Source organism: Polypterus senegalus, chromosome 1 (assembly GCF_016835505.1).
Source record: "Polypterus senegalus isolate Bchr_013 chromosome 1, ASM1683550v1, whole genome shotgun sequence".
NCBI classification, from domain to species: Eukaryota; Metazoa; Chordata; class Cladistia; order Polypteriformes; family Polypteridae; genus Polypterus; species Polypterus senegalus.
In genome coordinates, this window is record NC_053154.1 from 92206367 (window position 1) to 92350545 (window position 144179).

Genomic DNA, 144179 nt, shown 5'->3' on the forward strand with positions numbered 1-144179 from the left:
ACTGTGTATATTCAGTCTCATGTAATGAGGTGGGTACACTATAATTACACCTCACTTCCAACCAGATATTAAGGGTGAAGTTATCTTGTCTTTCAGTGGACTCTTCAGACACTCCTAGGCAGTTATACAAGGGGTCACACTTTTATCTGATCTAATGTCTTAATCTTTCCCTGTACTCTCATACCAAAGGCAAAATCAACTAACATTGCAGCCATAAATATGGACCATAAATACGGAGTCTTATTCCGCTGTGGCAACCCCTAACGGGAGCAGCCGAAAGAAGAAGAAGATCCAGAACCACACCGCTTTGTAAATATGCATCTGAGGCAGTCACAGAAAAAGTGTGCTTGTGTAGAAGTTGCTGTCAATGTGAAACCAAACCAATGCAACAACTAAGAATGGCCAATATTATGGCGACAGCCTTTCTTGGCACAGGCTGCTACTGGCTTCCTTTTCAGATGACAGTATATGTGACAGCAGCATGTCACTGATAACATATGTGTGTATTTGAAAGATACGGCAGTCAGTCCTAATAGTTCTAATGTACTGTGGTGCTACTTCTATCCCATATCCTGTAAAGGATGGATCTTTATTTTCAGACTCTCAATTAATAATAGTGAAACAATCTATAAATAGGTCTTATGTGCCATTTCCTTTCGCCTGTCAGTTTTTACAACAGGGGCCACTGATTCCCAGAAGCCCTTTGTGGTGTAGCGAGAGAAGGCTGCTAACAAAGATAAGAACAGCTTGTCAGAAGAAACAGACAGACCTAAAGTGTCACTGCTCACACGCAGGAGCTACGGAGCCACCTGGGTAGCAATGCAGATGCAGTTTTGGGTGCGAGTGGCGAAAACCTACCTTTTAATAAACAACTTGTTCATCACGGTAAATATAAATATTGTCTTTCTTCTGTCTCATTATTTATGTGGCCTGTCTTCACATGTAAGAAGCAATGCTGTCTGTTTCCTCTACAAGCCTCAGTTACAGGTACTGTATATGTTGTGAATGTGTGCCTTGTTTGTGTGCTTACTAGACAAGTGTGCTAGAATGCAGTGGCAAGCTCTAGTGTTGTTATGAGGATTCAGCCTAACCGAGTTAATGAATATCAAAGAAAAGCCACTAGAATGATTCCAGGTCTGTGAGGGGTGTGAAGTATGAGGAAAGACTGCAGAAGCTGAGACCTTTCACATTAAGAAGGTGTTGATTAAAAGGTGGCCTCACAGCAGTGTTTAAACTTATAAAAGGAGACTAGATTGAAGTTGGCTAAGGATTCATTTCATACAAGCGGTTTAGGAAGATGGATGGACAGATGTTACAAAGTACTTTTTCACATAGACAACTATGAATGCATGGGGTATGTTACAAAGAAGTGGCACTCCAATCATGACCATATTTTGGAAGCACTACATTAATGATAGAGGCAGCATGATGGTCTGGTGGTTTGAACCTTTTTCTCACAAATCCAGTATCCTAGGTTTGAATCCTGTGCCTAGTCATCGTCTATGTGTAGTTTGCACATTCTCTCTGTGTCTCAGTTTTTCCTCCCTGCTGGTTAGGTGAACTGGTGATTCTAAACTGCAAAAGTTAATTCATCCATCCATTATCTCCTAACTACAGGGTCACGGGGGTCCGCTGGAGCCAATCCCATTCAACACAAGGTGCAAGGCAGGAAACAAACCCCAGGCAGGGCGCCAGCCCACCGCTGTGCGCGCACACCCACACACCAAGCACACACTAGGGACAATTTAGAGTCGCCAATGCACCTAACCTGCATGTCTTTGGACTGTGGGAGGAAACCCACGCAGACACGGGGAGAACATGCAAACTCCACGCAGGGAGGACCTGGGAAGCGAACCCAGGTCTCCTAACTGCGAGGCAGCAGCAATACCCACTGCGTCACTGTGCCGCCCAAGTTAATTTATTCATCCTGTAATTCTACTTAGACCACTAGAGGGTTATTAGAATTCGCAGGTCATCATAGAAGCATCAAGTAAATAGCATGAACCTACCTTGAATGGGATACCAGTTAACAAAAGGATACACACAATATGGACAATTAAAAGTATTGGTTAATTTAACGCATTGGGCTATGTAATGTTAAAGAAAACAGGCTTAAAGCCACTTCAGACATGATGAAGACTCTGTCACACAGAAAGAAATGAGGTAGCAACACTTACTAGTGCGAAACTGCAGTGCATTTCTTGTGGAATGATATGAATGTCTTGTTCACTTAGTCCAATAGAGTGGTAAGAGACACATATGAAATGTTTTTATTAGCCTGTCTCTTTGCACAGCAAGGTCATTTAACATTTAGGGAACGCCTGGAAATTTGTAAGAACTGCCTAAAGGCTGCTTTAAGAGACAGAGCAGTTTGGTTTGGCTATCTCAGTGTGTTACCACTACAGCTCAGGGCAAGGAGATGGAGAGTGAATGAAAATTTCAGCTCACACAATCAGCTTCCGTTGTTGTTTCACACTTGAGAACATTTAGCTCTTAGAAAATTATAGTAATCCAACTAATCAAATTAGCTGAAGTACCATTGCCAGTCATGAAAATGTAAAAATGTGATTCATGACAATGCAAATTTCCCCTTTGTCTTATTAGAACATAAACTGCTTGCTCTTTCTTCTTCAGTCGCTGAACCGTCCCATGTACTTTCTGCTCTTCTTTCTCTTTTCAGCTGTTAGGGATTGTGATTTTCTCAGTTTCTCTACGGATCTACTTTGATGATCACTTCACTGTCCTCCAGAATGTGTACCTGCCGAACAACAACTTCAAAGGAATTCATTCCACAGGTAATAATAATAATAATAATAATAATAATAATAATAATAATAATAATAATAGTAATAGTTAATTTATAAAGCATCTTTTCCATGTAGGTGTCAATAATACCTGGCCACATTTAAGGGGCCTGTTATACTGTCAGAGCCTCACTCCATCATTGCTGTTATTGTGATATTACCTGTCAGAACAGATTCTGAAAACAACCTTGAGGTTTGGAGGCAGGCTGCATAGTGGTAATGTTTAATTGTTTTCATGTAAAATCAAGCTGTAAGAAGACGCTAAAATGTAGCTTTATATTGGCAGATACATTGCAATTGGTGTAAGCACTGCAGTATTAGGACCAGTACTGATTGTAGTCCTCGTGATAGCTAAAGAACTGCCATTACCATTAGTGTTATTACCTAAAAGTAAGACCTAAGCCAACAGGTTCTTTCTTTCCACAGAGAACCATAGACACATGGAATAAGTTACCAGGTAGTGTGGTAAACAGAAGGACTTTAGGGACATTCAGAGTTAGACTTGATGTTATTTTGGACGAATTAAGTGGATAGGACTGGTGAGCTTTGTTGGGCTGAATGGCCTGCCCTTGTTTAGTCTGTCATGATGTTCTAATGTTCAGTGTACATCAGCTGTTTAGGGAAAAAAAAATGCTCCCTGCTGTTTTCAATTATATTAGAAGGCCAAATGCATAGTTCTATTTTCTATAATCAAACAGATAATAATGTGGACCTTAACAATTATTGACTTAAACATTTTTCCAATTTACAATACCTAATATAATATTAACATTTGTTGAACAAAAACTACTCAATTTCACTACTATGGGCATCTAAAGTACAGTACAGTAACTTATGGCAGTGTACTATGTTTTCTAGTCTTACTGTATTATTAATTGCTAATCCATTTCAAGTCATGGTGTATATTTCTCAAATATTAAATCGTGTCGTTTATGCTTACCAGTTACTGTATGTCAGGTATGAAAGTGTGTTTAAAATAGTTTGTTTAATGATATGCTTTATTTTCAGTTTGATATTCTTAGTATTCTTGCATGTGTTTATCCAGCCCTACATTTTCATAAAACACTTAACAAAAGTTTAAGGTTGAACTGAGTCAGGCAACATCGAAAGTATCCCTGAGTGGGACACAAGGATAATGCAGGTCCCACACTCACACGCACTTAGCAGGTAACTCACACTTGACTAAGTATTTTAAACTACACGTTTAACATTTTGGTTTTGATTTTGGAAGTTGTCCTATAGATTTCTGTGTTTCTGAAATCTATATTTGATTTGTTTCCTCAATTAATGTCTTTGTCTCTTAGAAAAAAAGAAAGTAATTGTTTCTATTTGTCATTTCATCAGGAAAGTTATAACAGTCACATCATTATAAAATCATAATTCCTTTGCAGGGTTTCTTTTCCTGTAGGACTAAGCCTCCCATTGTTATCTGTAATAAGTATTCCCTTTGCTTGAAAATAATGCTTTGAACTTTTTCCACATTATGTTGCATTTGTAAATGATTTTGTCATTTTGAAGATTGTCCAGATCATTATGAACTAGCATAGCCAAATACCCCTTAATTATGGTATTAATTATGGTAAGTCCATCTATTTCTCATCACAGTGTGCAATAAGTAACCTCTGCTGGCCAGATATGTTAGGCCTTATGTCCCTCTTTCTTTGTGTGTCTTGTTGCCTTTCTTCATCAGACATTGCAGCACTCTTGTGGACGCTGAACAACATTTCACCTGGGCTTGGATGCTGGACGCCGGACATTTTCTCATTTTATATAGATAGATTGTTTTTGTTGCCTACTCAGTACTTGCTATGTCTTGATTGTTAGTGTAATCTGTAAATTTTACAAGTTTACTGACTGTACCAAAATCTATGTGATCACTATGAATTAGGAAGAGGAACAGTCCAAGGACAGACCCCACCCTGTGTGAATTATTTGTCATGACTATCACTTTTAATATTTGTAAATGGTTACTGCAGCTCAAAAAATAATTGAAGCATAATTTTGGGTTTTCTGAGACCCATTTTTCCAATGGTCACAATTATCTTTGGTTTCAATACATTTTTACTTATGTTAGTATTTTTCAAAATTCTCCCATAGTGAATATTATTTTTTATTAATGGGTGGCTCTATTTTGGGACTTTATTCGCGATGGTTACTAAGAAAAGGTCAAAAAGAAGTGTGTTGAATGTGAAATCAGCATGTCAAAGGAATAAAGACCAGTATTGTGCATTTCCTGGTTGTCCGAGATTCCGGATTCAGCTTTAAATATTCAGTAAGCTGTTTGTTAGTTCATTGAAAGGGTCTTTGCTTTCAAAATCCTTTCTTTCCCTGACTATGATTTACTACTGCATTCAAGTTTATTTTGGCACAGTTTGATTTTTTCTGGCTTTTGATCTTCTCACTTCTTTCTGTATTAGATCCTGGGCTTAGTTTACTATATTTCTGCTCTCCTTGTTACAACCTTACCTTGCTTTCCCTGATTTCACCTGTACTGTATCCTCTGATTCCAATTGTAAAAACAAGTGTTGCAACCCTGCACAGTCAGTACTGTATTCTCCTCTATCTGTACAATTTTCTTCTGAACAAAATAACAAACTTGAAATTCATTTTTGTAAGTTAACTTGTAAGTCAAATGATTCTGGTGTCAAAGCCTGTTTAGAAATGTAAGCAAATAAAATTGTATGCATTGCTTTTGTCTGCTACTGCTGGCTGTTCAGACAAGTCTAACAGATTGGTTTGGCAAGATCTTCCTCTCATGAACTTATGCTGGCTGATATTTGTATTTTATTTTCATGCAAGTAGTCTGTAGTACTAGGGTGTTGTACCGTGTTAGCCATTATGAATGTAGAGAAAAGCCAAGCAAAATGGCTAACTAAAAAGATTACATACAATATGCAAGCTTTCGAGGCAACTCAGGGCTCTTCTTCAGGCAAGATGTAATACAGAAACTGAAGTTTCCTGTGTTTATATCCACACACTAGGACAAGAAACAACAATTGTAAATCTTTATATGAAAAATCTTAAATGTAAAAAATAATAGGTTATAATCTATATATATAATTCACTTAGGCAAGACACCCATGGAAAGACAAGACACCCATGGAAAGCACGCCGGAAGGGGCGTGGATTCACTAAGCCACTGACAAGTAAGACACCTATGGCTCACGCAGGAAGGAGCGACGCTGGAGGTGAATCGCCATATGCAGCATGTAAAACGGTTTGCGAGGGGTATCCTATTGGATCCTTAAAACAATCCTTTACAACTGAGGTTAAAACACAATGAAGTAAGCAGTCTTTAAAAACCGAGTTTTCCGTTACGACGCACAACCGCGTGCACCATAGCAAACTGTTTTACACGCTACATACAGCAATTCGCATCCGCGACAAACATGCGTCTTCTTAGATGCTCCTGCAGGAACATGGAAAGTCTACGTGAGTCACAGGTGCATCTGGACTGTGCAAAGATGACAACAACTCAAGTGACGAGTTGGAGTGGGCACATGAGTGATGGCGGGCCGCCAGTTTTCAGTCATGGACGATTGTGTGTTGGTTCGTTCCATGCATTGTTACAATGTTGCTTTTCTTGCTGATTTATTACATTACCGACATTTCTCCCTGTGCTTAAAAATCATTAAAAAACCGGCCTGATTATGCGGCGTATGGTACGCCACAGGTTGGCGAGTTTTTTTATATAAGGTTAATAATGCAGAGAATTAGGCAGACAACATTAGATGATCATCTGCACTGCACTGGATGCTATGTGGGAGAAACTGGACAAACACTCCACCAGAGAATGAATTTATACAGATTCCACATTAAACATGGCAACACAGATGTTCCTGTAGCGGCCCACTTCAAGCCATGGGCACTGTGAGAGGGATTTTAAAGTCACAGTGCTTATGGACAACTTCAAAACGCAGCAAGAGAGAAAAGAATGGGAAGTTAAACTCATGTTAAAATTTAATACATTACAACAATGCTTGAATAGAGACAAGAGTTTTATAGCCAGGTATGATGACTGTTTGCTTCTCTCAGACTGACACAGATAACCTGACTACAGATCTGCATTGTTTTGAAAAACTCATCAAAAACTTCAAAGGACTTTGTTGGACAGTTATCTTATCTAAAGATCTTGACCATACATTGTTCCTCTCTCTCCTGTTTAATTAATCTTAGCCTGAATTAACCTGTTCAATTTTTACATTTAAGATTTTTCATTTAAAGATTTACCATTGTTGTTTCTTGTCCTAGTGTGTGGATATAAACACAGGAAACTTCAGTTTCTGTATTACATCTTGCCTGAAGAAGGGCCCTGAGTTGCCTCGAAAGCTTGCATATTGTATGTAATCTTTTTAGTTAGTCAATAAAAGGTGTCATTTTGCTTGGCTTTTCTCTGCAAGTAGTCTTCTATTTTTTCTTATTTTACTTTCTACTCTTGTATTTTTCACTTCATAGAAGTTACAGTTATTGGTCTAGAATTGCTAGCAGATTAGAGTTACATTTCCAAGTTTCTAGTCACCAAATAATTCTCCTATTTGAAATGATTAATGGAATATCTCTCTATTATATAAAAAAATCCTGGGATGAGAAAGACCTTTTAGCTTGGGATGAGACGTGACTTTTTCAGAGAGATACTTTCAAATTCCACACAACAAGACTTTCAGCCAAGAGATTTGACCAGGCCCAGACCCAGAAAAAAAAGACAAAGACTAGATGACAAAGTAGTACATCATAAAGAGGTTCAAAAATGTTGGCATGATACACATGCCGAGCAGGTTAGAGGTAATGAAAGTACTAAAATTTGAAAGTCTCAAAAAAATTATAGTGAAGATCGCATTAGCGCAACCAAATGGAAATTATTACTTGAGGAAATAACGGAACAGTGAAAAGAGATTGAATATATTGTTCGGATTTAAACTTTAAGTCGGAGACTTGCAGATCGTCTTTGTGTTGCCATCAGGTAAGAGTAGTGTTTCTTCCCAATGAAGAGGTGTATCCGTGAGAATTAAAAGATTTGGCGCAGGCCGAGGCGTTGGTGAGCAAAGCCCCCTAGTACTTAATTAAGGCTTAAAAATAACTTGCTGGCCTTGTGGGTTTATTAGTCTTCAATGTGTCAAATGCATGAAGCATATCTGGCTCTTCTGTTTTGAAATCTATAGACTCCGAGCTTGTTTTACATTTACCTGAAGTATTCAATTTTTTTCTTCTTTTACAAATATGTGAATGAAGTATTATATAGTACAAGCACAGTATCATTCTTTTTCTCCCCCTCTTTTACTTTCTTCTTCTCAACACCCCCCAGATGAACTTTGGCCGTCCTCTACAACCAACTGCAGCTTGCCTGGATGAGGTCGAGTGGCTTCTTTTATCTATAAACCTGGGAGCACTTCCAGTGCTAGGGCATAACCAACTAAAAGGACTTTCAGGTCAAAGGAATTCCCTTGAAGAAGAATCTGAAAATCCCAGCAGCTCCCCTGGTGGTCCCTACGGAAGCCAAGAGGGCTGCCTCTTGGGACTACAGGGCTAGCATCTAGCGTATCGGGTGAGCAAATAGTCCGAGCCCATTGACTAACCCGATTCTACCATTATATTCACCTCCCTGCCAGGTAAATAACCTGAAGCTGTCCCAGCAGGGATGTCAGCATAAGCAGACATCTAGCAAGGAAGATCCTTCCTTTCTTCCAGCTCTTTCCTTCCCTTTGCTTCCCAGACCCTAATGGGCACAATTAGAGTATTTATCAAACTAATACTTCTTAATCCAATCAAATAGAACAAATGTGCTTGATAGGGGATGGACTAAAGTACTCTTTAGTTAACTAGAGTTTTCATTTGTCACATATGTGCTATTTAAAGTAGTTTGCGAACATGCCATGAACTTTGTGGCACTAACAGAACAAAATCTGCATAGAGTTTACTGGCAATCCATGTGTTTACGTCAGTTTTTCTTTACATACTGTGATTTTTCTTCCTTATCCCAATGTGGTGAATATAAATTGGCCAGTGTGAGTTGTTGATGCCTCTAATGTGCCTGATGTGCCAATTCCAACCTAGAACACACTCACTTACACAGCCACTTGGAGCAAATTTAGATTTGCCAATTAACAATGCATATGACTTTGGGGGTGTAGGAGGAAATCTGTTGTATCTGGAGAAAACCCACACAAACACTGGAAGAATATGCAAGATCTACACGAAAACTATGATTTAAACCCTGGACACTTGATCAGTGATGCAGCAGTGCCAACCACTGCACCACTTTAGCAATATTGGTAAACAGATATGACCAATTACAAGATGATGTTATATTCAGCATTTTTATAATGGAAGCTGGTACAGAAGAACAAAACATACAAACTAAACAAAAATTAGTTTGCATTCATGACTTTAAAGATCTCAATCTAAAGATTCTTAAATATGTAAATTCATTGTATCTTTTTTTTTTTTTTTAAATATTTCTGAAATCTTGAGTATTTTAAAGCGCTTGTTTTGATTTTTTTTGTTCTGACCTTGAAAACATTCTGTAATTTTCTAAATTTAGCACAGAGGGCATCCAGGCATGAAATTCAAACTCAGGACACTGGATTGATGAGACAGCAGTTCAGGGTGCTGTGCCAAAATGCTGCTCTAAAACCAAAGTGCTCAATTTAAGAAAAAACCCTCAGATTTCATCAATGGTCCTTCATAGCTGCCAGTCACCAATAATGTTGAGCCTATACCTACCAAAGGACATGCCTTATTGGCAAATTTAGAACATGTTTCTTAGCAATAGTAACCCTGCGTTGATATCAATAACTGTTGATTGCACACGTCACTTTTTCAAATCTGAACAAGACTGTACCACTTAAGCTCCTTTTGAAGAATGGATTAAAACAATAAGTGTACATCACAACATACAATGAGCTTTTGGGTCAGATTTAGATTGGTTTTATGATTGAGCTGATTGATGTTATTGCCCATGTATAACATTTTATTTAAAAAATGATTCCTTTAAAACTGTGAGTCCAAATGAAGTAAAACATAATATATATGATCCTGAAAACATAAAAGTGGCATTCCACAGACATTACATAGCAATTGCTATGATTTTTTTTTTCAAATTTGTATAAATGTGCTTTCAGGTCTTTATAGAGTTCCACTCATATTCCTCTGAAATTGTATAAAATTTTGTAAAACTTGATTTTAAGCCATTTGAGGGGTTACAGCCAAACCCCAGCGGCATTAAAGTAGAAGGTAAAAAGCAGCCCTGGACTGCCCGTCAGCCCATTGCAATGAAATTTCATCAAGCAGCAAATGTTTCAAGCAAAAACATAGTGACAGAATGGTTTCAGCAGCTGCCATATGGATATAAGGACCAGGGTTCAGTTCCTGGTCTGGGCACAGTCTGTCGAGCTTATATTCATCTGTCTTAATGTGAGCTTTTATCAGGGGACTCTCACATAAAATATGTATGTCAGATTAATTGGCATGGTGTGTAGAAGTGTATATGGGCATGTCCTAGAATGTCCTGGCACTTCACTTTGGGGTTTAATTTATGCTCCTTACACATCCTGAGACTTTGCTTTGAAAAATAAAAAACATGGATGAATGGAATGTCAAAGGTGAAGTCACTAATTGGGTCTACTGTACAAATGGCCATTCTTGGGTGAAAAGAAGCAAGAGTCTTTGCCTTGCATATATGTAAGGAGCTAAGAAATGGAACCACTCAATGAAAATCATAGATGTACAATAGACCATTATTTTAATTTTTAAGATTAAGGCATGGATTTAGTACTCCCGTTTCTTTCGAAACTCAACTATCTCTAATGAATATGCTGTAATGTAAATGACCAGAAACCAACCTCTTCCGAATAGTCTTGTCTTGAAAGAAGTCTCTTTTTATATTATATGTGCGGTGTAAGCCCGTGCTGTAAAATGCCGGGTTCCTAGAAACTATTGAAATTGTCAGAAAAAAAATTGAAATGTAGAGATGTCAACTACTCAGGGCATCTCTCTCCTAGGTTTCATTTTTCCGATGTGCTCGTCTCGCTTGTGTAAGAGTTTCTCTGTTTTGTCTGTGGTTTTACTTTGGCAACAGAGTCGCTTTCTTCTTCCGATACGTTAACTTGGGGCCGCCTTGCCTACTCTCTGAGCTTCATGTTGCAGTAGCCTCGCAATTCCGGGCCGGACAGACAGACAGACACACTTCCACGTGTAGACATTTAGTTTCCTATTTCCTCAGAGGCTGAGCCCTTACCCCAGCTCCACCTCTCACTTCCGGGCCGGACAGACACGACACTTCCACGTGTAGATGTTTATATATAAGATATGCTTTGCCTAGTTTATTTTAAATATCATAGATCAATTTTTGGTCTTTATGTCATGGGTAAAAGTAACGTTAAAACCTTTGATTGTATTTACTAACTTATTTTTTTTGTTTACTTTGAAATTATCTTTAGGTGCTGCTACATGTACCATGTTCATTGCTGTCATCATCACTCAGTGAATAAAATACTGTCAAAAAATGTTCTTAGTGATAGCTACTTCTATTTAAGTAGGCCTAGTGGCTGGTTGTAATAATTTTTTCCTTCCTTTGTCTTTGACAATCATGATGTTGTACAATCATCTTGTACTTTACTCATCAGCTTTCTCTTGAAATCCTGGCTTTTACTACACTCTCTGTCTCTCGTGATCACCTCTTGGTCTTTTCCCAGCCAGTCACATTAATACTTGGGCTCCCTTCTTTGCATCTGAATGACTTGAACACCTTGAAGACTCCAACAAATGCATTTAGCATGAAAATGAGAGTTGAAATCATTAAGATTTCAACAGCCAAACATTTACATTAATTATATGACAAGTTTGAAGAGATTATCACCAACAGGTTATTGGTTATGTGATAAGGAATTGGAAAAATGTACAGTATTTTACTCTATGTGTTCATGCAATTGTGAAGTAATGATATGTTAATATCCCTTAAGTCTCTTACTTTGAATGATGGGCATGATGGGACTAGTTCATGTAGTATGACAACATCTTTGTCCCAGCATAATTATTGCCATATGTTGAATGCTGTTGTACTGACAAGTACAAGATCATTCATGTATATACATTTTGTGCTTATAAATAGTACATATACTGAGTTTCCAGTTTATTTTATAAAACATACAACCCCACCTTCACAACAATTCTACATTTCAACACATGATAGCAAGTGTGTGGTATACATAAAGCAGACCAGCTTTCCCAGTAGTATTCTAATGTGCGTTGGAATGAGCAAAGTGAGTGAGCTTAGTGACTTTGAACATGGCATGGTGTTACAAGGATTCTCTCACCAAAGTATCTGAAAGCATCAAATCTTGCCAAACATTTGTCTCTTGCCTATGCCGATATCTCACAATAGTTCAGAGATTGACAGGTGTGAAATGGCAAAAACAAGAAAACTTAAGACAAATGTATTTCAGTGGTTTAACAAGTGGAGCACAGGAGTTCACAAAGACCGCTTTACTGAAGCTTGTTTAATGAAGAGGCACAAAAACAAACTAATTCAAGCCAAATCATTGTGATTGTATAAAGTGTGAGGCCAAGCACAATATTAAATGACGTTAATCCCAAATCTATTCTACGTGTTGTGTGCAGTTTAATTAATGTTCATTTCACTAATAATATTTAAAAGGTTCCAAATGTATACATTGAATGCACTGATTGAAATGTAAATTTCACAAAAGTTACGAAAAATTAAGTAAGTATTGGCGCTAGGCACATCGGTTTTAGTATTTCCAAATGGCTGTCATTATGGCCAGTTTCAAGGGTTTACACAAAATAGTGTAAAAAGCAAAAAACGAATAGTGATATACGTGAACATCTGGGCAAAAATAACTTGTTGATCATATTTGGTCAAAGGTGGATGGTGAGGATCATACAAGTGAACAGACTGGCCGCCACCAGCCAAATAACATTTGAACTCATCATTCGTTTGCAAAGTCACCTTAGAATGCATTGATCTTTGGACTTTTTCTCCAGTAGTTTGCAGCAACCAAAGACCATGTTGACTGCTGATATTGTCAGAAAAAATAAAAATGTCCAATGGGCACAACAGCATCAGAAACAGACTGTTGAGGTGTGGGAAAAAGATGCTTGGTTGTGTGAATCCTGGTGCTTTTTGCATCATGCCGATGGAAGGATCTGAATCTATGAAAATGAGTCCATGCAGGCATCCTTTTTTTTGGTGTCAATATACTGGGTAGTGGTGGCACTGTGATGATGTGGTGAATGTTTTCCTAAGCAATATATCCAACTTCTTAATGAACTAATGCCCAGAAAGATTCCTGCTGAAGACCAAAAGAGGCATAACATGCTTCTAGATAGGTGTACCTAATAATGTAGCAACTCATTTGCAAATATATGTAATGCAAATTTTTATTATAGTCAATATATGAAATTGTATATGTATTTTGTGTCTTTTATTGGAATTGGGAGATGTGCATTTAAAGCCAGCAGCATGTTAAACAATTTCTTTTCAGAAAGGATGTTGAACTTGACTATACTTCACTAGGAGTACTGGTATTAGTAACTTAATTCAAACTAAAACAAAAAGTATAATACTAGCTCAAAAACATCTTTGCAGTTTAAAATGCTGTTGGCTAATCATTTGCTATTCTGAAGATATAGCGGCTTTGATAAACAATATTATATTCATACTTAAACCTGATGCTATTTCTTAAAGCTAGTAGCACATTACATGACTTTTAGTCAGAGGGAATGTCAAACTTTGCAACTGCAGTTGCTAAATCTCATCACCTTGAGGATGTCAGATTACTTGACTAAGAATTGCAGGTAATGAGAAATGACATGCCTTGATGAGGACTTTCCAGCATGGTTCACAAGCTCACCACATGCTCACAGCCTGACAACGCTGGTGCAGGTATGAATGTTCTCCAGGTGTGGAAATGTTCATGTGCAAGCTCAGCATTGAATTCATCTTATACATTTTGTTGTGGTATGACAAACGAGAGACAGATGAGCTTGTGTTGTATTTTTTTATGGTCCAAAACACCCATATTCCTTATTTCTCTTATTCTATTTCTGAGTTAGCTCTCATTATTTGTCAGCTTTCGTACTCACAGATCCCACAACAGACTTAAGACAAAATCAAAGACTATCACATACCAGTCTGACTGGTTCACTTGCATATCAAACCACACAAGTGACAGTGACAGGAGCATGCCATGACTGCACCCCACTCACTAGCATTTAAAAATAAAGCCAGAACCTGAGAAATACTGGAAAAATTCTGAAATGTGATGGTAGCTTAAGAAATTCATTTTACTATTTGCTAAAAAACTTGAACTTAAAAAATATATATGGTTGTTATAACATTAAATTGGACACAATCAGTGCAGATGATGGATGGTGATACAAACAAAAGTAGGGATTCATAGTACTTGTGCTTACTGTTATTATTAATTAGTCAATTAATGAAAGTGAACAACAAAATATGAAACAGTCATCTTAACACTACAACCACTTTTATCACATGCTTTTCAATTTCTTAACCATGTGACTTTAAACAATTTTGCATTCTGGTGCACATCTTTTAAAATTAAGTTTAAGTTTATAAGCTGGAAATACCTTAAAATGTAATCTGCCAAATTTCTTGCATCTCCTAGCTTGCATTACTGTTGCATTGCTCCTATTGTTTATTTGGCCTTAATGGTAATTACTATAGTGTAGTTAATTATTACTTTGTGTATTTAAATAACAGATTGTTTTCATAGTGCTGCAATTACAGCATACCATTTTGGTGTTAATATGAAGAATGTTATTGGTATTTCTGACAGCACATCGATGCAGCAGGTGGTGTTGTTTTGACTCTGATCTCTCGGTGCTCATATGGGCTTCCTCCTGAGACTCCTCTCTCCTCTCTTGTCCAAAGGCACGCAGTTAGCTTGATTGGCAGCTACAGTGTAACATACTTGAGTGTACCTCATGATAGATTGGCACCACCTTGCAGGACTGGTTCCAGTGTTGCACATGATGCTGCGGAGATAGGTTCCAGCTTGATGTGATACAGTACTTGATATTAATGATCAATGAAGTGAATGGATAGACTGGCATTAATAAGGATGGCTTGAGCATTAGAATCATTTTTAAACACTGCAAAGACTTATATATTATGAATTGTGCCTATGAGCCTGGCATTAGGACAGTGCTTGTTATTAGCTATGATAAGATCTGTATTAGTTTATTAGCTCTGCAGCCCTCATGTTGCAGTTATGGTAGAAATGTCACAATCATTTATGGCATAAATCCGTTTTTGGTGTTATATTTATTTTTATTTTATTTGCAAAGCACTGTAAAGCAGCCTCTCTCTGTTATTTATTTTCATACTTATTCCTAATTAGTTTTTAGATTGTTACCTATGCAAGTAGAGCTATTATTAGGTATACTACTGATACCACTTTTGCTTTCCCTCGCTTAATCAAATCATCTGTCCAACATTCCACATGTTGAATTTGAATTTACTTTTAATGTGCACACATTTGCTTATGCGCCTGGTGTGCCATTTAATAGTTAAAATATGCAACATGAACAATAAAATTTGAGATATAGGCAGAGAATTGTCATGCAATATGAACATACAATTACTTTTTGCCCATTTTTTGTGGCACTTTTTTAAAATGTAAAATTCTCTTACTGGGTGTATAGCTCTTTTTGGATTTTATAACTACTGTATACACACAATATGGTCATTTCCAATGGATATGCTTAACATCAAGCTGCTTTCCCTTTAGCTCATTAGAATCACCTGAATTGGTGAGGATAGATTATTACTTCACCACCCAAATACAAACTTAAAGTTTTTCCCTCATGATACTTTTGTTTGATTGACATCCATCCATCCATCCATTTTCTAACCCACTGAATCCGAATACAGGGTCACGGGGGTCTGCTGGAGCCAATCCCAGCCAACACAGGGCACAAGGCAGGAACCAATTCAGGGCAGGGTGCCAACCCACCGCAGGACACACACAAACACACCCACACACCAAGCACACACTAGGGCCAATTTAGAATCGCCAATCCACCTAACCTGCATGTCTTTGGATTGTGGGAGGAAACCGGAGCGCCCGGAGGAAATCCACGCAGACACGGGTTTAATTGACAATAGCTGTAAATGTTTAATGGTTAATGTAAAAATATTTAAATAAATAAATTAGCATCTTAAGCTTATTTCAGCAGTATGTTTTTATTTATTTTAAGCCATCTCAGATTTTTATTGCCCTAAGATATTTGCATTGGGCCTAAACAAAGGGTTTCTTGAAGTGAGGAACTCTACAATATGAGAAGATCAGATCATAGTGTGTAGGCATAGTGTTTCTCTAGAAGGAAAGAAGTGTTTTGCGGTATTGGGTATGTAATTATGAAGTGTAGCAAGCACAATCCACTAAGAAAAGATGTAGGAGCATGACCAATTTACATTTGCCCAAGAGCACAAGGTAATTCCCAGCATGAGTTGAATAGTGTGGCCTTGGTCAACGCAGCAAGTAGATGCAATGTGAGCACGGATTTTATTATTTTCCAATGATAGTCAGTCCTGAGCACTTGTAACAGAAAAAGCAAAGTTAGGAAGGAACTCATGACCAAAGAAGCTTGAGCAGTTAGCCTGTGGTATACTAGAATCTTATCACATTGGCCAAAGTAGCACTGAAGTAAGTGGAAAATAGATGGAATGTGATTCTCATAAAATACCCCCTCTGTAGTTTTGTAATTCTACTTTTGGTCACTCTCATTCTTTCTACTGATCTTCTTCTTTTAGCTCTATATGGAGGACTGGCTGTCAGCATGGTTCTTACATTTTCTGGCATGGTGTGCACTGCTGGTCTGATCCAAGAGTCCCGGCGGTATCTGGCAATGGTATGTGTCTCCCACTTTTTGCATTTCTTTAGAAGCATTTGAATTCAATGCATTTATTCCATTAATGTAAATGATGGTAACAGTTTTTGTTCAAGTACAGGATGGCCCATATTTATGTAGGCTATATGATTTAAAAGGCATTATTGTCAGGAAACTACCAATGTTTTTATCAAGTAACATAATGGAACATGAACATTAAGAACCTTAAATGTTTTTTCATCCCTTGTTCTCCATGGCATGGTCCACCAATGTGCCATCCAAATCAAGACATGCTTGAAGAAGAACCCAACTTTGAAAGGCATTTGCCACAAAAGCTGTGATGGCATCAGTACGCACACTCCTGGGCCTACTTGCTCCCTTCACTTGCAAAACAGTACCGCTGATGTCAAATTTTGTGGTTATTCTTGCGATGTTTAGCACACTAGGGCCACTGCCACCAAACTCAACTGCCATCCTCCATTTCACCCTCGCATAGTTGTTTGTTGCAGAGTATAAGCGCACACAACGTACACGCTGCTCTAACGACAATCGATTCACCGCCATTCTGTATTCAAACACTGCAGGGGTTGCCTGGTCTAGCACTTTGTCACTCAAATTCTCAGGCTACACAGTGATGCCATTTTAGATACTTTCACGCAGTAGTTTAAATGCTACAGCCTGTGAAACGTGGTACTGTATATATAAATATGGGCCACCCTGTATTAGTACCCTTAACAAGTACTTAAAGGGACCTAGGACATAATGGTACAAAGAACACCAGAAAACAGAAAAGTACCAAATAAAGGTTTTTTTTATTTTAACACTGACCGTGGAATACAAATAGTAAACACCTATTGAACCTCTTAAAAATAAAGGTGCCAGAGTGACTGTTTAGAGCGATGCCACAGGGGAATAATTTCTGGTTCCCAAATTACCCATCCACATGAAGGTTCAGGAAAGAACCTTTTATTTTTTTCGATCTGTAACAGGCTCCATAAAGTAAATAATCATGAATACATGGTAACCATTTTGTACAATAATACCAAGAATTAATGATTTTAAAAGGACTCCTGCTTACAATAACACAGTCTAAGTCCAGGCTTTCCTAAATTTTTAATGTCCTGCTAGGTAGCCTATGTGCTTTAAAGACCTTAGGATTTTTCTACGTATTGCAAAGTTTTTCAAAGGACAAAGAACCAACTTCATATGCAGAGAACCCTTCCTAAGGTGTTTTTTCAAGCAATGGTTCTATAAAGAACCACACAACCCAGTAAGGAACCATTAAATGCCTTTAAAGAGCCATTATTTTTATGTGGCAGTCCTTCACAGGTACTAGGATTTTTACCTAACCATTGTAGCTGGTTTTCTTGTGAGCCTCCTGGTGGAGGCATCATCCCTGATCACACAATTTAAAATAGCACAGTGCAGAACCAGACTCAATGCCCTACTAAAAGCTAGGAGAACACCAGGAGCATCAGAGCAAGGCCTATCTTGGGCTACATTTTAATTTCCTCTAATAGATTCCCACTAGATAGGTTCAGAGCTTTGGATATTTTTTGCAAATTGTGGCAACAGATATCTTAATATATTCTGATGTTTATTTCTCAAAGATGTCTTTGAGTATCTTTCAGTCAACACTTGTACTGGGTTATTGGAGGGACAACCAGTTCTTCATAGATTCCTTTTCATTTTTAATTTTCTCTATTTGCGTATGTACTGTGAATGATCTGCCTTAATATTAGTTTAAATTGCTTTGTAATCGCACTTCATCTGTCAGTCATTTTCTAACCCACTTAATCCTGAAGAGGGTCACAGGGGCTACTAGCTAGCGTAGGGCGTAAGGCAGGGACAAACCCTTGACAGAGCACCAGTCCATTGCAGGGCGAACACAAACACACACACTCCAGCCACATACTAGGGCCAATTTAGGATCATCAATTCACCTAACCTGCATGTCTTTAGAATGTGGAAGGAAACCGAATCATCCAGAAGAAACCAACACCGACTCTGGGAGAACATGCAAACTCCATGTAGGGAGGACCCAGGATGCAAACCCTGGTCTCCTTACTGTGCGGCAGCAACACTACCACTGCACCACCGCACTGCCCACTTCATCTGAATCAAACCAAAATAGACCACATTTCTTATGTAAATTTAAAGTTAGGCCCTTCAAGTTACCTTTTACTAACCTGAAAATGATTTTCACATCCAGTGGCAGTATAGAGGATGACCTGGTACTGCTGTCAATATGCATTACCTACTGCACCACCCTACGTGTTCTTATTTAGATTATTAATTTATTAATGCATCATTTTCAAACCAATTTGATCCAAAGGCTTTCTATTTAACAATGAAGGTGTGTATTACGCAGTATAAATTTTTATTTTTCATGGCACCAGAGAGTGGTAACATGTTGAATGTTGCTCAGACATACAAGTAAGCAATTAATTCTCTAATAATTCTTTGCATTTATATAGTGCTTTTTCTCACTACTCAAAGCACTCAGCAATTGCAGGATAAAGGCCTTGCTCAAGGGTCCAACAGAGCAGAGTCCCTTTTGGCATTTAAGGGATTTGAACCAGCAACCTTCTGATTGTTAGTGCAGATCCCTAGCCTCAGAGCCACCACTCCGCCTGTGCCTAATTCACTGCAGTCTGTTCACATAACAATACTGCTACTACTGTTAATACTAGTACTACTATTTCATCATTTCATTCATTTCCACTGTGCAAATTCGAAGCAGTAACACTAACCACTGAACCAGACATGAATGATATTCAGTTAAAAAATACTGAAATCAGGATATATAAATGCAACACAGAATACAAATTAAAGAACATTTGTGAGGAACATAGAAAGACATAAGGGAAGTTAATAATAACTCCAATATAGGGTTTATGAGAACATAAGGGCAACAATTAAGAAAGATATTAGGGAGGCTAAAAGACAATTAAAGAAGGAATATAGCAGATAAGGCGAAAGATGACCCAAAGAGACTCTTTCAGTATTTTAGTAGTAAAACAACAGTCAAGGAGGATGTGAAGTGCACCAGGAATATTTAAAGTGGAATTAAAAAATGCAGAATGTGAAATAGCAGATGCTCTAAACTCGCATTTTTCTGAAGTCTTCACATGTGAGAAAATGGATAGCCTCCCAGCAGTGAAAAGGACTAATACGGAGGTACTGAGTAATTTAGAAAGTATAGAGGGAGAAGTGCTGCTCAGATTAAATAGGCTGAAATCAAACAAATGTCCAGGACCAGATAATATTTGCTCTTGAGTGCTTAAGGAGGTTACTGAGTACATATATAAATCCTTGGTGCATATTTTTATGTAGTCACTACACACTGGAGAAATTTGAGAGGACTGGATAATAGCAAATATTATCCCGTTATACAAAAGGGTGACCGGGCAGATCCAAGCAACTATAGGCCAATAACCTAAACTTGCATCACAGGAAAATTAATGGAAGGAATTAAGAAGGATAAGATTGAGGAACACATGGCAAGAACAGGAGTTTTACTGAACAGTCAGCATGGAATCAGAAGAGGGAGGTCGTGTTTTACTAACATTCTGGAATTCTATGAGGAAGCAACAAAAGGGTGTGATCAAAGTGATGCATATGATTATATTTATCTTGACTTTCAGAAAGCATTTGATAAGGTGCCATATGAGAAGTTGGGCATCAAACTAAAAGAAGTGGGAGTTCAGGTTGATATTTCAGGGTACAGAATTGGTTGAGACACAGGAAGCAGAGGGTGATGGTGCGAGGAACCTTATCAGAATTGGCTGAAGTTAAGCGTGATGTTCCACAGGGGTCAGTGCTAGGGCTGCTGCTACTTTTGATACGTATATGTAAATGATTTAGATAGGAATATAAGTAAGAAGCTGGTAAAGTTTGCAGATGATACCAAGATAGGTGGATTAGCAGATAATCTGGAATCCGTTAAATCATTACAGAGGGACTTGGATAGCATACAGGCTTTGGCATATTTGTGGCAGATGAAATTCAATGTCAAGAAATGTAAAGTATTACACATAGGAAGTAAAAATGTTAGGTTTGAATACACAATGGGAGGTCTGAAAATCAAAAGTACAACTTTTGAGAAAGACTTAGGAGTTGCAATAGACTCGACACGATTAACTTTCAAACGGTGTTCAGAAGCCATTAAGAAGTCTAACAACGTTAGGATATATAGCACGATGGGTAGAGTACAAGTCTAAGGAGGTTCTGCTCAACCTTTATAACACACTGGTGATGTCTCATCTTGAGTACTGTGTGCAGGTTTGGTCTTCAGGTTACAAAAAGGACATAGCAGCACTAGAAAAGGTCCAGAGAAGAGTGACTAGGCTTATTCCAGGGCTACAGAGGATGAATTATGAAGATAGATTAAAAGAGCGGATTCTTTTAAGTTTAAGCAAAAGAAGATTAAGAGGGGACATGATTGAAGTATTTAAAATTTTGAAGGGAATTAGTACAATGGACCAAGACTGTTATTTTAAAATGAGTTCATCAAAGAACACAGGGACACAACTGGAAACTTGTTAAAGGTAAATTTTGCACAAACATTAGGAGGCCTTTCTTTACACAGAGAACCATAGACACTTGGAATAAGCTACCAAGTAGAGAGAAAGACAGTCAAACTTTAGGGACTTTTAAAGCAAGACCCGATGTTTCTTTAGAGGAATTAAGTGGATAGGACTGGCGAGCTATATTGGCCTGAATGGCCTTTTCTTGTCTAGATTGCCCTAATTTTCTAATAAACTGTAGTGAGCATTGGGCTTTAAATACCATGATTGCTGATTTTATTAACAGCAATGCTATAGCCCTGTACTTGTAGAGCATCTTGGAATGGTGTTTATTTGTATTAAATCACTATGTAACTGAATGGTTGGTTGTATGGTCATCTATACTGATCATCATACAGTAGACAGTAAAGCATCTGTATCATCTCCTACAGTTAACAAGAGAAACCACTCCAGGTAAAGTGGAAAGAAATGGTAAATTTCTGGGATGGACCCAGAGCGTTTTATAACATTTACCAACATTGCAGTTGACCCTGTAGCTTTTCCAAAAGTGAACTTCTGCTTTGGGCATCAGTGGCTGTTCCCTGCTGATCTGATGTTAGAAGATGAGGGACTCTAACTTGCTGGTAAAAGCTATTGCTGCCAAACTGTGTAAGAGTGAGAATGGATTGAAAACTTGAGTGTTCTGTAGTATCTTTAGTGCCAAGTGGGGTACTGTTTGCTAGTTTATTCCTCAATGTATTCTTTTCATCTTTCTAAAGAAAACTATAATTTGATACTTTTTTTTGGCTCATTCAGCCAGATTATGTTTCTGTCACATTTTTCTTGAGGAGACACTCTGTTATTTTACACACATGCTCATATTTTTAGGAAATACCCCTGCATTCTTTGGAGACACATTTACTTATTAGAGCCCAAATGCAGCCACTAGGTGGCAAACCATCCCCTTCTTTTGAATCACATCTGGCGGAGGGCCGACCATGTTCTGGAATGCAGGAGGCTGTTAACTGTGACCTAGTGTGCAGGAAATTTCACAGTGTTATTGTAGTCAGCATTTACTGTATCTGGTGACATGTGTTACTTCATTTACGAACGGTTTTCCCCAATAGCTCACATTTCTGCTAATCTTCCTGTATATAACTAAGAAAGTATTTCTTTGGGTTTTCATTTGATTGACTAAAGGAAGTACAGTGAATGAAAATTATTTACAAATTTGCTAACATCATCTTTTCCAATCACGAGATAATTCTGAAGCATTGCAAATATGACTTTCCTTCTAAGGGGATATTGATCATTAATTACAGAAGGAAGGACATGAAAGGTCTAGTCACATAAACTGCAAATAAGACCTGTTTTATTTCAATATTCTATTCTAATATATATATATGTTTTCTTCAGTTTATTCAGGCCCTGCCATATTACAAAACAACTGTGTCTTATGTGAAGTATTCATTTTCTGTTATCTCTCAGATATCTGCTGCAGCCCTTTAAGGTCATCCAGGGAGTTTCAAGTTGATGTTCCATAGCATCAATCTGTTTTAAACGAATCAGAGTTTTTACACTACTTGTAGAGTCCTGTCTGCATAAATCTTCATAAATTGTAGTGTTATACACCCTCTTCTCATCCACAGTCGTGTTAAACTCTTCTCCCTACCAGGTGCTGGGTCAGTTTTAAATTCAGTTTATTTTTATGTACCACCCTTCATTCAGTATAAGATCAGAGCACTTGCATGTATTTAGAACTCTAATGTATGAATCGCAAATTAAAAATGATACGTTTACAGTATACACGTTAAGAAAAAAATCATTTTAAATTAAATGAAAAACCAAGTTATTTACTTGATTAATATAAACCAAATTTCAGTGGTTAGTATAAAGCAGTCATGATGATCAAAGTACATTAACATTATAATTGAGGTATTTACAACTCTAATGTATGAATTGCAAATTAAAAATGATACGTTTACAGTATACACATTAAGAAAAAAATAATTTTAAATTAAATGAAAAACCAAGTTATTTACTTGATTAATATAAGCCAAATTTCAGTGGTTAGTATAAAGCAGTCATGATGATCAAAGTACATTAACATTATAATTGAGGTATTTACAACTCTAATGTATGAATTGCAAATTAAAAATGATACGTTTACAGTATACACGTTAAGAAAAAAATCATTTTAAATTAAATGAAAATACAAGTCATTTAATTGATTAATATAAGCCAATTTTCAGTGGTTAGTATAAAGCAGTCATGACGATCAAAGTACAGTACATTAACATTATAATTGAGATATAGCCAGTTAAAAATGGGAGAGGATAACAAAAATTTCAGTTAACAGCAAACAAAGCTCTGGGTGATCAGTTATAACAGGCAAAGCCACAGTTGAGATGCCCCGACCACCTTCCCACTCCTAGGCATTGAACAACAAATGGCAATCTTTTCATTCCTGTCATTTGAGGCTCATGGGATTCAGGGTCCTGAGACTTGTGGACACAGAAAGGCATTTGGGCAAATCATATTTAGTAGAAGAAATATGAAGCCTACAGCTCAAAAAGGCCAAGGGGTAAATGGAGCACCAGTCCTTTTAGACTCAGGGAGAATGCAAAGAACAAATCTTTTAGACAGACAGCACATATACCACCCAATCTCCCAGTCATAAATCGGAACATTTTTAAACTCAGTGCTTTTTAGCTACTACACAGGGATATGAATTGAGAAAAAATATAAAACCACTGATGCCCATTAGTATTTACTTGTTCCACAGAAACTAAATTACCCAGCACCTCTTAAAGTCATTTGTGAACTCTCTGTTTGTGGCTGTCACACATAGCTATGGTGTGCTATACAAACTTTTGACAAACCCCAATGCAACAATCTGGGTTGCATCAAAATAAACGAAGGCGCCATTGTGTGCTGTTGCAGTTTCAATTTCCCTGTGCCAAATCCCTTTTGGGTCTTTACCCAGCTGCAGGAGGACAATTACTTAGAATGAGTAACTCACACCACACTGCTGCAACATTAGCCATAATGTTTTTTCTCTGTAGGTTTAGTTTGCTGATCTATTATTTACAAAACGTCACAATCTGTAATGAGAAATCCATTTGGATTATAAATGGAGTTCCTGCTCACTTCTGCATGCCATTCCAAACTCGATGACTCATGTTTTCTTAATTCAGACGGACAGCTGGTGGGACTGCACTGCTGACCACACCCTCAGAGAAAATGCAGAGGCCTTCTTCTACAAGTAAGGGAATCACAAGCACTGTGGAAGGCACGATTCTGAAACTCAAGAATGTTCAGACCCGTATTATTAGCTTCCGACACATCTTTTTGCACATCTCCAATTGCATTCTATATGCTTTGAATTATTTGCTTTCTTTTTCCGTAGTACTTTTAGGATAAGTGCCAGCCTACTCACAGTCCTTTAATTTGATTAATCCGATTCAGTTAATAATTGGATGGAGAGATCACAAACAAAGAAATGTTTGCTGAGCATTTTTACAGTCAGATAAAATGTTTCCTCTAAAGCATTGATTTTGAAGTTCAGTCCTCAAGAATCTACAGTGGCGGCAGGTTTTCCTACCAGTTTCTGCGTTTAATTGAACTACTACATTATTTATGTAATTTCTGGTGTCAAGCCAGAAATTTAAAAACTAAGTGTTGGTATTTTGTTTTAATCAGAATGCACCAATTATTTATGTGTGATATATTTAGAGTTTTTTTTATAATCATTGTCTTTAACATTTTCATCACATTATTTTATACTACTTTTCCAGGTGTTTTGGATATTTATTGATGACCAGGCTAGTCAGTGTGGCACCAAAGTAAATATAGCATTTCAGAGAGTCATTTGCCCATGTATCTACTCAGCTTGCCATTAATTGTTATATGCAAAATACAATTATGGATGCAAACACCATAGAAAAGGGAGAATTATTATGAAAGGTATGTTTTACACAACAGCAATAACCTTAATATTTTTTAACATTACTGGATCTTTCTGAATGCAGAATAAGTGAAGAGAAGAAGACCAAATAATTAATGAGATCAGTTAGAGGTAAAATGACTCACTGATGAAAGTAGTGTGACAGATAGGGGGTGCCACCAACCCCCAAACATTGGATACAGCCAGTCACGGGTTTAAAAAAATATTCTAAAAATATCTCACAATGGTTTATTGAAAGGTTGCACAAGCACAATTCCAATCAAATTATTCTTCTCTTCTCTTTGCTTCTCTTCTCTGTCCACTACCATCCAGTAAGTGTTGCTTTCCGTTCTCCCATTTCTGACTTAATTGGATGAGGCTGGATGGCTTCCTTTTATGCCAGACCCGGGAGTACTTCCTTCCTAGTCTGACGAAAGCACTTTGTGTTGTGAATCCAAGCAGCACCCCCTGGTGGCACTCATGGGACCCAGCAGGGATGATTTAAGGCACTGCTGCTCCCATCATGCCCTGCAGGTGTCCACATGGTTACTGAGGTCCTAGGATGCTGTCATCTAGTGATTGGGGAGTATACATATTTCAAAATTGGAGCCTTCCTCCACTGTTCCTTTGTTTTGTTCTCCAGTGTGTATAAGGGTCCCATGCCCATCCTGGATGGGGTGTCAAATAATCCTGCCTGCTATTTACACTAGTTGGAACAAAAGCATGCAGCCACTATGTGCCCCCAGGATTGAACTTGGGAACAACCAGTTGATGAGAATGACAGGAAGGAAATGCTGCCATACAGTTTAAATAGGGCACTGCAAGGCCTTAGGAAGGAGTGCGAAACATGCATTGCCAAGAAAGGTGTATCCTAATTCCATACAGGATGCCGCTCTAAAAGAGTCATGGACGGGGTACTCAAACATAAACGGGTGATAGGAGACTCAGGCGTCAGCATGCAGAATTCCCTTGGAAGTTCACTTAGAAAGCTAGGGGGCAGCAGCTGCCAGGAACACATCTCCCTTCTTATATAAAGAGAGTAAGGCCAAGGAGAAAATGGCAGAAATATCAATAGCTTGTCCGCACTAGATGCCACTTGATTGAACTGTATGGTACAGTGCTGTCAGTCAGGAAGTACTGGCAGCCACCTTGGAGACCTGGCCCTTTATGGCTAACGGAATCTTCAGGAATGCACACATACTCACATGGAGTACACTGAAGAAGGTCGATGCTGATCCCATAAGTGAAGTTTGCAGGGTGAGAAGTGAGTATGGCCAGAAGTAAAGTCCAAGTTTGGGGAACAGTCCAGATATGAGAGAGGGGGAAAAGAGTTCTTATTTCATGTTTATTTATTTTGTATCTTGTGTTTTCCATGTGTTCATTCCCCTCTGGTAATAAGTGACATTTTTTCATGTCTAGACCTATTTGACATTATTCTTTACATAATGGCTACTAGCATAGTGATCCCTGTTTGTGGCAATCTAAATGGTAGTTTTAATTGGGATAATTTAGCATTAACCACCAGAGCTTGAAGAACTAAATAGTCTCCCATTGTTTTCTGTAAGTTCTTAGGTTGCAAGTCCCAATCTTTTTGGGTTAAAATTAAATAACCATGGAAGAACATTTTCTCATTTGATATGTGCCTCACATGTTTCTATGCCTGTTTGTCCCTTCAGGGCTACTTCTGCCTGGCAACTTTGTTTTGTGCCACAGTACAGCTGGGATATTGGAGGTACACCCATGGTGAAGAGGTTAGTAGACACTAATATAGTTCTTTCTGCACTATGCCAAATTGACATCTTGCAATATACACATTAAAATGGAGATTAATGAGTAAGATTCATAGGATTTGTGGCACCTCTTGTGTTTATGTATTTCTGAATATAGTGCTCTGCCACCCCAACCTGTACAGTTGTGCTTGAAAGTTTGTGAATCCTTTAGAATTTTCTATATTTCTGCATAAATATGACCTAAAACATCATCAGATTTTAACTCAAGTCCTAAAAGTAGATAAAGAGAAACCAGTTAAACAAATGAGACAAAAATATTATACTTGGTCATTTATTTATTAAGGAAAATGATCGAATATTACATATTTGCGAGTGGCAGAAGTACGTGAACCTTTGCTTTCAGTATCTGGTGTGACCCCCTTTTGCAGCATTAACTGCAACTAAACGTTTCCGGTAACTTTTGATCATTCCTGTACACCGACTTGGAGGAATTTTAGCCCATTCCTCCGTACAGAACAGCTTCAACTCTGGGATGTTGGTGGGTTTCCTCACATTAACTGCTCGCTTCAGGTCCTTCCACAACATTTCAATTGGATTAAGGTCAGGACTTTGACTTGGCTATTCCAAAATATTAACTTTATTCTTCTTTAACCATTCTTTGGTAGAACGACTTGTGTGCTTAGGGTCGTTGTCTTGCTGCATGACCCACCTTCTCTTGAGATTCAGTTCATGGGCAGATGTCCTGACATTTTCCTTTAGAATTCTCTGATATAATTCAGAATTCATTGTTCCATCAATGAAGGCAAGCTGTCCTGGCCCAGATGCAGCAAAACAGGCCCAAACCATGATACTACCACCACCATATTTCACAGATGGGATAAGGTTCTTATGCTGGAATGCAGTGTTTTTCCTTCTCCAAACATAACGCTTATTTAAACCAAAAAGTTCTATTTTGGTACCATCCGTCCACAAAACATTCTTCCAATAGCCGCCTGGTTTGTCCACGTGATCTTTAGCAAACTGCAGATGAGCAGCAATGTTTATTTTGGAGAGCAGTGGCTTTCTCATTGCCCACCCTGTCATGCACACCATTGTTGTTCAGTGTTCTCCTGATGGTGGATTCATTACCATGAACATTAGCCAATGTGAGAAAGGCCTTCAGTTGCTTAGAAGTTACCCTAGGGTCCTTTGTGACCTCGCCGACTATCACACGCCTTGCTCTTGAAGTGATCTTTGTTGATCGACCACTCCTAGGGAGGGTAACAGTGGTCCTGAATTTCCTCCATTTGTACACAATCTGTCCGACTGTGGATTGGTGGAGTCCAAACTCTTTAGAGATGGTTTTGTAACCTTTTCCAGTCTGATGAGCATCAACAACTCTTTTTCTGAGGTCCTCAGAAATCTCCTTTGTTCATGCCATGATAAACAGGGTGCCCACTCACACCTGATTGTCATCTCATTGATTGAAAACACCTGACTCGAATTTCACCTTCAAACTAATTGCTAATCCTAGAGGTTCACATACTTTTGCCACTCACAAATATGTAATATTCGATAATTTTCCTCAATAAATAAATTACCAACTATAATATTTTTGTCTCATTTGTTTAATTGGTTTCTCTTTTTCTACTTTTAGAACTTGAGTGAAAATCTGATGATGTTTTAGGTCATATTTATGCAGAAATATAGAAAATTCTAAAGAGCTGACAAACTTTTAAGCACAACTATATATGTGTGTTAGGAAATGGCTGCATGGATGAATGAAATGTAAAATGAAATAGATAATTACTTGGCGTATAATTAAATTTTTTAAAGCTGTCAACTCTTGTTCTGGTTGAGTAACCTGCCATTGACGTTCCCAAATATGAATGGCTATGTCCAAAAACAAGACATATTGTTAAATAAGACAGGTTTGTTGCTTTGGAAACTCTAAAGCAGGGAATCGTTGATTTTTACTCTCTGTGTAGAATGTGTATGTTCTGTTTCTTGTGTATTTTTATTTTTCTTCTTACTGAAAGAATAATTATTTACTTCAAAATGGCAGAGCACATTGGGTATATTGGTTTGTATGTTTGTGTAAATGTGCACTGTGGTAGATTGGTGCTCTGTCTGAAGTTGGCTCCATTTTTTGTGCTGCATAGTGCAACGTTAAACTGGATTATGCATGGAAGCATGTTGTATTCATTAGCACAGCTTAATTTCAAGATGATGGAAGATTTTTTGCTGTCTTACTCTGTTAGCCTACAATTAACATGTTACGTCGGAGACTGTGGGACTACTGTGTGCCCATTTGGTACATTGATTCACCTAAATATATCAGAATAAGGCACTTTGAATCATACAGTATATATTTATACACACACATACAGAGATATCTTTATATATATGGACATACTTTTTATTGTCTAGATCCCATTTATGTTGTTAAAGCTTGCATCATCAGTTGACACAGATCTCAAAACTAATAAACCTCTATATGCCCACCCTGGACCAACTCCAGGGACTGTCAGCAATAATATTATTTTCAACAACCCACTGTCAGGTTTAGTTACAAAAAGAATCAAGTTATTTAAGACAGAAGAAATAATTCCTAAACTAGTTTGGTCATTCATTGATGCTGCATACAAATCCTTAATTCGGCGGTTCTCGTAACAAAAAGGGGGCACGAAGATGTGAAAAAAAGAAAACAAGAATTGAAAATATGAAAAATACATCTATTGAAACCAAAACAAATCAACTTAAACTACATTGTGATACTAGAAAAATAAATATAGAGTTAGATATATGTCCATAAAAGTTAAGTAGGTATAATAAAACTTGTAGAGGTGTATCGGTTGCAAAAAATATAGGAATAAATTTTATTAGGGTTTCAAAAAAACGTTAAGGGATGCGAATAAAACTGTTATGAAAACTTGGGTCGCAAATACTTGAAGGTTGAGAAACACTGCCTTAATTAAACTATTGAAAGAGGAAAATGGCCATCCCGGCCAGGAAGGAGGAAGATTCATTACTCGGATGGGAGACAGGAAGGGGAAATAACTTTGTGCCTGGTCTGTATCATTTAACAGATGAACTAACAGAAACTGAGAATCTGGAACTGTTCCATACCCCATACACCAGGTGGCAGTGGTCCTTGTATGGGAACCAATTCGAGACACCCACAGGGGTGCTTGGAATATGGAATCTGGAAATTCAGCCCTGTCGGGGTCTCTATGTGCAGATACAGGATGCTGTTTGGGAGGACCTCCCTACTTTCCTTATGGCCCTGAGTGCTTCATGGAACACATGGAGTGGCAACAGAAGCATTCCCCGTTCCGGCATAAAAGTGAGCCCACTGCCTCACGTTAGTGAGTCAGAGTTGGGAAGCAGTGGGCAACACTCAGCAGGAGAAAGTAAAGAGGAAGTATTGAGTTATTTGGATAATTCATTGAGTATTGTGGCTTACTGCTGGAAGGTACTTTTAATATGTGCTATGAAGAGAATAAATAGTGTTTATTTTATTCATACGTGTGCTGTATTACTGTTTCTTGGGTTTGGGGCTCAGTGGCACCCCCTATGGTGGCACTATACAGTTTCTAATTCAAATGAATAGTAGATTGTCCCATTTTTACATATATTCTTTGAGGTTAGAGATGACCTCCACTCTCTGGTTTCTAATTTATGCGTCTTTTGGAAGCTGTGAAGTAAACGCTTATCATTTTGGTTCGATGAGCCAACCGGTCTTCATAGCAACTTGATATGAAGTTAAACATCAACATGACAGGAATTTGGAGCCTACCTTGGTAGTTTTCAGTACCTAAAAGGAGTCAAATCAGCCTTGGTTGGTATGCCAGACACACACACACACACATTCACACTCTTAATCACCTGGGGCCACTTATCCTGATCTTTTGGGGTGTGGAAGGAAACCAGAATATCCACAGGAAGTCCAAACACAGGCATAAAGAGGATGTGTACATGTCAACATTGAGGTACGGGTTCTCTCCATGTCTGATTTTGTTCCGGTGTCTCCAAAACTGGGTTGAGCAGGTCAATTTGTGGTATCAAATTAACTCTGATGTGCGTGTGGAAGTGTGTGGGAGTGTGTACTTAAGTGGGATCTATGATGGCCTGGCTCCCTGCCGGGGGCTGTTATTGGCCGGGATTGGCTATGATACCACACTACTTTACAGCCCTGATTTTATTTAAGCAGCTTTGAGAATGCTATGTTTGTTATGTTTCTGTATTTACAGTGCAGAAATACACAATTGTGAATTTTATGTTTTTGCATGTTTTAGCATAAGTTTCCAGTACAGAGAATTTCTTGTTTATGAATTTTAATTTTTTATTTATTCCAATACTGAACAAGGCACAAGCCACACAGAGAAGAAATGGGAAATTCACTAATACAAAGACAAAACAATTAATTAAAGAGGCAATGTAGTGAAAGTCAGGAACAGGACTGGAGTTAAAACCTTAACACAGAAAAACTGAGTACATAACTCAGATGAAAGAACAGACACAGAGAAGTACAGTCACTGGGATACATGGGGTCAGACCCTCAGCACTTTTTTGTTTCCAACACTTCTTTAAATTCAGTTGCTGGACATTATTTAGAATAAAACTATGTCCAGTCTCCAAGGACAAACTCCCATTTCTGCAAAAATTGTGCTTTATATTATGAATATTATGGTTGGTCCTGTGATAGATAGAGATCTTGCATCATTTAAATGTTTCCCAGAAGGGTTCATCCAAAAAAATCATTCATTTGCATGGGCTGTCTTTGTTTTTTTTTTACTAGAAGCCTCTACCATAGTCAATAAATCACTTTGATTTCAGTCACTGCGTACTTGCCAGAATTGTCTATCAGTCAAAATGACAGCTGTTGGCAAATTAAACTTTCCAGGTTGTAAAAAAAAACTAGAAATCCACTTCTAGACATTCTGCTTTCCACCTTGAGCAGCACTCACTTCGCCAATAGTGTGCATAAATGCTAAAAATTTAAGATGTGTGAGTCTGCAGAGCAGTTGCCAAATGTTGGCTAGTTTAGCACTGAGCAGAGAGGCAAACTCAAAGGCCATGGTATATGAAAAAACTAATTTTATTTGTTAAAAAGGTAGTCTTCATTTTACATACACAAAAATAGGCCCTGTGTTTCAAGCATGTTGGAAATTACCAGTCTGCTGCTCATGGACTTACAGACCCTGTCAGATATAAAAAAAAAAAAAAAACACTAAAGAGGAGATCATACACCCCAGAGGTAAACAAGCTTCTTGCAAAGTAAGCACATAGTCAAAATGATATCAAATGCTGACTGTAAAGTTTACCCTGAGTCACATCGTGTTACTTCATCTCCCTGTTTCTTTCAGAGTAACCCATATTTTCAATGAGTTCAGAAGTGTAGGCTTCCAGCTCAGCCACCCATCCTCACTGTCTCTGAGCCAAGGGATAGTGCCTCCTGGTGTCTTTCAGATGATTTACTCATCCATATTAAATTTTTTTCTCAGGATAATGAAACTAATAGCCTTGTTGGATGAGTTTTACCATTACATTCAGTAAAGCAAAAAGTGGCTTTGCTTGTATAAATTATATTATACTGTATTATATTATATTACTCTGCGGTGAGCTGGCACCCTGCCCGGGGTTTGTTTCCTTCCTTGCACCCTATGTTGGCTGGGATTGGCTCCAGCAGACCCCCGTGACCCTGTAGTTAGGATATAGCGGGTTGGATAATGGATGGATGGATATATTACATCATATTATCCAACCATCCATCCATTTTCCACCCCGCTGAATCCGAACACAGGGTCACGGGGGTCTGCTGGAGCCAATCCCAGCCAACATAGGGTGCAAGGCAGGAAACAAAACAAGGCTATCCCGGGCAGGGCACCAACCCACACATTATATTATATTATATTATATTATATTATATTATATTATATTATATTATATTATATTATATTATATTATACATGTGGTGTAAGCCTGTGCTGTAAAAAGCCCAGGGTCATAGAAATTATTGAAATCTTCAGAGAAATAATTGAAATGTAGAGATGAATTGAACAGAACTACTCTGGGCATCTCTCTCCTAGGAGGATTTGTTTTGCCGATGTGCTTATATCGCTTGTGCATTAGCGGTGGGAGGATAGGTAAAAGGGATGCTGTTTTACCGATGTTAGCGGATAAGCGACTTTGTCTTTCTTCTGAGGTTTCGTTTTGCTGATGTGCTGGCCTCACTTGTGTTATTAGCTGCTAAGCAAGTTTTCTGTTTCCCTGGAGCCCTTACCCTGACTACACCTCTTACTTCAGGGCTGGACAGGTACCGACACACTTCCACAAGTAGACATTTATATATTATATTATATTATATTATATTATATTATATTATATTATATTATACAGTAATGGTGCTCTGCACAATAATGTGCAGTGAATACACTTGACTTGAGCATTCCTAGTTTTCATCGTCTTTCTCTGTGCGCTTAGCATTCGTTTGCTCAGAGGTTGATGTGCTTGCTGCTTCCTGAGCAGCTCTTCTTTTCTCCACCCTATGGGCCCACTTCTTTTCTTCTTTCGTTGGCAATTTTTGCGTGAAAACTGATTAAGTCAGTGTTTGTGTTGCAATTACTTTGTACATTTTCTTTAATTTTTCATTTAAGCTGGCACTTAAGTCTTCAATCTGCCTCAAGAATGATTTAAGATATGAAGAGGTAGGGGAAATGACATCGAAGGTGGTAGGGATGAGAACGGCACCCATACACATGCGCTGCACGGCCGCCCTACTGGCTGCTGCCGAAAGTTGATTCTACAATAAAATAAAATTTAAAAATAAAAAGATGAATAACCTTGGAGATCAATTATCACCCCAAAAGTGGATAGTAGACATCATGTAGTGTACTGTATGTGTACCAAATTTCAGGCCAATAGGTCAAACAGTTTGCAAGCTACAGGTGATTTAAAATCCTGGACAGACAAACGGACAGCCACAGTAGTGCATTATATAAGAAGACTAGCATACCCATACCCATAAAAATACCCATGCTTCGCAGTGGAGAAGTAGTGTGTTAAAGAAGTAAAGAAAAGGAAACATTTTGAAAATAATGTAACATGATTGTCAATGTAATTGTTTTGTCACTGTTATGAGTGTTGCTGTCATATATATATATATATATATATCCATATATATATCATCCGTTTTCCATCCCGCTAAATCCAAACACAGGGTCACGGGGGTCCGCTGGAGCCAATCCCAGCCAACACAGGGCACAAGGCAGGAACCAATCCCAGGCAGGGTGCCAACCCACCGCAGGACACACACAAACACACCCACATACCAAGCACACACTAGGGCCAATTTAGAATCGCCAATCCACCTAACCGGCATGTCTTTGGACTGTGGGAGGAAACCGGAGCATCCGGAGGAAACCCACGCAGACACGAGGAGAAGATGCAAACTCCACGCAGGGAGTTATATATATATATATATATATATATAGCAAAATACCCGCGAAGTCGTGTGTTAAAGAAGTTATGAAAAAGAAAAGGAAACATTTTAAAAATAACGTAACATGATTGTCAAAGTAATTGTTTTGTATATTTGGCGGCAGCGTCACGAAGTTGTTTTCGTCTAGCTGCTTTAGAAAATGTACCACAACGTCTGACATGCCTCCTTTTTACTGTTTTCTCACAGCTTGGATTGCTGCTGTCATAATCGGTTTGAGTATACATACATATATACATATATATACACATACATATCTTCATATCTATATACATATCTACATATACACATATATATAAATACATACCTATCTACATCATATATACACACACATACATGCATATATACATACATACACACACACAAATTATATATATGTGTGTGTGCGTGTGTGTATATATATATATAATGTAGATAGGTGTGTGTGGATATATACAGTATACACATACATACAAACATACACACAGGTATATATATGTGTATATATATGTATGTGTCTATATGTGTGTGTATAGTTTTGATCACTGAGTGCAAGGGAAAAATAATAAAATATAGTCTAAGTTATTAAACAGTAAAAAATTAACGTTTTAAGAAGTACAGGTACATTGAGCACTACTGGAGTGGTTGCGGGTAAACTACATTTTAAAGACTGTGTAACACAACAGGTAAGTAACTAACAGCAGCTAAAATGTATATGGATCATCTCTCGGTAGTAGATCCCTTTTGAAAGGCGCTACACGACGGCTGTGGTATAGAAATTACATTTTCTATGTGAACGTTCAAATTTGTGCCTCTGGTAATGTGCCTTACCGGCATTTAAAGAAAATTAGTTTTGTGTCCTCTGCAGTGTTAAGAGAGAAAGGCTTTGGTTTGGGATAAAAGGACAAAAGGTGTAAAGAAAGGAAAGTTATAGACAGTATAGACTGTTTATTTTTCTCTCATAACATAGAGGTCATTTGGTGTCAGTTTTAAAAGCCACTAGAAAGCATAAACATAACATATAAAAGAATGATCTTTTACATAATCTTAAAGCAGAAAAAGACCAATACTCTTTCACCTATGCCACGTTTTAACAGTATTTTGCGGTCCATCTCAGCTCCTAAGTCCTGCCAAATAGCGTCCTCTGGGAGGAAGTACTAGAGCCTGAGATTCAAAACACTGTTCAAAAAAATCTGCTCCTGAGCAAAGCAAGAAATATGAAGTAAACACGGCACATTTCAGTGTAACCATGAAGATGTGAGACATGCATGTGCTGCACGTTTGTAACATGACAATTTAGTAATTACACAAGACATATTGTAGTTCACTTTCTCTAATATAATAAAAGATTTTTTTAAAGATGAGGTACCAGTTTAAAATGAGCTTTTGCTTTGTTGAGTTATTTCATGGTCTCATGTACTTTTCTCATTTTTTTATATCCCCTTCTATGAGTCTTATTACCTCATCTAACCGTAGTCCTGAATCACAGTCCTGGAGTGCCGCATTGGCTACAGGTTTTCATTCCAGACAGTTTCCTAATTAGAACTCAATCATTGCTGATAATGAAACTTGGTATTTAACTTACGACAAATTTTAGTTACATTGTAGATCAGAGGTCCTCAATTACAGTCCTGGAGGTCCGCAGTGGCTGCAGGTTTTTACTTCAACCAGTTTCTTAATTAGAACCCTTTTATTTACTACTAAAGCTTACTTTTAGTTATCTTACCTGTTACAGTTCAGAATCTTAATTGCCTATTTTAGTTTTTAGCAGCTGCATTTAAGTTTTAATTGTTGCCTTTTTTTCTTAAGCAGACATTAGTTAATAATGGAATGCAGAAAACCAACCAATAACCAACTCTCCAGCTAACATGCTTCCTTTTAGACCTGTGCATATACACCATGAAGTATCTGTGTTTAAAAATGTTTAGAAATAAATGAGAGGGGAATTGGAAGGACCATTAAGTTGAAATTTGTTCTGGTCTACAAAATCCATGGATAATGTTCTCAGAGAAGGAAACTCTACAGTGCAATTAAAATCTCTCTTGGATGAAGGAAAGTACTAACAAGCCGAACAGTTAAATACCAAGTTTCATTATCAGCAAGGACTGTCCTCTAATTAGGACACTGGCTCTAAGGAAAACCTGAAGCCACTGCGGCCCTCCAGGACCATGATTGAGGACCCCTGCCGTAGTGCAAACACCATTGTGATCTCCCACATGACCCTCCACTAAAAGCATTTCCAGATTTGCTAAGCTTTACATACCACGTTCAATCAGCGCTTCTCATCGGCCCAAAGCACCTTCTACAACTGCACAATATGTGAAGCTGCGCTCAGATAAAAAATGAGTTCAAATGTAGTCTGTGTAAAATTTGGTCAAAAAGTTGTTACTGGAGGATAATTCTATACAGTGAGTGGAGTACATTTTGCATTTTTTTGAGTTTGTTTACTAAAATTAGGAACGAAGGAATGAAAGTTATTATATGGTAGTGAAGCATTTCCCCCAAAACAAGGAAAGCAAGCAGTACAGAAAAGTAAAAGTAGCATCCCACTCTGATTCCGATTTCTTGGCAGCAAGGATTCTAGAATAGACCACCATAATAAGCAAAGCAGTTATCTGGCAACATTACTCTTTGTTTTTTTAATTTTTTTTCAAAAGAGATACTGCATTTTACTCATTTAATCTTTTGTACACAAAGGTTCAGGAGGTATATCATGAAAAAATATACAATGTAAGCAGAATTGTTGCCGCTTTTCCCATAATACATAGAGATTCAGACACTAGAATGAAACTAATGTTGGATGAGTGAAAAGTGGCTTTGCTTGTAAATAAATTGTATGATCTGTAAACACAACATATATAAAGTACATAGGGATGAATTTGCTTGTTATTTTTGCTGCTCTGTTTTGTCCCATGCACTCTCTTACACAGTGCATGATGCTGTCTCCTCCAAATCCTTTGATATTTGTCATGAGTTTGTTGGGATCACACCTTTTCCTGATTTTTCTTTTTCCTTTTAAGTACTTTAATTATGACTCTTTATGTTATTAAGTATTTATTCTTCTTTTCTTTTTCTTTTACTTAAAGCTTTTTCCAACTATTAGGAATCAGTCAATCAGAACCTCTCTCACTATTTATCCCTGTTTGAGGCATCCTCTGTCCTCAGACCCAGCTCCTTTAATTCTTTTTCTACCAAGTTTCTCCACCCAAGTCTGTGCCTTTCTCTCAATTTTCTTCTTTCACTGACAAGCACCATACAATTTCAGTTGGGTCATTCTTGCTCCTTCATAAAAAGTGTTCAAATCACCTCATCCTGCTTTCAATGACTTGGTTCATAACACTCTTGACCCCCTTACCATTTTTTGAACTTCCTTATTTGTTTTCTGTTCTCTTAAAGAGAACCACAGCAGCCTAAACATTAACACTAGACATTAGTTGTTAATTAATAACCTCCATTAAGATTAGAGGTTAAGGGGATGGAGCCTCAAATTTCGATTCATTATCTGGCGCTACTGCCATTTATTTAAAGCAGTTACCTGAGAGCGCCCTAGCATCTTGATGAGGTGTTTTCTTGTGCCACTTTCCAAATGTAAAGCTCCTTTTATGTTTTGCTTTTTGTATTTCTAGTCTTAGATTTTGTTTATCTGATTTTGAGATTTGGATTTCAGATTTGGTTGTTGAATTATATGACTAAGAACTTCTTTATTTTCTGTCTCTGGTTTTTTTTTTTCTTGCATATTTTAGTACTTTTTTCTTTTTCTCTTGTTTTTCTAGTTCTAAAGGTTATTGGTTTCCGGCAATTTAATTTGAATTTATTGCTCTTCCCTTCTCTCCCCAGAGTTGAGTTTTTCCAGATTCTTTCCTTTGTTAATTTTTTTGAAAGGATTATTTTAAATGTCGTAGTTCATTAGTTCTGGATTTTTGTTTTTTTCTGAATAAACCTTTATTTATCTTTTCATTTATGATTCACCAGGTGATAAGGTTTCTGGGTTTGGGTCTTTGTCTATCCATGTGGATAGGTCTCAGTAAACAATGACAACTACATACTTCATCATTACAGTATAGAAGAAATGTCAAAATTATTTTTATCAATCTAAACTGCAATAGAAACACTTAAAATAAGCTTAGACTGAGCATCCCTATTCTGAAATTCCAAAATTTGAAATACTCCATAATCCATCCATCCATTTTCCAACCCGCTGAATCCAAATACAGGGTCATGGGGGTCTACTGGAGCCAATCCCAGCCAACACAGGGCACAAGGCAGGAACTAATCCTGGGCAGGGTGCCAACCCACCGCAGGACACACACACAAACACACCCACACACCAAGCACACACTTGGGCCAATTTAGAATCGCCAATCCACCTAACCTGCATGTCTTTGGACTGTGGGAGGAAACCGGAGCGCCCGGAGGAAACCCACGCAGACACGGGGAGAACATGCAAACTCCACACAGGGAGGACTCGGGAAGTAAACCCGGGTTTCCTAACTGCGAGGCAGCAGCGCTAACACTGCGCCACCGTGCCGCCCAATACTCCATAATTTGAAAGTAAAACCTCTTGAATTCTGTTACGGCAAAAGTATAGGACCCATTGTAAGGTTGAAAGAACTGGTAGCTATGTTTGTGAAAATATAATCTGTAAAATGGTAAATGATGTGTCACACCCCATTAAAAGCTGAAAAGGACTGCTGTTAAGAGAGAGCACAACAACGATCCATAGGAGATACAGATTTCAGTACTCAAAACACAGCATCCACTTACTGACTGCATGTCTAAATGAAAGACATTGACTAAAGAAAGTAAACATTACTGTCTAACTGGAAAACATGCTACATTGGAATATAGCTGCAACGCTTTATCACGCAGTATATACAGTACATAGACCACAATGTTTATCTAAACTCAAATTGCTCTTGTTACGCCATATACTGTAGTGATGCAATAGTCAAAATGACAGAAAGATATTGTAGCAGACAGAAGCACATCTCAAACATGTGGAGCCAAGTAACTGTAGCGGCCTATGTGTGTGTTTGTCAGTCTTTTCTGTTGCTGCACTCATTATAATGTACAAATGTATTATTATGCTTCAGTTACCTTGTGCTACTGAGATCCTGAATGGATAACAATTATTTGAAATTTTAATTTTCTCACAGCTTCAGTCTTTTGCTCAATTGCTTTTGCTCTCTCCCTGAAACACTGGCAGTTTATGCAGCAAGGACTGGTGGAATTGAGGGCATTTCTTTTAGGAAGATGTAAATATGCAAAATATGCAAGTATTCCGAAATCTGAAAATATTCAAAATTCAAATTAGTTTTTGTCCCAGTATGCTCAACCTAGATTTGCAAACACTGCCCTGTCCAATATTGTTTTGATTGCACTTTTGTGGTGTACATGACAGCACAGACTGAAACCAATCAATGACCATGATGTCACCATAGCTTCATTGAATGAGTTACCATTTGTTTGGGTTTCACTTACAAAGCAGGAGCCATCCATAGTATTGTAACAGCATTGACAGTATCCAGATTCATCGGGATGAATCAACAGTTGTATGAGCAGCTTCAGAGCTAGCTATGGGAGACCCTGTAGAAACGGCAAGCCTGCAAAGTCGCAAACAGAAGTCCAACAAGTGTGACAAAGACAATCAGTGAGCCAAGTAAAAGCTGTCTAAAGAGCAAAGGATCTGTTCTGGCACTTGGTGCTGGCTCTTGATTGGCATTAAAAGTCGAATGAGGAAGAGACCTATTGTCCAATTTAGGAAAGCACCGAGTGCTTTGGGACAATAATGAACCTGTTTGGCTCTTCTGAGGAGTTCCTGGAGGATAGAAGGCTGAAAGTGCTATTTACAGCATTAGTACAGGAAGGAACACAGCTGAGAGACACCTACCTCTACAGCACCTCCTCCTCCTCCTCCTCCTCCTCCTCCTCCTCCTCCTCCTCCACCACCACCACCGCCGCCACCACCGCCGCCGCTCCTGCTCCTGCTCCTGCTGCTGGATTAATTAAATAATTAGAACTCCTGGAAAAGTAGAATGAAACTCAAGATGAAAATATTGTTAAAAAGAAAAAAATACATTATTCCCATATACCTGCTTGGTACATTTTAATATCTCTATATATTTTTGTTTTTTACCAAACTTAGTTTCCTAATTTCTATATTGTTCCCAAAACAAAGAACTTGGGAAATAACACATCATTTAATTAGTCAAGGAGTCCAATTAAAAAAACGGAAGCTGGTTGGAACATATACCTGCAGCCACAGTGGGTCCCCAGGACTGAGGTTGGGAAACACTGTGCTAAGGTTCATTGACATGTGAGTGTCGTGACCATGGGAGCTTCAGTCTCACAGAGTTAGGAAAGAGTGTGGCAGATTGAGTTTGCCGTTGACCCTGGGTGAGTGGGGTAAAGCAGGGCTTGTGGCAAAACTTTGTAGGCAAAGGACAAGGCAAATTGTGGCAGCATTACAGAACAGCCATTGAGTGGGAGTCTCAATATGAGATCCAGACCTGGAACAATATTTGGATCGTTACTTCAGTGAAAGAAAACAGCCAAAAGATTGGTACATTTACAGCTCCAGACAAGAAGGTTCAGCTACTCACTTCTAATTGACAGGTCACTACACCGAAGAAAAGTGTCTAACACCTCAGTATCCTTGCTGCACCATCTCACAATGCAGGATTACACATCCCAGCTATGCCATCTCTTATGAAAATGTTCAAGACCCCTGCTGACATGCTTTTGTTATTAGCTGCACAATCATGAAGAGTTGTGCGCTATTTCAAGGAGTTGAAAGTGGTCACTGGGGCCAGCGAATTCGAATGGAGGGCTCTGACAAGTTGCATCAGCCATGGATGAGTCTCCCATAGTAGGAGTTGACCACAGGGGAGCCATTAAAAATGGTAATCCTGCAAAGTCTCAAACATGATTACAGTGTGTGTGGCAAAGGGATGCAGTCGTTTGAAAGACAGCAAGTCACCTAAAACAGCAATGTGAAGAGCAAAGGACCCATTCTGACACTCAGCACTGGTGCTACAGTATCTTTTGGCAGGCTCAGTCTTCAAAAAATAAAGCTGTTTTAAGGTTTCTAAACTCATTTAGGAATCCCCCCAATGGGACGAAACACCGAAGAGTGTACTGAAGCGTGATCACCGCATCTGTAGAAGACAGTTTATCAGTTGCTGGGGCAACCACGGGCTCCCAACGTGGAAGTGGCTCACAGCTAAAGCAGATCTGAGTCGATCGAGGTCGTGCTATAAGTGCTTGCTGTAGATGGGTGATGCAAGGAACATTATAAATGCAGGGAACAGTATTACTTGCCCACTAACCAAACCATGACCCTACCTTATTATTCAAGCTGAGTAAAGTTGGTTTTGCTAAAGTACTGAGGCTCAGCCTCGTGTTTTGGGGTGCAAGACAGGGACTCACACGTCACTCTGTGTAATTTGAAAGCATAAGTGATTTACACTCATGAGGATCCCACAAAAGATTCAAGTTCTGAATGAATTTAAATCAGTGAGCTAAGGTTGCACATCCTGGACTGTTACCCCCGAATAAACAGTTAAACTGTTTACTTCACTTTCCACTCTTAGTGCTCTTATGCTTTCTGTTTAAGATCTGCAAAGGATAGTAGGTTGATTATTACTGCTTAGCTGTCAGAAGACTGTGCATATCAATGATCAAAATGAGTATACTTCTTTAATACAGGGGTTCCAAAGGAACGCATTATGGAAAAGTAAAAGTTTTTTCTCTGCACAATGTAAAGATTTGTAACAGCTAATGAAGAACAACATTAAAATAAGAAAGGGCTAAGCAGATATGTTAGACTTAAAGAAAACATGCAAAGGTGTAGGTGACTTAGAGTTTGCACAAACTAAATAGATGAATGCCTGAATTCAGTATTTAAAAAACCTGATGGAAGAACAGAAATGCTTACTGCATTAAATAAACTCCATTGAAATCTGTGTCCAAAAAAAAAATAGAATGGAACGGAAAAGACCTCTGTGAACTCACATTGTGTCTGACGAGTGTTACACTATAAATGGAGACAGGAAGTGACGCTTGCAGTCCTTAATGATTCTGCAGGTCCAGTGTTTGAAAGCTCCCTGGGGCAGCTGCAGGCATGAGTACTAAGCAAATGGGCCTTAATGATGAGGCCTTAATAACTCCACAGAGAACCATTTGTGATAATGCCGCATAAGAACATAAGGAAAATTTTGGAGGAGAATGAGCCATTCATACCGGAGAAGCTCACTATTTTTCTAGCCGGCTAGTATTCCATGAAGCACTGTATTCAGAATGAGGAGTTGGGGGATGGTGGAAGTGTTGGGGGATGGAAAATACAGAGCAACCAGAGATGAAGAGGAGACTTGAAAATTCATTTGACAGTTCAGATCTAAGGAGTTGTGAACAATGCGTACGGAGGAGAGTGTAAGGTTCACGCTACAGTTTGTTTCTAGAATTTGTTCTTTCATTACAGGTTTGCAGGGAGCTACAGTCTGTACTAGCAGCATAGTGTGCAAGCTATGAACTAAAGCTAGGAAAGATGTCTAATCCATTACAGCTCACACTCAAGCACCCAACTATGTTTACTCATACCAGAAAACTTGTCTGTTAATCTTGAACCTTTAGGAGGAATCGAGAGTAACTTAGGATAAGCAATTTAAAGAGTAATGTGTAAATTCCTCAATGATGGGATAGAGATTGCCATTGTAGTCTCTGGACCTGTGAATCAGTATTATCACTGTGCTGTCTTTAATTATTAATATATTCTTTATGACTGTGTGTCCAGTATTCTAATGATTTCAAAAACTTCATATCTTGACTGTATTTCTTGTAGACTTTAGACCTAGAACTGGTCACAGTTTCTTTGTTGTTGGAGCACACATCATTACAGCTATAGCACTAAAATATTCCCCAGAATTCTCATATAAACATTTTCAAAGATAACTTTATATTGACATCAGTTAGGATAATACCTTTGTTGCAGTGAGCAGTGAACAGGCAAGATTAAAAAGTGATAGAAGAGGTAAAAGAAAGAAAATGGGTCAAGAACAAAACATAGAAAGTGCATTATCCAAATTACTGCATGGATCAGAGTATCAGAAATCCTGTGATAGCATTCTTTGCCACTGGTAATGATACATCCTATATGAAGGCCATACCATATCATTTTTCTATGCCCACTTAATCCTGAGCAGGGTCATGGTGGAGCTGGAGCCTAATCCAGTAAGCATAGTGCACGAGGCAAGTAATCCCTGGACAGGACAGCAGCCAGTTCGAACACACACATACACACACCACAGCCAATTTAGCGTTGCCAATCCACCTGACCTGCATACCTTTGGACTGTTGGAGGTCATTAAAAAGTAAAGTACACCTTCATTCGAGTTTTCAATAAAAGGACAAAACCTTAAATGAACATTTTTCTTGTTAAATTCAAAGTGTGAGCATTGTCAAATTCTCAAGAAGCTGATAGGAGCTAGGACATTACTAGGATAGCACAAAGCAAGATGAACCAGCACAGAAAGCCTTAAGAAAAGAGAATGAGAGAGAGAGAGAGAGCCACATCAGTAGTTTTAGGGGACTTGTTGAGTTAAATGTATTATGGTCGTTTTAGTGGAATGTTTCCACATTCTATGTCTTTGAAAATGTATTTTATTTATTATCATTTTTTATGTAGTTAACTCCATGACGTCTTACTGTGTTTCACGTTGCATTTAGTGCTCAAGGATTTTTCTCATTGAAGCATTTCTCTATATGTCAACTAGTAATGTTTCTGATGTGGCCCATTTATGACTCAAGGGTTGTAGTAAAACTCTGAAATTTAATTAAAAATAAAAAATTCTTTCCAAAACAGCTCTAAAGGCTTGTCAGGTTACTATCCAAGCACTCAAAACTACTTTTTCTGGTTCTGGTTTAAATTAAAGTTTGCTGAATCATTGGATCCTTGCTTTTTGCTGTTTTTATTATTATTATTATTTTTTTTTTTGCATTTTATTAAAATCAAGTGACATTTTATATAAATAACTCAAGTTTTGCAAAAAAAACTTTTTTTAGGTTTGAAACAAATCAATCCCCGCACTCCATGAGAAAGCTAGGCCAGCAGAGTAAAACTTTAAACTAGTAAAAAAAAGTAAATAGATAAATTAAATAAATAAATTATTAAAACAGATAGAATAAGAAAGGTTTTCATGGGAAGGTTTTCTTGCTGATCGGATGAAGTAAAAAAAGTTCTGCACATGCCACTGTGCACCAGTGTGTATATGTGAAAAATACAGTCATATGAAAAAGTTTGGGAACCCCTCTCAGCCTGCATAATAATTTACTCTACTTTCAACAAAAAAGATAACAGTGGTATGTCTTTCATTTCCTAGGAACATCTGAGTACTGGGGTGTTTTCTGAACAAAGATTTTTTGTGAAGCAGTATTTAGTTGTATGAAATTAAATCAAATGTGAAAAACTTGGCTGTGCAAAAATTTGGGTCCCCTTGTAATTCTGCTGATTTGAATACATGTAACTGCTCAATACTGATTACTTGCAACACCAAATTAGTTGGATTAGCTCGTTAAGCCTTGAACTTCGTAGACAGGTGTGTCCAATCATGAGAAAAGGTATTTAAGGTGGTCAATTTTAAGTTGTGCTACCCTTTGACTCTCCTCTGAAGAGTGACAGCATGGGATCCTCAAAGCAACTCTCAAAAGATCTGAAAACAAAGATTGTTCAGTATGATGGTTTAGGGGAAGGCTACAAAAAGCTATCTCAGAGGTTTAAACTGTCAGTTTCAACTGTAAGGAATGTAATCAGAAAATGGAAGGCCACAGGCACAGTTACTGTTAAACCCAGGACTGGCAGGCCAAGAAAAATACAGGAGCAGCATATGTGCAGGATTGTGAGAATGGTTACAGGCAACCCACAGATCACCTCCAAAGACCAGCAAGAACATCTTACTGCAGATTCTGTATCTGTACATCGGTCTACAATTCAGCACAATTTGCACAAAGAACATCTTTATGGAAGGGAGATGAGAAAGATGCCTTTTCGGCAGTCACGCCACAAACAGAGTTGCTTGTTGTAAGCAAATGCTCATTTAGACAAGCCAGATTCATTTTGGAACATAGTGCTTTGGACTGATGATGCAAAAATTGAGTTATTTGGTCATAACAAAAAGCGCTTTGCATGGCAGAAGAAGAACACCGCATTCCAAGAAAAACACCTGCTACCTACTGTCAAATTTGGTGGAGGTTCCATCATGCTGTGGGGCTAGTTAAGGGACTGGGGCCCTTGTTAAAGTCGAGGGTCCGATGAATTCAACCCAATATTATCAAATTCTTCAGGATAATGTTCAAGCATCAGTCACAAAGTTGAAGTTACGCAGGGGTTGGATATTCCAACAAGACAATGACCCAAAACACAGTTCGAAATCTACAAAGGCAATCATGCAGAGGGAGAAGTACAATGTTCTGAAATGGCAGTCACGGTCCCCTGACTTCAGTATCACCGAAAATCTATGGGATGATTTGAAGCAGGCTGTCCATCAAATTTAACTGAACTGGAGAGATTTTGTATGGAAGAATGGTCAAAAATACCTCCATCCATTTTCCAGACACTCATCAAAGGCTATAGGAGGCGTCTAGAGGCTGTTACATTTGCAAAAGGAGGCTCAACTAAGTATTGATGTAATATCTCTGTTGGGGTGCCCAAATTTATGCACCTGTCTATGTGTAATGTGTGTTATGATGCACATTGCATATTTTCTGTTAATCCAATAAACTTAATGTCACTGCTGAAATACTACTGTCTCCATAAGGCATGTCATGTATTAAAAGGAAGTTGCTACTTTGAATACTAAACAAAAATCCAAAGAATTAAGAGAGGTTCCCAAACTTTTTCATATGACTGTAAATGGAAACAAAGAGAAGTAGAAATTGCAGTGTTCAGAGAGAAATGAAAAGCAGGGAAGAACTGGCAGTGATGACAGCACATCTTGGCCACTACAGGGCACACAGTCCCAGAGGGGAACATAGGTGACCATGCTGTCCATGTAATAAACAGCATATAAACTACATTGGAGACCTGGACCTTAAAGTGCAACAGAATGCTCAGAGCTGTAGGAATACCAGGAATTGCAAGAGGGATTTCTATCCAAGTGTTCCTGAAGCAGATGTAGGTCCACCTCTAACTCTAAGAGTGATTTTAGTGCTTGGCTGAAAGTGACCCAACATTTGAGTCTAAAGTCACTTCACAACCAGAGATTGGAGTCACGAAAAGAGAGGACAGCAAGGGTTTGAATTGTGGGAGGAAGCAAGGCAAGTCTGAAAGGCAGAGAAGAAAAAAAGGGAGAGAAAGACAGTATATAAGGTAAGGTATTGTTATGTTCAATTAGTTAAGGTGTTAGAGGTTAAGGTGTTTAGATATGATTTGATAGTTTACATTTGATTTGCTACTCTTAGTCACACTATATTAAAAACAGCATTCATTTTTCTTTGTTTTTTTTTTTGGACCCATGCCAATGTACTTTCAAACTCCAGTATACTTGTAGTCTAGCTGAATGAAAAACAATGTTCATAAGGACAGCTGCATTGGGTCAGAATGAGAAAAATTCTGTAAAACAAGTATGTGTAGTTATTTACAGTTGTGCTTGAAAGTTTGTGAACCCTTTAGAATTTTCTATATTTCTGCATAAATATGACCTAAAACATCATCAGATTTTTGCTCAAGTCCTAAAAGTAGATAAAGAGAAACCAGTTAAACAAATGAGACAAAAATATTATACTTGGTCATTTATTTATTGAGGAAAAGGATTGAATATTACATATTTGTGAGTGGCAAAAGTATGTGAACCTCTAGGATTAGCAGTTAGTTTGAAGGTGAAATTCGAGTCAGGTGTTTTCAATCAATGGGATGACAATCAGGTGTGAGTGGGCAGCCTGTGTTATTTAAAGAACAGGGATCTATCAAAGTCTGTTCTTCACAACACATGTTTGTGGAAGTATATCATGCCACGAACAAAGGAGATTTCTGAGGACCTCAGAAAAAGAGTTCTTGCTCATCAGGCTGGAAAAAGTTACAAAACCATCTCTAAAGAGTTTGGACTCCACCAATCCACAGTCGGACAGATTGTGTACAAATGAAGGGAATTCAAGACCATTGTTACCCTCGCCAGGAGTGGTCGACCAACAAAGATCACTCCAAGAGCAAGGTGTGTAATAGTTGGCGAGGTCACAAAGGACCCCAGGGTAACTTCTAAGCAACTGAAGGCCTCTCTCACATTGGCTAATCTTCATGTTCTTGAGTCCACCATCAGGAGAACACTGAACAACAATGGTGTGCATGGCAGGGTTGTAAGGAGAAAGCCACTGCTCCCCAAAAAAACATTGCTGCTCGTCTGCAGCTTGCTAAAGATCACGTGGACAAACCAGAAGGCTATTGGAAGAATGTTTTGTGGACGGATAAGACCAAAATAGAACTTTTTGGTTTAAATGAAAAGCGTTATGTTTGGAGAAGGGAAAACACTGCATTCCAGCATAAGAACCTTATCCCATCTGTAAAACATGGTGGTGGTAGTATCATGGTTTGGGCCTGTTTTGCTGCATCTGGGCCAGGACGGCTTGCCTTCATTGATGGAACAATGAATTCTGAATTATATCAGAGAATTCTAAAGGAAAATGTCAGGACATCTGTCCATGAACTGAATCTCAAGAGAAGGTGGGTCATGCAGCAAGACAACGACCCTAAGCACACAAGTCGTTCTACCAAAGAATGGTTAAAGAAGAATAAAGTTAATGTTTTGGAATGGCCAAGTCAAAGTCCTGACCTTAATCCAATTGAAATGTTGTGAAAGGATGTGAAGTGAGCAGTTAATGTGAGGAAACCCACCAACATCCCAGAGTTGAAGCTGTTCTGTACGGAGGAATGAGCTAAAATTCCTCCAAGCCGGTGTGCAGGAATGAATAAAAGTTACCAGAAACGTTTAGTTGCAGTTATTGCTGCAAAGGGGGGTTACACCAGATACTGAAAGCAAAGGTTCACATACTTTTGCCATTCACAAATATGTAATATTCGATCATTTTCCTTAATAAATAAATAACCAAGTATAATATTTTTGTCTCATTTGTTTATCTGGTTTCTCTTTATCTACTTTGAGGACTTGAGTGAAAATCTGATGATGTTTTAGGTCATATTTATGCAGAAATATAGAAAATTCTAAAGGGTTCACAAACGTTCAAGCACAACTGTAAGTATACATTTGGATTAGTAGGCAAACAATACAAGTAGGAGTGGGCGGTAAGACCAAAATTTCTATATCACGGTATTTTTCTAAATTATCCCGGATTCACGGTATTCAACGGTATTTTTTTCCCATGCATGAGTGGATGTTAACCACATTTTCCACTGCAATTACTGCAGTAGATGGGCCAAGAATAACCTATTCCACTGTCATCAGAATTGTACATTGTACAAAAAAATTTTTTAATGTGCACACAAGTATTAATACAGGTTTTCATGGCCCCATAAAATGATAGTTTTTAAGGAGGTGGCACGAATGAAGAGAAGGAATCAAATTGCATGACAAATGCAGTCAAAATATAGAACCTTTTTATTGAACACATTTTGCAAAATTTTTACAACATATTTTAAACCATCCAAAGAGGCATTTAGATTTAGTAAAATATCCAGAGGTGCTTGTCAAAAGTTTTATTGCACTGAACATGTCTTAGAAAAGGAATAAATAGTAAATATTTTTTGTGAACCAACTACGCTTTCTGTTAATGTTAACAATCTTTGTCCACTGACACGTTAAAGTGACTTTTTAAACAACTTTACCATCATTAAACAGCATAATATTTATACTTATAAATAATAACAATAAAATAAATAATAGTATTATTACGGATAGTTGCACTATTACTTCAAGACTTCAAGCCCAGGTGCATTACACAGTATTCACCAAATAAAAATAAAAAAAATAAAACAAGCGCAATTTGGTGATGACATCTTTACCAACTGAACCATCATTTAGGCAAATTGCATTAATATGGACCTTGCTTCAAGCTAAGCTATATACATAAATAATAAAACTGCAACTTGCATTTATAATGCTATTTGTGGAATAGCCCTACGGAATTGTATTTGGGCCACGGTGAAGAAATAAAAATACGGACACAGGGAAGAAAAAAACAAACTATATGTCAAGAATAAAGTCGACATGTTGACTTTATTCTCGACATTTCCACTTTAATTTTGACGCTTATGTTGAGATTAAAGGTGACTTTTCCACTTTATTCTCGCTGTTTATGTCAAGATTAAGGTCAACATTTCCACTTTATTCTCACCCTTTTTTTATAATTAAAGTAGAATGTCGTAAACTAAACTTCATCCTAAAATCAATGTTTAATTTACTAGATTTTCTCAAATCCCGTCATAAGTTAATGCAGCACATTAAATGCTTTGTGTTAGGTGTTCCCCGACCCAGTTGTTAATCACTACGTGCTTCTTAAACTGACTTCTTCTGCACTAAGAGGCGCGGGCACGATCACCGCACAGAATCCATTCACTTCATGATATTACTGCTCTCTGAAAATTTAGAATGCTAAGATAAATACTTGATATCATTTTCATGATGAAATGCATTAAAGCAGTTATTAAACATGCACGGTAGTGAGGCGGTGGTGCTGCTCCCTCGCACTAAGGGGTCCCCAGGTGTATGTTCAGTGTAGAGAACTTTATGGCAGGTGTGACGAGGCTCCAAAAAACTGGATGTATGAATGGGTATCGCACTGGTTTAATTTAAATATTGTGTAAATGCTGGGTTTGTGATCTGGTGGTCGGAGACACGAACACAGAATTCAACGGATGTTCTTCTGAGCGGGCTTTCTTTGTTGCATGTGTGCTGTCTGTCTGACTTACCAAAACCAGTTTCTATCCTTCCTTTTTCTTTCTCCACATCACCAATCACCACACGATAAATGTCTTTGTGAATTTAAAACTAGTTATAAACTTAGCCCACAGGATGTTCAGAACTTTAAAAATATCTTCATTATACATGTTTAATTATGTCATCCATTCAAGGTTGTGCTCATCCCAACAAGCATTGTGTGCAAGGCAGGAGGAAATCCTGAACGTGGCGCCAGCACATCGCAGGGTGAATATGAGCAAAACATACACTAGCAGGGTCAATATAGCATAACAAAACTCCACATCCTGCATTAATTTCAAAGGAAACTGAAGCACGCCGAGTAAACCCACCAGAAAAACATGCAAATTCAAGGCAGTGAACACCCAAGACACCCTTGCAGCAAGGCAGCATTGCAACCTCTACACCGTCGTGCCCCCACATGATTAATACATGCTTTAATGCATTTCATCATGAAAATTATATCAAGTATTTATCTTAGCATTCTAAATGTTCAGGGAGCAGGAATATCATGAAGTGAATGTATTCTGTGCGGCGATTGCTGCCGGCGCCTCCTATATACAAGAGGAAGTCAGTTTAAGAAGCACGTACCAATTTAACATGGCTCGGGGAACACTTAACACAAAGCATTTAATGTGCTATATAACTTATGAGGGGGTTTGAGAAAATCTACTAAATTAAATATTCATTTTACGATGAGGTTTAGTTTATGATGTTCTACTTTAATGACAAATTACCTTTAATAAAGTCAACATGTCGACTTTAATCTTGTCATAAGCGTCGAGATTAAAGTGGAAATGTCGAGAATAAAGTCAACATGTCATCACACTATTACACAGTACTCAGGTACATAACACTGTATTGAAAACAAATAAAGCAAGTACAACTAAGCTTGCAGTATTATAGAAACAGTATTTACACATTTGAACATAATGGTCCACATCCGACCTTTTAAAACCAAAGTATCTCCAGGCAACGGACGTGACTCCTTTTTTTCGACAAAAGTTCTTCTGTGTCATCATGTTCAACTTTAGCGTCAGCTACAGCTTTAGTTTCGGAATGTTCTCTATCCATTTTCATCGCGCAATACCTACACTACCACTACCTATTTAGCAGTGTAGCAGTGAAAAAGAGCCCCGGGCAACACCTCTGTGATTAGCGGTGTAGCGGTGAAAAAAGGCCCCCACTTGAACAGTTTCCCACTGCACTACGTTCCGAATGTCGTTTAGGCAATTTAAACCGGTGTTGCGGTATAAGAAAAATCCATATCATAACAAAAGTAAAAAACGGTTTTCGGTATGAACCGGTATACTGCCCAGCACTAAACGCAAGACATTATTATAACTTAAAAGAATCCTTTGGTACAAACAGTTCAATTCAATTCAGTTTATTTTTGTATAAGTTTAGAGGAAAACACAATTTTAAACTTTTAAAATTAATAATTACATAATGATTATGTATAAAGACACAGATTTGTTTAAATATACAGGAAGACAAAGCAATTCCAAGATGATTAACATAAATGGAACCTAATAATACTTGTCCTTTAACATAATTGTTGAACAATGGCCTATTGACAACAGAGGAGGGGAAAACAAAAACTGCACTCAGAAGCACTCAAGGAGAAAATAAACTTCTGGTAGGGTGCACAGTTAGTTATAACAAGCACATTCAGAAGACAAAGCCATGCACAGTCACAACCCTGGAGATCTAGTGTTGTGATGTGGAGTCATGAGACATGAAAAAGGACCCAGAAACCCTGTCAGGGCCTTCTCCATTCTTGCTCAGAATAAACCTCACCCCATGCAGCTTGACCCCAAGCTCTACTGGACTGCTTGGTTTACACTGGACTTAAAGGTTTTGAATTCAAAATATTTTAAATATTGTGACTAACCACAGAGCTCCAAAGCCCAGACAGAAATGCACTGATGTAGTCCTGGGTTCAAGACACAAACTTTCATTTAACAGAATACCTCAGCACAGCAATATATTTCTCTTTTTTTATTGTCTTCTTTTTCTTCTTCTTTCTCTTCACTGCTACTCCTCCCAGACAAGTGTTTCCAGTCTCTTCACCCGACTCCAACTCGCCTGGATAAGGCAATGTGGTTCCTTTTAGCGAAGACCTGCAAGTAGATCTGGGGCCATGGCATAGGCCGTTGGAAGCACTTCTGGGCCATAAAAAAACCTATAAAGAAGGGAGTGCAACTTCTTGTAGCACTCCCCTGATGGCACCCACAGACCCCCAACAGGGCTGCCTCACTGGACTACAGTTCCCAGCACACCCTGCAGGTAGTTAAATGGATACCGAAGCCCATGGATGCTGTCATCTAACGGGTTAGGGGAGCATACAGCCTTGATACAGAGCCTCCCCTGATATCTCTGTAGTATTAGTCTCCTGGCTGGTTAAGGGAATGGAGGCCAATGCCAGCAAGAATGCCAGCTCATGCATGCTGTCCATTACAGTGTCCAAAAATAACTCAATGTGCTTCTCAAGAGAAAGGAAAACAGCAAAAAGCCTTTAGAATAAGAAATCGTCCACAAAAGGAATCTTTATAAATAAAAATATTTATTTTAAAATAGTATAACAAAAGGCTCAAAAATAGTAGAAATGAGCTGCCCAAGAGAACAAGTTCCAATATGCATTCCAAGGCCCAAATCCAACTAACTAAGCAAAAGACATCAAGAGTCAGTAAGTCCAATAATCCAAAAAAGCATTACTTACAAGATACTCCTATAACTTTAATGCACCACACCTGGGATCCTCTTCCCTGACTCTTAAATAGCCAAAGGGAGGCCTCAGGAGTGGTGATGTCAGAGTGGCCCCACCTCTTGCTGTACCACCCACAGAAGATAAGGAATAGACTAAATTATTTAAAGAGACAGTAAACAAATAACAAATGAAATAACATCACAACTTTAAAAATAGTGTCTCAAAAGTTACAATAAAACCACAAATAAATACAATCCAGAGCAAAACTCCTGGCTGTAACATAACTCCTAGGCCAACTACCTGCCAACCCCTTCCTGGCAAGATACAGTAGACACTGGTCTGGGACATCTAATATGATGACAGAATCTTTCCATCCATTGGTTTTAGTGCTGCATGTATCATTGGCAGAAAAACAGCTTGGAAGTAGAGGAGAGGCACCAAATGTCACAGCACAACACTAAGAAGAGAAACAGAAAAAAGGATGGATAATAATTATTTACTGCTTATATTTTTATGAAAATGACTAAAAAATAGATATGCAGTATGCACATAAATTTGGCAGGTGTAGCCAGGCCAGTGCCACCATTAAGGCAAATTAGGCATTCGCCTTCAGCGTAGATCATAAGTGTGAGGAGGGGGTGTGGATATTGGAGCTTGGCCAAGGGTGCAAAATAACCTAACGCCAGCACTGACTGTAGCTCTAGTATTCAAAACTAAAGTAGTGAGTCTTCAGCCTGCATTTAAAAGCTGAGATTGACAGGGCATCTCTTAAATATATAAACAGGCAGATCATCCCACAGGTTTTGGACCTTGTAACTAAAAGCTCGATCTCTCACTGTTATTTTAGTAATCCTTGGAATCTTTAGTAGGCCAGTACCTTGAGAACTTAACTCTTTGAACGAGGCAGGCCAGTTTTTGGGCCAACCTCATAGTGGTAAATACCCGAAGGGTCAGTTAAACAGCCCAGATATCTATTGTCATAACCTTGCTGACATGAATAATGGCCTGTACATATCTATTATGCTACGCTACTGTTACACTACTCTACTCTTTAAATCACGCAGTCCAGTGCGATAGGGGCATATATATTTAAAACACTGCTACACATCTCTGTTGTAATTAGAGAATACTGGCCTTCACTATATTAGACTACGCACATAATATAGTGTTGTCTAGTTATGCTACTTTCTCTGCTGTTTTTTTAGCTGCAGGTCAGCCTTGTTTTTTCTCGTATGTTTCACCAAGTAAATGGAAAGGATTTCAATTGTGCGTTAACATAGGAATAAGAGATTTTGCCCTTCTACTTCACAGAAGGATTCTTTACCTCCTTAACTCACCCTAGGGCATCTGCATTACAGTGTGGTGGGTGTACTGCCTTAGTCAAACACCCACCTGCCACTGTGCCCAGAAAGGGTTGCACTGTGCCTGAGGGAGTTCGGGCACTTGATGTGAGAAATGAGAGCACCACAGTGAAGGGGAGACAAGTGTCAATTCACTGGGAGACAGAGAAAATCATGTGATGTGTTCTTGTTCAATGCTTTTGGCACTATTTTGAACTATTTTGAAGTATATTACTACAAAGTGCAGCTTTGGCCTTAGGTCCTTATAATGGATGGTAGAAAATGATGATAACTGCTTATTCTATAGTATCAATCCATTGCTAGAACATTGTTTCTTATTATCATATTATCAAATTATACTTTTATAAATGAAAATATTTAATTTTCAAAATAATTGAAAATTGCTGGGAAGGCTAGGTTTATAGTGCCAAAATGCTGGGAATGGCTTGTTTCAAAGGGTTAATGTGTTCTCTGATTTGTAAATAATATAGTTCAAATAAGTAAGCCTGTGTAAAGCCTGTCATCTCCTGGGGCCTCATGCATAATGCCATGAGAAGAATTCACACTATAACATGGCGTACGGACAAAAGTGGAAATGTTCGTATGCACAAAAAAATCTAGATGCATAAATCTGTACATTCGCCAGCTTCCATGTTCTTCCGCTACATAAATCCCAGTCAGTGTGAAAAGTAACAAACGTGCACGTGCCTGCTGTCCCACCCCATCTCCTCCCAGAATTACTCCTCTTTGAATATGCAAATCAATATAAATAGCCCTTAAGCTCAGCATTCTGTGAAAAGGCAATGGCAAAAGCACGGGGGGAAATAGAGGAATTTCAGCGAATACCAAGTAGAGGCAAAGAAAAACATACTATTTGTTGGTTTAAACAGTGGTATAAACAACAAAAGGAATTGATCAAGTGACATAGAATGTCTGAGAAACTCAAAAGCTAAAGTTCACAAAGTCGCACAGTGCCCAAAATAGAAGTTGTCAGATATCAAAGTCGCCGTGAAAAGGCGAGTCGTAGCCCACCGTCTGAGTGTCATATGAAAGCTTATTAGGGTACAGAGAAAAAAAAGGCACACAGTAGGAAAAATCACGAAATGTCAACTTTAATCTCTAAATTTCCACTTTAATCACATAGTTTATTTTGTCATTAAAGTAGAACATAATAAGCTTCATCTTAAAATCGTTTAATTTACTAGTTTCTCAAACCCCATTGTAACTAAAGTAGCACGTTAAATGCTTTGTTTTGTATTTGATTTTCTATGTGCTCTATGTGTGTGAATCACTAGTGCTTCTTAAACCGGCTTTCTCTTCCTCCGACAGGACACAGAATCCATTACATTCGTGATATTACAGTCCTCTGACTAATTAAAATACTGAGATGTATACGTGATATCATTTTCATGATAATAGGAGTTAAAGCATGTTATTGAAAATGAGAACACAGTGGCGCAGTGATTGTGTGCGACCTTCGATGAAATAATTTATTGCAGCAGTACTGTCTCTTTCAAATGTACTAACCTCGAATTCCTGTCCTTCCTTTTCTTTCTCCAAGTAACCAATCGCCACACAATCAGCTCAGTAATAGATGTTAAGCCATCTGTAAGCTTAGAACTCCAATTCTTCAAAACTTTTAAGGAACATTGAAATATCTTCACAGTACATGTTTAATTATTGCATCCATCTATCCTTCCCTTGTTGCACCAGCCCCAGCAAGAATACAGCTCGAGGCAGAAATAATCCGTGAACGGAGCGCCAGCTCCTCGCTAGTGCTGCACCACCGTGTCCTCACATGTTTAATTATTAAAAATATACATTATTTAAATGAAGTTAAAGTTTTATCTGTATAATATAATAAACATATTTTGCTGCATTTCATCATAAAAATGATATCGTCATCATATGTAAATACGTGCTTTATAAAGTGGCTCACTTTGTGCAATATTATAACTGTAGTGCAAGTTTACAGTGAGGTAATTGTACTTATAAGTACAAAGCGTTCTACAAGGAGCAATTGATGGACTGATTGAGTGCATTTATAGTTCTCGGGATGAAACTGTTTCTGAACCGCGCGGAAAGGCTCTGAAGCGTTTGCCGTATGAAAGCAGTTCAATAGACAGCATGGCTAAGGCAGCATGTGCTTGATGCTGTATACTGATAATTCTCTTTCCAATCAGCCGCTGTAGAGCTGTTATTCACATTCAGATATAGTGATATAAATACTCCGAGTGGTGCAGTGAGAGTAATATGAAAAAAGATGATCTGCTGTGGCAACCCCTAACAGGAGCAGCTGAAAGAAGAAGAGGAAAAAAGGTGCAGTGAGAGTAACAACGCTAAAGCAGCTATGTTATTTAGAATAGTTTGACCATTCTGTGGACCATTATATTGTTACAGGTTAATTACAATCAGATGCATTAAACTAATAAAAAGTATGCGGTTGATTTCAGTGTATTTATAAAGCCGCGTCAGGGATGTGGATCTAAAAAAGAAAGGGAAACCACACTGGAACAGTAGCACTGCTTTGATGCTGGGTGCCGCCAGTTTGCAAAATCAAACAGAGAACTTGCCTACACCAGGGTTGGAGCTACCGTGAAAATGTGCGTGGCTTTATGCTAAGTTTAGGCTTTATACATTGTGATTTGAACATGGAAACGTTTGTACGCAACATTTTTGTGCGTACATACGTTTATACATGAGGCCCCTGGTGTTATGTGTTTGTGGTTTCTAGTTCTTGTAATTATTCTTGCAGCAGCATTTTTCTAATAACCTAAAACTGTATAAAGAATGATTTAAACAGCCTGTGAATAACACAATGCAGTAGTCAATACTGCTTTAAAAAAATGTATGAATTAATTTCTGAATATCCTCCATGTATAAAAACTAGCTTTATTTTCTAGTATTTTTAAGCTGGAAAAACTGATTTTAGATAGTGTTGTAATGCTTGTTTTGAAAGATAATACCTAAGTTGCATGCTAATTCAGTAAAACTATTGGTTAGTCCAGATGAGTTAGAAAGTAACAGAATATTGTTGCGGTTTGCATCACTTCCCTTAATAAATAACATTTCTATTTTTTTTTCTTGTATTGAAAGACAACTACTGTAGTTCTCATCCATCCACTCTTTTCACTCTCTGACACAATTAAGGACATCATTAGAGAAATGTAATTTGGCCTAAAAGAAATGTATAAGGGGGTATTGTCTTCATATAAGTGAAAATGAAGTTATGTTTTAAAGTGATAATTCCTAATTGAGGATGTAAAGTGAAAACACTAAAGGTCTGAATACTGAGCACTATAATTTCTGAGTATAAAGATGGAGTACTGTCAGCACATTTCTGGAAATACCAAAAGCTGATTTGATAAATATGAGCTAAACTATGCAAGAACAATGCCTGAGAGCCCAATGTAATCTTCTAGCCCATGTAATAATAGTGATCAGTGGTGCCAAAGGGTCCACTTAAATCTAACCATACAATTACTGTGGACTTTTCTTCATTAGAGGATATTAGCATGTTGTTTACAACAAACATTATTGCCGTTTCTGTATTGTGTCTGGTACGGAAGCCTGATTGAAATTTCTCAAATAAACTGTGAGGTATTTGGTGAGACAAAAGCTGTGTGGTTACTCTGAATTTTTGGGTAATTGTGCAATAACTGACAGTTTTAGTGCATCAGGAACTGTGCCAGTCAGTACATGAACTATTCATAATACTAAGAATGGGCACTGCCAGAATTGCATTTGAGCTTTTCACTAGTTTTGCTGTGGCTGGGTTTAAGGGACAGGTAATGTGTTTAATTATAGAAATAAAAGTTATGACTTCCTTTTATGAAATCAAATTAAAATTACTATATTAATGTGTGTAAAGTGAGACAGAGATTGACAATGCAGTATTTCATTTGTGAGGAGAATTCTGGGATCTTGTAAGGTGATCCACTGTGGCAACCCCTAACGGGAGCAGCCAAAAGAAGAAGAAGAGTATTAAAGAAGTTTATGTCTGCACTGCTGATATTTGTGAGTATTTTGCATTGTAGCTCAGAGTTCCCATTGTTAGGTTAGCAACTGTTCTACAGTAAATAGAACAAGATGATTATTTTTCTTTTTATCTATTAATCTAAAACAACAGTCAGATTAAGCCAAAAAGAAAGCTTTTTATACATTTTAATACTGTCTGTCCATGCAGTTTTTAAGATTTATAACTTTGTTGCTTTCCACCTATACCAGAATTTTCAGCATTCTAATTTAAGAGCGTGAGAACTCTCATTAAACCAGGGTGAGTTTCTATGTTCTTTAAGTAAATGTATTTTGGGCCTCAGTCAAAGTTACATTATAATTAGATACCAGCTGATCTAGATTGCTTTCATAATTATGCTTGAGTTTCTCAAATTATCTACTAATTTTGATGCAGAGTTATGATCTAGATGTACTGTCCTTGTTTAACTCTGTGATTGTATTGGTAAGGGTAAAAACAAATCAAATGTAAATAAGTAGTGATCAGAGATATATTTAAATTTTGAATCTCAGCTCTGTAAGTAATAATTATATCTAACATCTGATTATGACAAACTGGAAAAACACTGCTATGTTTACCAGATAAAGCCAAACAAATGCTGAAACCATCCATTTCCACATTAATGTGTGAATTAAAATCAACACTACATGATCATAATTTATAGCTAAATAACATAAAAAGCTAGTAAGTTTAGTGATGAACAATAAAATTGCCCTTATGATTTTTAGACTAGAACTAAAACTGTGTTGGAATCTGGTTAAAATTCTAATACAGTATGGGTGACTCAAAGAATATAAATTCACCTAATTTTTTGAAACGGTTTGCAGTTCATCACACAGAATTATCCCAAGGTCACGTCTTCAACTAGTATCTCTTTATTTATGGAGAAATGTAAAACCATTTGGTGCTGTCTCAGCTAAAGATCTTGTCACATCAGATAACTTTTCTAGTGATTTTCAATCACAGACTTCATTTACATAATCTTAGAGACTCAGGAACAGTCATGGTAGTTTGACATCCCCAGTGATTCTTTCAGACTGGTCTATGACTCACCATCACAAAATCTGTCTTAATTTGGCTCCGTATATATGAGAGGCAACAGATGACAACCAATGACCACTTACCCAGAAGTACAATGAATAGAACGTAGCCATGTGGAATGGTCACACAAGCAGAAGAAAGACTTGTCTGCCTGATATCTCATGTTTGTCATACCATGGCAGAATGGAAAAAGGAAGAAAGGGCTGAGGTTGCATTTGTACTCAAAATACCTGGAAAGCATTCATACAGTTAGTTGGAAACTGTGCTGGAAAGTTGTCACAGAGTCATTCTCTGCCATTCCTGGTTATGTAATCTGTCATTCTCAAGGCAATGAGATTGAGCAACTGCAGTCATCAAGTTTGACATCCCCTCTGACTAGAAGTCACCTAATGCACTGCTGGTTGTAAGCAATAGTGTCAGATTTACTAAGACAGGTTCCAGATTTTGTACCTAATATAATATTGTTTAGATAGATAGATAGATAGATAGATAGATACTTTATTAATCCCAGAGCGACGGGCACTAAGCAAACTCCTGTCAATCATGAAGAATCCACTGCATCCACTTAACAGTGTCATCTCCAGACAGAGGAGTAGCTTCAGTGACAGACTTTTGTCACTGTCCTGCTCCACTGACAGACTGAGGAGATCGTTCCTCCCCCACACTATGCGACTCTTCAATTCCACCCGGGGGAGTAAATGCGAACATTAATTTTATTTTAGTTCTTTTCATTTTTATTACTATTTAATTTAATATTGTTTATTATATTATAACAGGAATGTTTAGCAAACAGCATCATAAACTGCAGAAATATTTTTCATCTGGTATTATACTTTTTCTTTTCATTTGAATTAAACTACTAATAGAGGTACTACAGTGGAGAATCTGTTTTTATCTTTTTTATCTAATTATTCTCTTAATCCTAGGGTCATTGACTGATTTAGATTTTGCTTCATGACTAAATTTATCAGACACTCCACAACAGAGATTCTGGGTAGCAGCTACAGAACATTAACAGATGGAATTAAAACAGCCTAAGGTCACAAGGTTGTGGACTGTATGGTGCTCTGATTATTTAGGCAGGCAATTTTGCTGCCATATTTTGGGATAAAATAAAATATCCTCTATAGTTAGGATGAAGACTGCCTTTCTTGAAAAATACAGGTTTTTCCCAAAAATCATCCCAGTTATTAACAAAGTATATCCTTTTATTGGCACACCAGGGGCCTCATGTATAAACGGTGCGTGTGCACAAAAATGTTGTATACTCCCATTTCCACGCTCAAATCGCAATGTATAAAACCTAAACTAGGCGTAAAGCCACGCACATTTTCACGGTAGCTCAAACCCTGTTGTATGCAAGTTCTCCACTCAGTTTTGCAAACTGGCGGCACCCAGCGTCAAAGCAGTGTTTTTGTTCCAGTGTGGTTTCCCTTTCTTTTTTAGATCCACATCCCTGACGTGGCTTTATCATATACACTGAAATTAACCGCATATTGTTTATTAGTTTAAGGCATCTGATTATAATTAACCTGTAACAATATAATGGTCCACAGAATGGCCAAACTATTCTAAATACCATAGCTGCTTTAACGTTGTTACTCTCACTGCACCTTCTTTTCCTTCTTTCAGCTGCTCCCGTTAAGGTTTGCCACAGCAGATCATCGTTTTCCATATTACTCTCATTCCACCACTCATACTATTTATATCACTGTATCTGAGTGTGGAATCACAGCTCTACAGCAGCTGATCGGAAAGAGAATTATCGGTATACCGGATCAAGCACACGCTGCCTCAGCCATGCTGTCTATTGAACTGCTCTCATATGATAAATGCTTCAGAGCCTTTCCTGTACGGACCTCGAGATTCAGAAACAGTTTCATCCCAAAAACTATAAATGCACTCCATCAGTCCATCAAGTGCTCCTTGTAGAACTGTTTGTACTTATAAGTACAATCACCTCACTGTAAACTTGTGATAGTTATAATATTGCACAACTTGAGCCACTTTATAAAGCGCGTATTTACATATAATGACGATATCATTTTTAAGATGAAATGCAGCAAAATATGTTTATTAGATTATACAGATAAAATATTAACATCATTGAAATAATGTATATTTTTAATAATTAAACATGTGAGGACATGGTGGTGCAGCGCTAGTGACGATCTGGTGCCCCGTTCAGAGATTGTTCCTGCCTCGAGCTGTATTCTTGCTGGGACTGGCGTGACACTAGAAGGATGGATGGATAGAATAATTAAACATGTACTATGAAGATATTTCAATGTTCCTTAAAAGTTTTGAAGAACTGGCGTTCTAAGCTTACAGATGGCTTAACGTCTATTACTGAGCTGATTGTGTGGCGATTGGTTACGTGGAGAAAGAAAAGGAAGGACAGGAATTGGAGGTTAGTGTGTTTGAAAGAGACAGTACTGCTGCAATAAATTATTTCATTGAAGGTCGCGCACGATGCAGCAGCATCTTGTGTGAGGCAGGAGTAATCTCTGGATGGGGCGCCACCATGTTCATATGTTTAATACATGCTTTAATTGATATGATATGAATACTAAAATGATATCAAGTATACATCACAGTATTTAAATTATTCAGAGAACTGCAATATCACAAATGTAATGGATTCTGTGCCCTATTGGAGGAAGAGAAAGCTCATTTAAGAAGCACGTAGTGATTTGAGAAACTAGTAAATTAAACAATTTTAAGATGAAGTCTATGACATTCTATTTTAATGACAAAATAAACTACATAATTAAAGTGGAAATTTTGAGATTAAAGTTGACATTTCAAGTTTTTTTTCCCAGTGTGTCCCTATTTTTTTTTTCTTTTCTCTGTACCCTAATAAGCTTTCATATGACACTCAGACGGTGGGCTATGACTCGTCTTTTCACAGCGACTTTGATATCTGACAACTTTTTTTTTTATTTCAGGCACTGTGCGACTTTGTGAACTTGAGCTTTCCAGTTTCTCCGACACTCTCTGTCACTTGATCAATTTCCTTTTGTTGTTTATACCACTGTTTAAAATGACAAATAGTACATTTTTCCTTGCCTCCACCTGGTATTCGCTGAAATTCTTCTATTTTCTCCCGTGCTTTTGCCATTGCCTTTTAATGTGAATTCTACGCATTATGCATGAGGCCCCAGGTCTCTAACCATCATGTCATAAAGATTAAATGTCAATCTACAAGCAAGTGACATTAGTGGTAGCTTATGAAATTGGAATGCAAGCTGAATAATATCCAAGGACACACTGTAGATAAGTAGAAAATTCTTTGCACGACATGAGATTAACTGTGAAATTCTTCCGGAATCTGTGCTAGGACCATTAAGCTTTCTAATTTATACTAATAGCTTTAATTCTTTGGATGACATCATAATTGAAAAATAAAAAAATATTTAGGCAACTAGACAATTTAAAAATACCTTTCACAAACTCTTAGAAAATATAGTTTAATAAAAACTAGTGTAAAGTATAAATGCTATCTATACTTTAATGTTAAATTTAAAACAGGAAATGCTGACATACTACAGGCGTTGCCACACCAACTACAAGGCAAACCACGTGGATTGAGATCCGAGTGCAGCCGTGCAATGGGTGACACCTCAGCCTGAAAAGGATTTCTGGATTTATGTTACCCTCACATTCTTATCATCCTGCCAAGATGAAACCAAAAAGGTTAGGCTATATTGTAAAATCTGTTGATTGTTAATCAGGAGACATTATCCCTCTGTATTGTGCTAGTAACACAACATCTGGAGTACTGCATGTGATTCTTGTCATCATGCTATATAAATAAGATATCCAACATTAGAATGTGTACATAGAAGAACAACTAAATGTATTTCATGCCTATAGGTCACATCTTAATATGACACTGAGCATTTATTTGTTTTTTCATGCTATTTTGCCTAACTGGGAATTTCTCAAAATCTTAAGGGATACACAATGGCTACATCCCTGTAAAAGGAGACTTGTATGCATGGTAAGACTGTCAGTCCCTTGTTTATTTTTGGAGAACAAGTCTTTATAATTTTTAATAACAGTTACTCTATTGTTTTGTACCTTTATATACTTTACTTTGGCATCTCTGAGCTTGTTTTTCAGGTTTTATTTATTGTTTCTTTTCAACTTGTAGTAAGCGTCAGGATCAAAACCTCTATTTAGTGTTACTTGTGTTAATTCTGTATTTTCATGTTTTGACATTTTGCAGTCATTATTAATGAGCTCATGAGCATTCCCATTGTGTGTTTCTTTGCTCACTGCATGAAGTCTTGGCCACCCCTTTATTTATGGTTGGACAATTATTCTGAAATCATCTGAACTTTTTTGTAAATAAAAGAAAGTCCTGGTGCTGATGAAAGAGTAGCTTACTGAGCAATATCATTTTCTTTTAGGAATTTTTTGGTTTTTAGTTACCCCTTAACAAAGACTTTCTCGTGTATTAAACTGCATCATTCTGCCTCCTCTGTTCATTTTCACCCCTATGTAATATTTACTGCTGCTCACTATTTTATCCCATTATGATTTCTAGTTTTCTGTTTTTAAAAGTCCAAACAGTTGTAACAGTAGGTGATTGCTCACTCAAGAGACTGAAGCAAAATCATACAGTTATGTCCATGAAGCCTTTGGGTTTCATTTGTTTTCCCAGATAGTATTACGGCCCGTTTCATGTTTTAGCACTGTAATATTGTTACACTTATTTTTGCCTCACTCACTCACTCAACAGCATGTTTTGTGACTCCAGATTTTTTTTTCTGTGCCATGACAATAACAGGCTAAGGGAATTAAATGTCTATAGTTTTGAACAGAAAAAGCAAGCTATGTGGCAATCCAAACCAAATCTTCAAAATTCTTAAAGGCATCCAGGAAAATGTTTTCAATTCAATAGTAAAGGAAGCTAGTAGACGTTAAGAGGAAGTGTACTCTTAACAGAAGCCAATAAACACTTCTTCACACAAAGAGTCATTAGGTCACCAAATTACTGAGTCATGTACTGTATTTAAAGGATAAACCCTGAGGGTTTTTTAAAAAGCATCTACAAGAACTGCTGGGCGTTAGCTCACCACACAGATACAGTACAGTGCATGAATTGTGAATTGTAAAATATTTTATATTCTTAAATATGATTTTTTTATGCCTCTTTTCATTTATGTATAGTATATTTTCGTGATTAATGTTTTAACAGTTAGCCTCCACTGGAAATATCTTCACCTATTTCCTGTTATTGTTTGATCTTTTACTGACCCTTTTCCTGTTAATGATGTCTTAGTGTTCTCGTGTCTGTCTCATATTACCATATACAAATTTAAACATGTGTGCTAACAACTCTGGCTTATACACACTTGAACACTTAAGCACAGAGACTAACAGAAGAAAAAACTGTACGGACCATACATATAAAGGGCATTAACAATATTTTGACGTTATCCTGAGTTCTTTTAATTTTTTGACATTTTGTGTTTATTCATAATATTATTCTTGTGTCACCATTGCTCTGTCATTTTGTGAGTTGCTGGCATTATTTATAGCCATGAACCCTGGTGCTAGTCATTTGGTTGGTGACGTCATACGTCTGGCAACACTCAGCAGTTTATCTGAATTTAGGACTAACAATGTACCAATGTATGTGAGGGATTTCAGTTAAATTTAAGGTTTGTGACTGTGGATTGTTTTTTGACAATGAATTTCCATCCATCCATTATCCAACCTGCTATATCCTAACTACAGGGTCACAGGGGTCTGCTGGAGCCAGTCCCAGCCAACACAGGGCGCAAGGCAGGAAAAAAACCCTGGGCAGGGCGCCAGCCCACTGCAGGGCACACACACACACACTAGGGACAATTTAGGATCGCCAATGCACCTAACCTGCATGTCTTTGGACTATGGAAGGAAACCGGAATACCTGGAAGAAACCCACGCAGACACGGGGAGAACATGTAAACTCCACTCAGGAAGGACCTGGGAAGCGAACCCGGGTCTCCTAACTGCGAGGCAGCAGCGTTACCCACTGTGGCACTGAATTTAGTTTTTAGTATTTTGGTTTTCCTATTTAAATGTTCTCAGACACCTTCCTTAATTATTAATGATAATTCTGTTTATTTTACTCTACTTGCAATTTATAGGTGTGGAATCACTGTATAAAGTAATGTTTTATTGAGTGTGCTATTTCTGAAGTCTCTTAGGTAAGACAGAGAGATGTTTTGCTGTTAATTTGCCATATGAAAAGAATCTCAGCTATCTGAACAGTTATCTCTGTAAGCAGTTTGATCATTTTATCACTGGCTTTTAACCATTTCTCAAGGCAGTTTAACCACGTTGCACTATGTTGTAATGGTTTGCCTGTTGTTTTGCAATTGGAGCACAGCCTTCTGAAGTGATAGTCTGTTGAAAGTGTGATTGAATGGTCCAGTGCTTTTGCCACCCAGCTAAACTGCTTATCCTTTAACTCTTTTACGGCTAATTATTTTTTTGTCGTTTTGTCCTAGGGCTGAAAATCTTTCCAAAAACTCTGTTTTCTAAAAGCCCCTACAGTATGCACTTTCACATACTTATTACATATGTGTTTGTCCCATCACTCATAAGCTGAAAAGCACTTTCTGGTAAAACAACGATTTGAAGTAGTCAAGCGGTTGCTAATCCATAGTGTCCACCAGCAGGCTGCATCGTTTGGTGATGTCCAGTTATTAGCTTTTCTCCCACAGATCGATGTCTGTGTAGTCCTCCCAGGGCAAACGTTTTCCAGCACTACAATCAGCTGATGTAGGCCCCTGACTTTCGTTTTCAATCTCCAGATGACTTGTATCAAAATCAGAGTTGAATAAGTCAGAGTCCAGTTCAGCAGTAATACCCAAAAAATAAAGAAAGAAATAATATGAACAGAGTATTTTGCTTTGTGCATTTGCTTTGCTCTCTTGCCCGATGTCAATTCCATTCTAGAGGTTGCTTACTCTACGCTACTTACGCACACGCAGGGTTTCATCATCAAGTCAACGAGTCTAACAGTCCTCTGAGCAAAGAGAGCCTACCTATAATGTAACGGTGAGTTTTATCAACATGTACTGCTTTCTTTTGCCCACTGCCCCTGACATCCATCCTCCACCCATTGTGTCGACAAAAGTCGACATCTGCCCTAAAAGAGTTAATGTGTTCTTACAGCAGCACCTCTCCATGTTAAACTCTATTCTAAGATGCCTTAAAGGTATTGATATAGCATTCCTAAATTTATTTTATTTAATCCATTCAGGTTCTTGGCAAAGGAACTTATCCTGAGACTTAATGGAACAAAACAAGAATCACTGCTGGAGACAGAGTTCCAGTTCATTTCAGGGCCCACCCACACACACAACAAGCAAATCTCACATTCACATGTAGCCAGTTTAAAACTGGCAACTAACCTAACACACATATTTGGAACCTCTTAAAATTCTTCACAGGACATACTGGCAAGGTTATTGGCTTGTTCAGGGTTATATGGTGAATTTTACAGGAAGGCTGGACCTGTACTCCAACACCATAGACACTTGGCAACATGTGTATGAATTAACTAAACTTGAATACTGATTATTAGTTAGGCTCTCATATCAATAATTTCATAATAATCAATAATTCCCGTCGATGTTAAGCAGCTGGAGTGGGGTTCCATCCATTGCAAGGCTAAGACAGCAGATATTTTTTGTCATTATTATTCAAGGCAGTGAGTGCAGATCATTTTCTCATGTGTTTCCTGGTGAGGTGAATAATAACTTTACCTATAATGTTTGCACCAAGGCACTAAATGTCTCTCATAAACATTTTAGAGAACAAGGCTAAAGAGATATTAAGGAGTGAAGCTGAGAGCTGAGCTTTTAGTGAAGATTGGCATAGTTTCAAAATGCACTGAGGGCACACCAGGCACACAAAGAAAAAGGAAAGAGAGGCTGCAAGGCCTTCTGATTAAAAGCAAGGTTAGCGCTAAACCCAAAGCTGTGGGGAAATGAGGTGCCTGGCTATCTTTAATGGGTGTAAAAGTCAATAAATCAGCCTTATGATCTTTGTTTCATTAAAGCAAACACTCTTTTGCCAGCATTTTTTATCAATCCCTTCTCCTTACAGTGCAAGGACGTTCTGGATACAAAGGCACGTTATTGTTTTTGGTTACTAAGATACACAACTGTAGTACTAAAGCTGTTCCTAAAATATGTTTGGCTGTCTGCAGTGCACGCCTATATTTAGGTTGCATATTCCTCTTACTGACACATTTGGCAGGCAGGAGGATGAAAGCAACATGTTCACCGTGAAGCTTATATTTCAGCTATTCCTTCTTTGCTGGCTTTCGCACCCTTACGCCATTTTTTAATTTCAAAGTGTCTATAGCTGGACTCACAAGCATTGTTTTTTGGGGCAGGAGCAGCTGCTTTCAAGAATCTGCTGACTATGTATTTCACACAGGGCCAAAGAAGGGCTATGCCACAGTGTCATCTCCTTCCTGGAGCTCTCTCCGTGTGTTACAATGAAAAGATGCAGCTGATAAAAGTGCAAACTGGAGCAAAGCCAAATGCTTTAGCTGAGGAACCCCAGTACAGCAAAGTAGAAGATGACAGTCTGTTGATTTATGAGCCTCTGCGGTGCACTTTTCTAGCTAATGCAACATGTATGATTTCTTCCTCTCTTAAACGGACGAGCATTAAAGTGATTAAAAAAACTCATCAGCAAATCACTCCTGCCTGTCAGTTCTTCTTACGTTAATTATACAGACACCAGTCACATGAGCTGAGGGGGCCACTTCACCCACCTTGCCCAATATTCTTGGATCTATCTGTATCTAAAAAAATAACATTTTTCATCTAAACAGCAACTACAGTAAGTGAAAAAATTGCCTGTTCCATGCATACATTTTATCATTAGTTTTCCAACCAATATAATTTAACAACTACTTACACAGTCGATAAAAGTCTGAAAACATTAGGAGTGTCCTAGTTTCAAAGCTTTCTAAGTGGTTTTTTTCTTCTAAGAAGGTGTGTAATGCTGTATAATAAATTAGATTTGTGAAAAAGGGAAGAAAGTGCTAATACATAAACATTGTTAATACTAAAATTTAGAAAAAGCCATGTGTATAAATAATGTGCTCAGCTCCCTTGACCTGACCCTGCTGTGGCATTTGCATGTTCTGCTCATGGCAATCTGAGCTTTTCTCCAGCTGCTACAACCCAAAGATATGCATGTTAATAAACTGACAAGTCCAGTTTGAAAGTAAACTTGCTGTTTCAACAGACTAATGCTTTGAACTGGGGATGTTTCTGCCTTGCCCTTGATACTGTCCACCTCTAACCCTAAATGGGTTCAGAATATAAATCAATGAAGAAGAAGACTAACCATAATATTGTTGTAATATGTGGTTAGCACTGCTGCACCAAAGCTTCCCAATTAAAATTTTGTCCCTGACACTTTCAATGCAGAGTTTGCATGTTTTCCCTGCATCTGTGTGAGTTTTCTTGTGGGTACCCCTATTTTCCTCTCACGTCTGAAAATTGTGTATTCTAGGTAAATTTTGAAAAACAAAATACATGTGGTGTGTTACACGATGTGATGTGTTATGTGATGGACTACCATGCCCCCAATGTTTGTGAATGAGTTCTGGCCTCTCACTGGAGAACAGATTTGCTCAGCTATCACATTTGCTTGGACATATTCAAATCAGTTTATTTTTACAAAGCACTCTTCACTGAGTGTTCCTGTTTGTATATAATTCAATGCAACTCCTTAACAATTGCATTGTCATGATTTTTACATTGATAATACAACTCAATATATGATAGAAGATGTAAATATTTATCAACCGATTTTTCTAATATATTCTTTACGTAGCTTCGCTCTCCATGTTGAGGGTGATAGTTATAGTGGTGACAACACTCTAAAGTAGACAAACCATGCCACTTTATCCTTAGCCCCAGTCTTCTGGTACTTCGAGGGAATTTCTAGAAGCATACATGCTGTCTAACCAAGTGCCATCGACCCTCCTGTGTATCCAGGAGCCATCCTCACTAAATGACTGAAAAGCCAGGACTTTCAAAGCAGTTGTCCTACTTTGAATTCTTCCTATATTCTTGAACTGCCCATTTTGTCACAAAAACTGAAAGATGACTTATACCCAGAATTTCATTCTTTTGGCCATTTCACAAATCATGTGACTGCAGGATGGGGATTGTCCAGTAAATTAAAGTTTCATCCAGGGACATAGTTCTTGTTTAACTACTATTGTTTTAAGAAACAGACTATTTTTTTTTCTTAAGTAATTTATCTGTTTCTACTGATAGTATTGTGTCTGAAAACCATTAAATGATTTACAAGTTGGATGTTCCTGAGATACTATTTGCAGTAGTAATTGTGTTCCTAAAATATTTCACTCTGGGCTTGGACACAGAACTAAAATAGGATGTGCAGCTCTGGTATGTGTACTACTCCGAAATACACAGAGGAGTGAGGTGGTTTGACTTACAGATACATTCTTTCAGTTGCTAATATGAAATTATGACGGGCAACCTTATGTTTTTACTGTTGTTTGATCTACCTACTCTGTCTACCTTTAGGTGGGGAATATAGTAAAAGACATCTATGATTTTCTTTATTACAACTTCACAAGGAACAAGTCAACAATTGCTGGAAAGCACCTGGAAGATATACATTCTGTGGTAAGTTGCAGTTAATGTAGCTGGACTGAGAAATGTAAAAGTTGGTGACTTTATAGATAACAGCAAAAGTGCTTCTCTTTGGGTTGAATTTTGTTAAATGTTTGTTGAACCACACAATTAGGAAAATTTAGGTATATTTTACTTTAAGCTAAGCATTCTGTTTAAATTACTTTTATGAACTGATAGGGCAAATTTAAGAAAATCCCTACTACAGCTCCTAAAATTACAAGTTAAAGGAACACTCCACCCAAAAATGATATTTTGTTATAAGTTACTTAACCCAAGCAGCTTATAGTTGTGACCCAGAAAAAAATTCAACCCCATGTTTTCGTGGAAAAAGTACATAACAGTGATTCTAAATGAACAGGACCCAGCAGCTAGATGACAGCAAAAGTTGTGAATTATTTCCAAGGAATAAAGAAAAAAATAACTCTTTCGCATAATCCACGTGTTCATTATCCATTTACATTCTCAGAATGTGCAAACTAAATGCATTTTTTGCTAAAATAATTTTTAATACGTACTTCCAGAAAACTCTGCATACAATATAAACAGAAAAGGCACAGTAAACAATACAGAGCTTTTGAGTTGAAGACAGGATTGCTGACCAATAAATGAGGGAGAGAGGTGAATCTTTCATAAAAAAGCACAGTTTTGTGAGATTTTGCATATCCTGTTTTTTTAAGTTCAATTTTCTAGAAGTAAACACAGTATTAATAAAATTTTTACAAAAGTGTGTATATTTTGCATGTTCCGAGTATGCAAATGGAAACAGATATGAGAATTATATGAAACAACTAATGTGATAATTGTTTTTTTCCATTTAGGTTTTTCACATCTTTTGCTGTTAGATAGAATGGATAAAGGTTGGGTCCTGTTCATTTAGAATCTTTGTTATGTACTTTCTCCACAAAAGCATGAAAATACATATTTCTTCTCATCCACCACTACAAACTACAGTGATATATTTTGAGCCACCAGACAGTGTACAGCTCCCCAAACACCTGATAAAACAGACACGAGCACACGTCCAGCACACAACACGTTTATTGAGATTGGAAAACATTTTTCCTTGTTTCCCACCACTCCAGCACAGTACAGCATCAAGCACAATATACAATGCAGTACTTTGTCCTTCTTTTCTTCTTCTCTGTCTTTCTGTTTCAACTCCTCCCTGGCAAGGTTCGTCCTCTTCCTCCCAACTGTGGCTCCAAGTGAGGGTCGGTGGCTCCTTTTGTGCTGCTCCAGGTGGCTCATTAGCAAAGGCCTGGAATCACTCCCAGGTGACTTGAAAGCACAATATAGCAGGGCCTTCTCTGCCACTCCCCGTAGAAGCCTCCATAGAACCCAAATAGGCTTCATCAAATTCCAACTCCTAGTGTGCCCTGTGGGAATCCATGGTGCCACAGCCACCCTGGGGGGCTGCCCTCTAGTGTCCCGGAGAAGGTAATGCCTTGTAGATGCTCTCTTTCCCACTCCTTCCATCCAGCAAGGGTCAATTCAAGTATTGCCTGCTGATGATGCACATCCTTTGGAGCAAAAGATGACACAATAACGGAAATGTGGTCTAGTGTCGTAAGGGTGTCAGATAGCAGAACAGTGGTGTGACCTGTCATGACAGATACAGGGAGAGGGGAGCATATTACTTTTCCACATGCATACTGCAGGCTTTTACCTCGAAAAAAAAAACTGTGTGTTAACTCACTTTTCTCACAGTCTTGTTTACTTATGCTATATGTTTATTTTTTCGATTGACTTCCCAGGATTCAACCCTTCTGTTTTTTTTCTTTTCCTGTCTATAATAATTGTCACCCTCTAAAGTACAATTTACTTTTCATTCTCTTCACAAGATCGTCACCTCAATGCTATTTACAAGTTCCTTAGTATATCAAGGTAGGATCCTGCAGGTCCCTTACACATTCCATACATGGAATTCTTTCTTGTGTGCAAGTGTTGGATTTTCTTATTCACTCTGTTAAGGCCAGTAATACACTATATGAGTTCTTCCATCACTTTCAGTCATAGATTCAATTCACATAATTAGACAATCATAGCAATTTATAGATTGCCACAGCATACACTTAATTGTGTAAAGCAACAACCCCTGCAACTCAGTTAGGTGATGGCAAATGAATCTTGGCAATCTGCAATGGCTGAAAAGAGTATTTGATCAGGATACAAAAGAGTTCCTTTAAAGAAAATTAGAAGGTCATAGTCAAAAGGAACAGGGTGTGGTCTAGGGTCTAAGATAATGATAATGCTAAAAATATTGAGCACCGAACTCCAAATGACAGCCAAAAACAAGATCAGTATTAAACAAACCAAAAGTTTCAATGTATGTGCAAATTGATGATAGACTCACCAAACTTTGGAAGCAGCTCAGATGTTGGTTTGATGTCTCATGTTTCTTGCTCCACAACAGGGCATGATAAAAAATAAGACGTTGATTAACTGCCAAGACGAGACGAGTTTGCATAACACCCATTTTGTAATACAAGATTTGTAACCATGATGAAAAGACAAGAAAGGATAATGTACTCAGTGACCCCTGCAATTCCCTTCACAGGCAAAGAGATTTGGCAAATGCAGATGTTAAGTCTGACATTCTCTGCAACTAGAAGTCATACCAAGATATGTAGTTTGATCTAAGGAAACATGTGTTGGAGATCTATGACTTAGGCATTCAAAAATGTTCTATCATTTTTCTTTTTCAAGCTCAGTTTTTCTTTCCTTTAGGAATGTCTTCTTACAAAAGTCTGTACTGGAGCTGAATGAAAACACATAGTAACAAAAAAAATATAAATACCAGGTACCACTTTGTTCGTAAAGATTTAGACTGCACTGGTACCTGTATAGGCTGTCACAGTGTTAGACTCCATTAGAACCATGTTTGTCTCATTTAGAATGATTGTTCCTCAAAATGAATTATTATGTTTTTGGATGATTTACATGATATAGCCAAAAGTATGTTGACATCTCTCCAAATTACTGAGTTCAAATGTTTCAGCTGCATCCACTGTGAACAGGTGCCATGCTACCTTTACTGACAAGCACAGGAAGTAGAATGGGTCATACTGAAGAGCTCAGTGACTTTAAACTTAGCACTGTCATAGGATGCCACATTTGCCACAGGTTGTATGTGAGATGTCTGCTTGACTAGATCTGCCTAGGTCAACTGTAAGTGCTATTATTGTGAAGTAGAAGAAACTAGGAGCAACAACAGCTCACCAACGAAGCAGTATACCATGTAAAAAGCAGGGGACATTGAGTTCTGGAGCACATGATGCATAAAAATCACATAACCTCTGTTGCATCACTCTCATCAGAGTTCCAAAGTGCCTCTGGAAGCAGCATCGGCACAAGAACTGTATGTTAGGAGCTTCGGGAAATGGGTTGTCATGGCCAAGCAGGTGCACACAAGTCTAAGATCACAATTTAAACTGCCAAATGTCAGCTGGAATGGAGTGAAGCACACCACTGTTGGACTCTGGAGCAGTGGAAATGTATCCTCAGGAGTGATGAAAATCAGTGGATGGTTGAGAGTTTTGTGTATTCATTCATCTAGATTGGGGATCTCAGACTTTGATCCTGGAGAGCTACTGTGGCTGCAGGCTTTCATTCTAACCCTTTCCTTAATTAGTGGCCAGTTGGTCATCTTGGGACTCACTCAGGTTCACTTCCACAGTGCAAGTAACTGCATATATGTGTTGCGTGCTAACTACTGTACACTTGACTTGGCATGACATGCTTATTCATGCACACTTCCTTGCTTGCTCATGCCAAGATGATTAGCCCATCAATGGGTACCGTAAATCTACATCCTGTTAGTTAGCCAGCAATTGACTGTGTTTATTCCACCTCTCTCCTTTTATTTCCAAGAATTGATTTTTGTAATGTAAGAAGTATTGTTGAAAAGCACTACAGAATAAAAGCATCAACAATTTTTGTGGTGGAATTCTTTTATAATTAATTATCAGGGTAATTGTGTCAGCTTTCTTATGCCAGAACACTTAGAGTTTCAACTAACCTGTTTTTGTATGGTTAATGTTAGCTCGCTCCGTTTGGACTGATTTTAGTATATTGTAATAAAGAATAATCAAATAAATTAACTGTATTCTTATAAAACAGAGTTTCTCAATCTTTAAGTATTTGTGACCCGAGTTTTCATAACAGTTTTAATCGCGCCCCATAACATTTTTTGAAAGGAGCCCACTAATACCAATTTGTTCTTTTTTAATTAATGATATATCATAGATGCATATTTTATTATACCTACTTAACGTTTATCGACATTTATCTAAATCTATATTTATTTTTCTAGTATCAAAATGTAGTTTAAGTTAATTTGTTTTGGTTTCAATAGATGTATTTTTCATATTTTTGATTCTTGATTTCTTTTGTTCACATCTTTGCACCCCTCTTGGGGCGCCTGCCCCACAGTTTGAGATCCACTGTTATAAAATAACCATTTGATCTATGTTGTAGTGACCATTTATTTTAGTGTTGTTTTCAAAATTGTTTTTCTGTTTGTTTTATGTGAGTTGTTAAGTTTCTGCTATTAAAAGCATGGACATACAGCATCTAAACTTATGGTTCATATTATTAGTCAGAAAACTCTGACTTTGCACACATTGCACTTACATTAAGTTACGACTTGCTGTATGTTGTTTTCCATCAGTGCACCCTCACACATGAACACCCAGACAAGCATTTATTCTTTCAAAAGACGATTCCCTTTTCAGTATGACAGCAAAGTTTTTCCAGCTAAGAAGGAGCACCGTCAGACTTAAGGCAGTCTGTAAACTTTACGTACAACTTTACGTTACAAGACATGAAGTGATGACTACAAACATAAGTGCTCCTATGGCATATAGAAATGATCCTTTATCTGTTGATTGCTTGGATCCATTTTTCCCTCTATGCTTCATCAGTCAGAAAGCTGTTGAAACCCAGGTAGGGATTGTTTTGTTTGAAAATTTGAACACAAGTGAGACACTACAGATGTCATTTCGGGATTGTGCCATTGTTTAAGATAACTGGAAAGGACCTGTCAACAACACCTCCGGGACAAAAAAAATATGAAAGTGTTGAAGGGGTTAATTTGGAGTTGCCCTTCAACTTGTGTTTCACTGCATCTGTGTAGCAGTACAGCTAAGCATTTTATAACTGGGTTGTCAGTATAGGCTATATTCAGCTTGCCCGTGAATTAGCAAAGAATTAAAACTGAAGTAAAACATTTTAGGGTTGCCAGTGCAAAAAAAAGTTTTGGCTACAAGCTGAAAACATTTCTATTTTTGGTGGAGCTTTTTTCTAATTTATTTATATTTTTGGCAAGGTTTTCGCTTATTTATTTTTCTAAACCAAAAATGATACTTTATCTTTCACCACTAGATGAAGAAAGTATTTGTCATAATTATCATTTTGCATAATAAATAGCTATTCTTGCCTCTTTTACATAGTTTATTTGGATAAATAATACTGCGTGGGTTTCCTCCGGGTGCTCCGGTTTCCTCCCACAGTCCAAAGACATGCAGGTTAGGTGCATTGGAGATTCTAAATCGTCCCTAGTGTGTGCTTGGTGTGTGTGTGTGTGTGTGTGCCCTGCGGTGGGCTGGCACCCTGCCCGGGGTTTGTTTCCTGCCTTGTGCCCTGTGTTGGCTGGGATTGGCTCCAGCAGACCCCCGTGACCCTGTAGTTAGCATATAGCGGGTTGGATAATGGATGGATGGATGGATAAATAATAAACAACAACGTGAAATATTCTGGTTAGAGACTTTTCTCAATTGTTTTGACTAGGAACAGTTGCTTTTTTATTTGTGGCTTTGACCTTAGTTTTGCCTGTTGGGTGTTTTCACAAGGGTTTTTCACATTTTGGCAACAACCTTTTGACTTCCCTTTACTGTCCGTTCATATAAACAACAATCTATACTAATAAAAGGCAAAGCCCTCACTCACTCACTCACTGACTCATCACTAATTCTCCAACTTCCTGTGTGGGTGGAAGGCTGAAATTTGGCAGGTTCATTCCTTACAGCTTCCTTACAAAAGTTGGACAGGTTTTATATCCAAATTCTACGCGTAATGGTCATAACTGGAAGCAGTTTTTCTCCATTTACTGTAATGGAGATGAGCTTCAACGCCGTGGGGGCGGAGTTTCGTGTGACATCATCACGCCTCCCACGTAATCACGCAGTACATAGAAAACCAGGAAGACCTCAAAAAAGCGCTGAAGAAAACATGCATTATATAATTGAGAAGGCAGCGAAACAATAAGAAGCGAGCGAAAGTGACATATACAACCATATTCATGAGTTCTGCTACTGGAAACAAAGCACGATGTAAACCTACACTTTAAATTAAGTTCATAGACAGGCTGCGCTGGCGCTTGTAATTTAGTGCCTGCCCATATAAGGCCGTCCGTCAGCGCAATCCAATAGCAAACTGCCACGGGTAAATATTCACGGGTGAAGGACTGTGCTTATGCAGAGGAAGATGAGATGGTCAGGGTGGTGTTTGACACAAACTCAGCGAAACTGCGAGAGAAAGTTTTAAGTGCCAGGACTAAGGTAACATTAAATAAAGCTATGGACATAGCATGAGATGGCACCAGCACAGCTGGGAACCTTCGATGCATGTACACCGAGTGGCTCACGTGAACTGACGCAGTGCACAGATAAAAAGCAACAGTTCCAAACAGCGTTGAACAAAAACCGAATTACACAATTGAAAAGGCAGCAAAAATATAAAGCGTCTGATAAGCATATTCATAAATGCAGCTACTGTGGAAACAAAGCACACGGTGGAAAAAGTCAATGTCCCGCTAAAGGAAGACAGTGTAAAAAAAACCCGTGAATACAGTGTGTCAGGTCTCAGATAAAGAAGAAGACGAGCTGTTTATTGATGCAGTAAGAAACGAATCGATGAAAGAAACCTGTCATCTTTACAACGATTGACAAACACGGAATGTAACTTGAACACAACACATCCTACAAATACGAACCTGATTGAAAGAAATAATGATAATCAAATCCTTGATGACAGCAACACTCAGTAACACTCACAAAACAAATACTGTATATTGACAGTCATGTTACGCTATTTTTAAAATGTTCCCTTTTCTTTTTCTACCTTTTTAACACACTACTTCTCATGATACGCTGGTATATATATATGTATATATATATATATATCCCGCTCTACATACTCGAATAATGGATACTTTATTTGCCATCAATGATTGTTTTGGTAAAGCCATACTCAGTGTATTCATTAGATGAACGGTAAAAAAGTAAGAGCAAGGGAGGACGACTCATTGAGGCATGCAGGCTGTAGTGCGTCAACTCTATCTGAATTGCGATCACATTTGAAAAAATATATCTTTTCAAGTTCTATTTAGTCCATATGTGTCAAACTCAAGGGTCAAGGCCACATCGGCCCGGCATGTAATTATATCTGGCCCGCGAGATCATTTTATATACTGCATTATTGTTATTAAAGCCCGGGTATATGAAGCGCTGGTAACACAATAAACTACAGATCCCATAATGCAGCGCTTCAGCTGCCTTGCCAACACTTACCGCGTTAATCAAGTCTACCTTATGATGCTGAAAGTAATTGCGAAGCTAGAGTTATTGCGCACTGAGTTTGCACGGCGCTTTGGTGACTTTGAAGAACAAAAAAAGTCCGTCTACATGCGGCTCGAACCTTGTGCATGTTTGGTAGCACATATCTGTGTGAGAAGCTCTTCTCAGTGATAAAGACTAACAAAACAGCACACAGGAGTCGCCTCACTGATGAGCACCTGCAATCCATCCTGAGAATCTCCACAACACAGAACCTCACACCAAACAGAAACGAACTTGTGGCCAAAAAAAGATGCCAGGCATCCAGCTCTAAAATGACATATGAGCAAAGACAACTGAATGATTTGATTTGTTATTGCACGTAAGAGCGGAGTCAACTGTTTTAACAAACAGCGTATTGCACTGATACAAAATAGCTGTGTGTGTATATATGTAGATATGTATGTATATGTATATATATGTTTATATATGTGTGTGTATATATGTAGATATATATGTATGTATATATGTGTATATGTATAGATATGTATATATATATATATGTTTATGTGTGTGTGTGTAAATATATATATATATATATATATATATATATATGACAACAACACTCATCACTCACAACAGTGACAAAACAATTACATTGACAATCATGTTACGTTATTTTCAAAATGTTTCCTTTTCTTTTTCATTGCTTCTTTAACACACTACTTCTCCGCTGCAAAGCGCGGGTATTTTGCTAGTCTTTCAATAAAAAATACTTTCTGGACTTAGCTTTTTTATCATCTGTATAGAATAGTAATATACTGTATAGTGGTTATTTTCTACCACTTTCAACCAATTGAGTTATGCAATTATTTTGTTATTAGGTGTTCAATTTATAGTATAGATAATTTCTAAAAGTAGTATAAACATAAACACTCATGGGGCTGGTGAATGTAACCTAGACAAAGTACTACAAGACTCTATCAAGCTATTCGATGTGCAGATAATAAGTGGAACATAAAATCTCTAAAAATTAAATTAGGTGATATCTCTGTCCTTGTGGTTGCCTAATGTCTGGCTAAGTAAAACAATACAATGCAACTGTTTTGATGTGAAGATATCAGTTTCCTTCTTCTGCTTACATAGAATATTTATAAAAATGGTATGAAGGCTGCTCAGAATGTGCTGTCAGAATTGCCAGAAACAGTCACTATTTTCAGCCATGTGTTAACAATAATCAACGTATGAGAGGCTGTGACTTATGAACCATCAGCTTACCTGCACAGGCCTGTCTTATCTTTTAGTACTCGAGGCTTTACATCAGTCTGTCAATATGGTTATTAATAATTTAGGAAGTGGTAGAAAAAGTAATCAATGGCGCTCTTTTTCTTTCTTTTGCTTATTTCCAGTATGTTTGCTGTGGAAAGTGCTCCAGCTTTTCACCCACCTGTCATGTAGAAGACAACACCTGTCCTGACACATTGACAGGAGTCACTGAGGTAAGTTCTTCAGACGCATTCCTGATAAAGTTTAAAATGAGAATCCAACAGAGGCCTTTATATAGAAGCTGGTGTCTTATTCAAGTGATAGAGTTCATGCACTTCAATGAAATATTAGACATTTGAAAAACAAAGCATATTTTTAAAATGAAGAGTCACATTTCTAGCTTTGTGTCTCAATGTAAATTACAAAAATGTATATTTAGTGCATGTAATGCTTTGCAATACAGAGTTTGCTGCTAGAGTTATCAAGGACAGCTTACTCAAGGACTCACGTACTGTATATTAAAAATCCAAATGTCCATTTTTGTAATCTGCCGGATCTAAGTCAGGATAAGGATTGCTGGAACTATCATGGCTGCATCAGTTGCAAGGAAAAAAACAGCTCTAGACAAGACATTGGTTCTGCAATTAATTGAATACTTAATATTCACCAAAATAGGGTTATCTATGTATCTAAAGCTTTCCCTTGGCTATTTGAACATGACTATACGCATCTCTGGAAGCCTGTGATGTTTCACTCTTGAACACCATATAACCAATACATGTGCTCCACAGGTGGGCATTTTACAGGCAAACTTGTTAGATAACATCTTTTGCTCACAGCAGCTGAAGGAGAATACGAGCCTCCCTCCTGTGCTTCCTCGGCACCTCTGCAATTTGTGCTGTCATCTTTTAGCAAGGAGGTCTTGAAATTGAACATGAATTTGATCTTGAACTTTATTACTAGGAAACATAGCTGCTAGGAATTTGTGGCCTCATGTTAGTCCTCCAAGGTCCCCATCTCTCTCTCTGTCTCTATAAGTAAAGTGTGAGGCATTCTGGTATCTGTTCGTTTGTCTCCCCTCTAATATCCAGCATGTATCTTTTTAAAGTTCACACTGGCCTACATTTTCATAAGAAGGAATGGGGTGCCATGGGCAACACCATTTAATGACTTTGGTTGTTGACTTTTTTATTGAGATAGGAGCACCATTCTACCCTGAGTTTGTCCCATAAGATGACCCCTTCCTTGTGCTGCGCACTTTTAGGTTGGATGGCCCAGAAGAGGTGGACAAGGAAGCATAGCTTTAATGACAGTACACATACTCTGAACTCTTGCTGGGTGGAGAGACAAAGGTTAAGTGAGTCACTTTGCAATTCAAATTGGCCCCCAGTGTGGGACTATATAATACTTATATACTATTGTATATTCTTGATGGATAATTGAAATTATAATTTTCTATGTCCAGACTTCAGAATGCTACTGTATATTATGTTATATTTTACATATACTGTATATACACAACATATTGCAGAATTACCTTTACATCCCTAATTTTGAAAATGGACAGAAATCAATAATACTGAAACAGTCACTTTGTGTTTCCAATGTCTGAGAGCCAAGTGGCCATGTGAATAAAAGAAGGGTCCATGATTGTTCTTGGTTTCAAGGGTCAAGGGCCAGCATCACTGAAAGTGAAGTTAACCATCACTCTCACTGGCAGTGACTTTCATTAAAAGCATTATCATTTTCCCCCAGTGTTATTATCCATTCTCTTATTTTTCTCTCATTTTTTCGTGCTACCTGACATGTTGTAAAGTCTGTTGAATTTTTCCACTTCTTTCCCCCACTGGCTGATGCTCCACTAGCTGGAACCTTTGTTTAACCTCATGAATCACTGTTATATTAAGCATTCAGCTCAGGGTCAACACTTTGCTCAATGTCTACATTTATTTGACTAAAATACAAACATAGCTGCTCAGTAATTGTTTAAGTTTTAGTATAAACTAAGGTGACCACTCTTCTTTTGCATCTTTCCTCTTAGGACTGTCTTGTTACAATGGCAGATTTTGTGATGAATTGCACTAATGTCCAAGGAATGCTCATTCTATTCACTACCATATTCACGGTAAGTTGGTGCTGCCCAGCCAAGGAGCAGATGATTGGGCTTCATTGCCTGAGACACTGCTGCACCCAAGGCTTCTACAGGTGATGCAAGAGTGTATCCTGAGGATAGGACAAGACACATACTTTGAGAAAATGGAAAAGTTAATGTTGTCCAAAAATGTGCTCTGTTATTGCAGGCACATATAAATGATGTAGGTGACCTGAAGTGGAGAAGAAGGAAAATGGAAAACGCAAATGACTGGGGGTAAAACAGGATGGAATGTTTTCAAAGATGTACAGCTAAATTCATTTCCACTCCCTGATTTTTCCATTCAAATCATCTTAAGGGGACAAACACATTTGGTTTACAGTCAACTTCCATAAATTCTGTACTCAGAAGGTGCAGCTGATATACATGTATATTAATGGCTTTAACTAATCTGGAATTCATACTGGAAAAGCATTTGTGGTGAGATTCAAAATTTAGAGACAATGCAGTAGCAAAATATTTATTTTTTATTATCTGCAGTTGGAATGTTCAGAGTTTGTTCCTGCCTTGCACCTCTTTGCTAGCTGCGATAGGCTCCAGCATCCCCTATGGCCCTGTTCAGGACTGAGTTGGTTAGAATTCTGTCTGGAGTAATTTAACTAATGGAAATTTATTTGATTTCCTGATGAGATGTGTTGGTTTTGTTGTTACCAGTGTGCCCAGAAAGAGGTGTTTCATCTATCAGGGCACACTGCTTGCTTGATGGCAACTCCAGTCGGTACCAGAAACTGAGAAGAATGGATGCGAGGGTCCAGAGGGCAGATATGGAGGCGTATGTTAGCAGAATCTGTGAGCAGGTGACATATCATTTATGATGTAGTGACCCATATCCTGCTTACAGAGGAATCAAAGCATGCACGACCAAATCTGTTTCTCAGAGAGTTGCAGTCAAGGCAGGTGATGGAACGGTCCTTAAAAATGATGCTTGAATTTTGACTCACTGGGCTATCTACTTTGAGTAGCTGTTTAAAACTGATCCTCTGGCTAGGATGTTGGAAATCTCTGTATTCACGGTTCTTGAGGCTGATCCTCCAATTAGCTGTCAACCACCCAGTCTCACTGAGATTACACAGGTAGTGAACCAGATACAGGTAGGAAAGGCTGCAAAGATTTGTTGTATCTGGGGTGAAATTCTTTAGGCTGGTGATAAGGCTGTCCTCCTTGCATTACAAGCAATCTTTGCTTCCATTAGGGAGACGGGTGTCATCCCAACTGACTGGAAAACAGGACTTATCATCTCTGTCTGGAAAGGGAAGGGTGACCGCCTAAATTGCAATTACAAGGGGATAACACTGATGTGGGTGCCAGGTAAGGTCCTTGGGGTCATCCTCTATAGGATCCGTGATCACTTGCTCACATACCAGCAACCGGAGCAGTCTGATTTTATGCCTAAGAAGTCTAACATTGACTGCATCCTGGCATTGAGGGTTCTCATTAAGCATACACGCAAATATCAACAGAGTTTCTTTGCAGCCTTTGTCGATTTTCGTAAAGCGTTCAACTCAGTTGATCATGCTGCTCTGTGGGACTTCCTGAGACTTTGCGGGATACCCCTGAAATTGCTGGATATCATCTCCTAAGTGTACACTGGTACTGTGAGGTCTGTGCAGAGTGGAGGCAGAACCTCTGCATTTTTCCCAGTTGATTTTAGAGTTCACCAGGTGTTTTTTCTTGCTCTTACAAGTCCTTCAGTACTAATATGGACTGGGAGTTGGCCAAGGTTCACTGATCTTGACTTTGCTGATGATGCTGTGATCTTTGCGGTGTCAATAGAGGTTCTGATTGGAGCTCTCAAGAGACTGAGTGAGGAGTCTGATTGTGCGTTCGAGTTTCCTGCATATAAACCAAGATCTATGCCTTTAATGACCTCTTGGGCACAGCCATCAGCAGTATTTCTGTCTGTGGAGAGAATGTTGACCTTGTTGAGAGTTTAATTTACCTTGGCAATGACATTCATGTCTCTGGTGACTCTTCCAATTAGTTAGTAGTTGGATTAGGAGAGTATGGGAGATCATGAGGTTGATGGACAGGGGTATGTGACGCTCCCGATATCTTTGCAAAGGGACGAAGGTTCAAGTCTTTAGAGTTTTTCTATATGGTTGTGAGACATGGAATGCTATCCAGTGACCTTGGATGAAGACTGGACTCCTTCGGTACTGTGTCTCTTTGGAGAATCCTAGGGTACAGCTACGAGCGGTTGCTCATGGAGTCCCAAATGAGGCAAATTAAATGCATTGTGAAGGAGCATCAGTTTCACTCTTGGAACAGTCAAGATACAAGATACTCATTGTGGAGGACCCAAGCAGCTGGGCCAGGCCAGGAGGATGCCCACAAAACACCTGGCTGCAGGGGGTGGAACTGACCCGTGTGTCTGCCTGGGGAGTTGCCAACCAGGACCTTGAGCCATTTCATTGCATGTTGGGGTGCGTCAATGCACTTTACCAGTGCAAGCTCCCCAACCTGACCTGACCTGAATTCATGCTGCTGCTATGTCCATTCATGGTGTGTCTAGGTTGTTTGCTTGCAGTCCTAAATGAAGAGGGTTTGGGTAGCAGAAAATAAACGACAGACTGTCAGTCCTCAAACTGTTATGTAGGGAAAACTAGTGATATTTTTTAGCATGATTTAGCTTCTTATGTCTTTTGCTTATAGTTTCCTCTGGATGCTCCGGGTTCCTCCCACAGTCCAAAGAAATGCAGGTTAGGTGCATTGGCGATCCAAAATTGTCGCTAGTGTGTGCTTGGAGTGTGGGTGTGTGTGCCCTGCGGTGGGCTAGCACCCTGCCCGGGGTTTGTTTCCTGCCTTGCGCTCTGTGTTGGCTGGAATTGGCTCCTGCAGACCCCCGTGACCCTGTAGTTAGGATATAGCAGGTTGGATAATGGATGGATGGATGGATGTCTTTTGCTTATATGTCTCTGATGCATAAAGTTAAAAAAAATGTGGAAGGTCCTGTTCCCTGAAGTTGAAATTCAGGGCACCCATCCCACATTGCTACTCTTGATAGAAAGAAGCAGTTGAGGAGTGGTATTATAATGCTATCAAAAATGCAGAAAGTGGAATACTAAAAATGAATTCATAGGATATGAGTTGACACCCATCATTCAAAAAAGCTATAATGACATTTAATTGACCTTTCATACACCATTCAAAGTGAAAATTGCTTTTAGCCATTTTTGCTTTCATCCACCCACATTCACCAAAGTAGAAAAGTTTTCAAAGGGAGGTAACACATCCACTTACATCTGAAAATCATCAGTGGGGCCCTGGCCAGCAGCATCAACTGAAATCATCTGCTTCCATTCATCCATGCTTTTTCTGAATTCTTTTTTCCATTAGCAACAAGTAAAGCTAGATCTTATCCCTTCAGCATCAAGCAAAATAGAAAGAACCAGTTCAGTTTGAAAAAGCAGTCCATTACAGGGAACACTGACACACACCAGGGAAAAAAGTGGTAAATCACCAAAGACAGTGACAGGAAGCAGCACTGATCAACTACACTATTGTGCAAATTTGCAATATTATTAATGCAGACTTTGTCAGTGCAACAGAACTGAAAATTATAGAGCAATGGCTGAGAGAGAAAATTGATAGCTAAACATGCTAATAGATGTAATACAGCCATGGTAGATAGTTTGTATAGTATATATATGGATAAACTGTGTAGTAGAAAAAAGAAAAAGAAGAAATAAATTAGGAGCAATATTGCTGCCCCAGTATTCTTTACTCGAGTTTCAGGTAAGCTGTCTCTAGTCTGGAGAAATAAAGTCTGTAGTTCAAAATATCAAAATATGTACTGTAGATTAGCATTTTACTGAAATTACTGTTTCCTATTTTGTCTGCTGTCACTGCTTCCTCACTTAGCTCCATTACAGCAGTTCCACTTGTAGTGAACATGATGAATATCTTAAGGGCACATCATCAGTGAAAAATATCTTTGTTATACTTGGAACCCAGCAGTTTCAGTAGTTAATGATTTTCATATCACAATAATAAGATGTATGTAAATTGAAGGGGCAAGAAATTACATGGCTGCCATCAACCAGTTATCCAGATATTTCTGACTCCAAACAGCCAGAAGGATTGTGATGTCTGATTACATAGTTTGTACTAATGCTAAAAATTAAGTTAGGTCCTGTGTATAGGAATTAGAAATTTGTATCACTATACAAATTACAGTACTTATGTAAGAAAATGGTTTTTTTCAGGTATTGTCCCTTGTTGGGTGTGCTTAGTGTGCAAACGCTGACTTCATAGCTCTAAAGCCCACTTCAGTCTCTGCTTGCACATTGTTCATGTCATTTTTATTTCTGGTATTCCTCTTTCCTTTCACATCCTAACTTTATCTGATAGCTGAATCAATGCAAAAGCAATGCAATTTCTGCCCTGGTCAGTGAACAGTGGATCCACTCTTTGTCTTTAAACAGACATTTGAAGAATGACTGGAGTTTGCTAATACTGTTTTTACAAAAAAATTTTGATGGTGTGCCCTGTGGTATTTTATGGAAGGTGCTACAAAAAATGTAAGGTTCCAGAGTGTTCCTGTGCTTCATTCGGTTTCAGTGTTTGTGGAGCAAGGATTGTGTTCACATACTTGGTATGAAGTCAAGTTCATTCAGTGTGGACTATAAATAATACTGAGGGTTTGCCTGGTCTCCTTTTCTGCTCATGGACAGCATATTATGTGCAGCTGAGGCTTGGAGAATATCCAGCTTGGGAAGCTCAAGGTGTTCTGTTGGCAGATGCTGTCTTTTTGGCTTAATAACCGTACTGTGACTCCTAGTGCTTGCTGAAGAGGTTCTGGGCTAAGAGTAATATGACTGGATGAGAATTAGCATATACAAATTTGAGGATATGGTTCTCTACTTGAAAAAGAGTAAAAGAAAGTGAAAAAGCTCAAGGTCTCAAGTGAAAATGTAAAATTGATAGACAAATCTGTGCAAACTCCAGGACACTCTGGAGATTTTCTGGAACTCTGTTGCTCAATACCCACATTTAAGTTCCCATTGCCTCTTTCACACTCTAAATGTGCTTATGTGAGTACTAACAAGGACCTCCCGTGAAATCAGCCTTTATTTTTATTTGGCATCCTATCTCCACCCTAATCCCACAAGTTATAAACAAGCCATTTTTAGTTTCCTTGGAAGAAAACAACAGATTATTCCTGCAAAAGCTTTTCTCAGCATTGCTGTCCCTCCCCTACCATCTGTATATGCCTTAACTCCTTTTAAACTGTAATTCTGCTATGAAGCAACACTCACTGTTCAGTACCTTATCCATTATTGATGAACTTCTAGCTTTCCCATTCAAAGTGAAAAGTTATCTTGTAGCTAACTGTGCAATTATGGAACATGCATATTCAAAAGATTTATGAAAGTGGCTGAGGGTTGGTATAATACTTAGCATTCCTGTCTTCACCTTCTGGGGCTTGGGTTCAATTCCTGGCCCTGTCACTGTCTGGGTGGAGTTTATTACATTCTCATCTTGTCCACATTGGGTTTCACCTAATAATTTGGTTTTCTTTTGTATTGCAAAGATGGGCAGGTTAGGTTAGTTGACAACTCTACATTACAGAAAAATGCCATTTAACATTTGGCCAAATATGTTTATAGAGGTTTGGGTCTCCCATGACCTTTAATTGAACAGTCTGTTTGGATGGACTGATAGATAGAAGTGGTTGATGCTTTTAAAATGCCACAATTCAATACTGGTTTTACTGGCCTCTTTTAGGATGTGCCAACATTTCTTTGCACAAAAATATGCTGTTTAGCTTGTAGTCTCTTAGGCTGTCAGTTTGCTTTTGTGTATTTGTGTAGGTGCCAATACTTATCTGAAAATGGTTTCAAATAATGTATCAGCGTTCTCGCAGCTACTGCTTTTTATAGTGAGCACAAACTCATCACATGCCATATAGTGTGTAATTGCATGGCTGGCATTAACACTATTGAGGATGTTGTGGTTTGGAATATTAAATGGAAAATTCTGAATGATTGAATGTGTGTTTGTAATCATTACAGTGCAGGATTTACAAATTGTAAAACAGCTTCTGATGAGTGTTAACACAATCGCCTGATCCTGACAAAGAAATATGTGAAATTAGCTGTTTCCTAAGATAAACTCTACAAAATGACTTATGAACGGTGGAAGCAGTCTTATCTCCTTTTTTAATTTTTTACGAAACAAAACATAAAATGCATCCCAATCAAATGAAAATAACATAACAAGTACTATAATATGTCATAAAGATGTTTTATGAAACTCGCCATCAACTCCCAGCTAATAACGAGAGCATTACAGTTGCAGAACCCCATCTAAATGGTTCTTTGTAGGTTAGGTTAGATCAGAAAATAAGATGAAAAGGTTCAGCACAGGCCTAGCATGTTTACTATAGAATTATATTAATGAGTTTTTGGCAAGTCCATAAAAAATTCTGAACAGATCCTTGTAAAGAGAACTTGATTTTTTTCAGTTTCAGATAATGCAGAACATTACTTTCCCAATAAGTTATGAAAGGTGAATTGGGATTTTTCCAGTAGAGTAAAACAGATCTCTGTGCAAATAGTGTGGTATAAGGTATTAGATAGATAGATAGATAGATAGATAGATAGATAGATAGATAGATAGATAGATAGATAGATAGATAGATAGATAGATAGATAGATAGATAGATAGATAGATAGATAGATAGATAGATACTTTATTAATCCCAAGGGGAAAATCACATAATCCAGCAGCAGTATACTGATAAAAAAAAATACAACCTGTAACACATTTTATCCCATTTGGTGTTATCTATCTATATGATAAAACACTAAGGTCTGTGTGTCTAGATTCTCTGAGCAATCTAAATAGTCAGTTTGTCTTTGGTGACACGATGAAAGAGGAAGTGCAAGTGTAAGATGCACAAGGGAAATAAAGTATGAGGCATGCTGTGAGAGTAGCTTTCAAAAATCAGACAGAAGGTGAGAAAGGTGCCTTGAAAATAATGACTGCCTGAGAAGCAGGCTTTACCGGAACACACTCAAGAGAGAAATGCAGATTAAGAAACATTCACACATGCAAATACAGCGGAAAAGTGCTGAAGGTACACCTAAAAATAACAATAATAATAATACATTTTATTTACATAGTGCCTTTCCCATGCTCAATGTGCTTATTGTATATGTATATTTCTGCATAGAGCACTAAACAAATGAATACAGGAGATATAAAGCATTCAATAGAATAAAAGACAATAAACCAGAGTAAAATACTAAATTCAATACTAAAAGAAAAGCCTAGCAGATAACATGTGTGATATAACACACACACACACGCACACACACACACACACACGCACACAAATTATCATGAGTATCTGGACAGATAGGTAAACTGAAAGAAGGGACAGAATTTTTGTCTAAGTTAAAAGCCTTCCGGAACAGATCACTTTTAAGTTGTTTTTCAAATTAACGAATGGAGTCAGCTGATCTCATTAATATAGGGAGATCATTCCAGAATCTGTTTGCTCTACACCCACAGAGTGCAGGTTAGTGTGGGGCACAGCAAGATTGCCAGAATCAGAGGACCTCAGTGGGTGAATGGGAGCATAGCGATGGGGAAGGTCACAGATGTTGTCTGGTGTGAGGCCATTAAAAGTTTTGTTGGTTATGAATAGAATTTTATATTCAATCCTGTAAGACACAGGAAGCCAGCGAAGGCGAAACGGGATGAGTGTTATATGCTCGCTGTGGCTGAGTCATGTAAGGACTCTTGTAGCAGAGTTTTGAATCAGCTGGAGCTGTGATATAAGATTAGAAGGGACACCTGCCAGTAGAGAGTTACAATAATCGATGCAGGATGTGATAAAAGCATAGCATTAGAAAAGGAGAGGAATGAGTGAATATGGGCTATGCTACGGAAGTGAAAGTAATAGAGTTTCTTAATGTGGTTTATGGGGGTGGAATATGAAAAGGAGAAATCAAAGATGACACCAAGATTCCTTGCATTAGAAGATCTGATGAGATCACCCTCAAGAGTAACTGAGAAGGAGCACATTTTCTTAAGTTGCTCTTTATTGCCAATTTGTAGGAGTTCGGTTTTGTTGCAGTTTAATTTTAAAGAGTTCTCCTCCATACAGGTTTCAAAATATGGCAGAAATAGCAAATATTTTTTTAATTGTTCTATTACCTGTTGTTGACAGATACCATGGCTTGTTCCAAATGAGGCACTAGGAGTAATTGTAAATCAAAAGCTGTCCGAGAGATCCACAAATTCTTTTGTCCAAACTGATTTAAGTGTGGGATATTCCCAAAACATGCAGGCTAGCAATACAGATGCGTGATGACATTGCTCACAGGTTGAATAATGCATTGGTATACCAATTTTACACCACTCATATCACTCTTCACTACATCAATGGCTACAAATGGAATACTTTTGTGAATTACAATTTGCATACCACAGGATTTCTTATCACACTAAGAATGTAAAACTTGACACACTCAGCAACACTGATCCTAACATATTTTCTCTTAAGGTGGTGAACGAGATTTTTAATGTCTTATCTTACATAATTTATAGATTGATCAGAATTATATTGTTTCTGCCTTATAGAAAACACTGAGATGTTGCAAATTTTAGCTGTATTACCAATTTCACACTGCCATTTCTAGGCATCGCAACAAGTAAAATAACCAATAAATTACAGAAAAACACAATGGGACAAAAAAAAATAAATAAATAATTTGGCCTCTTTCACTTCAATTCCCACAACTCCACAAACACCAGCCCCCCACCCCATGTTACCTCTTCAAATGACGCTAAACTTCAGAGTCCCAGTTCTTCTATATGCCAAGAGACATGGAACACCTAAAACAAGCAGAAACCCCACAACAGGGGTGACCTAAAACTTAAACTGAGTTATGAATAAATTTAAATCCTTATAATAATGCAAACCTAGCAGACTTGACCTAGGGTAAGGTTAAAATCATAATAACAACTATTTAATCAAAAAAGAAATACCATATTTACTGCTATAGAAATTAATTAGTATATCACTTCCAGGATTCAAGAGAAAATAGGTTTATAAGTATTCTTTGATATTATTAGAAATTCAACCTTGCACCTTAAAGAATATAATGATATTGCAGAAGTGGTAGCAGTTTTTGTATTCTAAAAGGGTTCAAATATGTGTCTGTAACAAATTAAAGTTTTGTTAGTTAAATACAATATATAATGTATGCTCTCAGATTATACTAAAATATGTGACTACTAATGGTTATTAATACATAGTAAATGTTTCTTCTTCATTGACCTTTGACAGGCCGTGATGCGTCACTGACTTCAACTTAAACTTTGTCTGTCTTTAAGGTCTCCCCGTTCCCTTTGCTTTCTTGACAGGGTGCTGTATACTTTTTAGAAGTCCTATCAGGGTTGTTAGGACACAGAATAATCTCAAATATTAATAAAAATATAAAAACCAGCACCTCTGCCAGTAGTCTCATCTCCTTAAGTGATCATTCCCAAGAGTGCATATCTGGCTGGCCTTCTTTTCATTTTACTGAGGCCATAATTTTCCGGCTGTATGCTGCTTCCTAAAACAGTCAAGCATACTGTTACTCATATCTTGCTTGCGGGTCTGAACTTTTGAAAACCCTTTTCATGTCTGGAATAATGCAGAATTTAGGTGTTTTTACTCAAATGACCGATATGGTTGCAATCTTCAAGGAAGGCAATACCTATTTGTGAGATATATGCAGCTTCTGAAGCTAAATGAGTTAAAGATACAGGCATAAAACTAAAAGTGCTAAAATATTAAATAGGTTAGGGTGATAAATCCTGGGATTCACTAGAACTGAGTGCCACTGAGAACAATCTGCCATTTTATAACAAATGCACTCTTCTAATGTGGTCTATTAAAAATTAAAGCTCTTCATAAAAAATATTTTCTATTTTGCAAATTTTACTATGACTAACTGATGTTCCATTGCATGTTAGGCCTATCATATGCCTGGTGGTGCTGGGGTAGGCTGTGGCTCCCAATGGCACTGTGATTGGAAAAGTGGAATATCTTTATAAGCTGTGATGCTGTATTGAAGTAATACATTGTCACAGCATAAAAAAATACAGATGTGTGGTTGAGCTTATCCTGTAGTGCACTGGCAGCCTGTTCAGGACTGGATCTTGACTTCTGCCCAGTGATACATGGTTAAGTTCTGGCTTCTCTGTGACCTTGGATAGGAATATTTTGATATGAAAATTGGATGGATAAATGGATATGTGTACGGGTATATTTAGCTCATCTAATGTGCTATAGCAATGTAATTTACATGCACCCATTGCATTATGTGAATTAAAGGATTTCATGTTCCAGGCAGCACTAATCATACAGCAGACACATCAGTACTGAATTTAGGTAGCGTTGGAGTGTATCTCTGCAGCATTTGAGTGCAAGGGGGATATCAACCCCTCATGAGATTCCGAACCCACAGGGAGCAGGGTACACTTATGCTGCACACAATACAGACATGGAGGAACTTTGCATCTTTACACACAGCTTGTCTCAATTATTTTCTTTTTCTTTTTTGCAACTTCCTGCCTGTGCTTTTCACTTTTGTGGGTATAATAAAAATATAGTTTTATATCAGCACATTCTCCCAACCTCTATATATTTCAATTTTGTCATGATGTTCTCTTCCAGTATTTCATATGTGCACTGTCTATTTGGCTTGTTCATCAGATCAAGTGGTGCAAGTCGTGAAAAAGGAAAAAGTCAGTTCTTGCTTTATTCCTGATGTCACCAGGACAGACTTTGGATTCTATTGGCCCTGTAATGAAAATATCAGGCTCAGACAGTGAATAAATTAACAGATTAACAATTTAGAGTATATTTTATTGGGTGCCGACTTGTCATAAACATTGGGGGAAGGCAGGTACAAATATTATAAGCCTAACATAAATAACAATAATTCAATTTTCCATATTCAACAGCCTATGATTGACAACACTTCTAATTAGAGGTTGTTCATCAGAGGACCACAGTAATGCTTTTATTTAATACAACCATTAATAATTTCAACTCATTTGAGGAGCCTGGTCTTTGAAACCTGACAAAATGGAGGTTTAAATATTTGTATAAAGTTATTGTGGACTTTTTTTTTTGCATTTATTTATTCCAATTTATAGGAAATATTCATGTTATTTGGAATAACAAAATTGATGTAGATTTTTGCTTGAAACTTGTATTTTTAGTGCTTCATTTTTTCATTAAACAAAAAATATTATATTAACAATACAGTTACTATTACTGCTAATTGTTATTATTATTATTGTTATTTTCCAACTGGAGTAGAAAAGGAAGCACAGCCATGGCAGAATAAAACAAAACAATCAATGTGACACCATGCATATATTGTAACTCTGAGATACTTAAAATATAAGTTATCTCCCAAATGGGCTTATATTAAATCTTACAATAAAACCTTACTAATATCATCCTCCATTGTTCACTCCCATCTACAAATTGACTTGTGACAATCCTCACATTCAATGCTGGTCAATAAAAAGTTTTCTGTAGTTGGCTTTTTGTTTAAAAAAAATTCATATGTTAACAATGACAAGATAGATAGATAGATAGATAGATAGATAGATAGATAGATAGATAGATAGATAGATAGATAGATACCCCTCCTTGAACCGTCACCTTATCGTGGTGGAGGGTTTTGCGTGTCCCAATGATCCTAGGAGCTACAGTATGTTGTCCGGGGCTTTATGCCCCTGGTAGGGCCACCCAAGGCAAACTGGTCCTAGGTGAGGGATGAGACAAAGAGCGTTCAATAAACCTCCAATGAAGAATAAAACTTGGACAACGCTTTCCCTTGCCCGACGCTGGTCACCGGGCCCCCTCTGGAGCCAGGCCTGGAGGTGGGGCTCGGCAGCCTGGTGGCCGGGCCTGCACCCATGGGCTCGGCCGGGCACAGCCCGAAGAGGTAACATGGGTCCTCCTCCCCATGGGCTCACCACCTATGGGAGGGGCCAAGGAGGTTGGGTGCAGTGTGAGTTGGGTGGTGGCGGCGGGACCTTGGCGGTCTGATCCTGGCTACAGAAACTGGCTCTTGGGACGGGAATGTCACCTCTCTGAAGGGGAAGGAGCCTGAGCTAGCGCGCGAGGTCAGAGGTTCCGCTAGATATAGTCGGACTCACCTCGACGCACAGCTTGGACTCTGGAACCAATCTCCTTGAGAGGGGCTGGACTCTCTACCACTCTGGAGTTGCCCCCGGTGAGAGGCGCCGAGCAGGTGTGGGCATACTTATTGCCCCCACTGGAGCCTGTGCATTGGGGTTTACCCCGTGGACGAGAGGGTGGCCTCCCTCCCCTTCGGGTGGGGAAGGGTCCTGACTGTTGTTTGTGCGTATGCACCAAACAGCAGTTTGGAGTATCCACCCTTTTTGGAGTCTCTGGAGGGGTTGCTAGAGGGCATACCTTCTGGGATTCCCTCGCTTTGCTGGGAGACTTCAATGCTCACGGGCAATGACAGTGAGACCTGGAAGGGCGTGATTGGGAGGAATGGCCCCCGATCTGAACCCGAGGTGTTTTGTTATTGGACTTCTGTGCTCACATGGATTGTCCATAACAACACCATGTTCAAGCATAAGGGTGTTCATATGTGCACTTGGCACCAGGACACCCTAGGCCTCAGGTCGATGATCGACTTTGTGGTCGTGTCGCCGGACTTGCGCCATATGTCTTGGACACTCGGGTGAAGAGAGGGGCGGAGCTGTCAACTGATCACCACCTGGTGGTGAGTTGGCTTCGATGGTGGGGGAAGATGCCGGTCAGACCTGGTAGGCCCAAACGTGTTGTGAGGGTCTGCTGGGAACGGCTGGCAGAGTCCCCTGTCAGAAGTAGCTTCAACTCCCACCTCCGCAGAACTTCAACCACGCCCCGAGGGAGGTGGGGACATTGAGTCCAATGGGCCATGTTCCGTGCCTCTATTGTTGAGGCGGCTGACCGGAGCTGTGGCCGCAAGGTGGTCGGTGCCTGTCGTGGCGGCAATCCCCAACCCGCTGGTGGACACCGCGTGAGGGATGCCGCCAAGCTGAAGAAGGAGTCCTATAGGACTTTTTGTCCTGTGGGTCTCTGGAGGCAGCTGATAGGTACCGCAGGCCAAGCGAACGCTGCTTCGGTTGTTGCTGAGGCAAAAACTCGGGCATGGGAGGAGTTTGGAGAATGGACTTTCGGACTGCTTCGAGGAGATTCTGGTCCACCGTCCGCGCCTCAGGAGGGGAAGCAGTGCAGTGTCAACACCGTATATGGTGGGATGGTGCGCTGCTGACCTCACTGACGCTAGGGTCGGTGGGAGGAGTACTTCAAGACCTCCTCAATCCCACTAACATGCCTTCCACGAGGAAGCAGAGCCTGGGGACTCTGAGGTGGGCTCTCCCATCTCTGGGACTGAAGTCACCGAGGTGGTCAAAAACTCCTTGGTGGCAGGGCCCCGGGGTGGATGAGATACCGAGTTCCTTAAGGCTCTGGATGTTGTAGGACTGTCTTGGTTGACACGCCTCTGCAACATCGCATGGACATCGGGACAGTGCCTCTGGATTGGCAGACCGGGTGGTGGTCCCCTCTTTAAAAGGGGACCGGAGGGTGTGTTCCAACTATAGAGGGATCACACCTCAGCCTCCCTGGAAAAGTCTATTCGGGGTTCTGGAGAGGAGGGTCCCGGATAGTCAACCTCGGATTCAGGAGGAACAGTGTGGTTTTCGCCCTGGTCGCGAACAGTGGACCAGCTCTTCACCCTTAGCAGAGTCCTGAGGGTGCATGGGAGTTTGCCCGACCGGTCTACATGTGTTTTGTGGACTTGGAAAAGGCATTCGACCGTGTCCCTCGGGAATCCTGTGGGGGTGCTCCGGGAGTATGGGGTACCGGACCCCTGATAAGAGCTGTTCGGTCTCTGTACAACCGTGTCAGAGCTTGGTCCGCATTGCCGCAGTAAGTCGAGCCCGCTTCCAGTGAGAGTTGGACTCGCCAGGGCTGCCCTTTGTCACCATTCTGTTCATAACTTTTATGGACAGAATTTCTAGGCGCAGCCAGGGTGTTGAAGGGGTCCGTTTGGTGGACTCAGGATTGGGTCACTGCTTTTGCAGATGATGTTGTCCTGTTTGCTTCATCAGGCCGTGATCTTCAGCTCTCTGGATCGGTTCGCAGCTGAGTGTGAAGCGGCTGGGATGAGAATCAGCACCTCCAAATCCAGAGCATGGTCCTCAGCCGAAAAGGGTGGAGTGCCCTCTCAGGGTTGGGGAGAGATCCTGCCCCAAGTGGAGGAGTTCAAGTATCTCGGGTCTTGTTCACGAGTGAGGGAAGAATGGAGCGTGAGATCGACAGGCGGATCGGTGCGGCATCCGCAGTGATGCGGCTCTGCATCGGTCTGTCGTGGTGAAAAGGAGCTGAGCCGTAAGGCAAAGCTCTCAATTTACCAGTCGATCTAGGCTCCTACCCTCACCTATGGTCATGAGCTATGGGTAGTGACCGAAAGAACGAGATCGTAATACAAGCGCTGAAATGAGTTTCCTCCGCAGGGTGTCTGGGCTTTCCCTTAAAGATAGGGTGAGAAGCTCAGTCATCCGGGAGGGGCTCAGAGTAGAGCCGCTGTTCCTCCCACGAGAGAGTCAGATGAGGTGGCTCGGCATCTGATCAGGATGCCTCCTGGACGCCTCCCTGGTGAGGTGTTCCGGCACGCCCAACCGGGAGGAGGCCCGGGGAAGACCCAGGACACGCTGGAGGGACTATGTCTCCGGCTGGCCTGGGAACGCCTTTGGGATTCTCCCGAAGAGCTGGAAGAAGTGGCCGGGGAGAGGGAAGTCTGGGCCTCTCTGCTTAAGCTGCTGCCCCCGCGACCCGACCTCGGATAAGCGGAAGAGGATGGATGGATGGATGGATGGATGGATAGATAGATAGATAGATAGATAGATAGATAGATAGATAGATAGATAGATAGATAGATAGATAGATAGATAGATAGATAGATAGATAGAGGAAATTTGGCTTTTAACAGGAACCCTTTTAATAAATAAATACATAAATAGATAGATTAATAGGTACATTAAATATACACATGCACTTTGGTCTGAATGTGAATGGTGAATCATCTGAGAAGTGACATTATCTAGTGTTATATTTATGGTCGGCGGTGTACAGAGTAATGAGAAAAGAAGAAAGAAATGATTGATAACATAAATTAGACACCTTTAAATGAGTGAGTGTGCTCTGTGTCAAATCAGTATCCCAAAATAATGATTATCTATGTATCTATCTATACTTAAAATGCTATGGGTTATCTGTCTGCCACTCAAAAAACTTGCGTGCCCCTGGGCCTTGCAGCTTTGTCTTGAATTGGTTGTGTGGGTTACCTCAGCCATGAAATTCCACCTCGGGTCCTTCTCATGGCAAGCAGAGGTGTGGCAGTGTGCTGTTGCTAACTGGAAACCAATGACCATGTGTAATGACAAGTAATGACAGTGAGGTATAAAAACTGACTATTTGCACCTCAAAGCTGTGGCGCTGACAGTCAAGCACATTTCCAAGGCTGACTGCTGACTGAAAGTCATACTCTTTGCTCACAAAACAAACTTCAAATACCAAAGAAAGAAGTCAACCACACCACATGAGCACTACAAACACAAGTTATACAGAGTTGCGACAACATCGGCTCACAGTGAAGAACACTGCAGAAACCTCAGTAGAGGTACCTGCTGTGTGTGTTTTCTGAGAGGCACTTTTTCGAAGACTGCAAGCCTGGGTGTTTCTAGTAATATTTATAATAATACATTGTACTGAGTACTACTTTATATGAAAAAAAGCCCACAGATCATGGAGTACACTTTAATTACTTTTCTGACAGACATGTGTGTTGTGATAAACGCCTTATGAAGGCTTCTGTGCACATGATCCACAATGTCAATGACAACCTCTGAAGTATGGATGGAGGTCTTTTTTGTTTTCATTGTTAAAGAAGCAGTAGCACCAAACCACCAAATACTAAATTGTGCATTTGGCAAGACTACTTACCACAAGATAGTTCTCAGTGAATCCTTCACATGTCAACCTAAAAGTGCCTGTACATACTTTATAGTTCTTCAATCAAAATAAACTGCTGCAATGAATATGGTTGAGTCTTCTGTCCAGAAGCCCGTAGCTAACTGAAGTAGCACAACTAAACAAGCATAGACAGGGATTTTTCTACTAGCTTCACCTGCCTGTGTCTGTTCTAACTAAAACCAAAGCAGGGCTTCTCACCCTGTGCTGGGCTACTTTTTTGGGCACACTCTGTTTACGAGAACCTCGGTTTACGAGTAACTTGGTTTACGAGTGTTTTGCAAGACGAGCAAAAATCTATACTAATAAAAGGCAAAGCCCTCACTCACTCACTCACTCACTCACTCACTGACTCATCACTAATTCTCCAACTTCCCGTGTGGGTGGAAGGCTGAAATTTGGCAGGTTCATTCCTTACAGCTTCCTTACAAAAGTTGGGCAGGTTTTATATCGAAATTCTACGCGTAATGGTCATAACTGGAAGCAGTTTTTCCATTTACTGTAATGGAGATGAGCTTCAATGCCGTGGGGCGGAGTTTCGTGTGACATCATCACGCCTCCCACGTAATCACGCAGTACATAGAAAACCAGGAAGACCTCAAAAAGCGCTGAAGAAAACATGCATTATATAATTGAGAAGGCAGCGAAACAATAAGAAGCGAGCGAAAGTGACATATACAACCATATTCATGAGTTCTGCTACTGAAACAAAGCACGATGTAAACCTACACTTTAAATTAAGTTCATAGACAGGCTGCGCTGGCGCTTGTAATTTAGTGCCTGCCCATATAAGGCCGTCCGTCAGCGCAATCCAATAGCAAACTGCCACTAAATATTCACGGGTGAAGGACTGTGCTTATGGAGAGGAAGATGAGATGGTCAGGGTGGTGTTTGACACAAACTCAGCTTAAACTGCGAGAGAAAGTTTTAAGTGCCAGGACTAAGGTAACATTAAATACAGCCATGGACATAGCACGAGATGGCACCAGCACAGCTGGGAACCTTCGATGCATGTACACCGAGGCTCACGGAACTGACGCGAGTGCACAGATAAAAGCAACAGTTCCAAAGAGCGCTGAACAAAACCAATTACACAATTGAAAAGGCAGCAAAAATATGAAGCGCCTGATACATACAAGCATATTCATAAATCCAACTACTGCGAAACAAAGCACACGTTGGAAAAGTCAATGTCCCGCTAAAGGAAGACAGTGTAAAAACCCGTGCATGCAGTGTGTCAGGTCTCAGATAAAGAAGAAGACGAGCTGTTTATTGATGCAGTAAGAAACGAATCGATGAATGAAACCTGTCATCTTTACAACGATTGACAAACACGGAATGTAACTTGAACACAACACATCCTACAAATACGAACCTGATTGAAAGAAATAATGATAATCAAATCCTTGATGACAGCAACACTCAGTAACACTCACAAAACAAATACTGTATATTGACAGTCATGTTACGCTATTTTTAAAATGTTCCCTTTTCTTTTCTAGCTTTTTAACACACTACTTCTCCGCTATGATACGCTGGTATATATATATGTATATATATATAACCCGATCTACATACTCAATAATGGATACTTTATTCGCCATCAATGATTGTTTTGGTAAAGCCATACTCAGTGTATTCATTAGATGAACGGTAAAAAGTAAGGGCAGGGGAGGATGACTTATTGAGGCATGCAGGCTGTAGTGCGCCAACTCTATCTGAATTGCGCGATCACATTTGAAAAATATATCTTTTCAAGTTCTATTTAGTCCATATGTGTCAAACTCAAGGGTCATACCACATCCGCCCGGCGTAATTATATCCGCCCGCGAGATCATTTTATATACTGTATTATTGTTATTAAAGCCCGGTATATGAAGCGCTGGTAACACAATAAACTACAGATCCCATAATGCAGCGCTTCAGCTGCCTTGCCGAACAGTTACCGCTAATCAAGTCTACCTTAAGATGCTGCAAGTTATTGCGGCTAGCTCACACGATGCTGAAGAGAAAAGTTGATTCTGAAAATAGAGCCTTTAAAACCGATGGGAGGCTGAGTATATGTTTACTGAACCCGTGTGTCTCATTTGTGGAGCTAATGTGGCTGTAATTACAGAATTTAATCTAAGACGGCACTATAAAACAAAACATCAGGGTAACCTGAAAGACCTGAATGCAATGCAGAAGATACAGAAAGCAGAAGAATTAAATAAGAATCTGACACTTCAGCGGACGCTTTTACCGTGCACAATCACAAAGTGATTTCAATTGAGGCTGCTTTTATGGGAGACACAACCACTTGCCCCACTTTCCCTGTTGCCAAGTAATGTTAAACCAAGTCGTCACTACGGTGTTCCCAAATACGCACTTTGCTGATAAACTGAGCGCACTGAGTTTGCACGGCGCTTTGGTGACTTTGAAGAACAAAAAGTCCGCCTACATGCGCTCGAACCTTGTGCATGTTTGGTAGCACATATCTGTGTGAGAAGCTCTTCTCAGTGATAAAGACTAACAAAACAGCACACAGGAGTCGCCTCACTGATGAGCACCTGCAATCCATCCTGAGAATCTCCACAACACAGAACCTCACACCAAACAGAAACGAACCTGTGCCAAAAAGATGCCAGGCGTCCAGCTCTAAAATGACATATGAGCAAAGACAACTGAATGATTTGATTTGTTATTGCTGAAAGGAACACATTTTATTTATATTTCTAGGTTTTGTTATGCAGCATGTTCATATTTGAATTTGTATAATTTTGACAGGATATATTTTTATGGAGAGCAAAATCTTTTGGGATATTTAAAATCTAAGTTTATTTTTATAAAATAAAATTACATAAGAGTAAAGAAATTTGAATGTTTGTTCTTTTAATGTTTACTTTATTTCTAACTTGTATAATTTAGACAGGATATATTTTATGGAGAGCAAAATATTATAAGTTGTTTAAGGTTTGAGTTGATTTATTCAGGAATAATATTCCTGTCTGTTTTTACCATTCCTACCAAAGATATTTCTGTCGACTAAATAAAAATTCCTTCTATTTAAAATTTAAATAGAACTTGAACAAATACTATAGTTCATAATATCCATGCAGACTTGCACGTAAGAGCTGGTGTCATCCGTTTTAACAAACAGCGTATTGCACTGATACGAAATAGCTGTGTGTGTATATATGTAGATATGTATGTATATGTATATATATGTTTATATATGTGTGTGTGTATGTATGTATGTATGTATATGTATAGATATGTATATATATGTTTGTGTGTGTGTATATATATATATATATAGTATATATATATATATATATATATATATATATATATATATATATATATATATATATATATGACAACAACACTCATCACTCACAACAGTGACAAAACAATAACATTGACAATCATGTTACGTTATTTTCAAAATGTTTCCTTTTCTTTTCATTGCTTCTTTAACACACTACTTCTCCGCTGCGAAGCGCGGGTATTCTGCTAGTTTTTAATAAATTTTGACTTGATAAACGAGCAATGTCTTGCAATACGAGTAGTATGGATACACTTTGTCTGCTGAGCATCATGTGATCACAACTGAGCTGATGGTTCTTCTTTCTCTCTCCTTATCTCGCTCACTCGCCCAACGCGTCTCTCTCCTCTCTCCTTATCTCTCGCTCAGCCGCTTCAGCCAGCTCTCTCTCTCTCTCTCCTTATCTCACTCGCCCAGCTCGTCTCTCTCTCCTTATCTCGCCGCTGCCAGCGCAGCTCTCTCTCTCCTTATCTCGCTCGCTCGCTCGCCCAGCGCGTCTCTCTCTCTCTACTTATCTTGCTCGCTCGCCCAGCGCGTCTCTCCCTCTCCCTCTCCTTATCTCACTCGCCCGTCTCTCTCTCTCTCTCTGGCAATTGTCTCCTATTCTCCGTCTGAGTCTGTGTGCCTCACTCATACAGTCAATATCCGTACGAGCGTATACTGTTTACTACAGCATTGTGACTGTGTGTGTGTGCGCTGTGAAGTGCGAGTTCCCATCTTGCTCCCCAAAACACGAAGCTGAGTCTCAGTACTTTAACACCAGCTTTATTTAGCTTGAAATAGCAACAGCGCTGTTATTTATTGTAGCGGGATCTTTATAATGTTCCTTGTATGACCCATTGACGACAGGCGCTTATAGCATGTCTGCGATCTTTTTGGATGCGCTTATACGGCAAACTGCTGGGAGACTACGATTGCTTTGGGACGCTCTTCTGCGTGTCATCCCGTTGGGTGGAATCCCACATGAGTTTAGAAACTCACACCAGCCATGATTCTTTTTAAAGGTAAAGTGCAGGTTAATTTGTATTATGTATTTTACTTTATATTTTGTATTAATCATTTTTATATGAATAGTTTTGGGTTGTGGAACGAATCATCTGAGTTTCCATTATTTCTTATGGGGAAATTTGCTTTGACATACGAGTGCTTTATTGCGAGCACGTTTCCGGAACAAATTATGCTCGCAAACCGAGGTTCCACTGTATCTGGAATTGGGTTAAGCTTTTTGCCTGAAGAATATGGTTCTAAATTTCTGACAGAATGTAATGGAAATAGCAGATACTCCATACTAAGAGTAATGTGCAGCTTTATTAACTCAAGAACAGACAAGGATGGAGAAGTGAAATAAATGAAAAGAATCAATAAAGGGGACTCCTGTGAAAAGGTTTATGTGGCTGCTTCTTTCACATCAAGAGAAAGTTGCATTTCTGTCACTGTCAGTAAATGATCAAGATAGATAGATAGATAGATAGATAGATAGATAGATAGATAGATAGATAGATAGATAGATAGATAGATAGATTTTGACATTAAATTTCTTCTAAAGCCATACCAGTTTTTTTTCCTATATGTATGCAGACTTCTCTAACAAAAACATTAACTTATCCAACTAATCATAGTTGACCCTCTTTTTTTAATAACTTGCAAGTTCACATAGTTTTCATGTAAAAAATCCCCAGACAATGGGATGCTGGTTCCTTCTCTGCAAAGCATCTCAGTGCTAGCTACCATGCCGCAAAAGTGTTTGCTGGTCATCAGGTGGTGACCAAGCAATTGAAGAAACTGTTTTCTACGTGCATGCTTTTTTCATTTTTTGTCACTTGATTTGAATGACCTTTTTTTCTCATTCAGGAGACCTTTTTTAGGTCCTTAGTAATCCACGGCTTGTTGTTTGGAAAGCAATGCACTGTCTCTGTGGGTACCACCACCTTGTTAAATCAGAGGTTAATGTGCTGTAGTCTGTGATGCAGTGACAGAGTCCCTCAATATTGTCCACATTTGACTCACACATCATCTCAAAGTCTTGTCATTTGGAAGCAGTCATTCAGAGCCATTTCAGCCTCCTCACTATTCTGGTGGTAACAGGTTGCTGTCTAATAACAGGCTTGTAGCTTGGAATAACATGAATCAGGTTGTGGTCAGGTTTGTCTATAGGACATTACAATTAAAGGCATCTTTAACATTTGAATACAGCAGATCTAGCTTGTTGTTTCCTTGAGTGGGACCATTCACAAGCTGATGGAAATTTGTCATTGTTTGTTCCAGAGCCACCACATATTACTGCAGGGTTGGAGTGAGTCATCATTAAAGTGTTGGTGACATCATTTCTGCAGCGGAGTCTCCAAAAATATAAACATTGAGTAGTGGCCGCTGGCTCCTTTTATAAGGCCTCAAAGTTGCTTGTTGACCTTCTTACAGCAGGACTTCCGGATGTGGCAGAAGTGCTGCATACAATGGCTCAGCAGTTCTCCAGGTGCTGGCTATGGACTCCAATAGGGTTGAGCTTCCATGCTCCAAACCTGTGGGACTGCTGCACTCCAGGTGGACTGTCCTCTAGTGCTCCCAGGAAGGTAATGCTCTGGATAGGCTCTCTCCCCTTGACCTTCCATTACAGAGGCATCCCAGGTCTGCCACAGGTGATACACTAATTTCTTATATTCTTGTAACACAGACAAGTGTTCCACTTTAGGAAATGAGTACTGAATAAGTTCAAATTCCTCAAACTGTTCAAACTGCTTAGTGGATGACAGCTAGAGAAAATGCTTTTAATTTAAAAGTAAAAGGCAAACCTCTTTTTTTCACAAATTTTTTCATGTGTGCCAGGGAAAATATTCAGTAAATGAAGAATGACCTTTACAAAAGAACCCCAAAAATTGACAACTTTATTATGACAAGCTTGAAGGGCCTAACTCAGTGCACTCTATCAGTACACTGTAGCCAACTGACTAAAGCGACAAAACAAGAGTTTAAAATTCAGCAAGTTCATTTACATACTCTTCAAATCATAAATCAGTTTATACCAATCTGTGCAGATACATCCTAATGTCAGACTTACATGTTTACTTTAATCTGAAGGTCCCAAAATGATTAACATGTTAGTCTTTGACACAAACATTCATCTCTAAAAAGAAGCTTGTTATTTATCAATTCTTAAAAATAAAACAATACGATTGAATAAAATATTTAATCGTAACTATCACCTTGTTCCCTTGGTTGCATGTAAGAGATGCCCCTTCAGCCTCAGCCTTTAAATCCCGGCTGAAGACTCACTACTTCAGTTTAGCATATCCTGACTAGAGCTGCTGATTAACTGTACAGACTGCATCTCTTTTGTTAGTCATTAGCACTAAAACATAAGTAACGTGATAGTTATAATTTGTTACTAACCCTCACCTATTCTGTTTCTCTTCTCAGTACTCAAATGTGGCAATTGTTGCCACAGCCCACCTGCCAAGTGGTTTTGTCTGCCTAAAGTAAAGTCATCCCTGATGGAGGATCACAGGAATCATGGGAAAGAGGGGTCCTTTCATCGTATTAGTGCTATTTCAGCTGTGGAATGACCAAATGGGGGAGGCAGCTTGATAAGTGAGGTCTCCAGGACTCCAAATAAATCCAAATCATATTATGTGATATCATCTACTGCTAAATTCTGCTCCGTACTTCTAAAATTTTTATTTTTATACTGTATTGAGGATTTCTTCTCTTCTGTGTATTGTATTGTATTGTATTGACCCCCTTCTTTTTGACACCCACCGCACACCCAACCTACCTGGAAAGGGGTCTCTCTTTGAACTTCCTTTCCCAAGGTTTCTTCACTTTTTTTCCCTGCAAGGGTTTTTTTGGGAGTTTTTTCTTGTCTTCTTAGAGAGTCAAGGCTGAGGGGCTGTCAAGAGGCAGGGCCTGTTGAAGCCCATTGCGGCACTTCTTGTGTGATTTTTGGGCTATACAAAATATATAAATTGTATTGTATTGTATTAGTCACTAGCTGCGTGTGATCTTCGGGACAAAAAACAACCAGAAACCCCCAGCAGTTATACTATATTCATGAACTTGGAGAGGTGTTAGCTAACTTTTAAGAATGACCCACTGCAGAGGACATGAACCCACCTGTGCTTGATGCTCCACTGGCTTTCATAAGAAGCCACTGGTGAAACCATATCTTAGCCGTATCACTGGCATATGAGTCATTTTATCCTTTTTCTCATGAAAATCCCTCCAGATAGACAATGTTTTTAGTGAAAACTTCAAGCCTTGTCCTCTTTTACTGAGGTGTTTCACTTGCATGTTGTTGAGCCATGGTGATTGCTTCATTTTCGACATTGTGTCTCTTCATCTGTGTCATTAGCACAACATTGTTGTTGGACGACAGTGTTTGCTGCACACAGTTCTTGCATAGCAAGTGCCAAAAAATGTAAGAGTGCATGTATGTGCCATCTAGTGGCTTTTGTGGAGCCTGAGCAGAGTGGACTGCTCCATACACACCCACACACACAGCCATGCATGCACACGCAAGTCTTTCATTTATATATGTCACATAGCTGCATTATATGCAATGCACTTCTAGATGAGGATTCATTGGTTGTCAACTGTCATGCACAAAGAGCCTGTCCCTATGATTAAATATCATAGTGAGTTGCAGATTAGTTGGAGTGAGTTGATGGGTATATCAGATTAAATGGGAAAGGCTCTATATAAATCAAATATATTATTATAATTATTACACGACCAGCTTAATGGGAGCGCAATGCTGCCTGCGTCTGGCTCAATAAGAGTATGTACTAACTAGATTAAGACTAACACTAAAAATTGTTGGAAAAATCATCTAATGCAGGGGTGCCCAACTCCAGTCCTGGAGGACCACTGCGGCTGCAGGTTTTCATTCTAACCCTTTTCTTAATTAGTGACCTGTTTTTGATGCTAATTAACTTCTTTTGAATTCATTTTATTTGACTTGCTCTTGAAGACTCAAACCCCTCAATTGTTTCTTTTTCCTTAATTAGCAGCCAAACAATAATGAGATACAAAATGAGCCAAAACAGGACCAGCAAACTGTGACCACAGTGTGATATCTGAAAATAAAGAAAGATGACGGTCTCAGGAATGTTGAGCTGCTCTTAGAAAAGAGAAAATCCACAATTTCGGAAATGTCTGCTATTTCACAATGAGAGCAGCAATAAGTCATGGAATTAAAAAACAAGTTTAGTTAACGACAAGACTTATTAAGCAACTATTTGGAGTGAAATTGGTTGGAATTTGAGGCCCTAACTTAGTTGGTCTTCTGTTGGCTCACTCACTTCAGATTTCACTTCTGTTTGGGCGCCATTTAAGGAAATAATTGAAGCAATTCAGAAGAATGATGAAGAAATTCAGGGCAACAAATATTAAAAACCAAGTCAATTAAAATGAATCCAAAAGAAGTTAATTCGCAGGAAAAACAGATCACTAATTAAGAAAAGGGTTAGAATGAAAACATGCAGCCACTGCGGCCCTCCAGGACTGCAGTTGGGAACCCCTGATCTAATGTGATATGGCTTTAAGAGTGTAGTACGCATCAAAGGGCACAGAATATCAAGTCAATGTCTTTGTCTATGCCATGCAATCAACTCTCCCAATTTAAATTAGTTAAGAAGACTAACTCAATAACTTGTTTATTAATACTGTGTTTTATGTTAGATTGGTTCTTAAGGCGAACTCATATCTGTATTCATACACTTTCTTAACAATTTTATTCTAATATTATATGGTTTAAGAGGAAGGCAGGATCCACACCCTTAATTGAGTGTCCTGCTGCCTCAACACTCACTGGCACTAGGGCAATTTACCAATGCCATTCAGTCTTATGGGTACCTGCCTGTTTAGGGTATGAATGGAAACTAGTGTATCTGGAGAAACCCCACTTAGACAAGGAAACGTGCTGAGCTAGGAACTGAATTCAGGTCTCAAGAGTTGTAAGGTAGTAGCACTTATCATTGGGCTTTCCAAAATAGAGAGCTTGCATTGCTCATTTGATTACACCACAAACATAGATATCATCAGAAACCAGAAACAGAGACCTTCCATTAGAAAAATAAGCTCACCCAAAGTTAGTGTATCATGCCAAACAGAGACAGAACTACTCCACCACAAACATTTAGAAGTACCTTAAATGAAAAGCAGGAATATCCAAAGACAGGCTCCACCCTAACAGGAAATACAGAACCCCTTCAGTAGCAAAAAATACAGGCTACCGCCACAAACCAGAAACAGAAAATAATCCTAAACTAGAAAAGAGATTCTATCATTACCAGCACCCACCCCAGCCAGAAATAGAAACCACCAAAAAAAAAAAAAGTCTACTACTGCTAACCAAAAACAACAAACTGAAACACAAAACAGCAAAAAGAAGTCTGTTATCAAAAGAGTGCTAAAAGTCACAATTAAGAGCCCTGCGGTATACAGGGTCTTCAACATGGTTTCATCCCACCCCCACCCTCCCTGTTAATTCTAGGCAGCTACTGTAAATGGCAGTCAGCAGGTCTGTGTGCAGTCCTGGGAGCAGCCCACTTAGCCATTTGTTTTATGAAATTACTGCACTCCTGAGGCACACTGTCAAGACTGACACTTCCATTAGCCAAAGGTAAATTAAGATTTTTTTTTTTTTTTCTGGAAAAGGATGCTGGAATGTACAACCCTTTTGTGGCATAGTGACACTGATCTGATTTGAAGACAAAACCCTATACCACTGAGCTTGCAGTGCCACGCGGCACGTCAGCACTTGGACTGACGTCTGGCCAGTGTGGTCATGAAATGATGCCTAATGAAAGGCTGTCTTGGAAACTTTGTCCATAACCCAGGCACTTTTTTTTCTTTTTCCTTCCAGATAAATGGAATGATGCCAGCTGCCTTTCTGTACTTCTGTTTCCAAGTAAGCTTCCCAAGGAGAAGAACAGGAAAATATACTCTGGCAACAGAATTGGTCTTATAAGCAGGGGTTGGAAAAAAAGGCCTGAAATAAATTCAGGGATGGTTATATCAAAACTCTGCTTTAGCCAATTAACATTTACAGAAAGTGATAAAATTAAACTGCTATCCATTGAAACTGCCTTATTTTCTTTTCATACTAATTTAGATGCATGTGATTGTTAAATGTTTAAAGTCTTAAATGTTCAATAATATTGGCAATGTAAAGTCTGCCTGCAATAAACATAAGGTTGTTGACTATTAGACCACATCTTCAAAGAATAAAGAAAACTTCACTTCTGTAGGCTGCCTCATTGATTTTACTTAATGTGACACTGAGCATATGGAGTTCTTATAATTGGGAGGGCCCATGCTTCCATTTCAGAGGCTTGTTTCTTTGCTGATTGTTTTATTTTGCACTGTTTTATTTCTCTATACAGCACTTTGTCAATTTGAAGGCTGTCACTTTTTTCGGCATTTCTATTTATTTTAGATAGACTACTTGTTGTGTCAAATACTTCTTCTATAACTTCTGTTATGATGACCAGAAGCAAACCCAAGTCCATGGACCTCCCTTCCCATCCCCTGCTGCCAACCAGAACCCACCTTACAGATACATTGAATAAAAGGGCATTGTTACTTATATTTCTAGGACATAAAACACAGTCTAATAACATCAATATACTAGCTGAATGGACAGTATATACAGTGGTGTGAAAAACTATTTGCCCCCTTCCTGATTTCTTATTCTTTTGCATGTTTGTCACACAAAATGTTTCTGATCATCAAACACATTTAACCATTAGTCAAATATAACACAAGTAAACACAAAATGCAGTTTTTAAATGATGGTTTTATTATTTAGGAGAAAAAATCCAAACCTACATGGCCCTGTGTGAAAAAGTAATTGCCCCCTTGTTAAAAAATAGCCTAACTGTGGTGTATCACACCTGAGTTCAATTTCCGTAGCCACCCCAGGCCTTATTAATGCCACACCTGTTTCAATCAAGAAATCACTTAAATAGGAGCTGCCTGACACAGAGAAGTAGACCAAAAGCACCTCAAAAGCTAGACATCATGCCAAGATCCAAAGAAATTCAGGAACAAATGAGAACAGAAGTAATTGAGATCTATCAGTCTGGTAAAGATTATAAAGCCATTTCTAAAGCTTTGGGACTCCAGCGAACCACAGTGAGAGCCATTATCCACAAATGGCAAAAACATGGAACAGTGGTGAACCTTCCCAGGAGTGGCCGGCAAAATTACCCCAAGAGCGCATAGACGACTCATCCGAGAGGTCACAAAAGACCCCAGGACAACGTTTAAAGAACTGCAGGCCTCACTTGCCTCGATTAAGGTCAGTGTTCACGACCCCACCATAAGAAAGAGACTGGGCAAAAACGGCCTGCATGGCAGATTTCCAAGACGTAAACCACTGTTAAGCAAAAGAACATTAGGGTTTGTCTCAATTTTGCTAAGAAACATCTCAATGATTGCCAAGACTTTTGGGAAAATACCTTGTGGATTGATGAGACAAAAGTTGAACTTTTGGAAGGCAAATGTCCGCTACATCTGGTGTAAAAGGAACACAGCATTTCAGGAAAAGAACATCATACCAACAGTAAAATATGGTGGTGGTAGTGTGATGGTCTGGGGTTGTTTTGCTGCTTCAGGACCTGGAAGGCTTGCTGTGATAGATGGAACCATGAATTCTACTGTCTACCAAAAAATCCTGAAGGAGAATGTCCAGCCATCTGTTCATCAACTCAAGCTGAAGCGATCTTGGGTGCTGCAACAGGACAATGACCCAAAACACACCAGCAAATCCACCTCTGAATGGCTGAAGAAAAACAAAATGAAGACTTTGGAGTGGCCTAGTCAAAGTCCTGACCTGAATCCAATTGAGATGCTATGGCATGACCTTAAAAAGGCGGTTCATGCTAGAAAACCCTCAAATAAAGCTGAATTACAACAATTCTGCAAAGATGAGTGGGCCAAAATTCCTCCAGAGCGCTGTAAAAGACTCATTGCAAGTTATCGCAAACGCTTGATTGCAGTTATTGCTGCTAAGGGTGGCCCAACCAGTTATTAGGTTCAGGGGGCAATTACTTTTTCACACAGGGCCATGTAGGTTTGGATTTTTTTTTTTTCCTAAATAATAAAACCATCATTTAAAAACTGCATTTTGTGTTTACTTGTGTTATATTTGACTAATGGTTAAATGTGTTTGATGATCAGAAACATTTTGTGTGACAAACATGCAAAAGAATAAGAAATCAGGAAGGGGGCAAATAGTTTTTCACACCACTGTATTACATAACTTACACAGCAATCATTTTTGTAAAGGTTGCCCTACATTACATGAAGAGCTTCTAATAGCCTATACACGCTTTGCATTTGTGCTGCTCCAGCACGGTGAGCAGAGGGAGAGATGGATCATAACATAAAGACATAGTCAAGGAGTGAACCAGGAAATCAGTCAGCCAAATCTCCAGCCAAGTAGCCAAATCAAAGTCAAAAATCAAAAAACAGGTTTTTATATTTAAAAACAGGACACATTTAGAAATACATGCACAGTAAACGTTTAGAGAAGTATCTCCAATCATGGACGAAGATCCTGGCAGCTTATTCAGTGTTGCGCCAGTAACATCTCGGGCAGTGGCCTAGCAGCTTGGGTCCATCCTAGCAACCATTACCCAAGACAGCAACACCCATGGAAAAAATAAAATTCCAAAAGTTGAATCCTAAAATAAAGTAATAACTCATAATAAATATAAGTTATTCATAGAGAATTAATGTACAATTAGATTCCCTAAATTTGAAAACCAAAATAAAATTTTATAACAGAATAAAGAAAAACATATTCATTTTAAAATAAATTAAAGTAACATAAGCTACAGCATTCAATAATAAAATAAAAACAACACTCGACAATAATGCAAATTGGAAAATTGTACAATCGTTTGGTTGCTGTCTTTCCTCACAAGTGATCACAAAAACCATAGTCACTAGTTTATTTGAACTCCGACTATCTTTACTAAAGATAAACAAAACAGAGCATTGGATTTTGCGCAAATGCTCATCCTCACAAACTGCTCACAAAACAGCCATTGCAGCAGGTGGGTGGTGACCGATGAACTCTTTAGAGCTACAAATAGGAACATTGATCCGATCATCAGGTGTAAATATAGAAGAAAAGAAAGCTAATGGGGAAAAACAGAACTGTAAGTAATTGTTCTACCTTACTGAGGTTTCTGTCTTGCTTCTCTCCTTATAAAACATTAACATATAAACAAAGCCAAGAATATTAGTCAGTTCACTCTCTATGACCACTAAACAGAGCATCTGCAAAAATCTAGTTCATTTAATTTAATTGATTAAAGTCCACTTGACTCTTAAGCCTTAAGGCCTGGGCCCAACTGGCCCGTTTGGAGTCCCATGTATGATTATGCTGTCCACTGTGTCTGTTCTGGTCCAGCACGTTAAAAATAACATTTTCAAGTGAATTCAATTTTGTACTATCAAGTGATATTACCATATTTATGTTTGTTTGATATGGTTGTGACCCACTGGACTGGCTTCTTTGAGCAGTTGTTCAAAGCTGATCCTCTGGCTAGGACGTTGGATATCTCTGGGTCCACAGTTCTTGAGGATGATCCTCCAATTAGCCCTGAACTACCCAGTCTCACTGACATTGCACAGTTGGTGAGCCAGCTGAGGGTAGGGAAGGCTGCAGGCGTCTGTGGTGTCCAGGGTGAACTTCTCCAGGCTGGTGGTAAGGTTGTCCTCCTGGTATTGCAAGTAATCTTTGCTTCCATTTGGGAGACTGGCGTCATCCCAACTGACTAGAAAACGGGACTTGTCGTTCCTATCTGGAAAGGGAAGGGTGATCCCCTGGATTGCGACAACTACAGGGAGATAACACTGCTCTCAGTGCCAGGTAAGGTCCTTGCTAGGGTCATCCTCAATAGCATCCATGATCACTTACTCACCTACCAGCAACCGGAACAGTCTGGCTTTACGCCTAAGAAGTCTACCATCGACCGCATCCTAGCACTGAGGGTTCTCATGGAGCACAAACGTGAATATCGGCAAAGTTTCTTTGCAGCCTTTGTTGATTTTTGTAAAGCGTTCGACTCAGTTGATCGAGCTGCCCTGTGGGATATCCTGAGGGTTCGCGGGATCCCTTCGAGGTTGCTGGATATCATGGCCGGTCTGTACACTGGTACTGTGAGTGCTGTGCAGAGTGGAGGCAGATCCTCTGCGTTTTTCCCAGTTGATTCTGGGGTTCGTCAGGGGTGTGTTCTTGTTCCTACTCTGTTCAATGCTTGTATGGACTGGGTATTGGGCAAGGTCGTGGGGTCCAGCGACTGTGGGGCATCTGTTGATTAAGAAAGATTCACGGATCTTGACTTTACTGATGATGCTGTGGCCTTCGTGGAGTCAATGGCTCTGATTTGGGTGCTCAAGAGACTGAGCGAGAAGTCTGAGTGTCTGGGCTTGCGAGTGTCCTGGATAAAAACCAAGATCCAGGCCTTTAATGACCTCTTGAGCACAGCCATCAGCAGTGTGTCTGTCTGTGGAGAGTATCAACCTTGTCAAGAGGTTTACTTACCTTGGCAGTGACATTCATGTCTCTGGTGACTCTTCCTATGAAGTCAGTAGATGGATTGGGAGAGCATGGGGGTTCATGAGGTCGCTGGAAAGGGGTGTGTGATGCTCCCAATATCTATGCAAAAGAACAAAGGTCCAAGTCTTTAGAGTCCTGGTGCTTCCTGTTTTGGTATATGTGAGAAATGAACACTATGTAGTGACCTGAGACAAAGACTGGACTCCTTTGGTACTGTGTCTCATCCATCCATCCATCCATCTTCTTCCGCTTATCCGAGGTCGGGTCGCGGGGGCAGCAGCTTGAGCAGAGAGGCCCAGACTTAGAAATAGGCCCAGACATAGTCCTTCCAGCGTGTCCTGGGTCTTCCCCTGGGCTTCCTCCCGGTTGGACATGCCCGGAACACCTCACCAGGGAGGCATCCAGGAGGCATCCTGATCAGATGCCCGAGCCACCTCATCTGACTCCTCTCGATGCAGAGGAGCAGTGGCTCTACTCTGAGCCCCTCCTGGATGACTGAGCTTCTCACCCTATCTTTAAGGGAAAGTCCAGACACCCTGCGGAGGAAACTCATTTCAGCCGCTTGTATTTGCGATCTTGTTCTTTCGGTCACTACCCATAGCTCATGACCATAGGTGAGGGTAGGAACGTAGATTGGTAAATTGAGAGCTTTGCCTTACGGCTCAGCTCCTTTTTCACCATGACAGACCGGTGCAGAGCCCACATCACTGCGGATGCCGCACCGATCCGTTTGTCAATTTCACGCTCCATTCTTCCCTCACTCGTGAACAAGACCCGAGATACTTGAACTCCTCCACGTGGGGCAGGATCTTGCCTCCAACCCTGAGAGGGCACTCCACCCTTTTCCGGCTGAGGACCATGTTCTCTGATTTGGAGGTGCTGATTCCCATCCCAGCCGCTTCAAACTCAGCTGCGAACTGATTCAGAGAGAGCTGAAGATAACCGCCTGATGAAGCAAACAGGACAACATCATCTGTGTCTGTCTCCGGAAAATCCTTGGGTACCGTTGGTTTGACTTTGTGACGAATGAGCGGTTGCTCATGCAGTCCCAAATGAGGCACATTACCTGCATTGTGAGGGAGCATCAGTTACGGCACTACGGCCATGTGGCGCATTTCCCTGAAGGTGACCCAGCTCATAAGATCCTCATTGTTGGCGACTCGAGTGGCTGGACAAGGCCAAGGAGTCGTCTACGTAACACCTGGCTGCGGCAGATAGAGGGTCATTTCCGGAGGGTGGGACTGGACCACTTGTCTGCCTGGGGGGTTGCCAACCAGGATCCCGAGTTGTTTCGTCATGTTGTGGGTGCGGCAACAGATTGTACTAGTGCATGCTCCCCAACTTGACTTGATATGGTGATCACCTTGTGACCCTTGGTGGCCATTCTGCTTCCTCATTACACTTTAGTAGGTAGAGCTATTAATTAAAACTGCACCAGCCTGATAAAAAATCTTAATAATACTTAATGTGATCACTTTCAGGAGTGCTGCTTGTAAGTATTCTTCTTCTTTCAGCTGCTCCTGTTAGGGTCGTCACTGCAGATCAGCTTTTTCCATATCTTCTTGTTCTCTTCATCTTGCTCTCTTACACCCATCACCTGCATGTCCTCTCTCACCACATCCATAAACTAGACCTTCCTCTTTTCCTCTTACCTGGCAGCTCTATCCTTAACATTCTTCTCCCAATATACTCAGCATCTCTATTCTTCACACGACCAAACCAACGCAATCTCGCCTTTCTGACTTTCTCTCCCAACCGTCCAACTTGAGCTGACCCTCCAATGTACTCATTTCTAATCCTACCCATCCTCGTCACACCCAATGCAAATCTTAGCATCTTTAACTCTCCCACCTCCAGCTTTGTCTCCTACTTTCTGGTCAGTGCCACTGTCTCCAGCCCATATACCATAGCTGGTCTCACTACCATGCTGTAGACCTTCCCTTTCACTCTTGCTGTTATCCGTCTGTCACAAATCACTCCTGACACTCTTCTCCACCCATTCCACCCTGCCTGCACTCTGTTCTTCAATGTTAAATATACGTATTTGTCCATTTTCTATTTTTCTTAATATATGCTGCAAAAGTTGATATTAATTGAAAACAACATAGTTTTTAGTGTGACAGCTTTGACAATGCTGCAAATAGCACTATCTGCAGTTACAGTGACCAGTGTAGTGAAATATTTTGCAGCTTGTATATTTCTATGAAGAGTGAATGATTATTTTTTTTGTTAACATATGTGCTAAATTATTTCAAGGGGTTTAGCAAAATAGCATACACAACTTAGATAATTACTTTGATTATATCAGTTTTTGTCTGTCTCAACTCCACTGGTGTAGTACAAAATTGGCGGCTGCACTGCCATATCAGAGGTAGGTGCACTGCCCTAAATAAAAGCAATTACAAAGTAATCCTGATTTAATGGTTCCATATGTAATATTTTCAAACATTTTGCATAAATCAGCCACTGTTTGAAGAAGCACAAGTCTTTTAAGGCTAAAGTTACACTGCAGCGAAAAGTGGCTCTGTCCTGAAGTTTGACTCATATCTGATTTTTTTTTTTTTTGACTGGTCAATTTAATTTTGTAATTGGTCCAAATCTAATATCATCATCGATTTTTAACCTGCATAATCCAGACTGGTATTCTGGAGTCTATCCCAGCTAGTATAGGGCACCAGGCAGGGACAAACCCTAGACAGTCCATTGCAGGGCCAAACCTATTATGAGTACAGACATCTGCCCTAAATGTGCCCCACATGCACAAAATGAATCAAGTAATTTTGTCAGACAGTTGCTGATTTCTGCCCTGCTTTATATTGCTTCATTGCAGAAGGTTTCCAAATTCTTAAGCTCATAATGGCAAGGAAGAGAAACAGGAAGCGAAAGATCAGAGCTGTTGATTTGTGTGCGTTTAATATTGTCGGTTTTTGCGTGCATAGAAACAACTGGCCCAAAGCACTGCTGTGAGACTGATGGGACGGGTTTGGAGGAGGAAACAGTTGTTATGAGAGGAGCGTAAAAAAAAAAAGTACTAATTCCGTATCTTTTTTTTACTACTCACATATAAATAAAAAAGTAGGAAGGAAGCTGCAATGTGAATGAAGCATTTTTTGGTTTCAAATATCAAATGCATTGATTATACACAGTGGTTTAACAATGGCACATTTGCTATCAGTAACGTGGTAGCATTCATGAAAAAGAATAACAATCTGAAACAACAAAAATAACCATAAAATTTCCACAAATTATTCCGACCAAATCAGGATATTTTAAACTTGGGTGTAATAAAATGTAATAAAATGTCAGGATCTACAGAGAATGCAGTTTGCTGTGTTTTAGTGAAACGTGGCTAACAACTAACATCCCAGATACTAATGTGGAGCTACCCAGGATTAGCACAGTTAGAGACAGAGACGCAAGTACCTGTGGGAAGCAGAAAGGAGGGGGTGTCACTCTCTATGTCAATACAAACCGGTGCAACTCTGGACATGTAAATGTTAAAATCTCCACTTGCTGCAGGGACATCGAACTGTTGGCCTAGGGTTGCGTCCCTATTACTTGGCCAGAGAGTTTGGACACATGATTGTTGTTATTGTTTACATCCCCCATCGAGCGAACGCGGAGCTAGCGAGTGACATCATCAAATCCGCAGTTGCTAAGTTACAAACACTGAGGCGCTTGTGCTAATTGCTGGAGACTTTAACCATGTGACACTGGACAAAACATTACCTGCCTTCTCTAAGTATGTGGATTGCAACACCCGGGGAAACAGGACTATTGACCTACTGTATGCAAACGTTAAAGACGCATACAGCGCCACCCCGCTACCTGTGCTTGGGAAAGCAGATCATAACCTGGTTCTGCTTCAGCCTCACTACAAACTAAGAGTGAGGGCACTACCTACAACCACATGCTCATTCAGGAAGTGGTCCCCTGTGGCAGAGTAGGCTCTGAGAGACTGCTTTGGAACTATGGACTGGGATATCCTGCAAGGATTACATAGTGAGAACATTGAGGATGTTGTTGACTGCACTACTGATTACATCAACTTCTGTATGGACATTGTAGTTCCAGTAAGAACAGTACACTGCTATGCTAACAACAAGCCATTGATTACAAGTGACATCAAGGGCCTTTTGAACCAGAAGAAAAGGGCTTTTAAAGGTGATGATCAGCATGAGCTCAAGCGCGTGCAGAAGGAACTCTGAGTCCAGCTCAGGGTGGCGAAGGAACAGTACAGGAGAAAGCTGGAGCAGAAGTTGCAGAATAACAGCATGAAGGAAGTGTGGGATGGGATGAAGCTCATCACTGGCTGCTGCTCGAAGCGGGGTGCCACCATTGAGAGAGACGTGGAGAGAGCAAACCAAATTAACTACTTCTTTAACAGGTTTGACCACCCTAACCCACTCTCATCTCGGAGTACTGCATCCTCCAACCATCCTTCTGCTGATACCAGCATAGGAGAGACATCCCCACCCACAATGACAGCAGCGCAGTTGAGCAGAGAGCTGAGGAGACTTCGTGCCAGCAAAGCAGCGGGTCCAGATGGAGTATCGCCACAACTGCTGAAGGCCTGTGCGCTGGAACTGGGGAGTCCTCTACAGCGCATCTTCAACCGGGACCCGAGGCTTTGGAAATCATTTTGTATCACCCCAGTCCCAAAGGAAATACATCCTAGTGAGCTGAATGACTTCCGGCCTGTCGCTCTGACGTCACATGTGATGAAGACTATGGAGCGGCTGCTGCTTCACCACCTGAGGACACAGGTCTGCCGCGCCCTCCATCATCTATATGCTACACTGGTCCCTCTCCCACTTGGGCAGAGGCAGTGGTGCTATAAGAATTATGTTTTGGACTTCTCTAGCACCTTCAACACTATCCAATCCTTAGGGACAAGCTTACAGAGATGGGAGTAGATTCGCACCTGGTGGCATGGATCGTGGACTATTACTGTAAAATGCCTGTAATTTTCTCTGACAGTAATACTGGCTTTGATGTCCGTAATATGACTTTAATTTTCTGTCACAACAGTGGGCAATCAGCAGAGTGTCCCCAGCAACTGATGTAATGTGTGGTGTGCTGCTTATAATCGTGTCTGTGGCATCTCCCCAGCAAGTACTGTTCAGTTGCCCAGCAAGTATTTTAATCTGTGGTGGCGTGCAGCTGATTATTGCATGTGTGGTGTCTCCCCAGCAATGGATTTTATGTGCTCAATCGCGACTACCCAATCAGCACTCTTCCCAGCAATGAAGTCCTTTATTTGCTTATTATGCGCGGCTGCGGCCAGGCCATTCACTGTGTGCCCAGCTTCCAGTGTGTGTGCGTCCACTGTGCCGTGCGCATGGGCGGGGCACAATGCGATGTGTGGCGTGGCCCCGCGCATGCGCACTTCACCAGAAGACACACACGGACACCTGGACACACACAGGGGTTTTATTAAAGAGGATTATTATTATTATTATTATTAATTTAGCAGACTCCTTTATCCAAGGTGACTTGCAAAGCAAGTTATTATGTGCAATCTCATATACACTTGGCCAATTTAAAGATGGCCAGTTTTACTTGTGGTCAATTTCAGAACACAACAACTAAACACAGACAATGTCTGCACTGGCATTTAAGCCCAGCATTCCAGAGCTGTGAGACGATGCACAGCATTACTATACCATCCCTACTAATACATTGACTAAATTTTATTTTTGAATCAAATTTTCTTGCCAATGAATTTAAAATTTATGTAAGGTTAACTCACAACAAGCAAAAAAAAAAATACAATTAAAGCAGTCAGGTAATGACAAAAATAAACCGTGAGTGGTAAAAGAAAATAAAGAGATAACAGTAAATAAAGTGCCCAGTTCTTAAGACTGAAAATGATACAATACACAATGTGGTTGACCTGAGCCTTGATATAAATTTTAGCACACTGTATAAGTTCTGCAAATGTTATCTGCTTGATTGCACGCTAGTTTATTTTCTTGAAATAAAATAAAAAATAAATTAGTAAATAAATGGTAGTGCAGGACATGACCATTAAGTTCATTTTAATACAATGAAAAGGCTGAAGTCTTATTTTCCCTCAGATGACCCTTTGTGTTGTACAGAATATGTGTCAGCAGTTTTTCAATGTGTGTAATGAGAAGAAGAATCATCAGGAGCACCCTGTATTACGTGGGAAGGCAGTATGATCTATCTATCTATCTATCTATCTATCTGTCTGTCTGTCTGTCTGTCTGTCTGTCTGTCTGTCTGTCTATCTGTCTGTCTGTCTGTCTGTCTATCAATTAGTGGTGCTCTTGCATTAAGGGCCCAGTCCCTCAGTGATTTAACATGTTTGAAATGTTTATAACATCCCGTCGGCTTTGTCTTCCCCAGTATTTTTTAACCTCTAAGATCTGCTCAATGTAATTACTTACTTTGAAAGATATCGCTTCTTGAAGTATGTGAAATTGCCTTCATGCCAGGTGCAGCAATCTTATTTTGGGCTGAAGGCCTGGACCAATTGGACTTGCAGTGTTTTCTATATCCTTGGGTGTGTATATACAGTACATGTCCAGCCTGAACTCTCCAGTTTACAGATGGGGCCTGAAAGTGCACCATCTGTGTTAAATTAAGGAACACTTTTTGTTGCTGTTTTTTTCTTTTTTTTTGTTTTAATCACGTGTTTCTACTTCCAGTTCAAGCTTCCCCCTGTTAAGAATATGCACCACAGTTCAGTGAGTAAGTACTAAATGTCCAACACTATTTTCTACAGGAAAGACAACCAGAGTAGCAAAAAAAAAAGGAGATTAAAATAAGGAATGCATAGTTTCACAAGACATTACTCTGTATCTTGATTTTTCCCCCAATGCTGAGGAGGGTTGCACTAAATTTAAAAAAGCCACCAAGTAATCCTATGTGTACTCCTTTAACCTTGTGGAGAAGATGCCAGCAGAATGATGAACCCTCTTTCAAAGGAGCTCCAAATCCTGTTGCAGAAAGAAAAAAACATGCATGTAGAAAACAGTTTGTTCAACTGCTTGGTCATCACCGGATAACCAGCAAACACTTTGCAACATGGCAGCTTGCACTGCGATGCTTTGAGGTATGTGGTGTGTGTAGTATGCATACTCTTCTCAGGTGATTATGGCTTGTCCTTTTTCACCTCACAGTTGTTCATTTCTAAACTTCAGGTATTGCTTTTTCAATTTAGGTAGTTCATAGCCAAGAGAATGTTCTGAGGCTCTCGGTTTACTTAGCATTTAATTCTATATGGCTGTATTTTTTTCAAATGATGGCAATGACATAATGATCTGATACCCGCTCAAGGAGAGAAGGCACCAGCGTCCCATTGTTTGGGTGATGTTTTTACATGAAAATTATATGAAATTGCAAGAAATTAAAAAAAGAGGGTCAGCTATGATTAGTTGGATAAGTTAATGTTTTTGTTAGAGAAGTCTGCACACATATAAGAAAAAATCTGGTATGGATTCACAAGAATTTTAATGTCAAAAATCTATCTATCTATCTATCTATCTATCTATCTATCTATCTATCTATCTATCTATCTATCTATCTATCTATCTATCTATCTATCTATCTAATAATTTACTGAAGGTGACAGAAATGTAGCTTTCTCGTGAAAGAAGCAGCCACATAAACCTTTTCACAGGAGTCCCCTTTATTGATTCATTGCAGCAGTGTATTTTGATTGTGGAACTGTACAGTCTGTACAGGCACTTTTAAGTTGACATGTGAAGGACTCACAGAGTACTATGTAGTAGTAGACGAGTAGTCTTTCCAAATGCACGATTTAGTATTTGGTGGTTTGGTACTACTGGTTCCTTAATAATGAAAACAAGAAAGACCTCCATCCATACCTCAGATGTTGTCTTTGACATTATGTATCATATGGAGCGAAGCCATCATAAGGTCATTTATCACAACACACATGCCTGTCAGAAAAGTAATTTAAAAGTGTACTCCATGATCTGTAGGCTTTTTTTCATATAGTACTCAGTACAATGTATTATTATAAATATTACTAGAAACACCCAGGCTTGCAGTCCTCAAAAAAGCACCTCTCAGGAAACACACACAGCAGGTACCTCTACTGAGGTTTCTGCAGTGTTCTTCACTGTGAGCCGATGTTGTCGCAACTCTGTATAACTTGTGTTTGTTGTGCTCATGTGGTGTGGTTGACTTCTATCTTTGGTATTTGAAGTTTGTTTTGTAAGCAAAGAGTATGACTTTCAGTCAGCAGTCAGCCTTGGAAATGTGCTTGACTGTCAGCGCCACTGCTTTGAGGTGCAAATAGTCAGTTTTTGTACCTCACTGTCATTATGTGTCATTACGCATGGTCATTGGTTTCCAGTTAGCAACAGCACACTGCCACACCTCTGCTTGCCATGAGAAGGATCCGAGGTGGAATTTCACGGCTGAAGTAAGCCACACAACCAATTCATGGGTCGCGTTACACGACTTACAATATTAGCTGTTGATAGAAATCAAGGCAATTTTTCGAGTGGCAGACAGATAACCCTTAGCATTTTATATAGAGCTAAATAGAATATCATTTTTATGGGATGCTAACTTGAGACAGAGAACACTCACTCATTTTGAGCTTTCTAATTTGAGCTATCAACCTTATCTAGCCATTTTTAAGTTGTGAAAGAAACCCACAGTACCTTGAAATAAGGCCAAGTTAACATGGGGTGAACATATAAACTCCTCACTGACGCTGTCCTCACCAGAAACAGAGCTCAGGCCTCTGTAGGTGTAAAGCAGCAATATTAACCACCATATCATTTTGCTACATTTTTATGCTTCAGCGAACTAAGCTTGCCTGAAGAAGGTACCTGAGTTGCCTCGAAAGCTTGCATATTGTAATCTTTTTAGTTAGCTAATAAAAGGAGTCATTTTGCTTGACTTCTCACTACATTCATAATGGCTGACATGGTACAACACCCTAGTACTATGCTTCAGCGAGTAACAATTCTTATTATGTGGTAGAGTGCCTTGTGAAAGACAGGTAGTGCTTTCATTATAACAACTTTATTACCTTTGGTGATTTTCAGTATGGTGTACAAGGACTCTCTGTATGACCTTATTAAGTCACCTGTTATAGCATTACATGTGTTGAAGTTTTGGTTCTTTTTGAATGATTATGTTTGTTTTTTTTTCTATTATGTTTTGTTCTTGTCCCTTTAAATGTTCTTATGTCTCTTTGTGTTTTATGGGCAGAGCCCCAAGTGGTGGGGTCACCCTGACATCAGCATGTCTAAGCCCTCCATCTGCCTATTTAGGGCAAAGCAGAAGGAGAGTTCAGACATGATGCATCGATGTCTATTGAAATTATGTTATTCATTATTTCTGGATTTATTGACTTTTTAAATATTTTGTTGCATATGCCTTTGGTTTATGATATCTAGATCACATATTAGGACTTGGTAGCTTAGCTGAGAATTGCCTTTTTGTTATTTTTCTTTTTGCTAAATAAACACCTTCATTTTTATAAAGATCCCTTTTATAAACTGTCTCTCCAAGCCAAGGTTTTATGGTTCTCCTTCTCTTGGAAGGCAGTTGGACATTTTGGGACATTTTAGTTTAACTTTGAGGCTTCTACCCTTTAAGTGCTGTGTAGGCCAAAGTAGGCCTGTGGGGTTAGTAGTTATGCCATTTGTGTGAGGCCTAATCCCAGCAGCCATAGGAGCTCTGGCTTGACTTTTGATGGCCTTTAGAGATTTTTAGTATGGTTCTGACTCCAGATCATGACACTAACCTGCCAGTGCTTCAACTTTAAATAATATTTATGAACAGTTATGTCAGTCACGTTGCAAAAAGGCAGTATATGAAATAATAAAAATCCTGTCAGCTAGTAAAAATTGTAATATTTTTATTTTGTAAGAAGCGTCCTGCCATCTACAAAAGTGAAACAGCAAATCAGCTAGCAGACCGCATCAGGGAGCACATTTGAGTCATTAAAACCAAAGACCTTACAAAGCCGATTATAGAACACTTCACATCCCTTGATCACAGCCACATTGATCTCTTGTTTAGTGTTCTTTCACAGGGCTTCAAAGATACTTTTTAAAATAAAACAGAAGAAGCGAAGCTCATTCTTCCCTTGAATTTTATCCTGTCTTAATTACTTAGTATCATCTCTAATAATAATCTTTTAATAATAATTCTTTACATGTATATAGCACTTTTCTCACTACTCAGAGCACTTTACATAGTGACTGGGAAGCCACTTCAGCCACCACTAATGTGTAGCATCCACCTGAATGTGCATTGTCAGCCATTTTTACGCCAGCGTACTCACCACACATTAGCTGATAGGAGGTGAAGTGGTGAGAGAGATAGCCAGTTTGAGACTGGGGATGATTAGGGGGCCAGAATGACATCTTCTTCTTCTTTTTTTTCTTTCGGCTGCTCCCATTAGGGGTCGCCACAGCGGATCATTTTCTTCCATATCTTTCTGTCCTCGTCATCTTGTTCTGTTACACCAATCATGTGCTTGTCCTTTGTCACCACATCCATAAACCATCTCTTAGGCCTTCCTCTTTTCCTTTTCCCTGGCAGCTCTATCCTTAGCATCCTTCTCCCAAATTTAATCAGCAGCATCTCTCCCCTGCATATGTCCAAACCAACGCAATCTCACCTCTCTGACTTTGTTTTCCAACTTGTCCAAACTAAGCGGACCCTCTAATGTACTCAGTTCTAATCCTGTCCATCCTTGTCACAGCTATGGAGGGCAATTTAGCCTGAACGTTGGGATACTCTCTGCTCTTTATGAAGAATGCCCAGGGATCCTTTTATGACCAGAGAGAGTAAGGACCTCAGTTTTATGTCTCATCAGAAGGACAGCACCATGTTTATAGCACAGTGTCCCCATCACTGCATAGGGGCATTGGGATCCACATTCAGACCCTCAGGGTAAGTGCCCCCTGCTGGCCTGCTTTAACCCAAGCATAAACTAGATTGTCTCCCACATTGAGAACTGGCAGGGCTTGAACATGTTTAGCTTCAGGTGGGTGACCTCTTCTGAAGTGTTGCTGGCAACTTTCTCTCACCTACTTTTAAATTTACTCTTTTCACCTGCACTGCCTTTGTTTCCTCCTTCCCCTCCTATATACATGTATGTTACCTGCTCTTTCCTTTTCAGTTGCATGTCTGATGAAGGCTATACAGAGAAAAGTTTTTATCTTTATTCTTCTTTCCTTTTCAAAGTGTTGAAATAACCTTTAACCATTTTTTCCTTTGCAGATGCACTCTGATGCAGCCCCTCACTAACTCCATATTATTGTATTGTCTGAACCTGCATCCTAACATATTAAAGGCCAAAAAAAAGGGGTGATCCTTTTTAATAACATGAAGTGGCATGCCCATTTAACCAGCATAGCCAGAGGTAAACGAGACGAGATTTTAACTCCGTTCTTCCTTTACCTTCATGAGATACCCCGTTCAGCTCCTGACTCCAGTCTCAGTTCAACTTAATGAGTAGATGATGCAGTGCAGCAAATTCCTGCAGCATCTGTTGCTGTGCCTTAACTGCCATGTTTTAGCTCACATTTATCCACACTGGGTTTCCTTATGTTCAGTAGGGTAGCTGATTTTAAGCCATTATGTTTCTACTTGACTTTTGGGGTCTTTTCAACCAGTGTCTATTTAGTTATTAGCAATCAAGGTTACATTTGGGGCCTAGAAATCTTGTCAGACTGTCTTTATTAAACTTGCACCTTCTAACACATGTGTACATTTAGGGAGGGTGGTGAATAATTTAGCTATTTCTTTCGAATTCTTTAATTTGTTTCATGTTGATGACATGTTTTCTTTATCAGAGATGAATCCTTCAATTAGTAGCTTTGCAGGTTTTCATTAACGGGCTGTAGCTGGGTTACTCCACTCAGTGGAATTCCAGAATGGTTTATTTTTCCTTCCATGAATGCATTCCAAGTGTTGCATTAGTGGTTCAATCTCCTAACAACTTAATTGTTATTTAAATTCCAGCTAATGCTTTAATCTTAAATAGAATAAAAGCTTTTTAGAAGAGTGCATCTTGGAGAAAAAAAGAAAACACAGCATGACACAAAGCCAAAATGGCTTCTACAATGAAGTACAAAGGCCATAAGCACCCATCAACATTGCCCTTTTAACTGCTGTTTTGGACAAATATTCCTATCATGTACTGAATATTATAAATTCTCCATCCATCCATTTTCTGAGCCTGTTAATTCTTCTTCAGGTTTTTGGGGATTCAGATCCTTTCCTGATAGCATCATGCACAATGATGGAATGAGCCATGGATGTAATGCCAAAACTGCACAAAGGTCAAGAACTAACCAACAGTCAAAATATCAAAATGTGAAACAGTTCCCATTGTTTCTCTTTTTTAATGTTAAGAATGTTCACTATTGTGACATGAAAAAAAAAATACTAACTTGGTCATCACACTTTCTTTGGTCATGTGCACAAACGCCAGTGACATGCGGTGAAGTTCATGGCTGGTGAGGCATTGACTCCTTCAGAGTCAGATTTACAAATATATGGACCCAACAGAGTAGCTTATTCACTATACAATTGGCAGCCTGCACATTGACTACTAGTTATGTTTTATATCTCCTCAACATTCTTTATACACACACATAGGTAAGGTTCACATTTGGCTAAGAAAGAACGTAACATTTATAGTGGCAAGAGAGAGCAGAGACAGTGCATTTGCTCTGCACCCTCCATGTGTTCTAAATTTGCCATTTCAATTCCACAATTCATACTCATTCAATACAAATGAAAGTATAGAATGGTGTACAAAAAAAACGGATTTCAAATTTGACCTTAACTGAAATATTTTGCTTTTTTTAAAAGCTTTTAATCTTGATGCTTTAATCAGTTTTAATAGATTGTTCAACAAAAGGATAAAAAGAAAAACAAAAGAATATTTTATTTAAGGTCAAAATTCAGTTTTTAAATATTGGATTGTTTTTTTCATAGTCTGATCCCATTTTTGTTATAAAATTGAAAACCGTTTAGGGTTTTACCTTTATTTGTAAATGAAGTCCATGCGCCTATCCTTCACGAAAATCTCCATCACTTTTTTGTAAAAGTCCACCTTATTTTCCTTTAGTTTTAAAAGTCTTTATCTTCCATTTGGGCAGTCAGTCGGAACCAAAAATAAAAATCAACCGACTGCTGCAGTGCCTTGACTTTCTGATATCGCTAATTTATTGGTGCCTAGAGCCTCTGTGCAGAAAAACAGCAGCAACAAGCTCTTGTTGGGCTCACATCCTCCCCTTCGGTGCAGCACGGTACCGTCTGCCTCACCTTGTGCCTTTTCACTGTGGTTTTATGTCTGATCCGCAAGACTAGATATGTGACACGCATTCATTAAAGATATTAGTCAGACTGTTGAAAGTCAGGGTGAATAATAAAAGTGTCTGCAAACATTATATTGGCGACATACAAAGAGACATCAATTGGTTCACACCAATTGCATGCATCACCCCAGTGTTCAGTATGTCGCTACCACTACCGCTACCGTGATGTAGTTAGAGTTCCAATTTGCTGCCCTCCAACATATCTGAATATGTTAACCTATTTAAATAGAAAATTAAAATGATGTATAGAGAAAAATTAAGTTAAATTTTGCATAGATTTATTCATATATAGAAAATCATCAATAATTTTTCACATATAATTATTTATAAGCATCACCTAGACAAGAATATAGTATAGATGCACTGATAAGCCGTGTTCTAATTATTAGTTTAATATAATTACGCTGTGAAAACCAGAACAAGGACAGTGTACAAGTTATAGGTGGGAATGTTTTCTGCGCACCCATCTTTTATTATTGCCTCATGAATTTCAACTGCTGTGTCTGATGCTGTCACAGGAGGACAGTCTGAAATTATTTTTGAAGCATTTGTGGATAAATATCAGAGAATTTTACTTTTTTCATTCATGAGTGATATTTTTCCAAACCCTGCTGCTTACACACGAATTGTACTGAGCCTTTTGGCCAATAATGCCGCCCCCAAAAATGTGCTACCTGGGGCAAACTGGCCTCTCCGCCCACCCATTGATACACCACTGGCATTTCCCCCTTGTATTTTAACAGGAAATGCTCAAATTCAGCAAATTTGACTATAGAAATGATCAACATTATTGGAATCATGCAGAAAACAAATTTATAGTACAATCCAGAAAACAAACTTATGTTATCGTTGTTAGTTTTTTTTTACTTTTCATGATGACAGCCCCTGACTGCACAACCCTGATACACGCTGGCTTGAAAAGTTTGGGAATCTCTCAGCAAGACAAAACCTGTTGTAGTAGACCTCCCTTATAAAAGCAGAACCCCATTAAATCCATCACATTCTCTTTAACACACTCTTATAACCAGTTGCCTAATGGACAAACAAGTACTGCAAATCATAAGGTTGTCAAAGGATTCACTTGCTCTGCGAATGTAATCAAGACACTTACCTTGTTCAGTATGCTGTAGTAGAAATGTTTAGTCTGATTTAGATAAAAAGGTTCATTAAATACATTACTGGACAATAAACGCCCATTGTGTGAGGCACATGCTGATAAGGTTTCCTCAAGAATGATGAACAATATTTGTCAGTCTAGCTTTTTAAGGAAAAGTCTAACAAACTGTGCATGCTTTACCTCTCAAATTAAGGCACTCATTCACATTTCCACATTTTTAATTAATGTTAATATCAGCTATACTTCCCTTCAAGTATTTCAAAAGAAACATTTCAACATCTAAAGTTTTGCTACAGCAATTTGGAACAGAGAAATTAAAAGGAAGACAAAATGTTTTGAAATAATAATCTTTGTAACATTTCTAATTATGCTTTGAAACAGCACTATTATTGAAAGCTTTGAAATGGAAGAGTGGCAGGAAAATGATTTCAACACAGGCAGTGAGTAAGAATGGTAGATAAAAAGCCAAGGACAACTTTCAGAGAGATACAAGCTGAACTCCAAGGTCAAGGTCTGTCAGTGTCTGATTGCACCATCCATCGTTTTTTGAGAGACAGTGGGTTCAATGGAAGAAGATCCAGGAGGATTCCATTGTTGAAAGAAACACATAATAAAAACCAGACTGGAAATTTACTAAAATAGACAATGCTTCTAGGAGAGTGTCCTTTGCACAGATGAGACTCAAGCTTTTTGGCAAGTCACATCAACTCTGCGTCAACAAATGCAAAACGAAGCTTTCAAAGAAAAGAACACCAGGCCCACTGTGAAACATGGAGGAGTCTCAGTTATGTCTTGGGGCTGCTTTGCTGTGACTTGAGTTTGTGCAGGGACAATGAAATCTCAAGACTATCAAGAATGTGCTGCAGCAAAACATACTGCTTAGTGTCTCAGTCGCTAGTCATGAATCCTCCAACAGGATAATGACTCAAACACACAGCTAAAAGCACCCAAGAATGGCTAAGAACAAAAACATTGCACTATTCTGATGTGGCCTTCTGTGAGGGGTGGAGTGGTGGCTCTGAGGCTAGGGATTTGCACTGGCAATCAGAAGGTTGCCGGTTTGAATCCTTTAAATGCCTAAAGTGACTCTACTTTGTTGGGCCCTTAAGCAAGGCCTTTAACCTGTAATTGCTCCGTCCTGGGTATGACCTTACTCTATCCTCCAACCTGCAGGGAACAACCTTATGGTTGGGTACAGAACTGGCACTCCACCCACCATTAAAAACCTCATACTCTTCAGTGGGTGTAGCAATGTGCTGTATCAGTGTGTGCTCCTCTCTCTCTCTCTCTTCTGTGAGCCCTATTGAACAAATGGACTAGCTATGGCGTTTTTCACTCGATCACTTCAAGACGAGCTAAAGAGGAGAAGGACTTCAAACTATATATTTTAAGCTACATCCACAATTACTAAGCTAAGATTCACATGGGACAAATACGTGATTACATTATGCGTCTTTAAAATAAACAGACCTTTATTCAGAAACAGTTAAATATTTATGTAAGCTTAATACTGCAACAGAGCTGGACAAGTTGCATCAGCCAGGGCTGAGTCCCCAAAAGAATGAACTGGCATTACCTCATCAATAGCAGGAGTGCCTATAAAAATGGCAACTCGGCACAGTCGTAGGTCCTTTTCCAAGTAGTACGGCAAAATGCAAGAAGTCCTTTTAAGGATAGTGAACCACCTCAAAGAAGCATGTACAGAACAGAGAATCCATCTAGTGTGAGGCTCAGTGCTGATGCTACAATACATAATAACACGAGTCTGTTGGACATCTTACTTTATAAAAAAGTGAATGTCTCCGTCTGAGCCAACAAAACAGTTTATGCCAAACCACTGCTTCATTGTAAGGGTCTCAGTTTATTTCCTCTGATGGAGGATCTCCTTTCTCTGAGCACTAGGTCGATAACTGCTGGATCCAGAGCCAAAGCATAATCGTGGTCTTCGAGCCAAACGTCTGGAGCTAAAGAGGAGAAGGACTTCAAACTGTATGTTTCAAGCTACATCCACAATTACTAAGGAAAGATACAGATGTTTTAAAAACTTTTTAAAAACCCGTTGTGTCATCCTACACTGGTCACTTTCTCCTGTTCCAAACCCCTAGTCTTGAAGGAGTGCAGAAATTGTTTCACTCAAAGCAGGAACCACTCCCTTCTTCAACAGTCAATCCTTTCTTTTAAAAATGCCAGCTGAAAACTCAGTTATGGGGACTAACCATAAAACTCTCTCTCCAAATAACAACAATCCCTTTAGATCAGGTTTCCACATCAAAGGGAAATGTATGAATTAAATACTTTGTTGTACCACGTACTTACTGGAAGCTCAACATAAAGGTACACAACAATGTTCAGCTGTAGAGATATTTGCACTCTGAAACTTAAACTTCTTTTTCTCAGATGTTGTCGAAACTAACAAAAATCATAACTCCAGTATGGACAGTGACTGAACTGGCTGAGATTTTACCAGTACTACTGTGTGGAAACATTATAGCCTATTTGTGGGTTCACTTTTCATGGAGGGGTTACAAACAAATTTGTCCATGTCTTTAGATAGTATTGAAATATTAAATTATTGGGCGAGATGTGGGACAAGAATGATACATGGAATAGCCTTTAATATGTCTCCATGACAGGAGTGCATAAACACAGTAAATGTCCGATATGGTTTGTATCAAAGATAGGATTTTGGCAGCAAAATGTCGAGAGATAGCTCAACCACCTTTTTTAATAGAAGTGTAGCATTTGGTGATAACTATTTGAGCCAGCCCTGCCATATCACTTCCATTTTTGAATACATAAAATGCAAAATTACATTAGTTGTTTCACAGCAGACATTAGATTAAACACTGCTGAATATATATATTTTCATTTGTAAAAGAACGAAAAGGGCTTCTTAACGTAAATTAGATTCTCCTTGAAAAGAAACCTGAACCAATTCATTGCTCCTTCTCCAGATGGTCATTTGCCAGACTTGTGGCTCTCCCGTCCTCATCAAACAGCCTCTCGTGTTTTTCTATTCCTTTATACTTATTGTAGTTTCTAAATATAGTCCCACTGATTAAAAGATGTGCTAGGGTGTATTTTGGAGGGAGCTCCTCCCCTAGCCACTCCTTTTGTCTGCTCCGGTGCCTCCTGTCTGTGTCTGTTGCTATGCAACATTAATCATGCTGAAATCACGGTGACGCAGTAAAAGTGTAAGCCTACCTAAAGTTCCTTGTGGTGGCTTTGTGCATTCTGTCTTTGTTAAGCCTTTAGTCTAATACTCCCAAGTATTTAGAATTATTGACCATTTCTTACCTCTATTGTGAAACAGATCACTTACAAGTCCTCATTTGACTGCTTCCTTAAATAGTAGGCCTACATGCCATATACCAGTGTCATCTGCAACAGTAAAAATAAAAGTTTAAAATGGGCACAAGAACAGAGGCATGGGACTATGGACCTAATTTTTTGAGATTTGGCTGCAAAAAGAGAAAGTAGGCTGCACAGTTGTCCAAAACAGAACAGATGAACAGAGGAAAGATGGCGGGGTTTTAAGGTCAGTCAGGGGAAGTGAGGTCATTGTGTCCAGAAACAGAAGTGAAGTAATCGAACCCGGAACTGGAAGTGACATCCTCGGGTCCAGAAGTGACATCATCTGACCCAGAAACGGAAGCGGCGTTGTCGGACCCAGGCAGAATTTCCCATGTTTGATCTACAGGAATAACACAGGAAGGATTGTTGCACTCTGCCACCCCCTGGCCTGGCGTGGAATTACCTTCTTTTGAGCCCTTTAGCTGTTAGCATGTTTTGAATTATTTTCTAATCTTGCTGACATGTTTTTTGATCTATTTCTGACCCCTTTTGAATTGTGAAAAATATTAATTTCATTTGTAACATTACTTTGCAATTTAAAATGTATTTAAATTAGATATTATTGTGTTGTTCTTGACACCATTTTTGTTTTGTTTTTGGGCACATCAAAATTTTGTGGAGCAGTTGCCACAATATTATTGAGGTAAACTACCAAAAATGTGCAGTGTTTAATGTTTTCTGAGATTGCATATAAACCTTTGAAAGAATATAGCATGCTGATCTGGCCTTTCTTTTCATCCTTTTTTTAACAGCTTTTTTCTTGGCCTCTAAAAATAATAGGGTAGCCTTTTTTGATGTGCTTTAGAGATCAATGAATGTAATAGTCTGGTCTGTTTTTTGATTTAGAACATTTATGAAAATGCAAATTTTCAAAAATGTCTTCCCAAGGTACCATTTTGTTTATTTTGAGAGTGCCACTATTATTTGCTGAGTAGAATGCAGGCTTGCCAGGCTGTTACTGGGCAAGATGTCCAGGAGAGTATGACACGTAATGTAAATACAATAATATTATAAAGGTCAATGTCACACATAGGACCCACGCTACCATTAAGGCAAATTAGGCATTCGCCTAGGCTGCAGATCATAAGGGAGGGAAAAACTTAGCTGCACAGGTAAGCTACCCAACAGCTGGCTGGTGCACTAATAAGCTTGGCCTGGGGTGCAAAATAACCGAGCACCATCACAGGTCATACACTCCTTTACTGTCTGATTTGATCTCTGTGGCTGCGAACTGTTTTCTGTTCTTTGACTTTGATCTATGTCTTGTATTTTGGCTTGGACTATGTGAAATATTCTGATTTTTGACTCTTTCGCGATGTCTCCTGATTTACAGTTTACTCTCACACCCTGGCCATTGTTTATTTGAATCTCATCCCCCAGCAGTGACCTTGTTTGGTTATTAATATTTGGTTCCATCTTCTGATTCCATCCACCTTTAAACAGATGCTGCTCTGTGCAGTGATTTTCAAAATGAGCATATGATTAGTTTTGTTACCAGTTTCCTGTGAAAAAAGACTTTAATGTTTCATTAATTTACTTTGATTTGGGATTTTATTTTAGTTCAGTAGGCAGATTGTTTTGTAATTGTGGATTTCAAACCTGACTTTGTTCTTTGACTGTGTTTTTCTCTCTGGCAGAGCACTCTGGGTGCATGCAGCTGGTTGTGCTTCACATGTCGTAGTACACTCAGACAGCCCGGCTTTTCCACCAAGCTGGCCAGTGCTTGGAGGTTGTGCTTCAGGAGTTGCCATTTCTCAGGAATGTCTGGGTGGCACTTACCAAGCATTACCATGTGACAGTTTTGTCCAAACGGTGAGTGATGTTTGTGCCTGTCTAAATCTTTCCATAAAAATTCCTAAAAGACAAAATAAGTAAATGGAATGGTAGTTACAAAAGGGTACTGAAAGGTAAGTTTTTACATATTTGGTATTTTAGTACTAAAAGAACAATCCAGGAGGAAGTGAAGTGAATTAGGAAAAGTAAGGGTGAATGGAAACACACAGGCAATGAAACAGTGAATGCTCTAAATTTCACATTTTTAACATATGATGTCAATAAACTCCCAGCAGTTACAGGAGCTACTAAGTGATTTGGAAATTGGACAAGGAGAAGTACTGCTTAGGGTAAATAGGCTGAAATTTAACAAACCATCAGGAAAAGAAAACATTTATCCTAGAGTGCTTAAGAAGGGGAAAAGGGACATATATAAGTCCTTTTCAGAGATCACTGTACACCGTGTAAATCTTTAGAACTGAAAGCTAGCGAATGTTATCCTATTATATGAAAATGGTGATTGTGCTGATCCAGATAACAATAGGCCAGTTAGCTTAACGTGCACCAGTGACATCTGAAAACGATGAAAAGATCACTCCAGCATGCTGGCCTTAGAGGTGGAGTTTTAAAGAGAGAGCCATATCTAAAACTGGCAAATGAACAAAAAAAAGTTTAAATAGAAAAAAGTTAGGAATCACCCAGAAGTCCACTATCCAAAGTCTGTGTTCTTTTGCCTATTTAAAACTTATTTTTACTGTTGCAGTTGACACTGGTATATGGCAACCAACTGAGGACTTGTAAGTCTTCTGTTTCTCAAACTACAGACTCTGATGTAAGTTTCCTCTTATGGTGTTTAGGCCTTTTCCTTCTTTTTATATACTGGCTAGATTCAGTTTGCCCTCTTCTCTCAAGACAGTATTGGACACCTTTGTGTGAAATCTTCATTTTCTTAGCAGTCTGTAACATGGAATAACCCTCATTCCACAAAACAACAATAGACTTAAATATTTCTTGAGAAAGCTGTTTCCTTTTGACCATTTTTGAACCAGACCTGAATGTTGGGAATGCCAGGTGGTTGCAATCCAAGAAAAGACCATTTCCTTGCTTTATTGAACAGGATAGCATTTTTTATCTGTGCAAAACAATAACAAACATAATTGATTGAGAATGAGCTAACAGGCTTTACCATTAGGACACTGGGGTAGGGGCTGCTGAAAATGGGGATTTTTCAAGCAGTAAAGTAGTAATAGCAAAGTGTTGGTTATATATTTAAATTAATATAGTGGCCCACTGAATGACAGATTATGTTAACACACATACACACATATATAATATATATACAATATATTATATAAAATATTCATTAGTTCAATGGAGATCACTTTGTGATGCGCGGTCCATGGTGCTTTGCAGGTTTTTAATAAATACTCAAATCCTGAGAGCATGCGCGATGGTGCTGGTCTGGGGTTGATAGCAGTGCTTGGCTGATCACGCCCTTACGTGCAAATGTGAGCAGATCTGTCCAGTGCCTCATTCTCACTTCAGAGTGAGCATTGGGTCGCGTCTACACCTCATCAGGCGGTAAAAAGTAGCCTGCACAGCAGAGGGAAAGGAGAGAGAATGAACATGAGAGAAAAAAAGAGAAACGGACAGGAAATGGACAGGACACAGAAAAGACGACAAGGAGAAGAATGGGGTTTAAAGGACAGAAAGAAAGAAAGAGAGAGAGAGAGAGGCAGGATTAGGTGAGTCCAAGCTAAAGAAGAATAGAGGCAGGTGGCTGAAGAAGGGGTGCTCCTATTGAGCAATGCTGGGGAGTACGACTGCCCGTTAAGTGGTGTCTCCCACAGATTGGCTGTGTGAGACATGTGTGTGGCTACGTGTGGCACCGCATGAATCCCAAAGGCCTGTCAATGGGGACCTGAGCCAGATATTTTTAGATGACTGCACCTGTCGGTGGGCGTCTCCTCTTATTGTGAAGGAAGCATTGGAGTTTATTTTTTAGGAGTTGTCCCTGGATTTTAACCTAATTTTTAACTTGGAGCATTGATTGGATTCTTTTTTAACCTCCTGTTTTATTGGCTTATTTATTTATTGGGAATGATGCTCTACACTTTTTGAACACTGTATGGTTCTTGTTGGAATTTATTAAAAACATTTTCGACTTACGCAACAACCACAACGAACAACCACATGCTCATTTCGATTCATGGCTATTGGTAGTTCTGGGTTGAAGAGACTCTCTGCAGCAACAACGAAGTGTGGAGCCATCCCAGACCATCACAAGTGCATGCGCATGGTAGACACCTTAAGGGCTCTGGTAATAGTAATTACCAACCAAACCAGGGGTTGGAGCTGTGTTCTAATGCCTTCCCTCTTCCACCCTCTGATTAACGGAAGATAGATGGCCGTTCCACCATTGATATCACTTCCATAGTTTGCCCTCTTGTTCCCTCCCCTTCCTGCCTGGAACCCATATGGCTGGAAGTTTGGAAGTTTCAATTCTGAGCTCTCGTCTGAAAGGACTTTATCGACTGCTTGTTGCATGTTTTTTATTGTTTGTCTAATTTAAATTATAGTATATATATATACTCTCAACGGGACAAAATGGCACATCTGTGGAGGGCTGCTTGTCTGTTGCTGAGATCGGCGTGGAAACAAATCTGAGCCAATCGCGGTTGCGCTATAAGTGTCTGTGGCCAATGGGTGATGCAAGGAACATTATAAATGCAGGGAACAGGATACCTTGGCCACAGACATGGCCCTGACCCTACCCGTTTGCTGTGGCAGTGTATGGGAGAGTGGTAGATCCCACTGCAATAAATGACCATGCTCTTCCTTTTTCAAGTAGAATAAAGCTGGTTTTACTAAAGTACTGAGGCTCAGCCTCGTGTTTTGGGTTGCAAGACATGGACTCATGTGTCACTATATATTTATATATTGTGAAAGGTGCTATATTGGCACCCAACCCGGCATAGACAGACAGGGAGGCACGCGTAAAAGTGCAACAAATATTTCTTTTTCTTCAACTGGGGGACATGTCTTCCCCGTGCCTCTCAGCCACAACACAGTCCCACAAAGCACAAACAAGCCACCAAAGTGTTCACAAGCATACTATTCTTCACCACCACTCCTCCCAGCGAGCGTTATCCTCCTCCTCCTCCTCCTAATATATATATTGTCACGCTTGGGTCACAGATTTGCACAGAGACACAGGAGGTTGTAGAAAGCAGGAATTTTATTTAAACACTGCAAACAAACATTTGTTTCTTTTTCAAAAGCTTAAACGTGCTCCATGACAAGTCAGAGATGACAGTTCCACTAGGAGCAGAGAATGTCAGAGAGAGAGAGATAAAAGCAAAACAATCAATTCCAAAACCCGTCAGGCACTGCTCTGCACAAGGCTTTTAAGTTAGTGGAGTACCGCGCGATGGCTTTATTACGCGTTATAGAGCAAGTGAGAAGGGAAGGAGCAATGTGAAGGTAGACTCTGTTTCAGCGGTTTTCCCAGGTGTGTCTGTGTCCTCTTGGGGTGCGATCACCCCTCCAGTTTACACCCTCCCCCTCAGCTTTATTCACATTCTTGTGAATCAAGTGACTCTCTGTACCAGGTTCAGGTTCATGTAGTCGTGATAATGCATCTGCATTGACGTGTTTAGAACCTGGTCGATGTTTCACTGTGAAACTGTAAGGTTGTAAGCCCAGAAACCATCTCATGAGGCGAGAGTTTGTATCTTTCTGTCTGTACAATCATTGAAGTGGAGCATGATTAGTTATCAAAGTGAAGTTTCGCCCCCACAAGTAATAGCGAAGCGCTTCCACAGCCCACGTAATTGCCAAGCATTCTTTCTCACTTGTAGAATAATTACGTTCCCTAGGAAGTAATTTCCTACTCAAATATATGATTGGATGTTCTTCTCCATCAAAAATCTGTGACAGGACTGCGCCTACACAAATGCACTTGCGTCTGTTTGCAAGACAAAATCCTTTGTGAAATCCGGGTTCCTTAGAACCGGATAAGAAGACAATCCTTTTTTTAAATCGCTGAAAGAACGTTCACAATTTTCTATCCATAAAATAGGTTGGTTTTTCCTGATTCTAGTAAGTTCTGTAAGAGGAGCAGCGCTATGTGCAGAATTTGGAATGCACCTTCTGTAGTAACCAGCAAGCCCCAGAAAAGCACGTACCTGTTTCTGTGTTTTTGGTCTCGGGTAAGCAAGCATTTCTTCTATTTTCCTTAATTGTGGCCTAAGTAAACCCTTGCCCATAGAATAACCTAAGTAATGAGTCTCAGACATGCCCAGTTTACATTTCTTAGGGTTAGCAGTAAGGCCAGCCTGTCTCAAGCTTTCAAGAACAGCTTGAAGCCGCTCTATGTGTGTTTGCCAATCATTGCTGAAAATCACATCGTCAAGGTATGCCCCGGAATTTTCAGAATAAGGACGCAGGATCTGATCCATCATACACTGAAAAGTTAGAGGTGCCCCGTGAAGACCAAACGGGAGTCTTGTAAATTCATAAAGTCAGGAGTCGCTAATGCTATTTTCTCACAACTACTAGCCTTTAAAGGCACCTGCCAATAGCCTTTTGTGAGATCTAGCGTGGAGATATAACTCGCCTGACCCAATTTTTCCAACAGTTCATCGACACGGGGCATTGGATAAGCATCGCATTTAGAGACCTTATTCAAGCGTCTGAAATTGATACAGAATCGAACCGAACCGTCTTGCTTTGGGACTAATACGACCGGGCTGCACCAGTCATTTTTACTTTCATGAATTACACCCAATGTCAGCATCTTTTTTACCTCTTTGCGCACAATATTTTGTTGCGCTTCCGGGATCCAGAATGGCCGCATCTGTACGCAAACATTAGGTTCAGTGGTGAATTTATGTTTTGTAATGTTAGTCTTGCCTGGTAAGTCTGAAAAGACGTCAGTGTTCCATTCTATCAAAGATAACAGTTCTGTCTTTTGTGTGTCAGTAAGATCGTTACCAATGGTAACATCAGTCTGAGAAACAGCAGCCAAGGAAGATGTCGGTCGTGCCATTCCTTCAAAGGTTAATGTGTAAAATCTGGAATGGTTTTCGCTGGCCTGGTATTCTAACCTTGTAATTTACCGGACTCATACGCTCCTCAATAATGGTGGGGCCCTGACATTTAGCTAAGAATTTGTGTAGGTCGGACAGAACCAATGCCAAAACATGATCACCAAGTTTGAATTCACGGAGCTTACTGCGCCTATTGTAAAGATCCTTCTGAGTTTCCTGTTTTTGTTGTTGATGCTCCACAGCAATAGAGGAAAGCATAGAAATTCTGTCTTGTAACGAAATTAGCAGGTCTGCAAAGCTTGGTCCTTGAGCTGCTAAGTTCTAGTGCCTTGATCAGTTAAGATTTCTCTAGGGATGCCAAAACGAGTAAAAATATCACACAGAGCTTTGGCTACAGCTGTGGAGTTTGCATTTTTCAGGGTAATCACTTCTGGATATCGTGTTGCATAGTCAACCAACACCAGCAAATATTGGTACCCATTTTTAGTCTTAGGTAAAGGGACTACAATATCTAATCCCACCCGCTGAAAGGGAACTTCTAAAATGGGCATAGGACAAAGGGGAGCCCGAGGAGGCTTATAAGCAGAGACGATCTGGCAGTCTGGACATGAAGTACAATACCATTCAACATCTTTTCCCATATTCAACCAATAAAATCATTTGATAACCACTCTATGGTTTTGTTAGCACAGAGGTGCCCCCCCAAGATGTGAGAATGTGCCAGATGCAAAACAGTTTCCCTATGTACATCAGGTACAACCAGTTGTTCAATAAATTCCCCCTTTAAATGATGTGAGATCACTCTGAAAAGGCAACCGTCCTTTTCTATAAAGTGCGGGGTTTTCACGCCCCTGGAATCACGCTTTTGGTAATATGAGTCATTGGCAGAGCGAGTTTATTTAAATGCATATTCTAATGAGCTATCAGTATGCTGCAAACGCACAAAATCTGACTGTTTGTTAATGCTCGGTTTGTGTTCGGAGGCGTTTGCAATCTGAGAAGATGTAGAAGGTCCAGCCTGCCATTCAGGAAAATTGTTGGGGGTGACCTCCGTCTCACTGGAGAGATCAGGTTCAAGATTTAAATTGGGCTCTAGATTTTCCCCGGCCACTACCAGTTCTTCGTCTTGGTTTTCTTCTTCTCCCCTCTCCCCACTAAGTTCAATATTGGACTGGACTACTGTTCCCTGACATTTATTAAGGTAGTCTAGGAAAAAGGGCATTTCTCCATCCTATGAGTAATGGCCAAGGGCACGAGTATGAAACGGCAGACCAAACTTTAAAGTGGTGACCCCTATAAGTTAAAGGAATAAGTAATGTCTGATAATCTTTAACATCACCATGTACACAGCGTATTTTCACAGTCTCACAGTCTCTAAGGTATCGTTCGTCAAGAGTCTCATCTCACGATACAAAGGTCACTTCCCTAGTCCAACAATGCTGAGATTTTTCTGCCCCCCAATTTCACCGGGATTAACAATCCATCTTTTCCATCCGAAGAATATGTAATATTTGAGCAACAAACCTCGGCCAGTCCAACTTCCATTGACTGAGCTAGAAACAAGCGACATTCTCTTGCCAAATGTTCAAGTTGATCACACCGGAAACAGCTACGGTCGACTCCGCTTCCAAAATATCCTCTGCGACGTCCACGGTTTCTTCAGTCCGCTGTTGCCATTTCCCCAGAAATAGCCATTTCTTCTACGACTAGATTCCTCAGGGTCCTACCTGACCCCATTCGATTTTCAGGTTCTGCAGCTTGTCGATGTTGTTGTCGTCGATCGAAGCGAGGAGAATGTCCTGGACGTTCGTTCACAGGTTGCGAAGCAGCACCAAATCCACCACTCTCTCTCCAAGCGGACTGTGAACCCTCCAATCGTCTGGACATAATCGTTAATGATTTAATATCATGACGCAGAAATTCATCTCGAAGAACTGCAGGTATCCCGGTCAGTAATACATTCATGACAACTTTTTCCATCAAGTCTCCTTCAAACCAACAGTGCACTTTATGTATCAAATCTTGAATTTGCACACGGATTGGGTCATCCATGTTTAGTTTCCAGTCGTTAAGTGCACAACTTTTAGCCATTTGAAATAAGTCTTCAGCGGCATCCATCTGTGCAACTACTCCTGGTACCACTTGTCACGCCTGGGTGACAGATTTGCACAGAGACACAGGAGGTTGTAGAAAGCAAGAATTTTATTCAAACACTGCAAACAAACATTTGTTTCTTTTTCAAAAGCTTAAACGTGCTCCATGACAAGTCAGAGATGACAGTTCCGCTAGGAGCAGAGAATGTCAGAGAGAGAGATAAAAGCAAAACAATCAATTCCAAAACCCGTCAGGCACTGCGCTGCACAAGGCTTTTAAGTTAGCGGAGTACCGCGCGATGGCTTTATTACATGTTATAGCGCAAGTGAGTAGGAAAGGAGCAATTTCCTGTTTCAGCGGTTTTCCCAGGGGTGTCTGTGTCCTCTTGGGGTGCGATCACCCCTCCAGCTTACAATATATACTGTAATTATATTACGCCCTGTGTCGGCTGGGATTGGCTCCAGCAGACCCCTGTGACCCTGTAGTTGGGATATAGCGGGTTGGATGATGGATGGATGGATATATATACAGTGGTGTGAAAAACTATTTGCCCCCTTCCTGATTTCTTATTCTTTTGCATGTTTGTCACATACAATGTTTCTGATCATCAAACACATTTAACCATTAGTCAAATATAACACAAGTAAACACAAAATGCAGTTTTTAAATGATGGTTTTTATTATTTAGGGAGAAAAAAAAATCCAAACCTACATGGCCCTGTGTGAAAAAGTAATTGCCACCTGACTCTAATAACTGGTTGGGCCACCCTTAGCAGCAATAACTGCAATCAAGCGTTTGCGATAACTTGCAATGAGTCTTTTACAGCGCTCTGGAGGAATTTTGGCCCATTAATCTTTGCAGAATTGTTGTAATTCAGCTTTATTTGAGGGTTTTCTAGCACGAACCGCCTTTTTAAGGTCATGCCATAGCATCTCAATTGGATTCAGGTCAGGACTTTGACTAGGCCACTCCAAAGTCTTCATTTTGTTTTTCTTCAGCCATTCAGAGGTGGATTTGCTGGTGTGTTTTGGGTCATTGTCCTGTTGCAGCACCCAAGATCGCTTCAGCTTGAGTTGATGAACAGATGGCCGGACATTCTCCTTCAGAATTTTTTGGTAGACAGTAGAATTCATGGTTCCATCTATCACAGCAAGCCTTCCAGGTCCTGAAGCAGCAAAACAACCCCAGACCATCACACGACCACCACCATATTTTACTGTTGGTATGATGTTCTTTTACTGAAATGCTGTGTTCCTTTTACACCAGATGTAACGGGACATTTGCCTTCCAAAAAGTTCAACTTTTGTCTCATCAGTCCACAAGGTATTTTCCCAAAAGTCTTGGCAATCATTGAGATGTTTCTTAGCAAAATTGAGACGAGCCCTAATGTTCTTTTTGCTTAACAGTGGTTTGCATCTTGGAAATCTGCCATGCAGGCCGTTTTTGCCCAGTCTCTTTTTTATGGTGGAGTCGTGAACACTGACCTTAATTGAGGCAAGTGAGGCCTGCAGTTCTTTAGATGTTGTCCTGGGGTCTTTTGTGACCTCTCGGATGAGTCGTCTATGCGCTCTTGGGGTAATTTTGGTCGGCCGGCCACTCCTGGGAAGGTTCACCACTGTTCCATGTTTTTCCCATTTGTGGATAATGGCTCTCACTGTGGTTCGCTGGAGTCCCAAAGCTTTAGAAATGGCTTTATAACCTTTACCAGACTGATAGATCTCAATTAGTTCTGTTCTCATTTGTTCCTGAATTTCTTTGGATCTTGGCATGATGTCTAGCTTTTGAGGTGCTTTTGGTCTACTGCTCTGTGTCAGGCAGCTCCTATTTAAGTGATTTCTTGATTGAAACAGGTGTGGCAGTAATCAGGCCTAGGGGTGGCTACGGAAATTGAACTCAGGTGTTATACACCACAGTTAGGTTATTTTTTAACAAGGGGGGGGATTACATTTTCACACAGGGCATGTATTATGTATTTGGATTTTTTTCTCCCTAAATAATAAAAACCATCATTTAAAAACTGAATTTTGTGTTTACTTGTGTTATATTTGACTAATGGTTAAATGTGTTTGATGATCAGAAACATTTTGTGTGACAAACATGCAAAAGAATAAGAAATCAGGAAGGGGGCAAATAGTTTTTCACACCACTGTATACAGTAACATATACAGTAACATTAAATATATAGTTACAGACCATGATGTGCTTTTCTAGTCTTTCCTTCCAGTGTCTGTGTTCTTTTGCCCATTTTAACCTTTTCTCAGGTTTTGATTTTTACATTGAAATTCTTTCTTTGTCTAATGCCAGCAGCTCAGAATCATCTTTTCACTGTTGCACATGACACTGGTATTTGCTGTGTGTTTGTGGAAGCAGCCAGCTGAGGACCTGTAAGTCACCTGTTTCTCAAACTAAACACTCTGATGTTCTTCTCCTCTTATGTAGTTGTGTATCTGGGCCTCCCCTTTGTATTTTAGTCTCCTGGATAGAACCATTTTGCCCTCTTCTGTCAAGAAATAATAGATACCTTTGTTTGATGTCTTCAATTTCTTGTTAATCTGTGACATGTAATATAATTAAAGATAAGATAAGAGAGTTCACAATTAGGGCACTAATGGAATTGCTACTGAAAATGGGGCTTGCAGTTATGTGTGAATAATATATTAAAATGTAATAATTTCAAGTAGTATTAGCCATTTAAAACAATACTAATGACTGGACTGCATTTTTAAATCAATTTAGTGGTATCTTGATAAAAAAAAGTATCAGTTTCTATTAAAAATGTGAGTGTAGAGATCATACATACATACATATGGCAGCAAAATGATAAAATTTTAATTGGTATTTAGCTTTTAATTCCAATAATCCACCTTAAACTGCTATATTTTCCCCTATCTATTTCACATTTATTATTATGCATGGATAGCACAATGAGATGTTAACTGCATGTCTCCCAGACTAGCTACTGTAGTATATAAAAAAGTGATAATGAGTAAACACATTTCATTAAATATAACATTCAAACAACATATGTAAGACACACACACATACTGGATGTTTTTATAAAACAGAAGACAATCACAAATTCTATCCGTCATTTGAATAAAAAAAGAAAGGCAGATTTTTTAAATTTTAATCTGTGTTGCTGCATTATAAGAATGCAATAAATTCCACGAGGCAGATAGTTCTCCAAGTTGACCTCTAAATGTGAAACTTCTAATTTGTCCACCACAGACATCAAAATCGATGCCTCCACCCATGCTGATCATAGACAACTCACCCATGACAAATACAGTGCAATACGTTCAGCCGTCTTTTGACACACAAGGCCAGTATACTGCAGTGTGTTCATATTTCTCCTTCTCACTGTAAGGTTTCCTACTCACATCCAGACACTAAAAGCAGCTTTCTTCACTCCAGTTTGCTCCACTCCGTCCTACTACTTGCACTTTAATATCTACACAGAGTGTTTCAGTCTGAGTCAGTTGCTACCTTTTCAAAAATTCATCTGCTTTTTCTTATTCTTGTTCTTGTTTTTCTTTATCTTTTCTGAGTTCTGTGTGGGGTTGATGTACTTGATCAGTTTCTCCAAAGAGCTTGGTCCTGCACCTCCTCTGCAGTCAAGCCATTTTCCTTCTTTTACTTTATCCAGTCACTTCCATTTTGACCTCCTTCACTTTCTTTTCCTCTGTACTTCTGTTACCATCACTCTTTTTGCCCATATATTCATTGCTTCTCCTTATCACATATCCATACCACTTCAACCTCCTTTCCTGTACTCTCTTAGGTATCTCTTGCACTTTTGCTATACCTCTGATTTTATCATTTTTATTCTGTCCTTTTTTGTAACTCCATACTTCCATCCCAAAATTCTTGTTTCTGTTATGTCTAACTTATTCTTCTGTGCTCCCTTTATTGCCCATGTCTCAGCTACATACATTATTGCTGGTCTTACCACTGTCTTTAAAACTTTATCTCTAAGTGGACATATTCTATAGTTGGGATCATAGACAGTATACACAGAAGTACTTAAAGACTTAAATAAGCTAGTTCTAAAATTGTTAAATATAATTTGTCTTGTCGTGTCATGTTCAGAATGCTTTCTTTTTTGTGCTGAGCAGATGCCTGCGCTTTCTGACATACACCTGCCATGCTGCAGTGTACATATGATAAAAGTACTCACTGTAAGCTGACTAGATAACTGCTGCAGGTCTCCAGTTGCCAAGCTCTGGAACCCTAATGACCTCTGCCACAACCTAAATTAAGTCCTTAATGTGGATAGGAATTGTACAACAAGAGTAGAGAGAAACAAGTACCCTCAGAACATGGTAGAATTAGGGAATCAGTGTGTGTGTGTGGGTGTGTGTGTTTGTAAATGAGTATGCTCTGGAACCCATTCTGGTTTCCTTGTACTTATTCTGCATTCCATTTACCACAGAAGTTAAATGTCGGAGCTGGAAATAATGTCACATCCGAGTTGATCATGTTCCAGTAAAACAGTTGAAAAATCAATACGAACACATTCAGGAAAACCTGTTTTGTGATTGCTCCATCGGAATAAATAGCACAAATGATAACAATACAATGCACTGCAGTTTGTGTATTTGAAATTACAGCAACATGTCCACAGATAGAAGTTGGACAGTATTGTGTGTACAACTGATTTAATGAGACACAAATAGACTGAAGTGCTAATAAACAGTATAATACTACAGATTTCAATAAAGTTTGTGGTGTACGTTGCCATTTTGGATTGACGTCACAATCTGAAGGCAGGCAAACTCTAGCTTGACAGACCAGCCACAAGTTTCCAAGTTGGAAATGTGACTTAAGTGGGTGTTCCAGTTGAAAATTCCCACCAGGAACTTGGAAATTCCTATTTCCTGCTTCAAATGGAATGCTACATTAATGCTCCTCTGGTGGGCTCAAGCTGCATGACCCTAAACTGAAAAATTTAATTTGAAAATGGATGGGTAGATTTGAAGTAGGTTTGCAGATTTAGACAGCTACAAGGTTTGGATTAAATGGTTTTGACAACCCTCCATTGGCTGTTAAATAAACAAAAAGTAATGGACAGCTGATTAAAATTAAAATTAAATTGAGGTTGAGGGGGGCTTGGTAAGTGCAGCTGGTAGGGAATGAAATCTCAGCAGTAAGCGACCGAAAGCCATAGATTAACTGCTTGACAAGTGGACATTGCAAGCAGGTTTGATAAAGAGCTGTCTTTGTTCTTTCCTGTGAGACGAGTCCTATAAACATTCATGCTTTTCCATTCACCGTCACAAATCAAAGAAAAACAAAAACAAATACTTTATTGGTGACTATAGGAATCAAAAAGACTGTTGAATCCTACACAAGTACACAGATACTCTGTTAGGCTCCTGGCAATTTATTTGTGACCACTTGTTTACTCTGAAATTAGCAACAGATCAATAATAATAATAATAATAAAAATAATAATAATAATAATAATAATAATGGC

General features: G+C 39.1%; 1 protein-coding gene across 3 annotated transcripts; it reads left to right on the forward strand.

Annotated features, from left to right (window-relative positions):
• Nucleotides 1-660: 660 nt before the first annotated feature.
• Nucleotides 661-107632, forward strand: LOC120529505 (tetraspanin-32-like). Of its 3 annotated transcripts, XM_039753374.1 has the most exons (9): nucleotides 661-885; nucleotides 2681-2795; nucleotides 16600-16697; nucleotides 26807-26881; nucleotides 69929-70030; nucleotides 79002-79091; nucleotides 80900-80983; nucleotides 81159-81226; nucleotides 107252-107324. In XM_039753374.1, exons 1-9 carry the CDS (start codon nucleotides 820-822, stop codon nucleotides 107253-107255), a joined length of 702 nt encoding a protein of 233 aa, XP_039609308.1. In that variant the 5' UTR covers nucleotides 661-819; the 3' UTR covers nucleotides 107256-107324. The 3 variants fall into 3 exon arrangements, with proteins under 3 accessions (XP_039609308.1, XP_039609317.1, XP_039609298.1); XM_039753364.1 differs by lacking the exon at nucleotides 81159-81226 and having other exon boundaries at nucleotides 669-885; nucleotides 107252-107632; XM_039753383.1 differs by lacking the exons at nucleotides 69929-70030; nucleotides 81159-81226 and having other exon boundaries at nucleotides 667-885; nucleotides 107252-107632.
• The last annotated feature ends 36547 nt before the right edge of the window (nucleotides 107633-144179 follow it).

Excerpts from the sequence above, each read along its gene's own strand:
- LOC120529505 (XM_039753364.1), top strand. The coding sequence starts at position 820 with ATGCAGATGCAGTTTTGGGTGCGAGTGGCGAAAACCTACCTTTTAATA. Across the intron at positions 16,698-26,806 it reads CCCGGCGGTATCTGGCAATG|GGCTACTTCTGCCTGGCAAC; the intron begins GTATGTGTCTCC and ends TTGTCCCTTCAG. Across the intron at positions 70,031-79,001 it reads TGGAAGATATACATTCTGTG|TATGTTTGCTGTGGAAAGTG; the intron begins GTAAGTTGCAGT and ends GCTTATTTCCAG.